Raw genomic sequence first — 144179 nt, 5'->3', positions numbered from 1 at the left:
TTGGGCTTGACATTTTAGAAATGGCATGATCTTTCAACCCAACATCTGTGTTTACTCTTGATCCCTCTGGGAAGGGGAAGGTGGGTGTTTACTTCAACTGTAGGGGCGAAACTGTCCCGTTAATAAGTGTGAGACTTTGGAACAGCCAAAGTCCCACGTCGTGGTGTCTCTACCCTTATTTTAAAGGCTGTCAATGGAAGCTCGGCAAAACAGGTTCTTTACGAACAAACACTTTTAATACTCATAGAAGCCTTGCAAAGAGAGACAGATGTTCAATTCTGTTTTACGGAAGACGAATATGGGGTTTAAGATGTTTTGAACAACTTGGCCACACTCACATGGATTGTAAAATCTGCAAAATCCCTGTCATCACAAATACTGCCTTGAAAGATGAGCTGTGGTGTCCAAAATCTCAATAGTCCTCAATAATTATATTTCTCTGTGTTTAGGAGTTATTCTAAAAGCATTGTAGTTTTCATTGGCAGTGGTATGTGGAAAAGGTGGGAAAAGATTTTATTAAGGCATTGTTAAGGGACATTAAATAAGGATAACATAAATAACAGGAAAAAGGAAAATTTATCATATTCTTAGTCACAGTGAAGAACCACATTTTAAACTACTTTTGGTGCGCGGTCATTTAATGCAATTTTACACAAGGCCACAGGGAAGGAAATGATGTGGTTAATACCCAAACTGAGTGTGAAAGTGATTTCTAAATTGTGATTGCTCTTACTTTGAGAGGATGTAAATCAGCATAGTACTCTTATCTTTTACTTTGAAGGTTAACATGTTCTTCTGAACATACAAAAGGAAACTCTGAATATGACAGGTGTTAACTTTATGGGCATTATGGTCCATCTCTCAGGGAAACCAAATCTAATGTTATATTTTTATTTAAAAAAGAGCTAAGAAAAGGGCCGTGCCTTGGCTCAAAGGGCTAGTGCGCTGGCCCTACATGCCGGAGGTGGCGGGTTCAAACCCAGCTCTGGCCAAAATCTGATAAAAAAAAAAAAAAAAAAGAGCTAAGAAAAAAAGAAACAATTTAAATAACAAAATAAGACATTGAATATATAAATTATATACACTGATACCATATTACAAAGCTTCCATATTATGACGTGGAAGAATATTCAATGGAAGAAAAATTGTCAACAGTAAGTTAGTAGATGAAAAGCAGAGACAGACTACACCACATCTAATCCCAATTTTTGAAAGAGAGAGATCTTGATTTAAAATGTATCTTAGCAGAAATGCACCAAGTGATAAAAATAATTCTCTTTCAGTGCTGAGATAAAGGATGCTTAGTGTTTCCTTTCCTTTTGACGTTAGTAATTTGCCTCCAATAATAAAATAGCTATTCCTTTTGTACAGATAAAATAAAAATAATTTTAAAATTATTTAAAATAACTTTACTAATATGCTAGTCAGTATTTTCTGTTCATTCTTCTAGTTTTACAAAATTAGTCATATACAGTTAACATTTAGAAGGCATTTACTATCTGTAAAGAAAATCTTATGCACCTGTACCAACATGATGAGTAAAATTAAATAGAAAATTGGAGTTGAGAAAATTTGCTTTTACTTTACAATAATATAGAATGTAAAATTGGTATGTGAATGATTAACTTTTGAGTTTTCCATATGATACAAGATAATTTATGCTTATCAAAGATCTAGTTTGTCAAAAATTGATTGCACCGGGTTTTATGAAGAGAGCCAGGCACTTCTTGAAAAGCCATCTGGTTACAAACTTTTGCGATCCAAGCCTGCCCCCTGGTGGGCAGCTGATCACCATGCGACTGCAGACTGGCTCAGGCAGCGCCCTCTTCAAAAAACGGTTCAGAAGTAACCACAAAATGAAAACGTGAAAATTACTGGAGGTACCTTTCCCTGTAGCGCCACAGGCATTTCGGTTAGTGTCTCAACACCTCCATGTGTGCTTAAAAAATCATATAAAAAGTAACTTCAAGTATAGTAGGAATGTACACTTCAAAAATGACTGGGGTAAATTCTCAACACATTCTTCTAGTCTTTTCTCATGGTTTAAAAAAGTAAGTACAGATTTGGCAAATTTGAAAGAGGGTCTTAAATAGAAAATAATTGATGAAGCTTATTCGCCAGGTTACAAAATACTGTATTTATTCATCCATTTCATGGTCTATCGCGTTCTGAATGTCAAGTCCAATAAAGAAGCTACTTGACCATAATATTAATCGAAGTATTCTTTTTCCTTGGTCTCTAAGTATGAGAGAAATAATGCAGAAAAGGAACATTCAAAGAGATGATGTGAAGTGCAGCTACAGAGAGTAAGAACTCCTTTCTCAGAAAGGGCTGACACCATCATGGGTCCCCTGATTTGGGGTAAAACATTATCACCAATGCTACCTGATATTTTGTTAAAACAAGACCACATTTTTCTCCCTTCATGAAAGGCCGTGCTGATACTGACATTCTAAGGAAGTGAGGAAGAAACGAGGAAAAGTGTAGTGCTAACAAAGTTTCCATCTACGTGGTTTAAAATGGACTTAACAACTACACTACCCCCCAAAATAAGAAGCCCTGGCCCACACTGATGTCATGGTATGTGACATCCTACAGTGGCTTTGAATTCATTTAAGAATGTCAACGTGAATCGTGTAATTTCTTCTTTTTCCAAGACACTGAGGCCAGAGAATTCTATAATTTAAATTTTGTAATTTAGAATTTTATAACTATATATCTGTGATTCAGTTATTAAGATCATTACCTTATTAAAAATGTACCATAGGAAACTTGAGGTCAGCCAGAATAGTTAACTTAAAAACCATTAAGATTTGATTTGAGACTCTTATTAGTCTTAAAGGAAAGGCCTGCAAGTTCACAATATATTAAGTATTTGGGAGAAGCATGGTCTGAAGTTCCAACTTCTGAAAGCTGGCATTAGGACTAGGAAAAAAGCTCCATGAAACTTCCCCTTCATTTTCTGAAATGCTTTAGTACTTGCAATTATTAGAATGCCATGTAACTTCAGCTAATATCAGAGGACACAATAAGAGAGAACAAAAGGCAGACAATCTGATTAGCTTATCTGGCTACAACTCACAAACAGAATCTCTATGCAGTACACACTCGGCAAAAAACGAGACTAAACCAACAATTCACATAAAACCCAATGGTGTGCAAGATCTAAATGTCTTCTGCCATTGGCTGAACTGAAAATAAGAACCCAAATAATGAAATTTAGAATTAAAAAGACCTTAAATATTAAGTTATCCAGGCATATTCCTTTAATTTACAAAGAAATAGGCCTCCCAACTATGGGAAATTTCTAAGCATGTAGTTAGAGCCCGAAATGGGGATGAAAATTCAGATGTCAACTTTCCTGCATCTGCCCCCATCTACTTTTCCTCTGTGCGTGGAACCTGCCCTCTTTCCAGTTCTCTGGCATCTTGTTTTCCCTCCTCCACCTTTTCCCAAGATTCTTCTCCGTCAGCATTTGAATATATTCAAGTCTGTCCAAAGCAGAAATAAAATGATCTCTCCTTCTAACGAACACATTCTTCCAAGGATTGCCCTATCTTCCCGACCTCTGCAGCAAGCATCCTTCCCTGCCCACGTTTATTCATTCACCTCCCAGCTGCTTCTCCATTTACTACAATCATGTTCTTCTGAATAGCTTCTCCCCAAAGCTCATCAGTCACTTTGGGTGCTACTAAATCCTCTGAAAAGTTTTCACTTGTTAGGGTGGCACCTGTGGCTCAAAGGAGTAGGGCGCCAGCCCCCTATGCCAGAGGTGGTGGGTTCGAACCCAGCTCCGGTAAAAAAATGCAAAAAAAAAAAAAAAAAAGTTTTCACTTGTTTTCTCATTTGACAACCCAGAAATATCTACCATCATTAGGTTCTTAGTTGTGCCCTTTAAAAACACACCATTTCTTTACTTTTAGCCTCTAGCTTTTCCTGGGTTTGTCTTCGTGTTTTGTTTTGTTTTGTATGCTTGTTTGTTGTTATTTGTCTTCCTGGCTGCTGTTTTTTTTATCTAATTCTTCTCCTAATGTGGACCATCAGCTTAGTTTTTCAAGAATTGGCCCCAAACTCTTTTCTTCTTACTCTAAGTTCTTTCCCTGGAAAGCTCAATTATACATGTTTTCTTTTTTTTTTAGTTGCAAACCACATACTAGTAATTCCCAAGTTCATATTCACCTCAGAGAACTCTCCTCTGAGCACCAGAAATGTTGCTTAAACTGCCTATTTGAATTCTCCGCTTTGACAATTAATAGATACCTCTTACTTAAACCCTATTAATAGATTTACCTTTTTAAAGATCAAAGAACATGTGGCCTGTAAGGCCTTGCACAATTTGATCCCCATTGAGCCCGGAAGACTCATTTTGCCCTAAGCAGGCACCCACTCCCTGCTCCACTAGAATTAGCTTTCCTTCCCCTGTTTCTCTGGGACTTCTGGGTTTCCCCTCATCTGTCAATTGGGAACCACGTGAAGCTAGGTTCGTGTCTTTGTGGTGCCTACCCAAGATTCTCTGAGTATTTCTTTTTCCATGCTCCAAAAGATGTTCCTTTCAATAATTTTTCTTACCAAATTCAAAAGCCAATTATGTTTTTCAAGAAACTCGGGTTCCTTTTGGTGATGAATATTGTTTAGAGATTAAGATCATGGGTCTGAATGTGTCCATCACTTGTAGAGCATCACTGCCTGGCCCATCTTAGTGAAAAAAGCTAGGAAATATATGTTCACACACACACACTTTTATATCATAGTTATTTATATGTCCGTTTGTCTCTTTATGTTGAAAAATAGGGGTTCACACGAGTATTCTTTGATCGCAGACCTATACCACAACGCTCACTGCCACGATCCCCTGGCTTTGTTGTTAACCTCGCTCCTCTGATGGCGAGAAGCCTGGCTCCCTCATTCCTCACGTGTTGGACCTCCCACCTTGAGCCCATCAGCCTCCGCTCAGCATGCTCAGCCCGGCACTGCCTGCCTTCTCACTCAGGTGTACCTAACAGTTTTGTTGCTAAATCATTCATAAAATTAAAAAGTAAAGAAAGAAGGGAATCAGTAAGAAGAAGAGAAAAAAAGTGAAGGAAGGTGGGGAGAAGGGAAACAGGAAAGAAAGAAACCAAGAAGGAAAACAGTAGCTTTCAGAATGACACAGGCGGCCTTTGAGTCCAGTGAAGTCCAGGGAGCGTGTCTCCCACTGCTGAGTGTTTTCCTCTATGTGGTGACATGGCTTCACGTGGCGTGTACCTGATGTCTCTATGTGTGTCCTCTGTCCTCAGCTCCAGCACAGCAAGGTGATTCTGATCTAAAAACATGTTTGTGTCAGGGAATTTCTCATCACACCAAAGTGTGTACATGTGTTTACATTTGTGGTTTTACTTATTATTACAAAGCAAGCTATCCATCTGAGTATAAGGCAACATTATGATGTAAATTATTATAAAGATGCATATTGTCGGGAGGCTGAGGCAAGAGAATCGCTTAAGCCCAGGAGTTGGAGGTTGCTGTGAGCTGTGTGAGGCCATGGCACTCTACCAAGGGCCATAAAGTGAGACCCTATCTCTACAAAAAAAAAAAAAAAAAAAAGATGCACATTGTTTACTGTAATATTTTGTAATTAAGATGTATTTTCTCAAAGGGGTGAATTGGAAGCCTGAGGATGATGATGTCATGAAGAGAGAAATCATTGGCAATTATTAAATCTGCTTCCTATCCTCAGCTTAATTACTTGAGTACTAGATAGGTCACCCTTAGCATGGCAAGGAATCTCTCTCACTGTGAGTTTCTGCTCATTCTGTTAAAAAATACTTGAGAAGGTTATACAACACTTGTATTATCTATATCATTGAAAATATCCCCTCTTAAGTGGTATAAAACAAAGAGAAGGGATTGTATATTAAATTAAGCACCTCTAATGGGAAATTTGTTAATGAGAGTGTGTGAACTTATTTAGCAAAATTTAAGAACTGACAGAAAAAAAGTGTCTCTTCGATAGAGTAAATAGAAAATGAATAAAACTATTTCATATAAGATCTTTTTAATGACAGTAGTACATTTTTTAAATTTAGTTTGATATCAACTATAATTTCTCGATTTTTGATGAGGTCATATGTTTATAAGAATTTCCCAAAGGCCAATAAACATTAGTTACATTTTTTTATGAGTATAAATTTGGTAAACATATTAAGTTCTCTTTAAAAAAGACAGGCAAGCTATTAAGTAGCTCTTTGACCCCCAAACTACGCTACCTTCAATATGTAAACACTATTTTTTTAGTAGAATGGAACCCATTTGTTGTAATTCTCTTTCATTGGAAAAATACTGTGGGAAAAACGCGTAAAATGAGATCCACCCTCTGGATAAATTTCTCTGTATGTGACATCTCATTGGTGACTGCAGATATAAGATTTTTCACAGATCTTCAGCTTTGATTCAACTTGCCTAACTTCAGTTTTCCACCTGCTGAGTAGTAACTTCTCATTTCCACTTTCCCTAGCTCCTGGAAATGCCCATTCTACATTCTGTCCCTGTGAACTTGACTGCATTAGGCACATCATGTAACTGGAATCATGCAGCATTGTCGTCCTGTGTCAGGCTTATGTCACTTAGCACGATGTCCTCACGGTTTGTCTATGGTGTCCCATAGGACAGAATTTTCTTCTTTTTTAAGGTTGAATAGTGTTTCATTATTTGTATATACCACGTATCCATTTTTTTTTAAGAGTCTAGGAAGCTATTTATTGAGTTAATTGAACTCCAAAAAAGTAATAAAACTTATCTTCCCCTAAAACAAATGATTATACCTTGTGTCTCCCTGAGACTCTTTGTGACACTTTGAGATAGGGTCCTACTTTAACTCTGAAGTCGTGCTTTTTTTTATTTCAAGTGGGTATGAAGGCAATGACCTTGGAGAAATCTACATAAAGGGAGATTAGATCACATATTCTTTAACCATTCATCTGTCAGTTGATATGTTCCTTGTTTCCACGAGATCTAAAAATAAATTGATAGCATTTATACCCTTACAATTAAAAATGGGAAAATAACACTAAAGAAATTTATAAAGGTATTTGAGTTATTGAGAGAATTTTATAACCCCTCTAAATGATTTATTTGTCATCATTCGGATTCTTCATAAAGAATAAAACTAGCACAAAGCACAAGGACTACAAATATGTTTTTATAAAATTGGCAAATTAATAAAAATCTTTTGAAATATATCATACAAGTTTATAATTGTAAAATTATTTTTAAAACTAGAGTAGATGCACTCCTTTATATTGAATTAAAAATGACATTAAATAAATGTTTAAATCACATTGTTCTGCATGTGTAAACTCAATAAAGGCTGCTTTCATATATTTCTCAGGAAGATTTGTGGTCAAGTAAACATGACTCTCCTATTTGCTGCTTGTTTCTTGTAAATAACTGTTTACTTTTTGCCAAATGATTTAAAATGAAAAAAAAATAGACTTTTGATGATTTCTAGTCTTGAGGGTTTCAACTGGATGGGCAGAAGAACCAATGGAATTTCTCATTTTAACATTCATAGCCTTTACAAATACATTATTATGCTATTGAACTCCCTAAAACCAGTGAAGAGGATGTGATAATGACGCATGCATCCAGGGCTACAAAGAGCTGCTCTTCAGCCCCAGGCTCCCTTTTAGACTTGGCGTGTGGCTGGTCTAAGTGGCCTGGACTAAGGAGAGATGGCTACATTCTTCTGCCTCCAGGCCAGTTTCTACATCTCAGCCATCCTCCATGGTCAACTAAGCCCAGAGACATTTGACATTTTGTTTTCTCTTACTGAGCTATGCATTCCTATAAGAGTCTATATTTTAGTCTGTTGTTTAATGAAATAATACTCCCCTACCCTGTGTCCTTTGATGTACATCTTGCTGTCCAGTGTCTCTGTCCTGAATGACTCTTGATTTCTATTTGTATAAAAGGAAGTAGAAAAAAATGTGTTTCTGACTGTATCAATAACTGTTTTAAATGTGTCTTTTATTATATAAGGAATGATGCGACAAGAATAGTTTACTAACTCTTGGCAAGTCCATTTACGCTCCATCCAAAAGGTATCTTCACAAGCTAAAAATACTAGAACACCTATTGCTTTGAGCCAAACGTTGCTGCCTGGAAGAGCCATGCTGCCCAGCCAGCAAGGTGGTGAGTGACATCCTCGCCTGCTGGTGTTGTAGAAGAGAGAAGACCAGGTTTAGTACAAAGTCATGAAAAGCGAGTGGACCGATGCTTGGATAAATGTCTTTGCAGATTTCTTCTGACATACTTAGTGATTGATGGATGTCTGGGAGAGGCAGAAAACACACTTCCATGGATGACTCCCCTCCCCTTCCTCTTCCCTCTGCCTGGGGTAGAGCAGCAGTGTTAGTGAACTTTGCCCTGTGACAATTGCCACTGTGAATGTTCACCTGGAGGGGAAAATAAGAGAATTCTCAAAATCAATTTTGTCTGTCCATGGTCTTTAGAGTTGGTGTGTCTCAGGCTCATGTTTGGAACACAATTGCCTGTGTCACATACAGCAACCCATTATGCTTACTGATTCTAGAGAATCGTAAGGAGAAGGGTTAGGTTAAGATTATCTTTTCACTGTTCACTTTGTTTTTGACATTATTCCCAAAATTAAAGCAAAAATGCCAAAGGAGAAGAGGCAGACTTATGTGAAATGCTATAAGACGTCAAGGATCTCATTCTGACTTTTATAATCTTATAGGTCCATCCATATTTCAAACACTTCAATTTCAAAGTGAGATCAGACAGAATCTGAGTCAACTCTCAGACATGTTGGCAGTAATTGCTGCCACATCTAGGATTCTCTATCTCTGCGGTCGCCAGTCACCATGCTTATGCCACCGACATTGTTCATACTTTTTAGGCACCATACTATATATCTGAAAACACACATTACACACATTTTCAACTCATCGGAATGTTTTAAACAATTGAAATGAAAATGGTTGAGCGTTCTACAGTATTTGACGAAGTACTTTGAAGCAATTTAATGAAAAGTACAATAGTAAAAAATCTGTAATACAATTTTCTCTTCTTTCAAAGCTTTCTTAATTTGGGCTCTCCTTCAAAGTTCACTTTGAGTAAGAACATCATAATTGCATCATAATTGCATAACCCCCCAGGTTTCTCCTTTCTCTTATTTGAATCTTTAAATGCCCTGGAAAAGAGTATTTATAGGTGTTTTCCTCTTCAGAATCAAAGAGGTAAATTTGGGTTATGTTATTTTTAAAACGCAAACATTAATTTCATAACTCAAATGTCACATGAAGGGACCAGGGCAGGAGTGAGTATCTGTCCTCATCTGTACAGCAGCAGTGATGACAGCCGACTGTCATCACCAGAATAACTGGAGTCAACACCTACATAGATTCCTAGAGGAACATCCGTGACGTTGTTCAGACACAGACATGAGAGATGAATGTTACAGCAACCAAAGCTCTTCACTCTTCACTCTTCAAAGTCTGCCTGGAAATAAAAGTTTCTCAATTATGCCTTAATCAGTGTTTTCTTTTTCTATTTTCCACTTAGCTAGGGAAACTAAAAAATGCTTGGCCTGTTTAACATTTTAGATTATACTGCTGATAGAATGATAAATAGACTAAATTTTTCCAAAATGGCATATGGTGACTGTTGAGATTGTTCCTTGTGTATGTTCTTAATTTTCTTAATAAGCCCCTCTGCCTCACGAGGATAATTTGGCCATCATTTACGTTTTTCTTTGGATGCTCAGAGGTTCAAATATAATTCATTGGGGAAAGAAGAGCTCACTTTATTTTCTTTTTCCAAGAAGACTATAAAAGAAGTGAGATAAAATATAGGTCACCGAAGTGAAAATAGCACTGTTAGTGACTCTGCACCTCCATGAGAAGCAAAGAGACTCCACTGGATAGGACTGTGGCTGTATGTCAATATTTGAGAAAATCTACCTTCCTTACTACTGGTTGAATGTTTTTCTGACTTAACAGCTCACAGAAAGACAAAACATTCAAAGAAAAAAAAAGAAATTGAGAAAAACATCCCTATGTGTGTTTGACCACTAACACTGTAGAGGAAGAAATATGCTCAGTGACCACAACAATTGGAACAACTTTCAGAGGAGTTTTCTGAAATGTCTGAGGAATCCGCCCAGTCTTGCTGAGGTGCAGCAGTGAATTTATGTATCAGGAAGACAAGGTTGGCTGAGCCCACTCGCAGGAACGGAAGCAGGTAGTGTAACAGTGACAATGACATCCATTAAGTCATGGCCATGGCAAGTGGACTTTGGTTTAGTTAGTCCTACAAGACATTAGGAAATAGGTTTTGGGGGATCATATAAAGGCTGTGAGACTTGGGATATTATAATTTGTTCAAAAATGTGCTGGGCATGTGAGTAGCAATTTACTATTTGGGTGTGTCAAAGTAATGCATTTTCTTTATTTCCAGATGTAAATTTAGTTTCTGACGTCAGCCTCTGTCTGCCTTATGTGAACCCCTTAAACTAACTTATTGTGAATCTTCCGTTTGTCCTCTTCTGCGAATCCCTTGATTAAATCAGAATTATTAGTCAGCATCGGCCTGGCTCACGTCTCCATGTCGCTCTTTCCTTCTTGTCTTTCCGGTTCTGACTTAGCCCTGAAAGTGAACAGCCCTCCAGCCTGCCAACAAAAAGGACCAGTGATCCCAGGTGTCGCTTACTGCCGGTGGGAATGGAGAGGCCCGTTTCTTGTTCTCCTTTGTTTTTTGGCAGTGACAATGACTGGAACTGGCTTGTTGGTACACAGTTCGTTCCCCGGCAACTCCCTGGCAGTGCCTCTGAGCTTACAGGCTCCTTGCAGGAGTTTAATGGCAACATAAACAACCTCGCATTCTGACTTAAAACAACAAAACATTTATTTTTCTCCCAACTATGCAAGGTCAGCTGGGGCAGTCCATTTATAACAGGCTCAGTGAGTTCTGGTCTTCCTGAGGGGAGCAGGGCCTGGTGGCCGAGAACTCTGCCCGGCTCATGATGGTTGGCAGAGATCCAGGGGGAAACGAGAAACACACTCTAGCCCTGAAGGCCTCTAACTGCCCGGTTTTCACTTTCATCCATACGTCATCCTACAAAGCAATCACATGTCTAAGCCCCGCCTAAACGGGGTGGCGAAGCAGACTTGATGCCAGGGAAAGGTGGGGGCGAGGAGGTGGGAAAATAACATGGGACCAGACTTAATCACCTCCCTCTGCCCACTGCACTTTCAAAGTCAGATAGATGGCCGATCAAAACACAGGATCATTTTTGTCTTATGGATAAGTCTCACTGGAGAAAACAAGGTGACTTTCTAGGCAAAACTGGACTTCCAAATCTCCTGAATGGTTCCTACCAACTGTGTTAGGATTCCCAAGACAGACAGAACTAATAGAATATAGATGATTTAACTCACATGATTATGGAAGCTGAGAAGCCCCATGACTGGCCACCTACCAGCTGGAGAGCAGGGAAGGCAGCACATGGCTCACTTCAAGTCCAAAGGCCTCAGGAATGCAGGTGGGGGACACTGGTATGGGTCCCAGGGTCCAAAGGCTGGAGAACCTGAAGTCTGATGTCCAAGAGCAGAAGAAGAGGGTGTCCCAGCCCCAGAAGAAAGGGATAAAGAAGGAAGGAATTTGCCTTTTCTAGCCTTTCTATTCCATCCAGGCCCTCAGCACGTAGATGGAGCCTGCCCACCCTGAGAGTGGGTCTTCCTCACTCTGTCCCTGATTCGAATGCCAGTCTCTTCTGCAAATATCCTCACAGACAAACCAGAAATAACACTTTACCAAGGGTCTGGGCTACCCATCATCCTGTCAAGATGTGATGGCACATCTATCCATAGGCAGCAATTGTAACCTTTCCATAATAAGAAAGAAGATTTCAGTTAGGCATCTGTAAAACAGAAGGAATCCAGAATAGGATGATCAACGCTCACAGACATTCCTAATTCCAAGCCTCACCATTGGCACTACTTGCATGCCCCATCTCCTTAGGACAGATGGGGGAGACGCAGGAAGAGGGTGTGTGCATTCTTACCAGATGTTTCTTCCCTAAGAAATACGGAGGCTTTTACCATATGACAGGGGGACACTTCTGTGGACGTAACATATCTTTGTTCTGATTCCTACTGTGATTCCCACAGGGCTGCTCTGGCTGCAGTGCTTTTGATGCTGCCCCAGAGAGGCCTTCAGTTCAAACTCAGCTTCCTTTGGGTTTTTCCTGGGTGCCTTTCCTCTCTCCATTCACTGACATAATTGGAGTAGAAATACTCTCCACCTCTGGTGAGCCCTGTGGGGAGCAAAGGAAGAACTGTACACAAATCATATATTTCCTGGTGTAGAACACCTATTAGGCTTTGATCCAAGCAGTCCTCCAAATGAACATGAAAGGTGGAGAAGCAAAGATTTTCTCTTAGTCTAACACCCCCCGATGACAGAGTGGGCTTTTCCTGGAGTCACATGTGTTTTCTCACCTCTACTCCTTCATGTTTATTCTGGATTTGGGGAGTAAAATGCGACTCTTATCTCTTTTCTCTCTCCTCTAGCCAATGCAAGTCTTCCCTCCCCTAGTGCTTACAACGCTGCACAACTCACACCCAGGTGATGTGTTTTCAGTTTAGGATTTCATGTCTGGAAGTTCTGATTTTATGGTGATATTTTTGTTGTTTCCAAAAACAAAAACGTAGAAATATACAGGGAAGTAGACAGGAATTTGTTTCCCATGAATACAGCATGCACAGCCCTCCCACACAGAAACCACCCATGCTTTGTTCCTTCATCTGTTTTTTTCACTTGGCACATGTCCTTTGGCTTCCAAGAACTCTGATAAAAATTGAATATTATGTAGTGATCAGTATAGGAAAATCTTTCATCCTCTTCTGCTTACAGTTTATTTGGCTTTTGATCTTCATTGATAGACTTTTCTCTTCCCTTAAACATCTTCCAATGATAGTAAGAATATTTTTAAATGGAGAGTAGCGGGCTTTTCTTAAATTTGGATATTTCAAACTAAAGTATAAGCCACATTTATTTTAAGGTAAGAGAAAATCTTGCTCTTTGATCTATATAAATCTACTATAATTAAAGAATCCATAATAAAAACAACACAATATACACAAATCTCATTGTTCTAATGTCTTTAGATACATTAGTATGTGATATATAATTAATAAATTGGTATAGGAAATTTGTACAGGAAAACCTCCATAGTTGACCACCTCTCTACCTTGACCACCTCCTGGGTTGACCTAATTTTCACAGACTGGACGTGCACCACATGTACATATCAGTACCGCAGGCCTAGTTCCTTACGTTGACATCTGCATGTTGACCAGTTTGTTACAGTCCCTTGGGCGGCCAACTTACAGAGGTTCTACTGCACTTACTGCATTCTGTTCCTACTGAATTTACAAACAGTCTGATACAGTTTGGGATCATGGTTTCATCCTAGAATTTTCTGACCATTCAGCATTAGTTTGTGCTCCACGGCTGTATCATTTCCTAGGTATCTCTTGTGTCTAGCTTTTGGGGGCAAAGGGGTACCCTTTAGCTTTTGTTCACTTTTTCAACAAAGGGAAATAATGGGGTTATTTCAGGATGTATTTCCTCACTAATTTTTGTATATAAATAATGCCATGCGAAATCTAACTTTGAAAGTATTTTCACTGATTCACTGATAATTTTCCCCATTGTTTGACAACCCCATTGTTTAAGAGCCAAAATTAGGATTTCCACCCAAAATGTATCATTAAGCTACACGTTTTCTACCTTTTAAATTACTTTCAAATCCATTACCAGCCCAGGGGTTCCTTCTTTATTTATTTTTGAGGCAAGATTTCACTTTTTTGCCAGGGCTAGAGTGAAGTGGCAACATCATAGTTCACTGTAGCCTCAAACTCCTGGGCTCCAGCAATCCTTCTGCTTCAGCCCCACAAGTAACTGGGACTACTGGCTTGTGCCACTATGCCCAGCAAATTTTTCTAGCTTTTCGTAGAGACAGGAGTCTCACTCTTGCTCAGGTTAGTCTCAAACTCTTGGCCTCCAGCGGTCCACCCACATGGGCCTCCCAAAGTCTTAGGATTGTAGTCTCAAGCCACTGTGGCCTGTTCCAGGCTTTTTTTGGTCCAACTTCTCCTCTACAGCTCACACTTGTCAAACAGTAGACATCGACACCCTGCCTAGTGCTTGACAATCTTCAAATCTGGAAGTTAGAGTCTATTTTCTGCTTCCTGACATCCAGCTGGAACCCAAATATAGAATTAAGCTCACTCAGTTAATAAAATATTCCCTAGCAAGAAACATAGTGCATTGCTTGTCACATTACCTTGATAGTTTTCATGTAAATTAAAAATTTTTTTTGCATGTCTTAAGGTAGACCTAGAAGATATCAATGCATACACTGGCAATAGGAGTTTTGCTATTACAGCATGCTCATATGTTTAGATTGAATCCTCTTTTCAAAAATATACCATAAATATTAATTTCCTGTCTATAGATGAAATATGTAAGGCTCAACAAGATTTTTAAAGTTTTCTGAGACTATAGAGCCAATAATTAATAGATTCTTGATTCAACCCTTAGGTGTCTGATTCAATGTCTGGTTCCCTGTAATAAACCAGACTGTTCCTTTCTGGACATTACACATTGATGTCCTTGCATCAGCCAAAGGGATCACAGTTGGTAAATTTTAACAAAAGTCAGACAACATTTTAAATATTGATGCAGAGAGTGAGCACAGTAGTAAAGATGCCAAAAGGATGCAGCAATCCCTCTCATGTCCTTCATAAAACATCCATTAACAGTCGTCACCAACATTTGATTGCCCTGCAAAACTGTTTGCTCTTAAAATCCTCCATGAATACAGTTCATTGTTCACACTTTCACCAGGTATCCTCACTTTTCTAGAAGATATTTCTGAACATCATTGCACAAGCTACCAATTGGTAGTCCTGGTTCCAGAAATTTCAGAGTAACTTGCATCAGACTCTCTCTTGGGAAGATACTAAATAAATTTTGGAAAAATATAGTAAACAGAAAGATATTTGAAGGCACTGGAGATTAAACAAAATGGGCAAAAATGGGATGGGATTTGATCCTTGAAAGAAAGAATGTTGGTGATGAGATCCCCATGTGCACATATTTTCTCCCTGAGAACACCGCAAAGTTTACATACCATTAGCTCCAGTTATTGGGTATTGAGACATCAAGTAACAAATTTGACAGCAGAATAACTGCAAATTGAGAAAGTAAATTCCACAAAGAATGTTGACCAGAGGAAAAGTGAGTTCCCAAATCGCTATATAAACTGTTTTCAATTTTAAAATGATTCTGTACTGAATATGTGCAGAGGATTTCAGCAATAAATCTAGAAAGCTGAAAAGTATAACAAAAATTCCTTTTGCAGCCCCATAAAGAGAGCTACAGTTTCAAGTTTGAGTCCTGCTAAGTAAGAGGACCTTGGTTTAACCCCAGCTTTTTCATTAAAATCTCAGGAAGATCAGACAATAGGAAGAGGCTGTGTGCCAGGATTAAGAGATTTGAGGTGCATCTGAAAGAGCGAGTCCCCAACAATATAAAAGCAATACTTCAAAGGAAATACCAGAAGGAAAAAAAAAAAAAAAAAAGGAAATACCAGAAGGAAGTAATTTAAATGGCAACATACATAAAAATTAAAACTCTTCAGAGGTAAATAACAAAATTCATAGTTCTGTAAAATATCCTTGCCAATATCTTTAATGCAACAACAACAAAAAATCTAAGTACGCAAAGAATCAGAAAAAAGTAACATACGGTTAAAACACAAATTACTCAATATAAATAGCTCCTGAAATGATGTAGATGTGAGAATTAAATTATAAGCAATTCAAAGTAATTATTAATATTATGTAAATACATCTAGACATAAAGAAAGTAAAAGTCATTTCTAAACAAAGACATTATCTCAACAAAGAATCAATAAAAATGTCAAATAACTAGAAGGAATATACACAATGAATAAAATACTTTGGATAGTTTACTGAAAGAGCTTCCCACGCCAAAGCTGTAACCCAACATACAAAATACATATTCATAAGTCTATACTGATGTAGCTAAATGATTCAATAAATTATTACATGGGAGGGGAAAGTGAGAAATCTTGCATGCGGAAGAATGTCAAATAATTTATGTAGATACACTGTCCTAAAAGAGGAGGAACCTAATTCCATACCATTTTTAGTGTGGACTGCACATAAAGACTTCCTCCAAAGCAAACTCTATGGAAATAAGGGTGAAGAGTAATATTCCAGTGGTTAAACTGGAATATTTATTCCTGAGACACTGTCTCAGGTGTGTGTCAGGTGACAGAGTTAAGCATCACATTCACAAATCATGTTACTAGTATAGTCTTGATATGATAAGGTGAAAGTTGTACTTTATCTCTCTAATTTTCCTTCGCTAAAACCATACTCTCAATCTAATTATGAGGAAAACCTCAAATGAGCAACCTTCAATAAACCTAACCAATGCTCCTCGAAACTGACAAGGACTTCAAAAGCAAAGTCTGAGAAGCTCTCACAGCACTGGGAGACATAACAGCTCCCCATGATGAGGCCTCCTGAATGGCATCCCAGGACAGAAAGGGGGCACTTAGGTTGAAACTAAGGATATCTGAATAAAGGATGGATTTTAGTAAACAAAAAAAATTAATATTATTTTATCACTAATTATAACGATGCACAATACTCATATGATATATAAATAAAAGGAGAAGTTGTATGAAAGGACATAGGATCTATCTTCTCAATTTGTTTTTGTAAAGAAGAAAAGAAAAGTCATTAATAAGATATTCCATGAATTAGGAAGATAAAAGAAGGAAGGCTTAAGAGATTTGAAGATCAATAGAAATTATTCAATCTTAAAAATAGAGAAAATGATGTCAAGTAATAAACTTGGGGTCTAGGAAAACAATATCAGATGTGCAACATACATGAAATTATGTTCCTAGAATGATGGGAGAGAACAGAGAATTAGACATTCAAGGATGGAAAGGTCACATCATACCCCCGTCTGAAGACGGAAAGCTTAGCAAACTCCAAGCAGCATAAAAACAATGAAAACTCCATGTAGATGAATTGTAGTCAAAGTCACAAAAACAAAAACAAAAATAAGTATTGAAAATGGTCCTGTGAGTGAAGGGCAGAGAATACCCAGCAGTTCCAAAGAAACGGTGATGTAAATAATGGCAGACCTTGCATTAGAAACAACTAAAATATGAGGACAATAAATCTTGTCTTTAAATTCATTAAAATAAAAACATTTTCAAACCAGAATTCTACATCCTATCAAAATAACTTATATAACTAAAGAAAGGTATTTTTAGGTAATTTTTAGGAAAGCTGGAAATACATATTTCTCAAGTCCTATACTGTAGGAAATGCTACAAGAAAATTCTTCAGACAGAAGTGAAAAGATATCCGATAGAAATACAGATCTAAAGGAAAAAATGAAGACCATCAGAAATGAGAGTTGTAGGTAAAATGAAAGGACTACCTATTTTTCCTTAAGTTCTTCAACAGAAAATTGGTAGTTCCGTGAAAAAATTATAACATTAAATTATGAAATTTAAAAATATAAATAGATTTAAAATACATTACCCCAGAATGTACATTACATAGAATGGGGAGATTTCCAGCTTCTCACATTTCAAATTACGTGGTTCAATGTTAAATCTAAGTACCTTGTGGTAAGTGAAAGATATTAAAATATACAAAGTAGCATAACTAAAATGTCAATAGTGGAATTAAAACAGAATATACTGAACCTCAGAGTCAAAGCATTCTATGATAGACATACTCTTACCTTACAATGTGAATGTTACTTTTTTTGCATTATTATTATTATTACTGCTCAATATTATTACTGCAACAAGCAGCAATAGTCTTCTGATTTCTTTTCTGAATGTATTTATCTTTGTTCACTCTTTACAAGGTTTTTGTTTCTAGTCTTTATCTTAAACATTGTTATTGTGATTAAATTTTAAGCTTTTTTAGTTTTGTGAAGGCAAAAAGTGGAAATAAAATAAACACATGTATATGTATATAAAAAAACAGAATAGTAAAGAATTTGCATAATCCAAAAGAAAGGTGAGAAAAACAAAAATTAGAAGAGGCCAATTAACAAAATTGTAGATAATTAGCAAAAGAAAATGAGCAAAATGGTAGAATATAAATGTCTTAACACAATAACTAAGAAAATGCCAGGAAGGCTATGTTAACCAGTGTGATGAAAATATGTCAAATGGTCTATAAAACCAGTGTATGGTGCCCCATGATCCCATTAATGTACACAGCTATGATTTAATAATAATAAAAATAAATAAAAAACACAAGCCATCTATTTTCTGTCTATAGGAAACACAACTCACATCAAAAGACAAATTAAAACTCAGAGTTAAAGGTTGAAAGTCAATTTTTCAGGCAAACAGAATTCAGAGGAAAAGAGGAGCTGTGATCTTGTATTCAGATACATGTGGATTTAAAGCAACTAAAGTAAAAGAAAAAGACAATGATGGTCACTTCATATTGGTCAAGAGAAAAATACAACAAGAAGATGTTTCAATTTCAAATATTTATGGACCCAATTTAAATGTGCCTAGATCCTTGAAACAGACCTTGCTTAGTTTGAGCAATATTATATCCTATAACACAATAATAACAGGGGACTTCAACATCCCTGTCTCAGAGCTGGACAGATCCTCTAAATAGAAATTAAACAAAGATGTTAGAGATTCAAATGAGACCCTAGAACAAGTGTGCTTGATAGATGTATATAGAAAACTCCATCCCAAAGATAAAGAATACACATTCTTCTCATCATCCCATGGAACTTTCTCCAAAATTGATCACATCCCAGGACACAAAGCAAACCTCAACAGAATCAAAAGAATTGAAATTCTACCTTGCATCTTCTCAGACCACAAGGCACTAAAAGTGGAACTCAACTCCAACAAAAATGCTCAACCTCACAAAGGCATGGAAATTAAACAACTTTATACTGAATGACAGTTGGGTGTGGGAAGAAATAAAAAAGGAAATCATTAACTTCCTTGAATATAACAACAGTGAAGACACAAGTTACCAAAACCTATGGGATATATCAAAAGCAGTCCTGAGAGGAAAATTTATCTCTTTAGAAGTCTACATTCAAAAAACGAAAAGAGAGCACATCAACAAACTTCAAGCCATCTGATGGAATTGGAAAAAGAAGAACAATCTAAGCCTAAACCCAGCAGAAGAAAAGAAATATCCAAAATTAAATCAGAGATCAATGAAATTGAAAACAAAAGAATTATTCAGAAAATTAATGAAACAAGGAGTTGGTTTTTTTGAAAAAAAAATAGATAAACCTTTGGCTAGACTAACTAGAAATAAAAAAGTAAAATCTCTAGTAACCTCAATCAGAAATGACTTAAGGATTGATCCCTGTGAACAGACTAGTGACTAATTCTCACATAAATTGGATTTAATTTTGACCAAAGTACATTATTTAAACATTAATTTTTAATTCAACTTGTTAATATGTTGTTTAGGATATTGTATCCTTATTTGTAAGTGATATATGTTTGTAATTTCCCCTTTATAATAATATATTTTCTTAAATTTTAATATCAGGTGTACCCAGATCAAGTAGAATGTTTTTGAAGCATTTCTTCTTTTTCTAATGTCTATAAGATTTGGCATGATTTTCAAAATTATCTGTTACTTTTATTTATAAATATTAGTTGTCTATTTTTTGAGACTTAAAAAAAATAATAAGAAGTTAACTGATGACTCCATACTGAACTTCAGAGTCAAAGCACTCTATAATAGACATACTCTTATTTGACAATGTGAATGTTACTTTCTTTGCATTATTATTATTACTGCTTAATATTTCAATGTAGCAATTGTCTGATTCCTTTTCTGAATTTATTTATGTTCATTTGTTCTTTACAAGGTTTTTGTTTCTAGTCCTTGTTTTAAACATTGTTATTTTTATTAAAATTTAAGTCTTTTTAATTTTGTCAAGGCAAAAAATGGAAACCTAATAAACACATGTATATGTAAAAATAAAAAGAAAAGAAAAGAAAAAGAAAATGAGCAAAATGGTAAATATAACTCCAATCTTATCAATAATTGTAATTGTATTGTAATGTAGTTAATTGTAATTATATTGTCAGAATGAATAAAATAAGTAAGACCAAAATATTGTGTTTAAAAGATATATATACCAACCCAGGAAAGGATTAACAAGCTGTGGTATATGTATACCATGGAATACTACTCAGCCATTAAAAAAAATGGAGACTTTACATCCTTTGTATTAACCTGGATGGAAGTGGAAGACATTATTCTTAGTAAAGCATCACAAGAATGGAGAAGCATGAATCCTATGTACTCAATTTTGATATGAGGACAATTAATGACAATTAAGGTTATGGGGGGGGAGGAAAAGCAGAAAGAGGGACGGAGGGAGGGGGGTGGGGCCTTGGTGTGTGTCACACTTTCTGGGGGCAAGACATGATTGCAAGAGGGACTTTACCTAACAATTGCAATCAGTGTAACCTGGCTTATTGTACCCTCAATGAATCCCCAACAATAAAAAAAAAAAAAAAGATATATATACTAAATATAAGGACAAAGACTAGGCCAGGCACAGTAGCTCATACTTGCAATCCTTGCACTTTGGGAGGGAGAGGTAGGAGGAATTTTTTTTTTTAAGTATATAATATTTTTACAACTATTGTTTTTATTTTTTTTATTGTTTGGGATTCATTGAAGTACAAAGAATTAGGTTATAGTGATTGGATTTCTGAGGTAAAGTTCCTCTTATAATTGTGTCACCCCCCTCCAGAGGTGTGCCATTCACTGGTGACCCCATCCCCCACCAGCCTTCCCTCTCCCTGCTCTGTCATTCCCCTACCCCACCTCTTATATTCACTCATCTACTGCCTTCATATTAGAATTGAGTACATTGGATTCTTGCTTCTCCATTCTTATGATGCTTTACTAAGAAGAATGTGTTCCAACTCCACCCAGGTTAATACAAAAGATGTAAAGTCTCCATCTTTTTTTAGTGGGTGAATAGTAGTCCATGGTATACATATACCACAGGTTGCTAATCCATTCCTGGGTTGGTGGGCACTTAGGCTGTTTCCACATTTTGGCGACTGTAAATTGAGCTGTGATAAAAAGTCTAAAGAATTTTAAGAATTTTCTTAAGAATTTTCTTGTGCAAATGTCCTTATAATAAAAGGATTTTTTCTCTTCTGGGTAGATCTTAGTAATGGGATTGCAGGATCAAATGGGAGATCTAATTTGAGTTCTTTGAGGATTCTCCATACTTCCTTTCAAAGAGGCTATATTAGTGTACAGTCCCATCAGCAGTATAAAAGCTTCCCCTTCTCTCCATATCCACTCCAGCATCTGTAGCTTTGAAACGTTGGGATGTGGGCCATCTCACTCGGGTTAGGTGGTATCTCAGGGTGGTTTTGATTTGCATTTCTCTGATGATCAGGGATGATGAGCATTTTTTCAAATGTTTATTAGCCATTTGTCTGTATTCATCAGGGAAGGTTCTATTCATGTCTCTTGCCCAGAGGTATTTGGGATTATTTACTGTTTTTCTATTGATTAATTTGTGTTTGCTGTAGATTCTAGTTATCAACCCTCTGTCAGATTGATGACCTGAAAATATATTTGCCCATTCTGAAGGTTGTCTTTTTGCTTTACTTGTTGTGTCCTTAGCTGAGCAGAAACTTTTCAGCTTAATTAAGTCCCATTGGTTAATTTTTATTATTGTAGACATGGCTGCTGAAGTCTTTGTCATAAAATCTTTCCCCAGTCCAACATTGCTAAGAGTTTTCCCCGCACTTTCTTCTAAGATTTTTATCATTTTGTATCTTAAATTTAAGTCTTCTATCCATCTTAGTCAATTTTTGTAAATGGTGAAAAGTGCAGGTTGAGTTCCAGTCTTTTACCTGTGGGTATCCAGTTCCCCCAGTGCCATGTTGAAGAGGGATTCTTTCCCCAATGTATGTTTTTGTTTGGTTTATCAAAGATCAGATGGCAAGTAGAGATGGGTTTCATCTCTTGCCTTTCTATTCTATTCCAAATGTATAAGTCTCTATATTTGAATATACTTAACAAAAAAGTTGAAAGGTGTTTTCAAAGATAATTATGAAACCTTAAGAAAAGAAATTGCAGAAGACACTAACAAATGGAAGAACATACCACGCTCTTGGCTGGGAAGAATCAACATGTCAAAATTCAAAGCAATGTACAGATTCAATGCAATCCCCATTAAAATACCAACATCATATTGTGAAGAACTGGCAAAAATAGAACTTTGGTATGGAATCAGAAAAAAAACCCACATAGCTAAGGCCATTTTTATTAATAAAAACAAAGTCGGAGGCATCACCCTAGCAGACTGCAGGCTACACAAGTCCACAGTAATCAAAATGGCAGGAGGAATTTTTGAGGTTAGAAATTCAAGACTAGCCTGGATTACACAGCAAAAGCCTGCCTCTACAAAAAATTTTTAAAAATGAAATATTATCCCACTGTGGTGGTGTTTGTATGTTGTCCTATGTACTTGGAAGACTGGCAGGAAGATCACTTGAGTCCAGGAGTTTGAAGGTGCAGTGATCTATGATCAGGCCACTACACTCTAGACTGGGCAACAGAGCATAACTGTGTTTTAATTAAAAAGAAAAAAAAAGGAAATTAGCTAAGCATAATGGTAGAGACACACACAAAAAATAAAAGAGACATATAAAGAAATAATAATAATAAATATCTACATAGTTAATAACAGAGCTTCAAGATACAGTCCCATATGGCACAGTGACATTTCAGTCTCACACATACAGCTGTGGTCCCACAAGATTACCATGTGGCTGAAACTTCCTACTATCTGGGGACCAAATTTATTAAAAGCATTTTTTCTTCAATAATATAAGAAAAAATGCTTTTAATAAATTTGGTGTTGCCTACAATGTTTATAAACTCTACCGTAACTTAGAATAATGTCCTGGGTTTCACATTCACTCCCCAATCACTCAGTTCCATACACAGTTAAGTTCCCTATGCAGGGGTACCATGTTTTATCTTTTATACCTTGTTTTTACTGTACCTTTTCTTTGTTTAGATATGTGTAGATACACAAATACTCATAGTGTTATAATTGCTTACAGTGTTCAGTATAGTAACATGCTGATTGTAACCCAAGAGCAATAGGTACACTGATTTTCACACAAAGAAATCACCTATTAACATGTTTCTTCCACTGCATCCCATGGTTAAGTGACACATGACTATATACAACAAGGAAACAGAAAAGGTACAGGAAAAACTGACAATCATAGTGGTAGATTTTAACATTTATTGCTAATTGATAGAATAAGTAGACAGAAGATCAGTAAAGAAAAATGGGATCTGAAGAATACTATCGATTACCTATTACTAAGATATTTATAGAACACTACATAATATGACACATTTGAAACTTCAGAAGATGCATTCTTTTCAATTGCATATTAAACATTCAACAAGATAAAACGTGTGCTGGCCTAAAGTAAGTCTCAGTAAAGGTCAAAAACTGAAGACCTATAGAAGTTTTTGTCACAACTGTGAAATTGAATTTGATATCATAACAATGAGCTAGCTAGAATAGTCAAAAACTTGGGGGAAAATAATATGATGAAAAAGAAATCACAAAAATAATCATAAAATGCTTTAATCTAATTATCATGATAATAGCACTTACCAAAATTTGTGGAATGCAGCTAAAATTGTGCTTGGGGGAATTGATAGCTGAGATGTGTTAAGAAAATAAGGTGAGTTAAAACTGAGGATATCATTTTCCATCTTACACAACTAAAAAATATAAGCAATTTATACACAAAGTAATAGAAGAAAGGAAATGATAAAGGTATCAAAAATTAAAGTAGAGAATAGATGAAAGTTTTCTAAAATACTAATTAATGGTAAGCTACTATCAAGTCTGGTCAAGGAAAAAGCAATTGAAAAAATTATTGATATCAAGAACGATAAAAGGTATATCATTACAAATCCTATTGTCATCAATAGATATGTAATATGGTGTTAAATACAAACAACTTCGTTTCAAAACACTTGGAGACTTTTATAATATGGACAAATTCTCTGAAAAACACAAGATCTCAAAATTGACATGAAAAAATAGAAAGTCTGAATAGCTCTATAGCTATCAACTTCCTTGAATTTGTTATTTAAAAAATCTTACTCCAAAAAAAAAAAATCTTACTCCAAAGGAAAGTGCAAGCCAAAATATTGAAGCCTATCAAATATTTCAATATTAAGCAATATGAGTTCTAAGCAAAATATAAATACTACCCTGATTGTTCTTATCGAAAAAGGGAGAAAAAGGTTGATGAGGAAGGGGGAAGACAATGAAGAAAAAGAAATTTTAATTTACATTTTTAACACACTAAATTACGGTTTTATGTCTATCGTCTAATTCAACATTAAACTCATTTTCCCCCTATGTTCTGTGCAACTTGTGTTCAACACTGAAATCTAATGAAATTAATTTCCCGAAAGAGGACAAAATTTACCTTCTTTCTCTTCTACCATTTGTACAAGATCCTTCCTCCTCCAAGAATTTTATTTCATCTCTAAATAGTCTAGGTTTAGCTACAAATTTCCATAATAACAGTGTTGCCACAAAGTTTTAAATGAAGAAAATACTGGATAAAATACGGAAGAGATGATGAGCTGGTGTAGAAAAGCTTTGCAATTGATATTAAGGGAATAATTCAGTAGTGATGTCCAATTACGCTGGAGGGATGTTTTAGGCCTTTCATCTTTAAGAAATTATCACCTCCCCCTGCCACGAAGAGAAGAGAACATCTACTTTCAAAAACAAAATTTTAAATAGTAGTACTATAATAAAACCATCAAAATTAAGTGAAGGTTTGAACATTCACTTAACTGATAAGATCTTTACTTATCAGTAAGTAAAGAATTGTAATAGCATTGTTTAGTAAAAAACGATCTCATGTTAATCTGAAGATTGAAATAGCTATTTAGACATTTATTATAATGTCATTGTCAACCTTATTATTTTCTACCAACATGAAGTTCATTCTGCAAAATTATTCTTTAATGTTATTGTGGAAGTGGTACATTTTGAAACTGAGAAAGACCATAAAACAAACGTGATCCATAATTTCCAGCCTTGATATTTAAAAGGTATTTATAAAAAGCCTTCCATCCACTATATCTGGATGTTTTGAGCCTGGTTGCTTTTTCAGTTGTATGTTTGTCAAAGGGGGTCCATTACCTGCTTCACCTGCATCTGGCCTGGATCATTTAAGACTCCTGGATTTGCTTTCCTTGTGGAAGATGTAAGTGAACCTGGGTCTAGCAGAAAACAAATGAATTCACATAACACTTCCAGCACATTACTTGTGTAACTATTACTTTAATCATAGTTTCAATATTATCCTTTTTTTACCTAGTTATTTTTGTATGTAATTTGTAATAAAATATACTATTAAAAACATGCTTCAAACATTTATTTTACAAAAGCCAATTTTATGTGCTTGCTTTGAACTTAACATAATTGCTTTATCTCCAGTTGAATCAATATCCTCAAATAAAATAAAAGCTTGTCAGGACTTGTCCCTAAGATTTTAGTAATTACAAAAAGGGGAATGCATGTAATAACATTATAAAGTTTCCTTTGGCACAACTTCTCTTTTTAATATGCTGAAATAAAATGCTTGTGTTCTTTTACTTGAAGCCATGGTACAACACAATCAAATTATGAGTATTAAGTGAGAATCAATGTATTGCAGGCAATATTAATAAACATGCATACTGATTTTAGCCAATGCTACAGACTATAAGCACATATATCACTGAAAGACTATAATATTGATACAATTTGAATTCTTCTAATTAAAGGTGTTTAATTACCTCACAAGGAAGCCTTTACACTGTATTATTTTGAAAGTCCTAGATTTAGAAGGATCATCTTACATACAACTAATTTCTCCCTTTTAATTTTGGCTAATCACTTGTGTTACTATTATCAGCATTGATACCATTATTTAAAAGGATGAGCTTGAGTATTCTAAACGGCAGGAAGACAGGTCTTGCCATATAAAAGACTGTGACCTACCTCCAAACTCTTATAGTCACCAAAACACCTCTGCATACTTTTTTACAGCCTCCTTCTTCAGTAAACATATCCTTCCTTTATTTTCTTTCAGTTTATATTTTAAGTTCTAAATGTAGCTAATCTTCATATGATGTTTCCCTTGCCTTAACAGTATTTAGCTATGATTATCCAAAGAAGAGACTTTTATGTGCCAGTGATATAGTAGATTTACATTCCTTTAAGAGGACATCAATGAATGAACTGAATTACACTATATTCCTGAAGAGAAATGTAGCTTTCTCTGATGAAAAGCAAGGAATAAGAAAATCCAATGACCAGAAATCCATTTTATTTTCTACTAAAACGTCTAAAGCAAATCAAGGGATAATAACTAAACTGAACTTTCTCAAACTTTGTGTTCTTATGTGCACAAAGGCACAAAATAAGTACAAGGACTATGTCTTTTGGTAATTTTAGAAAAGAGAATTTTTAATTCTTAAATATTCTACAATGCACTTTAATGTAAGATAAAATGCAGGTAATCAAGCAAATTCATATTATTGAAATTGTAGTGTGGATGAGCCACTATAATCTATTCTAAATTGATCTTTATAACTTCGTACAGAATAATTAGATAAACAAAAATTTTTCAATATAAAAAATTGGCAAATTGCATGGATAGGTAAAAAAGTGTGTAAAATGTCAAAGTCTTTGATCAAGTTAAACAAAGGAAATCAATTTGAACAGAAAATGCTATATTTGCATGTTACTATGAAAAATATGCAATTTATTTTTTGTTACTGATGATTCATTTTAGTGTAATCTGTAAAATAACTTCTTTCTGAAAAGCAATTTGGCAAACTATCTTAATTACATTAGAAATATTCACACACTTAGAGACAGTAATATGCCTCTCTGTGAATTTATGTTATGGGATGAAATGTATCACTAAGTATTTCTAGGTAGACGTCTTCAAAATGTTATTATTTATAAAAGCAGAAGATGTTATTACATCTTAGATGATAAAAATACAGAGTAAATAAAATTTCCAGTGCATTTATTTCATGCAGAGGATTATGCATATCAATTCTACATTACTTTCCTGAGTAATATTTCATATATTTAAAATTCTTATAATTTCATTTTTGAGGGAAAGTACAAGACAAAATAAGGTTCATAGACTATCATATGGCATTTTAAAGTATTGTTTTTTAAAAACTGAAAGAAGAACCACAATTTCCTCTTTAACATAGTACCCTAAGACAGGATATTTCCAGGGAAATTACAAAGGTAAAGGGAAAGTGGGAATAAGACCCGTGTTATGAATTGGGTCCCACAAGACTCACATGTAGAAGTCCTAATCCTCAGTACTTAGTGATGTGACTGTATTTGGATAGAGAAGCTTTAAAGAAGTGAAGTTAAAATAAGGTCGCCAAAGTGGGTCCTACTCCACCGTATGCACAGACAGCATAAGAACCAAGGAGAAAGATGTCAGAAGGATCCGGTCTTGCTAACACCTTGATCTCAGAATTCTTGCCTAGAGAACTGTGAGAAAACATATTTCTATTATTTAAGTCACCCAGTCTGTGGGACTCTAAATATTACTGTTTTGTAAATAATTAATGATCTTTAACCAGTTATAGCTAAAATTACAGAACATAATAACTAAGAAATTCAAGATGTAGCCAAATATTACAGACCATAATCACTAAATAAGAAATTAAAAATAATAAGAATTTCCTGATTATGTAAACTATAAGGTCTATACAAAAATTAAGCTAGAAATTAAAAACTGGAAAGACTTAACATTACCAGGTCAATACAGCATTATTTTTTTTTCTTCTGTCTCACTCTTATAACTGTTCCTTTTCCCTTCGGTTCAACTGTTCTTACACTCCTTCAAAAGTGTAAACTTTTTGTATGCAACAGCTGATTCTGGACACCAAAGGTTTTTTAAAACCTTGATGATTAGAAAACAGAACACTTCAACACTCAGAAGCTATAACTGGGGTTTGTTATTTTTGAGGTTGAGGCTTGCATTTACCTTCAGAGCAGGCAAGTTTATAGTTTGCAGATAATCACTTTAATGGGCTTTCAATGATGCGATGTTTAAGCAAAGATCCCATTCTAGGATGTTGAGTCTCAGACTCCCTGTCTCCAAGAAAGTAAATTATGTTACCAAGAGATATAAAAGACTCTTCATTCATTATGTCTGTAAATCAAGATCTCACTTACAGATTTAGACTGTACTTTTCCTAATTATATTTATTATTTCTTGGCAAATTCATTTTGTGTGTGGTCTGTTCAAGCATTTATGAAAGGATATTGAGTGCAAGGATGCTTTCCTTATATGTGGATCTCATGATGTCTGTGAGACCATTAAAAACATCCCAACTGAAATCTCTGAAGTTGACTCTAGAATCTACAATTAGAGATTCATGCAAAGTGTTATTTTTATATGGAATAACTCAGATATGGATAAATGCATTGATATAGGCTGATGGATTATACTCAGGAAGTCTTAGGACAGGGCCAGCTTCTATATGTAGACAGTGCTATTTTCCATGAAAGGTGCTGGAATTCTCAAGCCCAGTCATCTTGGAAAACAGCCAATCCTGAGTCAGAAAACGAACACCAGGGAGGAACTTAGACTTGGTAAGAGTGAGGGGCAGCAATGCTACACTTTTCTCTCGCCCATGGGTTAAGTTCATGTATGAGAGATTCAAGAATATGCTCTGGGGAACAATAAGATGATTCTTACAAAATGGAAGAGTCCCAGCATACTCATAGAAGGGCTTGTGCAGCACAAGGGCAGCCATAGTTTGTCCCTATTCTAAGCTACCTGCGTGATAGTTCCCTTTCTATAGCCACATTGTCACTAAACAGCATTCTTAATGCTGGAAGGTGTTCGTGCCTTCAAACAGTACACTAAACATCTCAAAGGCCCATTTGTCAAAAGATTTTTCTGATTAATTACACAGAGTCCACTGACTATGGGAGATAATGTAACTAATGAAACCAAGATAATGGAATCAAGATTCTATTAAGTTTCATCTTGAAATATCAATAACTCTCTGGCCTTGACCAAGAATCTCCTACCTTCTATGCTTTTGTTCCTAAATAAGGAACTTGAAGAAAATGATCTTTAACGTCCACTACCAGCATTAGCATTTTCTGGTTTATTTACATCTTATTGAAATGATGGAAGCATCATTTATGAGCAACAGACATTGGACTGAGTCGTAAATGTGAAGCAGAGGTCATGTAGATTTAATTAGACCCAGACCTGAATGGGATCTGAGGCCAAAACGGATCCTTAACTGATTTTTCTTTTAAAACAACAACAACAACAACAAAATCTGGTGCTGTGGACTATGTTACTTTTCCCCACTCTCTTCACTTTCTCCCAGAGAAACAAGGAACATGATGTCCTAAGAAAAATCGTTTGATTTTTAAGGACTATGAATTGTGTCGATACAAAATTGGTCTTTTAACAAGAAAGCTACATGCAATGCTTCTGTATTTTCTTCTTACCATCCTTGTTTTTGACTCATTCCTGCCGCACCCCCAGCATCTAGCCGTGGTGAGGTGGCGCTGTCCGCGTTGTAAAACACGTGGTTAGGTGGTCTGTGCTCCCGGAGCGATACCCCCAGCCCCCCTGGTATGCGACAGCAGCGCAGAAGTTGCCTAGCATACTTTTTGATGAACGTAATGACTCACGAGGTGCGGCATAGAAGCCTAAGAAACCTTTACCCTGAAACCTGTTTGTTGAGTTGTATGCCTGATTGTTACCTGATTGTTTTAAGAAACCAAGAATAAACATAATGACTTACTGATCCATAATCACACATAGCCGATGGAGACTCAATGTCTCCAGGGGAACGATGCAAGAGCACGCTCCCACCATAAATGTCAGTGAATTGAGACAATGCATTGAGACAATGCAAGAACAGCAAACAAGATGCTCCATCTAGATATGTACTTACACCACCCACAGCCACCCACGACTTAAAACTTTCCACATACCTTTACATTTCATATATTTCCTAGTACTATAATCACTTACATAATTTACACATATATGAAATCTTTTAATCACATTAGAAGTAAATAATTTGTGAATTATTACTAATACTAGTAGTTATAAAGAAAGAATTTTCACGTTTTAAAACTCTAACCTTTAAAGCATTTACTTAGATAAGGGGAAGTGAAAGACACAACTGATAACCAGCAGCCTTTGTTCCCCCTCGCAGGCAAAACCCCTTGCAGACAGGATATTGTTTAAGTGAGATGGTCAAATACTCACATCTACAAGGTTAGATATTAACTTGTAAAGCTCAGCAAGTTGTAAAAATACCTTTTGTAATTTGTAATGCTTTGTCAAAAATGTATAAAAACCAATCTTAAAATTCAGTAAAGTACAGCTGCTTTCTTCATCACTCGTGGTGTGTGGCAGTTTGTCATTCCATCCTGCGTCGACCTTTCAATCAACCTGTGCCGTTCACCCTGAGCACCCTCAAACTGAGGCCCATCGACTGGCGGTCCACGACACATTCCCATCTTCAAAGCTTTGTCCATGATTTCCATGTCACAAATGCAATAATACAAACAGGACTTTAACTTACATCAGCCTTTAACTTCCCTCAGAAGTGTATTTATTCATTTTTTGCAGGCATTAGGTAAAAAAAACAAAATGAAAAGAAATTTGCTTATTCTATAGTATATGAAAAATGTATGTCTCAATCTTTTTATAATAAATATTAATGCATTTAATCTAAACTAATATATCAGAGTTCAATTTAGAAATCATGTTGGATACATGTACTTTAAGGAAAAAAGGAATGTGATGTAGGTACTGGTGTTTTTACTGAAACGCTTTGCTTTTCTCCATCAACTTAGCTGGTGGCTTCTCCCCAACAGCCACCAGAAGTCTTGACAAAAGAACACCAGCAGGGAATCCCCCTGCATGGGGCTTTTGGGGACAGCCTAGAAGTCACGGGTTGAATTTTGGCATGACTCCAATGACTGAACCACTGTGTGAAAGTTTAAGAGTTTTTAGTACTTCCAGATCCTGGGGGTTACACTACATGCCCAGAGGCTATGTACATAAAGGTCTGGGAGCGCAGGGAGGGGTGGGAAGGAGAGAGAGAGAAAAAGGGAGAGAGAGGAGGGAAGAGAGAGAGAGAGAACTAACTGTGTATAATGGGGAATAGGATAGGGTATGGGTCATCTTAAGTTTGCAGGAAAATGCCTGAATGGTCTGTTAAAAGAAAGCTGCAGAAAAGTGGAAAGCCCAGTGTACTGCAAAGGAGAGGTGTCTCCAAGTTCTTATTTTTGGCCACCTGCTTGAGCCATTTATACAACTGGAAACTGTGTAAAGGGTGACCCACCTCTGCATCTGGCACAAACAGTCTAAATTTGCATTTAAACTGGATTCTTAGGCAATAGAAAATTGTAAGCATTCACGACACCGAGGTGCAATTTCAGTACTATAGTAATTGAAAGGGTTGACAGCACAAGTTTCAAAACTGAGTTCTATTTGCTTGTGGCCACCATATAAGTCACATTGGACTTAACACAAGGAACCTGAAAAAATTAATTCCCAAAGTCTCATTCTAAAATAAGAGAACCAGGTCAATAGCCTCTTTTTCTTGAAACCTGAAATTGCTAAAAAAATTCTGTCACCTCCTAGCCCTTTCTAACTAGAAGCAACGTTAAGACATTGCAAAGAGATTGTTTATGCTCTGACATCTGCCTTCCCAAGCTTCAGCAAAATTTTAGAAATACAATTTTACTTTTCTATTCTTTTCAAATGAAAGATAAAATGTAGATTTAGAACCACTCCAAATAATAACTAACAACAACCACAATAAAAATCAAGGCCGATTGTAGTGGCTCATGCCTGTAATCCTAGCCCCATGGGAGGCAGGTGGATTGCCTGAGCTCACAGGTTCAAACCAGCCTGGGCCATAGGGAGATACCATCTCTAAAAGTACTTGGGTATTCTGGTAGACCTCTGTAGTCCCAGCTAATTGGGAGGCTGAGACAAGAGAATTTCTTGAGCCCAAGAGTTTGAGGTTGCTGTGAGCTGTGACACCACAGCACTCTCCCAAGGGCAGCATAGTGAGACTCTGTCAAAAAAAAAAAAAATCAAAATCGTCATAATTTTGATTTTAACTATGGTATTATTTGATTTTAAATAATTGTCATCATTTTAATAAAAAAAACTTGAGGAAAGAAGATACAAAAACAATTTTCTTCAAATTGAAATATTTGATTTAATAGAAGTATTGGTAAGGCTTGGCACCTGTAGCACAGTGGTTATGGCACATGTCCTGAGGCTGGCGGGTTTGAACCCAGCCCAAGCCAGCTAAACAATAATAGCAACTGCAACAAAAAAATAGCCGGGCGTTGTGGTGGGTGCCTGTAGTCCCAGGTACCAGGAGGCTGAAGCAAGAGAATCATGTAAGCCCAAGAGTTTGAGGCTCCTGTGAGCTGTGACACCACAGCACTCTACCAAGGGCAACACAGTGAGACTCTGTCTCAAAAAAAATAATAATAATAATAGTAAAATAAAGTAAAAGTATTGGTAAGAGGAAACATTCAAACATCATGAAGTTCATTTAATTAAAACATGTGGGAAGCCCTTTGGCTTTTCTATTAGTTTTGGAAAGTATGAATTTTTCATTGAAAATCGTTGTAGGAAACAAATCTTAATTTCTTATTTTAGTGTCATATCAATTCAAAAACCTTTGGTGGTATTGAGAAGTTGCCTTTTTTGAATTTTAAGCAATTTTATTTCTTTATTCACATTTATGCAAATGTCTGTTTTCTGTATTTTATTAATTTTTTACTTGAAAATATTAAAACCCTCATATGAATTAAAGTGAACCATGTCTGGTTTGCTAATACAATGGGCCCTCCCTCCCTGTGGGGGATTGATTCCAGAGCTCTGGACACCAAAATCCACAGATGCTCAAGTTCCTTTATTGGCTCTCCTTATCAGAGGGTTCCATATTTGTGAATTCAACCAACTGGTTGCCAACAGAAAATACAGAATATTGTTACATATTTTCAATTACAGCAGCCCTAGAAAACTAAATTTCAGTTGACTGAATCCACAGTTGTGGGGGCCCTACTATAACTCATTTGCTTTATAAAACATTAGTATTTTTTTAGTGATATAAATTAGTTTTCCACAAATCTGTAAGGTGAATATATACAGCTTCATTGCTGTAAATTCTGACTTCTGATACGATACATTTTGAGAGCCTCATATGGTCTAGGCAATGCTACTTTTTGAGATCCTTTGTAATTTAAACATTTATACATAATCATATCTCAAATCAGGTATCAATCACTTCTCAGAATTTTGGCTAAGATCAACAGTAGCATCAAATCATGTATCAATGTATGCTTGTTTTTTATTTTTACTGAAAATTATACAATCTTGGGAGTTTATGTAGAATCAAACAATCTAACCTTTAAATACCTTTCAAGTATCATAAAATTCTTTTGACTATTAAGCAATACCCCAAATTATGATTATTTGTATTTAACCAACATGTTGGAACATTTAATTTATATCATGTCTATTTCAATTTTGGGATTGTACTTCTAGAGATTGAGGCTGTTTTGTCTTTTACCATTTCCAGGCCTGTGGACAATCCTGTGGTGCTGTCACTAAGTAAGGGTATAGTGCCTAACGCTGAAACAGCCTGATCTGAACAGTGGTTTGGGACGCCCACACGCCTGCGTATCTCACACAGAACGCACAATGCCTGACTTCTCTGTTTTCCTCTTCATTTTCTTTTTTTTACCCACACACAGAGTAAATAGATCAGTTAGATCTGTGTCACGCTCCATGTACATGTATTAGTCACCTGGTGTAATCACCATCTCCCCACTTAGTTTCTGGTGGTTTATTGACAATTTGCGGCATCCCTGGGCTTCTGCTGTATCATCCTGATTTCTGCCTTCATCTGCACATGCTGTTCTTTCTATGTGCAAGTTTCTGGGTCCAAATCTCTCCTTTTTATAAGGACACCAGTCATATGAATTAGGGACCCACCCTACTCCAGCATGATTTCAGCTTAGCTAATTGCATCTGCAATGACTGTATTTCAGATATAAAGTCAGTATTCGGCGTCAAGACTTAAACAATACACATTTTAGGAGGAATATAGTTCGACCCACAGCACATACAATGGATGTTGATTTTTTTTGCTTTTTTAAAGAATGGTCTGTGTTTAACAAATATTTACTTTAATTCTGGGATCTTAAGAAAAAGACCTCATTCAATGTCAATTTTAGTAGTAGGTAACACACCACAACCAGCAAATTTTCGTTTGTATCCTGTGCTAAGATTTTTCTCCTCTATAGTCAATGCCTTATGTCGGTGGATCTAGAAATCAGAAAGCACATAGTATCCCATCTTCTGTGTACCAAAATATGTTTGTATTTCTGCTGGTATTAGTCTATATTTTTCATCCTCTTTGGCATTAAAAAATAATTTTTTCCCCTCTCTTGTTCTTTCTTTGAAGATTTTCCAACCACCAAGAACGTTGTGCATTAACAAGGGAAAGCCCAAATTAAAGGAAGCTAGTGGTTTGGCAATTTAAGATAGTTTAGAAATAGCTTCACTAAAATATTTTCCTGTTGCCATGTTTTAACTTGTTTTAATAGACTGAATATATCTTCTTATTTGTTGTCGAGAAGCCTGTGAATATTTACCCATCTGGTAGGTGAGTCTATTATAGGGACCACAGAGGGGATACTTTTTAACTTCAGGGCACTATTCATTTGCTGAGCGTGGGTTAGTTAAAAAATGAGTTTGGCTCACAGTAGTGGAAAGTCACTCAGTGAGGAGAGGAAAACAGTGTTCCTATTTCCTTATCTGTATAATGAGAATTTAGTTTCCGTGGTCATTGCAAGCTCACATCAACAGCACCAGTGTTGTACTAGAGTTCTACTTTTTATTCAAACTCCTGGCAAGCTATCCTATCATTTTGCTTTCTTAAATGGCACATTGAAGACATGCTGATTTTGTTTTGGGGTGGGCCTAGGTTCAAATGGATGTTTGGGAACTCTATCAGTTATGTTGTTTAAAACCTTTGCAGCTTCAATCTCCTCAAGTGCCAAGTAGAGATAGTAGGACCCACCTTACAGTTTCATAATAGCATTGAAATTAAGACCACATATGGACTATATTTAGTATGCCTTATTTCTACTTATTGGAGAATGTTATTCTTGAAATATTAGTGAATTTCTCTCTTTCTCATTGAGGTTTAATAATTTCTCTATGCTATATCTTGTGCTAGTTTGTGCTTTCAAATTTAACTTCCTTTTAGAGTATAGAAAGTTATATTCTGTTATGCTATTAATTACCTTTTTTGTTTTGTATTTTTCTTCTATTTAAAAGTTTATTTGCAGATTATCTATTAGTGATCTATTTTCTATATACTACTCCTTCATGTCCCAATCATTTCCTTCTGCTCTCTAATAGGATTTCTCCAATATTTCTTCTGCTTAATTTGTATTTTCCAAATGTTGCCTGTACCATTTGTTGCTTTTGATGGTCATTTTATTGGGCATGGTCAGTTGACTCCTGGCATCTACTGCAGCAAGCCCCATGGTGTAGTGGCCAGGAGATCTGTGGGCTCGACTGAGTCTTCCCTTAGATCTAGTAGTAGAACCTGAGTGGTCTCTAAGGTAACCCATACAATTTTACCTTCTTTACGATGCTGCTTCGGGCTGGACGCACAATCTGAGCTGCTTCAATAAGACTCGAGCCAAGTTGTGGAATGGGAAGTGGTTGTCTTCTGAGCAGTATTTAGGATTTTTCTATGTATACTACTGTGCAACTACTTCAGCTACTTTGCAACCTTGAGAAAACCTAAGCTGAGACCAAATTCAACTTGTCCAAGAGAAAAACTTAGGTAGAAACCAGGAAACGAAGCAGAAACTCTGAGTACTCTCTGAAACCTGACTGAACTGAAATCAAGTTAAGTATTTTCTTCATGGGTTCAGTTACAGTGAATTGGATTTTATTTACTTAAACTTGCAGCATTTTAACCCATTTATTTTCTGTACTTTCGCTTCTTTTTCTTCCACTGACTTTCTGTCTGTTTATATTTAATAAAGTATTTTCTTTTATCTAAATAAAAATACATAGCCACCATTTGTAAAATTATACATATTTTTGTGAAAAAAATCTGGGATAAAATTTCATATTTCCTCTCACTGTTTCATAGCACTTTTATCATTTTGTAATGTCGTAATAGTTTTTTTTTTCTTTTTATACATATTTCCAAGAGGTTAATTAGCAGATTTTTATTTTCCTGTTAAAATGGTTAGTTTTTGTTTTAGGAAGTTATGTTACAGTCTTTAGAGCATGTGGTTCATTACATTTATTTAATGATTGTTGGAGTTTTCACAGTTTTCATCATAGGTTGTGTGCTGTGTCAATTGTAGGCTTTCATGTCTTTATTGATTAGGCTGGGCATTGCTTAGTTCTTACATTTTAAAATCTGCTAGGGCCCCATCCTTGTAAGATAATACTATCTGAAATGAATTCTCATCATTGCGTTCAAAATAGCCAACTCCCCCTTTCTGCAATCCTTTTGTGGCTGCTTTATTTCATTCCCATAGCACAGATCTCTCTCTAGTGTATATTTTTCTTTCACTGTTTTATTGCTATTATCTGTTTCTCTCTATCAGAAGGTAAGCTTTTCTAGTTCAGCAATTTTTCCTTTTCCATTTCATTGATGGATTCCGATATTTCCCAGAGCCTCTGAGTGACTGACCACGTATCAAACGGTTATCACACACACACACACACACACACACACCTCTAAGTTATTTCATTTGTATGTTTTTGTGTTGTTTTACAAAGATATTGCCATATTATGCCCTTTTGTCTCAATCTTTGTTTTGTTTGTTAATTAATATAAATCATGAACATCCTGCTACAATATATATTGAGAGTTCATTCTTGTTATTTAAAGCTACACAGCATTACATAATAAATATGCACCAAAATCTCTTCAATCTCTGCTCCACTAATAGGTATTTCGATTTTCCAATAAGCATTTATCTTTATATATCATTAAGTCCTCCTACCGTTATATATAAAGGACAGAACCCTGGCACTGAGAAATCTGAAGGAAAAAAATACAGAATTTTTTAATAGATACATGATGGGTTGCAAATGATACATCATCTTCCATTTTATTCTTTGAGTACTTCCTGTTACCATGTGCTTGATTTCTAATGATTGTTATTTCCACATGTGTACAGAAGTGTTGATCAATTAGTGTCAATTTAATAGTGAGGAAATGTAGTGTTTGCTTTTCCATTTGTGATACTTCATTTAGAAGAATGCTTTCTAGTTCCGTGACAATAATACAAGTATAGTTCATCATTTTCTTTTATGGGTAATACTCCATGGTCTATAATACATACACACACAAACACGCACCGCATTTTATTAATTCACTCATGTATTGATGGATACTTGGGTTGTTTCTAAATCTTTGCAATTGTAAATTGGGCTGCTATAAACATTCAAGTGCAAGTGTCTTTTTTATAAAATACTTTATTCCTGCTTTTGTAAATAGTCAATGCTAGGATTACTGGACCAAATGGCAGGTCTACTTTTACTACTTTTAATTCTTCGAGCTATCTCCATACCACTTTCTATAGAGCTTGTACTGGTTTGTAGTCCCACCAAGACTGTGTGTTCCCTTCTCTCAGTATCCATGCCAGCTTTGTTGTTTTGGGACTTTTTGATAAAAGCCATTCTCACTGGAGTGAGGTGATATGTCATTGTGATTCTAATTTGCATTTTCCTGATGATTAGAGATGCTGAGCATTTTCATATGTTCATTGTCCATTAGTCTAACTTTTTTTGAAAAGTTTCTGTTAATGTCTTTGCCCACTTTTTTATGGGGATGTTTGATTTTTTTTTTCTTGCCAATTTGTTGAGATGTGTGTAGATTCTGGTTATCAGCCTTTTATCAGATGTGTAGCATGCAAGTATTTTCTCCCATTCTATAGGTTGTCTATTCATTCTATGGATTGTTTACTTAGCTGTACATAAGCTGTTGATATAATCAAATCCCATTTATTTATTTTTGATCTTGCTCTGATTGCTTTAAGGGTCTTCTTCATAAATTATTTGCCTAGGCCAATTTCTGTAAGAGCTCTCCCATTCTTATAGTTCCATTCCTTAGGTTTAAGTCTGTTACCCATTACGAAGTAATTTTCATGAGTGGTGAGAGGTGCAGATCCTGTTTCAGTCTTCTATATGTGGCCATCTAATTTTCCCAGTACAATTTATTGAATAGGGATTTTTTTCCCCCAGTGCATGTTTTTGTCCCCTTTGTCAATGATCAGTTGTCTGTATGTGGATGATTCTATATCTGAGTTCTGTGCTGGGATCCACTGGTCTGTGTCTCTGTTCTTGTGCCAGTTCCATGCTGTTTGGGTTACTGTTGCCTTGTAGGATAGCTTGAAGTCTGGTAAACCAATGTCTCCTAATTTGTTCTTGTTGCTTAAGGCCATTTTGGCTATAGAAGGTCCTCCTGGTTCCATACAGAGTGTAAAATTATTTTTTACAGATTTGGGAAAAAAACAATGTGGGTTCCTTTGGAAACTAGCATGGGCTTGTAAACAGCATATTTAATTCCAAACCATTCCTTGGCCACTCCTTACATACTGCTTAATCACACAACCCAACTAACTGAAATTATACACGGAGGAATTTAATGGACCTTAAATCACCAACAAAAATGAAGATTAAAAATCGATGGAAGTGATGCATTTTCTTAAAATTAGGTAATCTACAAAAATAAATTCTAAGCTATTCAGAATATAAGTAAAGGCTAGTGCCATAATGCCTTATATCTGTGTGCACGATATTCTCATGTACACTCCATCGGAAGATCTGCTCACTGATAAGCAACCTTGACTAAGACTCCAATTATAGCATCTGCCCAAATTTAATAAAACCCTGGCATTGGGGTGATTCCAGAGAGAGTTAGTCAGAACAGATATTCTGAATATTATTACACTAAAATAGTAATTAACATTCGTAGTGAGAGAAATTCTTTACATTTCATCAAACATTTGAAGATGTAAAAATAACATATATGCACACCCATATCCAGATCCAAATATCTTTATATCTATTTATTCATCTCTATCTGTGAAGATTGATGAAGGAATAAAGTGACCATATCCTTTCATGTTAGTCTCTGGTCATTCTAACATAGCCTCCCACTTGGCGTCGGACTGATTCCCAGCTTCCAACAACTTCTGTGTCCTCAGCTGAACCCCTAGATTCTCATTTATAGCCTTGATTCTCTTTCATCTTCATGATGAATGCTCTGGACATTCAGGAGTAAGACTGTTGGTGATACTGTCACCTTAACTTTCTGCTGTGTTCTAATACCGTAGTAATTCCTATTCCTAGAAACGTTATCGGCACCTTACACCTCACTGGTATTCTATTTTGTATTATTATACCATGCATTGAGCCTCAATCTCTGTTTTTAACCTTCCTGATAATTTTCTTTTCTTCTAAGCATCATACTCTTCCTAGCTTCTTCCTGGTACAATGTTCTAATCCTATATACTTATATCTCATGGCTGGAACACAGATAATTTATGTAATCATCCATGGCCTGAAATGTCTAGTTGGAAACCCAAACTATCTATGTCAGGGTCAGTCAAAATAACCTTTCCCTGAATTCATGTCTACTGAAATCTACTGAAGTTAACTACCCTGAGAACTATTATATTTGTTGTATTAAATTTTGAACTAATAACCTACCCCAGGCTCTTTTCTCTTAGTCCCTTCCCCAACCCCTGGCCAGTTTAATTTTAAGACTTCCATCCTCCATCATACCCAGTTCTACTCTTCTCAACTGGGCCATGTGCAAGACTGTTCTGGGACTCAGGTAAAAATAAAATCTGTGTGTTCATGCATGTCTGTTCATGTGTGTTTATCTGTGAGCATATATGTGTGTGTTTTCTGTATTTGATAATAAATCATTCTGAGAGAGACATTAATTTGGTTGCTTTTGCTCACTTATCTTTCTGTGTTTATTTTCATTGCATACTCTCTTGAAACAGTTTAGCTTTCTTTGGTAATTATAAAATTAGATTATATTTTAATGGTTGCATCTCCTCATATCTTCCCTTGTTTGTTTATGTTGTTAAAGTCAGGGCTTCAAAGAGCTCTGGAGATATTAATTCTAGTTTGAGCCTGCAGACTGGGCCACCCATGCAATTGTTTATTTCCTCCAACATAGTAGTTCGCTACTGTGTAAAGAGGTGCCAAACTCTTCTGAACCCAGATGAAATGGTTGCACAGTCTCTTGTGGGGTTCATTTTGGAAATCAAGTCAGGATCAAAGAAACCAAAATATCCAACTTGTTCCATGTTTAACAGCTCATCTCTAACAACAGTATGGAGATGTAGCAATATTGCTTATGGTGAATAATTACACTGAGCAAACTTTTCATTCTCAGTATTGTGTGGCATTACTCCGGGAATGCTAGAAGAATAAATGTTAAACTTATGAAAGTTTTGTGAAAGATTTTTTGCTAAAATTTAGGTTATACACACTTGGTTTTGATCTGTCACTCAATGTAATTATTGTTCATCATTTCTACCTTCACATTCTCTCTCTTAAAACTTCAATCCTGTGCATCCAACTTTTGTCACATCAAACTGAACTCCCATTTTCCCTGCTTATACATACCAAAATAAATCTGTGTGCTCTCATTCTCTATTTACGTCTTTAAGCCCAGATCCTACAACTCTGTTCTCTTTATCTCTATTCTTTTTTGACTTTCTCTTTTGAATACCACCCTCTAATTCTTTGGTAACCAATGTTGCACATCTTAGTCCCACTTGCTAAAGAATAACTATCCTGGACTCCCTGTGCTAAAATACATCCTTACATTTTAATTGCTCATTTGATTTAAAAACTACTTTTCTTCAAAGTATCATGATTTATAATCACAATAATTTGTGGTCTAAAAATTTTAGTACATACTAAAATTTAGTTCCACACCAGACCAAAGGCCCCGGGAGAGAAAGTCCAGTACATTGGTACTTTTATTATCACATTGTTCTATCGTAAATCATACAAACGTATCATTACTTACCAATGCCTTAAATAATAGCATGTTTGAGAGTATTGTAGATGTAATGACACGTATTCCTCACCTAGAGTCAACTTAAGGAAAAATAGACCCAAATTCCCGCCTTTCCCTCCACTGTCTACTCACATCCCTACATTATTTTCGGTCTTCAATGTAACCATCCATAGCAAACCAGCAGACCTGAGGTCAGTCTCCATGTCCACCTGCTCCTAACTCTCACTGTCTGATCTCACCAAGATGCCAGAGACCAGGGAGCCACTGATGTACCTTCACAATGTCAGTTTCCACACAGAATGCTAGAGAAAGAGAGCAAGTTGCACTGGAAAGGCAATATTTAATTCCTGTTCAGAAATGAAGACTTTGGGACACTTTGAAGTCCAAAAGATCTGGGTATAAATGCTGAGTTTACTGCTTTGTCACTGTATGACTTTGATAATTAACTTAAATGTTGGAGTCAGTTTTCTTTACTCTAGGACCTATCACATAGGGTTTTGATCAGGATGGAATAGTCTAAAAGTTCCACATACAACAATGCCTGGTATATAATATTTAATAACAGATAGCTTACATACCTTTTTCCCTTTGAACTAACATATCTTTTATTCATTTATTTATTTATGTATTTATTTATTTATTTTGAGACAAAGTCTCAAGCTCTTTCCCTGGGTAGAGTGCCATCGCCTCATAGCTCTTAGCAACCTCAAATTCCTGGGCTTAAGCGATTCTCTTGCCTCAGCCTCCCAAGTTGCTGGGACTACAGGTGCCTGCTGCAATGCCCGGCTATTTTTTGGTTGTAGTTTTCATTGTTGTGTAGCAGGCCCAGGCTGGATTCGAACCTGCCAGCTCCAATGTATGTGATTGGCGCCTTAGCCACTGAGCTACAGGCACCAAGTCTGAACTAACATATTTTAATCTAGAAATATGAAGGAATTGGGTAGGTCACAATGACTCATCAGAACAGTTAAATTGATTAAAGGGTCTGTACTAAGGGTTGTTATGATAAACTACAAAAACAATATGATGTATTTTTATTAACTCTAGCAGGCAGGCCCCCCGCCCTCCTTCTTAAGCCTTCAGGTGATTTGTGATTGTTTAATGGAATTTATAAAACTGGGCTGACATTTCACATTTTGGAGATTTGTTTTTCTTGAAAACTCTTCAAATAACAAAATATATTGATTTAAACCACAGAATTTTATAAATTGCTCATATCAATAGCATTATATCTCTATTTCTTCTACTACTTACTCTACTTTGTGGTGGTGTGCCCGAGTGGCGGGATCCCGCACATTAATCACCCCGAGACCAAGTCCGGTGTAAAAGCAAGAGATTGTTTATTTACAAGCATGAACCGGGGCTTCCTGGTCCTGGCGCAGCAGGAAAGCAGAGAAGCCCCGATCTCAAAAAAGGAGAGAGGTTTTAAGGGTACAGAAAGGAAAAAAAAAAAAAAAGGGAGGGAGTGTGAGGTGAGCCACTGAAGGGAGCTGATAGGGGGTTTGGGGGACTGAGCAGTATTTGTCCTTGTCTGTCTGGAGAGTGCTGTTACCGCTGGTAGCAGAGGTCGTGTAAGAGCGCGGATCACGGGGCAAGGACGGGGGGGGGGGGGGGGGGGCGTCGGGGGAGGGAGCAGGTTGCCTAACACCTTTGGTATGCAGCTACAAAATGAAGGATGAGGGACAAGATGAAGTTAGTTTTAACAAAATGGAGTTAACTTGGTTCTTACAGTGGGCCTTCTCTATAAGTGACCATCGTAGTTCCTTTATTTATTTATTTAGTTAGTTTTTGATGAATTAAGGAAACAAAGGAGATATGCAAGTCTGCTGTTTACTTATGCATCCTGTGCAATTATTGTTTCCTGGTTCACTAATGAACTAGAGTTCACCAATCCCAGTATAATCATCAGTCCTGCCAGCTGGCAGGCTCAAACACTCCATGATTGAATCCAGATCGGCCCTTTGCCATTCATTTGAACTCCCAGCATGGTTTCATGTGGTCTTTGTTTTATATAAAAACTAACAGTATCTATGCTTATTGGCTTTTGATTTCCTTACAAAGAACCCCATAATTAAGAAATAGCTTTGAGAAAAATACTAAGCAGTGTATCTCCAAGAGTAATATTTTTCCTAATACGGTAAGTTCAACTGTGTACTAGACCTTTCTACTTTAATGTCCTGATATAACATATAAATTAGACCCATATTCAAAATTACATTCAACATTTCTACACCTCTCCTACTTCCATCTCTGTTATTTGGTATTTTTTCCTCTAAAACCTTGCATTTTAAAATCTCCCTTCATCTTTGATAAGAGAGTATACAGTTTCACGAAGTAGATGAAATCAGAGTGACGATGTAGTCCACCCTGATGTCTGGGGAAATCATGGTTTTAAATATCCAATATTAGTTTTATAGTATCTACATTAATCACAGATTTTATATTTATCTTTCCCATTCTATTATTAAAACAGATTATTTTATTTCCTCACATATGTATTACTACAATCTACTTAATGAAGCTTCTAGATCCCATGTCAGTAATAAGAATGAATTGACTGGATGTATTGCTCATGCCTGTAACCCTAGCACTAACAGAGCCAGGGCTAGAGTAATAATTGAGGCCAAAAGTCCAAGAATGACTCCTCATCCACTAACGTTTCATCATGAGATTTAAGCAATTCAGTCACATCTTCAGGCCCCACTTCTAATTCAAGTCCTTTGCTATTTCTACTAAATTTGCAGTTACTATCTATATGGAAGTCTTAAATCCCTTAAAGTCATCCTTGAAGTCTGAAATCAATTTCTTCTGAATCGACCTTAATAAGTTGATATTTTTATCTCCTACAAATCACAAATGTTCTTAATGACATCTAAAAGTCTGAATCTGGCTCGGCACCCATAGCTCAGTGGTTAGGGTAGCAGTCACATACATCGAGGATGGCCCAGGCCTGCTAAACAACAATGACAACTACAACAGAAAAATAGCTGGGCATTGTGGTGAGTGTCTGTATTCCCAGCTACCTGGGAGGCTGAAGCAAGAGAATCACTAAAGCCCGCAAGTTTGAGGTTGCTGTGAGCTGTGATGCCACAGCCCTCTACCAAGGGTGACGTGGTGAGACTCTGTCTCAAAAATAAATAAATAAATAAAATAAAAGACTGAACCCTTTCCAAAAGGTTTTCAATTTACTTTTCCTATATTCTTCAGCAGAATCATCTATGGCAACTATAACCTTACAAAGCATATTTCTTAAATAATACAACAAAAATCAAAATTACTCTTTGACCCACGGGCTGCAGAGTGAATGCTGTGTTAGCAGGCATGAAAACAACATTAGTCTCCTTTTACAACTCCACCAGAGAACTTGAGTGACCAAGTGAATTGTCAATGAGCAATTTTCAAATGCACCTTTCCCCCCCATCAATAGATCTCAACAGTGGGCTTAAAATATTCAGTAAACAATACTGTAAACACAGCCTATTCTGCAAAGTAATTGAAGGAGGTTTATTCTAAGCCACATTTGAAGGTCATGACCCAGAGCCACACTCAAGAGGCCTTCAGCAAGTGGACTCAAGGTGGTGGGGTGACAGTTTGGTTTTATACCTTTCAGGGAGACAGGGATTACAGTTGAGGTCATACAGCAAGACATGGAAAACATACATTGGTTTGTCTCCAAAAGGTGGGACATCTGGAAGCGGAAGCTTACAGGTTACAAGTGAGTTTAAAGATTCTTTAGCTGACAATTGGCTGAAAGAGTTAGGCTTTGCCTAAAACACTGGAAGTCAGTAAATGGGACCGCTTACAGAAGTCCTTTAATTAGAGACAAAGTACCTGACAGACTCCAGTGGTTTGTTATGTATATTGGTACCAGCAGGTAGGTCTTGCATAGCCTTAGGCCTGTTAGTGAGTCACAGAGGACATCTGTAAGCAGGGGATTGGGCCTGATGAGGCAAGTCTGATCTCCCTTCTCATGGCTAGCAACTCAGTTGCAGGGATCCTGTTGGCCAAGAGGGGATTCAGTCAGTCAGTTGCTGAGGGGGGAGCCTTAAGATTTTATTTTAGTTCACAAACTATAAACTTCTGGGCTTGTATGTTCCATGTAACAAATTTAGTACCTGGACGAAATTCCACAATTATCATGTACCTTCATCAAGACTAGAACTCTTGATAGTAACTACTGCGCTGAGCTAAGTATTTTACCCCAGGTGACAAACTCAATTGTCAAGAAATAGCAGATCCACCTCAAGGGCTTTTTAAAAATACAAAATGCTAGGACTCACTCTCAGAGTTTTTGAGTCAGTAGGTTTAGATGGGGACTATAAATGTGCCTTTCTCTTAGTTTCCAGCTAAAAGAACTACACTTTTAAAACTATTGTCTCTTAAACTATGCATAGCCTTCGACCATCAATGCCATTAAAAGAACCGGCTACCCATTGTTAGCCTTCTTTCAAAGTTTTGCATAATTTTTTTTTTGTTTGTTTGTTTTGTAGTTTTTGGCTGGGGCTGGGCTTGAATTACCTCCAGCATATGGGGCCAGTGCCCTACTCCTGTGAGCCACAGGTGCCACCCCAACTTTTGCATACATTTTCATACCTAGACAATGCTGCATATTTCTGTAACTACTGTAAAATTTAATCCAGACAACAACTAGTTAATGACAATAAAAATAATCTGTAAAAAAGTATATTTCAGCAACATGGGGATTGTACCAGTTACTAATTTATTGCCTTCCAAATCCATTATTAATTGCTTCTCTGAGAAAAGAAAGATCTGGGCCCTTGAAATGTAAAATTTTATCAGCACAACGAGCTGGAGAGGCACTGTAGGGCAGTCTGGATTTCTTTCAAGGTTCTAGCTCTTCATCACACTTTCTCCCATATCTGGGTGCATGGAGTTCACCTGGTGACCATCAGGTTTCCCTTGAATCACTCTTAGCTGGTTTAGCAGGGGAGTTCTTTGGAAAGGCACCTTTTTCTGAATGTCTAGACGGTGGAATTCCTGCCAGCTCAAGAGGCAGATTGCCGGCAATTTTTGCTTGAACAGCCCCACCATGGCTTCTCTGCCATGCTGAAAGACTTGGGACAAGACCCCCACTCTGTCCTGGGCTACGGCGACCCCCAATCAACCGCAAGAGATGACACTTGATGCAATCAGCAAGAGGGTTTTATTCCAGCATGCTGGGGCTTAGCTCGTGACTCTCTCAGGAGCAGAGGAGTTAAGCTCCGAATAGCAGATTTTACAAGCTTATAAAGGCAAAAACCACAAAGTAGGAAGGGGTAGCAGACATAGTAGGGGCTTTAACCATAAAGTAGGAAGGGGTAGCAGACATAGCAGGGGCTTTCTAGATAAGAAGAACTCTGGTTCATTACTCAACTGTCTTAAGACAAGATTAGCAGTTAAACATTTGCTTAACAGTTAAACATTTGCTTAGCCCTTTTATCTGCTTCAGCTCAGGGCTATCTCCTGGAACAGTTACAAAAGGTCACATTCTCATGGTAGGGGGCGAGAGGTGCTGCTTCAGGTCACATACTCATGGTAGGGGGTGAGAGGTGGTCACATTCTTATGGTAGGGGGCGAGAGGTGGTCACATTCTCATGGTAGTACTTTCCTTCAATGCGGTGAGCCATATTCTCCCCTTTTCCAACAAGGCTTGGATCTATTCCTAGTAAGAAAGGGGCTGTCTTCTTGGGTGTTCTATTTGAGACCCATGGTTGGAAAGTGTTTTCTCACTCATGCAGCTATGAAGCTTATACTCTATAAAGTTCCTTTCATTCATTAAAATCCTATCCTTCATTGTACAAATCTCTTGTTTTGATCAATAATTTTTTTTATTTTAAACTTTCCCTTTTCAAATAAGTATCATTTTCTCTCTTCCAATTGGACCTCACCTGATACAGTAGTGTTCACAAATTATTTGTAAAATATATTAATAAGTCTGTTCTTTCCATCCAGGAATTTAGAGTTTACACAATACTGGGACTTAATTTGACAAATTTTGCATGTAATTAAAATGTTTTCTTTCCTCCTATTAAACTGTTCACTGTTAGTTTATTTCATAGACTCAACAACCAAACCTTCATAGAATAAAGAGAAAGCTTTCTCTTCCTTAGAGTAGTAATCTCCAGTTTCAACACTCCTTAGCTGCCAATGTGTAGCACGCACACAGAACACATACATCCACATACTGCTATTCAACCAAAAGTTTTATTTCCTGCACTGTAGCAAATGAACATGATTCAAAGTTCTCTTTTATGAAACCTGTTTGTACTTATAATTCCTGCATTCCCTCCCTTATTTTATTTTATTATTATGACTTTATTTTATTTATTTATTTATTTATTTTTTGCAGTTTTTGGTTGGGGCTGGGTTTGAACTCACCACTTCTGGCACCTGGGGCCAGCGCCCTACTCCTTTGAGCCACAGGTGCCTCCTTCCCTCCCTTATTTTTAATGAGCTTTCTCCCTGACCATTAAAACAGTATAGGCTTATTATGGAATGCTTACAAAAATAAAGAACCATAGAAAGAAATTAAAACATGCATACCGACCTATAATTCAGAGATAACCAGTGTTAACACTGTGGGTTATTTATTCTTTGCCTTTATGCAATTTTACAGGTCTTGGATTTACTCTGTTTTCTACTAGGACTACAGCAGAAATTCCGCTTCATCCATAGCTGCTATTTTAGTGTGCCCCAAAGACTACTGCGCCTGATGTGGCAAGTTATTGTTGTGCCTTCCCTGAAATTATGACCTTGTTCTATCAATGACACTGCCACCACAAGCATAATAGAAACTCGGGGTAGTAGAATTAGTTTGGCATTTGATTCCTCTTCCTAAAAGTTAATACATAGAAATTTCAGGGAAGAAATTGAGTTGATCCCCTTCACCACACAGAAGTGAACGTGTACTTTACCCATTTACAAACAAAATTTTAATAACAATAGTATACAGATAGTTAAAGAATTACAATTATTTCTGTACAAACTCAGAAAGAAAAGGGATTCACCTGGAACGGCAAATAGGAAAAGGGTGCATGTGTGTCTGTGGGACTTGACAAGACTTGATTTAAATTAGCAGAAAGGAGTTGGAGAGGGGTTGACAAAAAGTACAGAAGCAGAAACTCACAGGAAGAGTTGTAAGGATATTGAACAATCTCTTGTGACTTTAACTTGGCATGTATAATTCAACTGAAACATTTTCTGTTTCTGTAATAGGTTATCTATTGAAACAGAAAATATTGTCAAATAATGCTACTGTTTAATTTCAAGGTTCACTCAAAATGAGTACATTGCCTTCTGATTAAAACATGGAAAACTGGAAAAAATAGGAGAAAAGCTTCATGACATTGGAGGAAAAAGCAAAAATTTGGAACAGAACAATATGAAACCAAAAAATGTTGTGTGTCCAAGGATACTCAACAGAGTGAAAAGGTACATTTCAGAATACAAATCATATATGTAAATAACAAATTAACATACAGAATATATAAAAAGATGCTACAACTCAAAAACAAAAAAAATCAAATAACTGAAATAATAAAAATGGTGAAAGAGCGTAAATAAATATTTCTTTAAAGATGATATACAAGTGCCTTATGATCATATAAAACTTTCTCAATATTTCTAATAATTAGGGAAATTCAAATCAAAATTATGATATCATCTCACATCCATTAGAATGATCACATGGTGGGGGGAAGGGGAGCAACAGAAAACAAGTGTTGGAGAGAATGTGGAGAAATGGAATCCTGGTATATTGTTCATGGGATTGTATAATGGTATACCTGCTATGGAAAACAGTATGGAGGTACCATATGATCCAGTAATCCTGTGTCAGGATATTTAACCAAAGGAATTTAAAGCAGAGCTCAAAGATTTATTTGCATACTCATGTTGGAAGCAGCATGATTTACATTAGATAGCAAGGGGCCTCTGTGACTCTCCTAAGAGATAAAGTGGGTGCTCTGTCTTGGTGCTGCCTCAGCCAATTGCCCCACCCGGGAAGGACAAGGGGAGGGCCTTGTCTTGGTTCTGCACCACATTAAAGGAGGAAACCCTGCTAATTTGCAAGAGTGCAGACAGTTCCAGCCCATAGGCCGCGCAGCCCAGGCAGCCCAGGCACAGTAGGATTTGGAGAATGACCTAGAATAACCTAAGGCTAATTATCATGTTGTTAACTGGCCATTAAAGCAGTTTCAGGTGATGTCTGAACCCATGACACAAGGAAGGCTCCACACAGACGGTATAAAACAGGACCCAAGACCATAATCAAAGCCTTTTTTGTCATGACAAATGTATACATTTGTCTATGGCAAATGTATCTTGATCTGTAAACCTACCTTTTTCTTCCTCAATCAACTTTGTTTCACACTTGCCTTGCTTTTGGTGGGTCTGGTCATTCTTCTGCCAAGAGCACATCAAGAACCAAGAATTGTATATCCATGCAGAAAATATTATTTAGCCCTAAGAAGGAGGAAATTCTATTACTTACAGGGATGAATATGGCAGACATTATGGTAAATGAAATAAGCCAGTCACAATAAGACAAATGCAAATCCCACTTGCATAAGTTATCTCAAGTAGTTAAATTCATAGAAATAGAATTTAGAGAGCAGCGCCTGTGGCTCAAAGGAGTAAAGCGCCAGCCCCATATGCCAGAGGTGGTGGGTTCAAACCCAGCCCTGGCCAAAAACTGCAAAAGAAAAAAAAAAGAAATAGAATTTAGAATGGCAAATACTAGTACTGGGGTGGGGGAGAAATAGGGAATTGTTATTTAATGAGCATATAATTCAGATTTGTGAGAAAAAAGAGTTTTGGAAATACATTTACAAAAATGTGAATATATTTAATATTACCAAACTGTACATAAAAAAAATCATTAAATGATACATGTTATGTTATATGTTTCTATTCACAATTTTTTTAATGAAATAAAAAACAAACTTAATGAAATGGCTTTATGGATGCTTTAATCCACAATTCAGAAATAAACGAACTGAAAGAGTAGAAGACAGCTGGCCTATCTCAGCCCATTGAGTTGGGGTAAACACCCCTGCCTCTCAACACGTTACATGTAGGTATTTTTATCTGCTAACTTGATCCACAAATGGATCCAGGACAATCTCTAGATTTATCAGTCAAAGTCTAACTCTCTTTGTGTTTTATGATGGAATAGTCAGTGAGGTAAGAGTCAAGACGATGGATATTGATACAAGACCTACTCTCTGTGTAGTGGGTCATGACCCCTTTGGGGGGTCAAATGACCCTTTTCCCTTTCACAGGGGTCACCTAAGACCATCAGAAAACACATATTTCCGATGGTCTTAGGAACTGAGACACCACTCCTCATGTGTGGGGGGTCACCACAACATGAGTAACTGTATTAAAGGGTCATGGCGTTAGAAGGCATTAAGAAGGTTGAGAACCACTGGAGAATGATGGTGTCTGTGCTCTGTTGTGACTCTATGACAATTTTGGCATGATGTTTTTCTTTTTTCTTTCTTTTTTTTTTTTTTATTGTTGGGGATTCATTGAGGGTATAATAAGCCAGGTTACACTGATTGCATTTGTTAGGTAAAGTCCCTCTTGCAATCATGTCTTGCCCCCAGAAGGTGTGGCACGCATCAAGGCCCCGCCCCCCCTCTCCTTCCCTCTCTCTGCTTGTATGATGTTTTTCATCACATATTTGTGTTCAGTACTCATATCATTTAAAGTCTGTTGGCTATGTTTGTAACGGTGAACATTCAGGTAACCCTTGCTATTACAACCTACAATATAAAATACAACATCAAACATGTCCGAACACTTCCTGTATATACTTCTGACAGGCAGAACACACACACAGCTACCTGAAAAAAATCTTCATAATCTCACTTTAACTTTAGATAATGTCGATTTCCATGAACTGATTAGGGAATGCTAATATAGTGAGAGAAAGAAAATTAAAACACACCTGTCATTTCCACAAATCAGGTGCCACTCTCAAAGCTTTCATGCACCATGATGACAGGTATATTTGACAAGGACATTGACATTATGAGGTATGAGGAGAAAAATGTCAGGGACTGATTGGAGGGAAGAAAAGTAGAAATGTGAGTAGAATTGGGTAGTTATCAGAAATAAAAATGATTTAAAAGAAATAAGCATGGATGAAATCAGACTGTTAATAGAGTGTAATATCTTTCTTAGAATCTCTTATAGAAAAAAGAATTTCTTAGTCAGGTCAGCCTGCTATAACAGGTGCCATAAACTGGGTGGCTATAAACAGCAGAAATTTATTTCCGGAGGACGGCAGTGTGGGATCAGGATGCCAACATGACTGGGTTCTCTTTCATGGTCAGGGCCTTCTTCCAGTTTGCAGACAGCCATCTTCTCATGCTGTGTTTTCACAAGACAGACGAAAGAGCAAGGGAGTACTCTGGGTTCACTTTTATAAAGGCACAGATTCCGTTTATGACAGCTCCACTTTTATTACCTCTCCACAGCTCCACGTCCTAATACTATTGCATTTGGGGTGAGGATTTCAACATATGAATTTGGTGGGATGGAACAAAAACACTCCATCCCTAAGAATGGGCAGGTGCCAGACAGAGTGCTAATAACTGGGGTTGCAGAAAAAATAAGACTGCCAAATCCACTAGAGAAGGGAAGAGGCAAGAATTCCAGCTCGCTCTGGAGCTACTGTTAGTTTTTTTATGTGTGGAGAAATTTCAGGAATGACACTACACAGTGGCCCAAGGTGAGACTATAGAAAGCTTTAACATTTCAGCATTTCAAGTTGAGAAGTGATGACTACTTTATTATGACCTACTTTAGGAACTGTGATTTTGCTGAGAAAAATATAACAAGGCTAATTTTGAGTTCAATTACTATTGATAAATGTAAGTGTAACATCAATTCAACAGACACTGGGAGCATGGAGTCCACACGGACGAAAAAGCTGTAGCAGAGGCCAAGGAGAAAAGTAGAAACACTGTCATTAAACTGGGGGGGGGGAGTTGAATTGTCAACTTTCTTGACAACAAGGACAACAGTGATGTAGAATGTCTGCTGTGCTACATGTGACATGAGTTTTGCGCAGTTCGATTGTTGTGCCTACACTCAATAGAAGCTCATTAGTTACTAAGTCAGTGGCGAAATGGAGGCAGCAGAACCATAAATGATGCTTTACTGCCATTAAAATTAACAAGGAAAGTAATCTCCATATTCACCACCCACTTCAACAATTCATTGTAAAAGTTTGAGTTTCCTGGAAATCAGTGTCCTGCAGAGAGACAGAACCAATATGCAGGGTGGCCATGAAGTTCGTGTGTGATTTAAAATGGTTTAAAAAAAAGAAAAAGAAAATAGGAGTAAACTATTTTAAATTACACACGAACTTTATGGCCACTCTGTAGATAGATGAATAGCTATAGATGATACAAGATAGAGAGATGAGGGGACTTTATCAGGGGAATGAGCTCACATGATTGTGCAGCCTGAGGGGTCCCAAAATTAACTGTCTGAGAGTGGGGAATGTATGGTCCCAATAATGGGCCTTGGTTTTGAAAGTCTCAAAACCATGAAAGCTGATAGTGCAATTCTTAGTCCAACGCTAAATGCCTGAGTCCAGGCTGGAGTCCAAAGGCTATAGAGTCTAGAGTTCTGATGCTCATAGGCAGGAGAAAGAGTATCCCAGCTCCAGGAAAGAGAGAAAGTCACATTTCCTCTGCCTTTTCTGTTCTGGGTTCTAGCCTATTGGATGGTGATACCCATGTTGAGGGTGGAGGTTCCCCATTCAGTCCACCCATGTTCAAGCCAATCTCTGCAAGAAACACCCTAATACACACACCCAGAAATAATGCCTTACCTGTTCCCTAAGTATTCCTTAATCCAGTCAAGGTGACACCCCAAATTAACCAACTGCCCAACATCTAGCAATAGCTTGACATGGCAGTACCAGGCTAGTACTGAAGTTCCTCGTGAGTGTCACTGTGTCTGTTTAGTTTGTACAGTATTTTAAAATATTTTCATTACTTTAATGCTCGCAGCACACATTCATAGTCCAACCTTTATTACTGAAGATGTTTTTCTCATATATTATTGATATAATAGAGACTAGAAAATGTAAACATCTTCCCAGGTATATTTTGTTAGAGGTAAGAGAATTATATTCCTAATTCTTTGATTTATATTTTAATACACAAACATTTATGACTGTCTTAAACCCTAAGCATTTTGCTAGTTTTCTTCTAGATATATTTTAAAAAGAGCCACAGTCATAGCTTTTTTTTTTTTTTTTTTTGGCCTTGACTAGGCCACAGCATAGTGAACAAATGTGTAACGAGATAAGCGTAACACATTGTTGTAGAAGCTAAATACATTCCAGGGTGAAGACTGATGAGAAGCACAGGAAGGAAGTACCTGAGGGCCCAGATGAAGCTACACAGAGGAAGTGACACTTGAACTGGACTTTGGTGGAACTTTCTAAATGTGGACACAGAGTAGGAGAGTAAAAAGTCAAGACTACGGGCTCAGGTTCAAAGAAGAAGGTCTGGCCAGCTGGGTTTTAGGCAAACTGTAAAGAAATTCCAATTCACCCACAGGAAGGAGGCTACATTTCCAATGAATTCACAAGAAGTTTTTTTTTTATTTCTTATATTCATCTAAAAGTTGTAATTCCATAGTATATAAGCAATGATTTCTTTTTTCCCCCCCTCTGAAAGCTTTACTGAAATTATTCAGTAACAATGTCCGGTACTGAAGTGACCATCTTGGAATACTGTTTACAATGAATTCTGACCTCTTTGAGATTGAAGAATGTGCATGTTAAGATGGGTGTGGACTGTGGGAGGCTGAGGAGGGAGAATTGCTTGAGCTCAGGAGTTCTAGACTTGCCTGAGTGAGAGTGAGACCCCAACTCATGAAAAAAAAAAAAAAGGAAAAACCCAGCCAGGCACTGCAGCCAGACCCTGGAATCCTAGCGGCTTCCAGAGGCTGAGGCAGTGGGATGCCCCCAGCCTGAGTCTGAGGTTGCAGTGAGCTATGATGCCACTGCACGCTGCTCAGGGGCATAGGGTGGGACTCTGTCTCAACAACAACAAGATGGGTGTGGACCTGTACTACATATAAAGACAGTGTGCTCACCTACACTGCCTTTCCTTTAAGTGTATTGAATGTTGAAGATCTCCCAATGTTTTGACAAGTTAAAGTTGAGGACAGTTAAAAAGATACACCGAATGACTAAACGATATGACGCTTTTCTTATCTTTTCCACCAAAGCTACACATATAAATAAAATAACCAGCCATTCCATAATAACAAGAAATACCAGTAGAAAAAAAATTTAGGTGTTATAAAATTCAACAGCAAATCAGTAAAGCATGATTTTACCCACAAAAATTCCTTTAAAAAGCAAGGCACTAGTGAGCACAGCCTCAGTGCTTTTCAGTCTGATATTAACATAAACATATGCAGAAATTATACAAATAAGCTTTCTTGGTAATAATTGGCATTATAAATAGTAACATTCTCATTGATAATGTCTTTAATTGCTCTATCAAAAATATAAAATACTATTTTATTTTCAAATAGTAATACAATCATTTTTTTCCTTATTCAGAGATAAAGATCTCTGAATAAAGATTCAGAGATTTTTAAGATAGGTTTGATAGAGAGTGAAAGCTTTACTGAAATAATTTGGTAACAATGTCACATACCAAAGTGACCCAGTCTTGGAATACTGTTTACAATGAATTTGACCAGTTTAGCATATATGTAAAATATAATTCTACAAAACCTATTTCTCAAGTTTAGCATATATGTAAAATATAATTCTATAAAACCTATTTTTCAAGATTCTCAAGATTTGTACTTTTTTTTTTTCAAGGATAACATCAAAATTGCCAGATTTAACACGAAATCAACAAGAAAACCCAACATTTTCTGGTCAGTTTTATAGTATAAGGAGAATTTCTTGTAATGAACTTTTATCAAAATGTTGGTTTTTCATCTTTTTCACAAAGGATGCTCAGCAGCCTTTATAGATAGATATTCACAAATAAACGAGTGTGCATTTAATTAGCCATGTTTCCAGCTGTAATTCCATCTTCCCTGAAAGGGTAAAAACTCCGTCCTGAATTTAAAGCCCTCCTTTTGCTCAGCATTTCTGGGAAATCAGAATAGACAGTTGGAGATCACGTACAATGACATAAGAAAACAGAACTTTATCACGTATTAATATGACTCAGGGGATGACAATCTCCGCATACCATTTTAGAGACTGGTTTTCTCATTAGGACCTGAGTTATTTTTACAATTGCCTACAGGAACCATTCATGATAGCATAAGGTTTAAAAGGAAGGGCAACTAGTAAAGATAGAAAAGTTTTTTTTTTGAGTTTATCTTATTCTGAAAGGATCTCTCTGGTACCATAGTTACTTTAAAGGAAAAAGTGTAATTGTAGAGAAAAATGAGGTCATATTGAATTAAAGGATTCTGAAGTGATTTCACTGCATGCGACAATATTTTTGAACAAGTATTCTCATCTGTAGATTAATGAAAAGCATTACAAGAAATTCAGAAGCTGCATTGTGTGAGCGTGATTGTGATTACTCTATTGGGAAAAGAAAATTAAAAAAAAAAAAATGAAGACTTGCTAATTAGGAAATAATAACCTGGGTGTTTTTACACCCTGGAGCACTTTTTAGACACAAGTGAATCAAGTCTGATGTAGGTAAACAGTTTCAGGATGAATTTCTACAGATAAGACCACCCAGAATGTCCATGACAAAGTTGGAATTCCAAGTTCTTTCCTCTTCTTTCCAATGGGCCAGTATTCTATCTATTACTTACTCCACCATCAGAGGCTGGTGATCAGGTACAGAAGAGAACTCAGTCATGAAATCTCTAAATAGGCCATGCCTCTGTCTTAAACTCGGTCATTATAAAAGGGGTTGGTATGTTCTTTCAAAAATGATACCCTAGTCCAAGGGAGGAAGGAACATATTGTTTCATGTAACAATAAGAATGGAAATTGATTTGTTTCTCACGTCCTGAATATTCTTGAACCCATCTTTATCTTAGTTGTCTGACTCATTTCCTTGCCTAAATTAGAACGAAACTCAAAATTTATTTATAGTTTTATTCAGCTAAAATCCAATCAGTAAAAAGGTCACATCGCCTATGATACCTTTTGCTTTCTTTTACCTGTAAGTTGCTATAGTCTCCTTTCTCATGGGGAAATTAGACAAAATTGGCATTTTCCTCTATGGAGAACTTAAATATGCTTCATGAAAAAAATTAGGGATATTTGAAATGCGACAAATTTAAATCATTGTCAGAACTAGCTAATGATAAATAGATACAAATTGAATTAATAAAGATGTTATCCAAACAGCTTGATAAGAAAAGTATCCTATCTAACCTTCCAAAGAAAATATTTCCCTTTGGAAGTCCTAGTGTTAATATTTTAAAGAAACCTGAATGGTTTTTTACCACGGTAAGAGCAGAGATACAATTATAGTAGTAGAGGGAGGAAACCCATATTGACCTGCTTCTGTTATAAATGTTCAAAAATCTAAAAGCTGTTCTGGTCTCTTTGCAACACTGTAAAATTATGGGGAATAGCTAAAAACCACTCACTCCTAAAATGTTACATTAAAAATAGCAACACCATTATGAATTTGCTGGGTCTGATATTGAATGTGGAATTCTCCATAGGTGGACTTGGCAACTTCCACTTCCTGAATTGAGAAATTGATCTGTGTCATTTAAGAAATTGTGTGGGGATATCTGCTTAGCAATCATCCCCTCCTATTTGCCACACACACCCACAAATGCCATGATTTTATGTGTAAGGAGAGGCTGAAATGATCCAAAAATTTTAGATTGGCCCCAATACCCAGTGAGCTAGGCCCAAAACGAGGAATGTTGGATGAGGAAAGAACCTCAAAATTGCAACTAAACATCACGCTGACTTCTTGGTAGCAAGAAAAACATTGTCAGGCTATGTCAAAGCCATGCAAACAAAGCAAATAAAATATTAATTCAAAATATACAAATTATTGATTAGCCATAAATATTTTTCAGATTCATTATGGAGTGAAGAGCATGTATCCATCATATCTGAAATACATGACAAGGTTTTAGGATGGAAAAGAAAAATAAGATGAGATAATGATACTGGAATTTCTTCAGTAGGTCCTTGATCTCAGGGATTCCAAGAATGAATCCACGGACCACTGATCAGTGGTGAGACAGCATTTACTTTACAGAAAATAATATAGATAAAAAAACACCAAAGTTCCTGGCAGAAAGAAAAACCCAAGTTGGAAGAAAGCTCTGTCTGTCTCTCTCTGCCTGGGTTCTTTGTCCAGGGGTAGATATGGTCACACGGGTCCTTTGTAGTTACATCAGGCCCAGACTTGGTAACAAATGAATGGATACAGACCCTTCCGCTAAGGTAAAATGAATGTGTGCATTAATGAATGGATACAGTTCCTTGGGCTAGGGTAAGATGAATTAGTGTATTAATGAATGGATACAGTCCCTTGGGGTAGGGTAAGATGAATTAGTGTATTAATGAATGGATACAGTCCCTTGGGCTAGGGTAAGATGAATTAGTGTATTAAGGAATGGACACAGTACCTGCCTAAAATTGGCCAGGCCCAGGAAACTTACATGAATTGACTTAGGCCTAGGAAATAGGGGTTCCTTGTTCATCCATAAGTGCAAGGGGAAGGAGACACCAAAGCCCTGGTGTCTCCCCAGCAGTTGTCGGCTGTAGCCCCGGCTCCCCGCCCCAACCTGCTGCTTCCTCCTGTGTCTTATGTCCCCCCCGCCCAACCTGCCACTTCCTCTGCCACTGCAGCTGCACCAACACTGCCAGGGCAGAGGGGCAAGTACCCCCCTCGGTTCCACCGAGCTGGCTAGGCACCACCTGCCCTGTATCAAAAAGATAGTAGAAGAATAGTGGTGATATCATTCAAAGGATAAAATTTGGAATGGTAAATGGCTTGGAAGAGATGTATAATTTATTCAATGCAGATTGAGTGAGCTCAAAGTAATAAAGAATCATTTTATGGGATATTCCGTAGGTAGGTGAAACTGTAAACTACATCTTCCGTGAGTTTGGAGGTAGAGGTGTTCATTTAGAATTTTGAGAACAGATGTAGTGAGTTTCTCCATTCATCTTTTCAGTGCTGTATGAGGAAGTACTAGAATTATGAGCTCACAATGCCAAAGGGTATCACAAATAATTTTTGTAACTGTGTCTACTGACTCAAAAGCAGGTTGAAGGCCACAGGATTCCAGAAGAACCACTGTTAGATTTTGTTAGTGTGACTTCCTTAGAATGTTGTGGGTGGCAACCAGATCTCAAGGAGTAAAAGAGGGAATACGTTTTGGCAGAATGACTTTAGTAGAAATAAACCACTCATATGAGATACTCTACAAGAAAGAAGAGAGTAGATGAATGAAATAGCGGCTAGGGCAAAATAATTCTGCTTTCAGAAAAGCAGTTTTCCATTTTATTGCTTTTGACATAGAGGAAACTTCCAACTTCTTTACAGACAAGGATGAAAAATCTACTTTCCACACAGGTATGAGACTGTGTGGGCCAAAGGGACAATAATTTGGTAAAAAAACAAAATATTAGGGTTATTTTTGTCCTTTTCCAGAGAAAGCTATTCTTCCATTTTCCCTGTTTTACAGGGAGGGGGCTGTTAATATTTGTCACTTCCGTAGCAGTGTTTTTCAACATTTTTTATTTCATAGCACACTTGAAACTGGAGTTAAACTTCCACAGCATACTTAAATTATGTTGATTTTTAAAAAAAGTAAAAAAAGAAGATACTTACTGCATTTGAACTTCTTCTGAAAATAATTAATGTTCTTTAAAAATTTTCATGGCACCCCTAAGGGCCTCTCACAGCACAGCAATTAAAAATCACTGCTCCACAGGCAGATGTTTATTTTCCCCCATTAGCCATGAATATTTCCTTCAACTTAATCTAAAAAATTCTCACGTGCTCATTATTCCTGAGCTGTTTACCACAGTTCTAAATATGAAGGGCAGTTTCCCATTTTCCTCAGGTACCTCCATTACCTCTCAAAGTCCAGACTGCAGGAGGCACTCAGTTCTCTCATCTTTAAAAATACTTTCAATTATCGTTTCTTCTAAATTTTCTGCTTCAATAAAATGTCTTCTTTAAAACTTGCCTTTTATCCTTTCTGATAGAATTCTCTACCAGTCAAATTTTGCTATATTTCTTGGCTGTTAAAACCATTTTTTTAAAGTATTGGCTTGCAGTATAACATAGTATAATATTTGCATGCAACTTAGGAAAGGCAATTATGGGGACTCAAGATTAAAGTGATAAGAATAGTCATCCAACTATAAGGGTAAAAATTACAGCCGTCAAATCAGTGAAGAATATCACTTTCCTTTTCTAAAATTTTAAAACAGCTCAAAGTTTTCTTTTCTGACCCAAGTTTAACGTGCCACTCTATACCTTAAAGAATCCTTTCATTCTTTGCTTTTATTTGAGTTTCGAGCCATAGGCTTGGAAACCAAATGATCAAATGGCAGAGCTTACATTCTGTTTGAAAATTGTCAGCTTTTGTGAGCGCTGAGTACATTTTTTTAATCTTCTTATTAAGCAAACCAATGTGGATTTGAAAAGAAGTAGAGTTTTTAAAAAGGTAATGATATAAGACACTAACCAATGACATCCTACAGACACACACACAGTGGGCACTTGAAGGACGTGGTTCGAACTGGGTGGGGCCACTTATTTCCAGATGCTCTTCTTTCTCGGCCCTCTGTGACAGAGTAAGACCAACCCCTTTCTCTTTCTTCTCTTTCACACCTTATTCAACTTGAAAATGAAGAGGATGAAATCCATCTGATAAAGCTCCATTTAGTGAATAGTCTATATATTTTCTCCTTTTTCTGATTTTCTTCATTAATCTTACCATGAAGTTCAATTAAATTCAGGTAGTGTACTGATGTACTAGCATTTAAAATTGATGTTTCTGCATTTTATACAGCTAATTGCTTACAAAAATTTGGGGGTCAGATGACAATATCTCTGAAAGGATACCTTTCTTAGAAACATGATACATTCCAAAAGCATTAAGTTATTTCTTCTAGCTCTTATTTGATATCCTGTTGTAATTGTGTACTATGTAAATTTGTTCATAACTGTTAGTACACAATTTGTTGTAATTGTGTACTATGTAAATTTGTTAATAACTGTTAATTCCTGCAGAGGACTTATTTCTTGAGTATTTAATGTATATTAACCATGTTTAAAATTGTGTTTAATGGTCTGAGCGTAATGACAGCAACATATGTTTAAGATGGATTAGGTTATTTTCATTGTTATCTAATATTCTAAATCAAATTGTATCCCTATTAGACAGGAAATCCACTGATGGTTTTTCAGCAGGCTCCAGATAATACCCGGCATCCATAGCTGACCTGCAAGCATGCAAGGCTGCAGTCAGGCACCCTCTCAGCTCTCCCACGTTCCCTCATGAAGCTCTAGGCACACAAGTCTTCGAGCAGAGTCATAGCTTCCCCTTTTGCCCAAGACTCTGCCTACCCATGAGCTCTTCCCTGAGTTTTGCCTAAATTTATATTAAATTTCTCCCTAAAATAATATTCCATCTCTCTGCCTCTATGCTTTCTGTTTTCTTAGTTACTCGTCACTAACTGCCCATACTATACGAGCTCCAACAACTATGTTCTAGAACTCAACCTAGAAAAAGTGTTTTGGGGAGTAGTAGACCAGGCACTGGTGTCAGTGCACAGCTTCCCCAGGGGAGAGGCCTTTGAAGGTGACCATCGTGATGCTCAGCCACAAGGTCTGCAGCACTTTTCCTGCGATGAGTTCGAGTCTTAATTGTCTGACCCCGTATGTCTAGGCTTATTCTTCATGGTTTCTACCTTCTCCAATGACCCCCAACACACGCAGGCATGGGCTCTTTCAAACTATACTCATCAACATATCCGACTTTTAAGTGTCCCATGGGGAAAATGAGATGCACAAAATAGTTATGATCTTAGCATGACCCTGCAAAGTCAGTCCCTTCAGGGGGTTTTATTTTATTTTATTTTATTTTATTTTATTTTATTTTATTTTATTTTATTTTCGTTTTTCTCTGTCTTCCCTCAGCTTCCGTTATAATCCCACCAGGGCTTTCTGCCAGACTTGGTGTCTTCTCCTTTGGGACTCTCACATGCTTTGGATTTACTTTCAAAATAGATCCTGAATGTGCGGACCTCACATCACATTCCTCACATCACACCACCCTGGGACGAAGCCCTGCCTTCTGTGAGCCAAATTACATTATCCTGAGGATTTTTCCTTCTTCAAACCTTGCTCAGCTACAGTCTATTCTCAAGAGAACAAGAAAAGTTAATGTTTATAAACATGAGCAGTTCAGGTAATGCGTTGGCGTGAAATGGCTTTCCCACCTAAATTAAAATTCAAAGCCCGCGGCTTCTCATGACCTGCATACTGGATCTAAGTCTCCCTTCTCTCCTGGAGCTCTCTGGCCTTTCTCTCCCCACAACATCTCCAGGTATGCTGTGGCCTCAGTGTCCTAGACCTCCTTCCTCTGTCTTCCCCCAGTTTCAAATAATTAGGCACCAAATCTCACACTTACTTTTAAAATGATAACCTCTGCTCTACCCTTCACACTTTCCAGTCTGTTCTCTTTGCCTCTTTATTTTGCTCCTCACACTTCCCACCTTCTCCCTTAGAATGCATCTTGCCTTTTTTGTAGATGGAAATCTCTTACGAGGCTATTTTCATCTGTGTTACTTACACTTCTAGTTTCAGAGCCTAGAGCTGTGGTTGGAATAGGAGGTGCTCAATACATGTTTTCTTGGTAAACGAATGAACAGATAAATACCCAGAAACAAGGAAATTGCAGATAAGAGAGAAAAAAAATCACTTACTGATAAATAAAATTTTTAAATGCACCTCAAAACATCATGTATTTATGACTGGGCAAATTAGTTGCTTTGTGATTATTAGTTATAATTCATCATAGGCATGATAATCACCATTTTATTTTAAATATGTGCTGTGATTGAACGTACACTAAGGCAAGCTAGACAGGACGCATGCTTTTCATTAGGACAGGAAATTTTTTTAGTTTTCTCAACACTTTGCTTTCCTCACCATGCCTGCTTGGTCATCTGTCAGGCAATGAAGATAATCAATTAGGAGTAAGTGCAAATAAAATACTAACTTTTTAACATTCTAGCCTTGATCTACAACCACAGCAATTACTGCATGTACAAATATCAGAAAATAGATACCTCATAGTCACTGCCTGGTAGAAGTGGCCTTTTCATAGAAACCATTATTTGCCCTCCTTTCCGTTGTGTCCTTTATTCTGAATACCCTAAATCTGTCAGTCTTCTCTCTTGTTTAGATTGACTCTGTGATAAAGTTCTGGTGTTTGGAATGTGAATGGTGCTGATGTTCAAGATTTTCTAGATTATGCCTGAAAAAAAAAAAAAAAAAGGAAAGAAAAAAGAGCACATGTATGTCACTTTTCCTCTTCCCATCCTGTAGTCGGTAATGCTGACCTTTCACTTTTCCAAAGAAAACAGCCTACGTGATAGACGATCATGGTCACTGACAACAGAAGGCTAAGAAGAAAATCTAATCTAGAAAATCTATCAGATGTTTACATAACAGAAAACCATGTCTTTCTTTTGCAAGCCAGCTTTTTGCAGGTAACCGCCCCAAAATACCCAAACTAATACAATCGTGGACTAAAACTTGTAATTCAGGGTTCCAGTTCTGACTGTTACTATCACATTGCCTGGACTCCATTTCACTACTAATGAGTTATTTGATTTATAAATTATTGGATATATACCATCAACCAGTAAATGATCACCCTACTAAGGACTGTTTGTCTACACACAGGATTTAACTAAATAATGGCCATGCTTTTTTTATATTAGAGAATTTCTACATGCAGTATTTAGTTCCCCTGGCCAACATGCTATACAGAAAATAAGGTATATCGGGAAGAACCACATGGTACACATGCACATGGACTTTGGAGTCAGCTGAGTCACACTTGTTATCTCAGCTTACTGACTTCTAATTGTGTAAAAACGAGAAAGTCCCCATATCTGTTTGCTAACCACTTCATAGTTTTTATATGCAGAACAGTCATCATCATGACTGACAAATTAAGTGAGTGATATATTATGTCTATACCCATTATTATGATTATTTATTGTATTGTTTTAATCTTCAGGTTTTTAAAGTTGGGAAGAGATTTAGGTAGTGTATATTTTAAAGGGCACAAATATATTGCTCAGATTCTACTAAAATATAAATTTCCTTTCAATAACATTATTTTTATGATTATAATTCTAGATCAAATCTGAATTATTTTAAGCCTATAGGTACCAGTAAATGTTTGTTTAAAAAAAAAAAAAAAAGGCCATATTCTTCTAGAAACCACAGTTGCCTCCAGGAACCTTGGATATATGATCTGGATCAATTATCCCACAAGCTATAATAAATTATCACGTTTAACTCAGGCATGAAAGTCCATCTCCTCCAGGGAATGGCATATAAATAAACATGCCCTTGGAAGTTTCCCATTCAAGGTAGCACTAAACTAATTCTCTAGTACATTGTGAGAATACTCATGAGTTACATAAGACATCCTTTGACTATTTCTGGTTAGAAAAAAAAAAAAATCCTTCAACACTTCATTCAAACCAGGTCACAAGTCCCAGAAGTTTGGCCCAACTCCAAGTTCAATAATGACATTCTGCTCTACATACCAACCCTTCCTTCACAGAAGAGAAAAACAGAGACAATCCACATTCTCACTGGATTTTAGAAAGCAATTACATATCCAAAGACAGAGCAGAAGTAGAAACCAGATTTGCAGCCCCCAAAAATATTTCACAAGGTGAGGAATAACTATGTGTGCCAAAGAATAGGGGAGCAAATTGAGTTTGAAACCTTAATTAACCATATGGTCTATGATCTGGCATAGGGGAGTTATGAAATGAGAGGGCTATATAACATAAGGAGTTTCCAAAAGAGTTTCTTATGTCATGGAAAGGTGTTAAGGATTCTTATTCAAAAGGTTTTTCCATTGACTAAAGGGAAAGATTTGCCCTGAGTAATGTGTTCATGACGAGAAATTTAATAACAGGATGAAACTGTTTTACCAGGAATGATTCAGGAGTGCAGAGCCTTAGGTATTCAAGTAGTAATTGATACCAACCAAGAATGACGGCATTTCCTCCCATATGTCTCCAGTTACATCCCACATTTCTGATGAAAATAAAGTTGGTAGCTGATCACTAATGGTAAGTTTTCTGTGCCATTTACTCAATTTGCTTTTTATTAAATTCTATCCATGATCAATTACAATATATTCTAGGAAAGGACTCAAAGAATGTTTTTGGTAAATAAAATGACTCCTTTGCTAAATAAGAATACATAATGAGACAAAATAGAGAATGCTTCAAACTGTTATAAAAGCAAATTATCTTCACATTCTTCTTAAATACATTGTTATCTATTGTTTTAGAGGGACAGTTATATGAAAAAATTCAATAAACAAAAATTATCTGCATTTATATAATGAAATTACCAATGCATTTAAGAAAAATTAGAATCTTAAGAATTTTATACGAAAATGTAACAGATTTATGGTCCCACTTTCATCCTTTACAATACAGGTGCACTAACCACAGTTGGCCTTAGCAATCAAAGTGTTTCCAAAATTTTATTTAGGAATGAAGTCACCACTTCCATAAAGTTAGTGATTTTAATCCCTGGTGGTTATTTAAACTCTGAAGAACTTAAAAACATGAGAACAAATAAATAAACAAATAAAGTTATAATTTTTAGTTTTAAGATAACTTTTTAAAAAATCCTAATACCCTACTCTTGGAAAGTATAAAATCAGAATATATAAGTAAAGACCTGGCCATCAGCAATTTTTTTTAATTCCCTAAATTTGTATCTTGGATTGAGAACTACTACTCTAAAGAATGTTTTACATTTAAAATATTCTGACAGAGGCCAAGTTCCTGTTCTAACAATCTAATTAATTGTTATGAAATTGGGAGGGGGGTACATGCTCTTGAACATGATGGTGTGAGCAAGGGTCTCTCCCACACCTTCCTAGTGACAGTTGTTAATAAACTCCTTGAAGTTAAGTCTCCATGAAAGGGCAAGGCAAAAATCCTTTTTTTATAACTGGAAATGAATCAGACAAGCTTCTCAGCTACTCCCTAACCAGATTCCAGTAAATCTCATATTATTTGGCTCATTTTCCCTAACTCCTGTTGTGATTTAATTCTGTTCAGTCCTATCCAAATTACCACTCTTGAAAGATTTTGCTTAGCAAATAACTTTTCAAGTTATATTATCAGTTCTTGTCAAAATCTCATGTTGGAGTCTGGAAAAATATCGTTTTAATACTAAAAATCCCTCTAGTAATTCAATTACTTTGGGATTTTTGTCATATGTGTGAAAATAGTATTTAGCTCCAACAATACAGAGAGACTTCTAAGGTAAGGCAATTTTGTTAGGTTTTTATTTTTGTGGTATTTTAATTTAAAGTTCAAAACAAGTTCAGCAGATTAGAATCCCAGATTAGAAAGAATTTGGATATTATGTCCCCCCCTTTTTTTATTATTATTGAAGGGTAAAATTAAGCCATTTAATTTCTTTTCAAGAGGTTCCCTCCTGGGTAATGTAGCTACAAGCTGTGGATAAATCATTTCACTCACTTATTTCTTTAACATTAAAAAGTATACAAATGATTCAACTGGGGTTTTATTCATGCTTGTATTTCTAGAATTCTTCTAACCTAAAAACAGCATTTGAGGTGTTTTATCCTGACATGTGAAAGTAATCATCAAAACACTCACAACATGTCTAACTTTTTGTCCTGCTCCTTCATTAGTCTATTTAACTAATGCTTTTTAAGCGTTTCTACCTACCTGGCATTACAATAATAATAATAATAAGGCAGAGTAGTAGGGAATCTTGCCTGTGTAGAGCTTGCATTCTTATGGTGCAGATTGAACATGAGCACTGAGTTTTGGATAGCAAATTATAAGTACTAAAAGGAAAGTCAAACAAGAGAAGAGAGGTAGAAAATTTTGGACACAGATGTGGATTTCCCAAGGGTGTGTTCGACTTTAATGGAGGCTCACTGAAAAGGTGAAATTTAAGTAAAGCATTGAAAGACACCAGGTGAGGATACAATGGCTATCTGGGGAAGAATGTTAAAGTGAAATGTATCATAATGGATTTGAGGAAAAGCTAGCAGCCCAATCTTGTAAGAGATGAGGGCAGAAAGCAATGGGAACACATCTTGGAAGGCCTTTTGACTCATAGGAAGAAATTTGTGCATTATGGGAAATCACCTGGTTGGTTGAAGAGTAGAGAAAAATAATCCAACTTATGCTTTAATTGGATTGCTTGCCTAATACATTGAGACCAGACAGTGTGGCTGTGGGCCGAATCAAAGAGAAGAGTTAAGGAGCCAGGAGTAAAAGGGCTGAGATTGTGGTGGGGGGGGTGTCTATACCCTGGAGAGTAAGGTGTGTGAGAAGTAGGTCTCCACTCCGAAACTTCACCTGGGTCATACGATAATCAATAGGTAGCCCTGTAAAAACAAATCTTCTTCAATTCACTGAAACTAGAATATTTAAAAATTGCTTACAATGTTCACTCTTCTCAGCTATACCCATGGTATGTTCTTTCATTTTTTAACTTCTTCTGTTGTTTCTTTTCTTAGGGTTCATAATGTTTCTGTAGCGATCCTTCACATCCTTGGTTAAGTATACTCGAAGATATTTCATTTTCTTTGAAGTTACTGTGAAGGGTACTGTGTCTTTGATTTGATTTTTGGCTTGACTGTTGTTGATGCATATGAAGGCTACTGATCCGTGAACGTTGATTTTATATCCTGAGACATTACTCTATTTACTGATTACTTCCAGGAAACTTATGGTTGGGTCCTTTGGATTTTCTAAGATTATATCATCAGCAAAGAGTGAAAGTTTGACCTCCTCTGTTCACTTCTGGATCGCTAAGTCAAGTATCTCAAGATTGGAAAAGCAAGTACCCCATGTACTCAGTACTACATTGAGATAAGTAGATCTGCAACCGCAGGTCCACACAAGAGAAAAACACAAATAAATTCAAAAAGGGGTGAAGAAGTTCATTAAATCCCCACCTAAGGGGCACAGTGTAGGGGCACATGGCAAACTACATGTGTGAAGAACTCAACTACAACTCGCACTTTTTAACCTTACAGACACAAACAATGTATCCTAATCCTATATACCCTCATATTAATCCAAATTATCTACTTACTCTAATAGTATCACGTTAAAAAGGCCAGAAGTGATATGCTGATAAAACATACTTTAGAAGGGGGTTTGGAAGAATACAAGAAAGGGGAATGACATTGCTTTTGCAAAATATGAACATATTAAGTAATCATTTTGTATGGAAGAGGGTTTATAGGAAATGCTAGTTGTGCAAAGATTGCAAAACGTTTCCACTTTATAACTGTCACCAAAAAAGGGGGGGATCTCCTTAAATAAGAATTTGAATACCTTTTTGGCATTAAAATTGAGAGCCCAGAAAAGGGATGCCAATTTATTAAATCAGCAGACATTTGTTGATCATCAACTGTGACGGCGAGCACACGTTTTCAGTTTCTCTCTCCTCTGCAATCTCGGCACGTTCTTTAACTGCAAAAGGCAGTGTGACAGCTGGTTTGTTTTTATTTCATTATTCACTGTGACCACTTCCAGCAATGCTAGCATGGCCAAAGTGAAACAGGAAAACCCCACTCTGGGAACATGAAGATTGATGAAAAAGAAAAAAAATCTAATGGTAAACCAGAACTTGGGTCATCCATTTTTACACTTAAGTACATCAAAGTTTATTCACATGATGTTCTACAAAATACTTCACTAGTACTCTCTGAACTACTCAGGCCACCAGAAACAACAGATTTCAGAGAAATTGTCACAGCCAAAAGGAGCTTAAGGAGATATGATGACTAAATACTAATCCTGGATGGGATTCTGGAACAGAAAAAAATATGACTTATGTAAAAACCAAAGGATATCAATGTGAGTCCAATCTACTCTATAATGAATAATGGTTAATAAATATCCATGTATTAATTATGATAAATGTACACAGTAATGTAAGATGTTAATAAAAGGGGAAATGGTGTGGGATACCTGAGAATTCTCTGTACTATCTCACAACTTTTCCATAAATCTAAATTGATTCTAAAATTAAAAGCTCATTTCAAAATAACAGTTTATACACTATTTTCATTCTTTTTATATTTCCATTCTTTTCTCCTCAGCTTTTCCAATATTACACATTTGTTTAACATACTATCTGGCTGTAGTAATATATGTAGTATTTACCACACAGTCTCTCCTTTTATATATAATACACTGCTTCCCTGAAAATAAGACATCCCCCGAAAATAAGACCTACTTACAGGAAAGATAAGACATCCCCTGAAAATAAGACCTAGCACATCTTTGGGAGCAAACCTTAAAATAAGACACTGTCTTATTTTTGGGGAAACAGGGTAGTCGAAAAGCTACTCATGGCTGTATAGTTAAATGTTTGGTTGGGATAATGTTTAAGATTAATTCAGCATTTTTTTTTTTTTTTTTTTTTTGAGTCAGGGTCTCACTCTGTCATCCTGGCTAGAATTTCATGGCATCAGCCTGGCTCACAGCCACCTCATATTCCTGGATTCAACTGATCTTCCTGCCTCCCAAGTAGCAGGGACTACAGGCACCCACCACCATGTTTGGCTATTTTTTTCTATTTTTAATAGAGACAAGGTCTCACTCTTACTCACACTGGCCATGAACTCCTGAGCTCAAGTGATTCTCCTGCCTCAGCATCTCAGAGTGCTAGGATTACAGGCATGAACCACCTCTCCTAGCCTAATTCAAGAATTTTGATGGAACACCTACCATGTGCATTCTGAGTGCTTTGGTAAATACCATGGTAAATCATAAATGAGTCTCTATTCTCATAGACATACATACACCAATCTATTCTGCGATATTAGATGTAGTTAGTCCATAGTGGATGTTTGAGTATGTCATCAAGATCTTGTCTTTGGGACAGATATGTGCCTTTCTCCAGCTTCTCATACCAGTAACTTCTTAAAATCCAGTGATCTTAGGCATAAGAATACACACCCTCCAAAACACAGAGAACAAATAATTGCCTAATTCATTTCCCAGCACTAAGAAAGCACAAAGCTTGCTGGGCACATTGGAGTTCTCAAGGAGGCACCATATGATACACTGGAGACTACTGCTCTAAATCTTTTATAAATCGCATGGAAGGCTGGCAGCTTTAAGCGGACCAGAGGAGAGAAAAGCCCTGCAGTTCATTGTGGATGAGGAGCCCAGGAACCCTATGACCCAGCAGTTTCTATCCTTCAATAAGTATTTGTGGTGAAGATAGATACCTTGTGGAGTGTATGGTTATTCTTAATAATAAAATTATAGGCTCCTATCATCTGCTAGGATGCCATATGCAATAGAAAACTATGCACCATTTGAAAGCCAGCTTTTGTTGAACTACTGGGAGATGAAGAGACCAAATGTCCATGTGCATCAAATGACCGTGCAGTCAGCAGTGTTCAATATGAGGTAGGATCTGCCAAATTAACCATTCACCTGATAGACCTAGCAGCAATTTATTGTAAGGTAAAAGTTCTTGCAGGCTCAAGAAAAAGCACAGGCAGAAGAGGCTTGTAAGTAAGCTGTAGGAGAAGGTGTTCCAAGTACCGGCACCTCCTGCTCAGTTCGTATGTGCAAAACTCAGTCATCAAGAGGAAACCAGGGCCGAGCACTTTCTCCTAACAAGACGTGTCTAATATTTGTAAATGTAGGTATACTTGTATATTTATTACACTTTGCTACATATTTGTATGTTTAGGCTAATAGCTATTTTGCTTTTAAATATATAGATTACCCCTGCCTTTCATATCTTGTGCAGCACATATAGGAGAACCTCCATAGCTGACCACCTCCCTGCACTGACCACGTCCTTAAGTTGATCTAATTTTCATAGACTGGACATGACCACATGTAAGCATAGGTCCTTATGTTGAACCTTTTTGTACGTTAATCAGTTTGTTACTGGCTGTAAGGGGACAACCCAGTCCCTTGAGTGGTCATCTTATGGAGGTTCTACTATTTTTCAAAAATATTTGCTTCTTTTTCTTTTTCACAAAGTTTCCAGTAAAAGTTCTCTGAAGAATTAGTTTGGAGAAGTAGTCATATTTGGCTGAAATTAATGGTCATTGTAGTGAAGATTACCTCCATTTTTCTCTGTCCACATTAGTGCCAGACAATGTCCAATGAGGATGAAACACACAGTATGCTAAATGAAAACAAAGTATATTTTTAGAATGGAAGAGAAGGCTTAATCTTGTAAAATATAAATTGAAGAAAGGACAATTTTGTGCTACTTAGGACAAAAGCTTCATCGGTATTTTTTTAAATTATTCTTTTAATTGACAACAATTTGTATATATTCACTATGTACAACACAATGTTTTGGTATATGGATGAGTTATTTCAAAAAGAAAATTAATGCAAGTGCTACTTGTTAGGTATTGAAGAACTACAAGGGTAAAAAGTTCCTAACTATTCCAGAGATAGGAACCATAGGAAGAAGTCTCTTTGCCCAGAAAGAGAAGTACCTAAAATTATTAGAATATTGACTCTTGGGAAAAAGCCCAGAGAGTGATAACTCAGACCTCTGAGAAAGGGGTAGGGCTGGAACAGAACGGTGGGGGGTGTCTGTGAGTACTGGGAAGACGGCAAATGTTGCATTGGAACAAACTGCTACCGTCTGTGCGAAGAATTGTTCTCCAGGTAATGCTAACAGGAACAGGAAGCAAAAACTGGAAAAGAAAACAAATAGAAATGTCTCTGTTGTCTTCTCCCCAAGCCTTTTCTCTCTAGTTTTTCTCTCTCTCCCTTCTCCTCCCCCTTCTCTCTAGTGACCCCTTCTGGCAGACCTTATGAGTTAGCTTGCCAAGGCTGAAATAAGATTTACAGAGGCTCAAGCTCTGTATTACAATACAAAAAGAAACAGCAAAGAAAACAAGAGATACTGCTTACAGGGACCTTAAAGAAAGAAAGATATAAACTAAAAGAAATATTATCTTATGACAGCCCTGGAGGCAAAGCTGTTGATAGTCAAAACTAGTTTTCAGAATTGTTTGAAGAGCACGAATTAAAAGAATTAAAAATACATATACATATGAAGATTTTTGCAGCACAATTCACAATTGCAGAGATGTGTAATCAACCCGAGTGCCCACTAATTCGGAGTGGTTTAACAAAATGTGATATGCAGATGATGGAGAACTATTCAGTCATAATAAAGGATGGACTTTAAGGCAGCAATTTGGAAGGAAGTGGAGACCATTATCCTAGGTGAAGAACTCAAGAATGGTAAAAGAAACACCCCATGTACTCTCTAATAAACTTAAATTAACCAATGGGAACGTAATTACACAGAGGAAAGAAAAAGTCACTAGATATGAAGGGGGGAGGAGGAGAAGGGGAAAGACCCACTGATGGGTACCATGAACACTCTTTGGGTTATAGACAAGCTTGTAACCCTGACTCAAGCCATATATCAAAAATATCTGTACACCCTTAATATTTTAAAATTAAAAATAAAAAAAATATGAAAAAGAATGTGAGATCACTCCAATTCTCATTCACAGGATGGAAAAACAAATTATTTAGCATGGACTTGTAAGTTCAAGAAACAAATCAAGTCCAGGTTATTAAAGAAGGAAAGTATGTGTGTTATGACTTAGTTCTGTTTTCTACAAGGTAACTCGTGCCTATCTGACTAACAAACAGTTCTCAGAGGTATTTTCTGCTATCTATGAAATACAGGAGAAAAAAAAAATTCTCCAAATAGCACAAGAGACTAATTATGATATTTTAAGACATAGAAAGGAGATATACCCCTATCTTTAAAGCATTTATAATAATCCTACTGCAAATATTCATAAGACTAGCAGAAAGGATAGTCAGTAAATTATTCTGGGTTACTAGTCAGGTTCCATAATTAGGTAATTATGAGGTTATTTTAGAGGATTAATTATAAACTTTTAAAATAAAAAATTAACATAGTTTCTTGAGGAAAAACATAGGCACTAAAAAATGTACTGATCAAAAAAAGGAAAGTCACTTTTTCCCCAATCCAATTACAAATCCCCCAAACTTTCTTATTTTTTCCTATTTTTTTAGAGTATTAGACTAGACCTACTGTTCTGAGACTTGCTTCATTTGACTGACTATATGTCAGCGGCACAATATCAAATTGATAAATTCATATATGGTTCACTCTTTGAAGAGGAACAAGGTATGACTATCTCCTAGTTTCTTTAATTGGTTTCCACTTACTAAGATTGGGGTGATTTTCAGGGCTTTTTGAATAGTAACTACTATGCCTCAGTGAACATCCTTACTCACATAACTTGACGAATTTGTGTGGGTTCATCAGTAGCATGAGTGTGTCAAAGTGGCATTGTCACATCAAGAGTAGTCTATGTTTTACATTGACCCATCATGCAATTTGGCCTCCCCAAAGGGTTATGTGGCTCTCTATGAAAGGCCCTATTTTCCTATTTTCATGATATGGGGCACTAACAAGTATTCTATTCTTTGTCAAGTCTCATCAACAACATATAAGTAGCTCATGTGTAATGTGTATTTTTTTAAGTAAAGCACAAGTTTGAGCAATTAGTATATTTATTATTACTACCATTCATATTTTTATGAACTCCCTAGTCCTCTGTGTTGATTATTTTCTTATTGGGTAATAAATTTGATGGGCCTTTCTTTTTGTACATGAAGGAAATCATCTCTTTACCATATATGTGTTCCAGATACTGGATTATCGGTTATCTGTTTGTTTGGGGGGATTTGATTATGGCATTGTTATTCCGATTTTGTTTGTTGTTATTTGTAGTAGTCAAATTTATCAATGTTTTCCTTTATGTGTGTTTTTTTCTTTTCATTTTTTACTTAGCATTTTTTAGTAATTTTATGTTCTCATGTTTTACAAGTAAATATTGGATCCATTGTGAAATTGCTGAAATAGCAAGTCATTTCTCAACATTACTCACTTTCTGACATGCTCTCTAAGCATTTATTTGAAATTCTATCATCATCACATACTTAATTTCCTTGTTTTTTTTTTTTTTTTAATTTCTGGCCAGTCTATGTTCCTTCACTGCCAGCCAGTTTATATCTGTAATAGTGTAGTTCATTTTAATTATCATGGCTTTTTGTAGCTCATTTTAATTATTATGGCTTTATAACAATGTATTGCCTACCATACTTCATTACTTTTCTATAAATAAAATCTTCCTCTTGCATGTCTATTTCTCTTAGTATATGTTAATACTATTTTTTTCAAATCCCAGAAGGAAATATGTCTATTAGCAGTTTATTTGTGATTACATCAAATTCTCAGAATAATTATTCAGAATAATTTACAAATTATCTTTACCATTGTGAATAATCTAGGAAAAAAGTCTCTCTCCTGTTTTACTCAAATTTTACTTTGTAAGTTTGCCATGTTCAATAGGTATTTAAAATATTTGATTTCTTTTCTTTCCTTTTCTTTCTTTCTTTTTTTTTGAGGCAGAATCTTACTCTGTTGCCCAGTGCTGTGGCATCATTATAGTTCACAGCAAACTCAAACTCTCGGCCTTGAGCAATCCTCTTGCCTTAGTCTCCCTAGTAACTGGGCCTACAGGTGAGCACCATTATGTCCTGCTAGTTTTTCTGTTTAGTAGAGACAAGGTCTTGCTCTTTCTCAGGCTGGTCTCAAACTCCTGAGCTCAAGCAATCCTCCCTCCTGGGCCAGAGTGCTAAGATTACAGGCCTGAGTGCAGTAGCTACTGAGTTCAGGCCTGTAATCCTATTTGATTTTTATTGTAAATAAAATGTTTTTCATTCATTATATCATCTAGCCAATTACTATTTGCTTAAGGAATAGCTTTTATCTTTTAATATTAAATCATTTACCTCTGATCTTATGGGATTTATTATTTATATTAGTAAATATAATTCTACAATTATAGAATAACCGATTTTTGAAGAACTATTGGGGGCCAACTAAGTTTAGATTTTCAAACTTTTACTTATTTATTTCTTAAACTGTAGTAAAATATGTATAAAAAAAATTTACCATCTTAACCACTTTTAAGCATTAAGCAGTGTTAAGTACATTCACATTGTCTTGCAGCCTATCTCCAGAACTCTTTATTTATTTATTTTATTTATTTATTTTTTTTGCAGTTTTTGGCCAGGGCTGGGTTTGAACCCTCCACCTCCGGCATATGGGGCCAGCACCCTACTCCATTGAGCCACAGGCGCCGCCCCAGAACTCTTTTTTCTCTTGTAAAACTTAAAACTACTTATTACCCAACAAATTCCCATGACCCGTGCCATCCAGCCCCTGGAATCCTGTCTGGATTTTCAAATTTGTGAATGATAACTGGTTTTTGTTAGTATGTTTGTTTACTTATGTATTGGGCAGTAGTTCAATGCTAATGTGAAGTAATAGTCGTCGCAGTGAGAATCTTTTCTTTTTACTACCATTAATGGTGGTGTGTCGAGTTATTAGAAAAAGTAACTTGACAAAAAAAAAAGTATTAAAAGCATGTTGATTAGCATTGCTGAATTACTGACAAGTCTGGTGGTGAACAGACTAAGAAAATGGGCAGGAACCAGAGAAATTCGGCAAAACGGTGCCACAGAGCTGACTCAGGGAGGACCTGGGAGTTATAGCTCCTGTTGTTCCAGCCCTGGCCCCTGCCCTGGTCACATATTTCTGCATTTCTTCTGCAGCAACAAGGTAATAGTAGGCTCTGTGACCTGGGAGTTTTTGCTACTCTGTCATTATTGGCTGGACTTCTCTGCGGTCTGACTCCTTACCATAAATCAGAGCCAGATTTGTTTAATTGGCCATGTTTAAGGTGTGGGGAGTGTGAGTCCATGCTGAAGTAAATACCTCTTTAGTTTAGTTGAGTTTTATTGTTCAATTTTGTTTTATATTTGACCTCTACGGTGAAAATCAATCTCTAGTTTCCACTGATATATATAAAGTGGGAAATCTCCCCTTGAAGGTGGAGGATTAGACATAATCCTCCATAAGACTTGTAAAATATTTCCAATTATTAATGCTTCTAGTCTTTTAGTATTAGGCATGGATCATCTCTAGGTAACTGCCCTTGATTTGGTCAAAATTTTCTTATACTTGAAGATAACTACAATCTAATGTCAGGAATTTTAGAATTCTTCTAGATATACTAAATTAGAATGTCTCACTCTCTCCCTTTTTTTTACTCCATTCATTAGATAGCACAATAAATTAAATATGCTTTTGTTCCACTAATATTCATTGCAACCCCTATGATTATTAAAAGTTAGGAAAAGATACCATATTGTGTGAATAAAAGTGTTTCAAGAGCATAAAAAGCATTTTGTTTAAGATAATGTGTATTTGTCAGTGTTCTCCGGAAAAATAAATAGAACCAATAGGATATGTGTGTATTTGTGTGTGTACAGGAAGTGCAAATATATATATACACGTTATAAGAGAGGAAAACACTGTATTAAATTGTAATATTCAAATAATGTGTGACTTCTGCAGTTACAAGAGCTGCTCAATGTGACTCGTATTCATCTTTTGTTATCAGTATATATTGAATATTACTATTTTAATATAGTTTTTTCCTTTCTTAAAATGTGTATACTTTTTTTGGTACCCTTCATATGTGTGTGTATACATACGTGCGTGTACATGTGTGTGTATGAGAGAGGGAGAGAGATGGATTTAAAGGTGTTTGCAGACATGACTGTGGGAGCTGACAGGCCATTTGTCCATTGCATGTTGCATCAAGAGCAATCTTGAGATAGAATGCTTTCCTCTCCAGGAAAACTCAGTTTTCTCTTTTAAATCCTTCAACTACTCCTACATACTGCAGAGGGTAATTTTCTTAAAGTTATTTAAATATTAATAACACCTAAAAAACTTTAGTTTCATCCAAATTATTGCAAAAGGCATAATTCATCTTTTTTATGGCTGAGCAGTACTCTATGGTTTTACATATACAGATAGTCTCTGCATTACAAACAACTGACTGATGTACGACTCGCACTGATGAATGAAGGCTATGACAGGTTACTGGTAAATGTACTCGTTCCAATTTACATACAAATTCAACTTAAGAGCAAATCTAAGGATTTGTTCCATCTTGTTCCTAACTCAGGGACTGCCTTACAAAATTTTGTTAATTCAATCATGCATAATTGGGCACTTTGGTTGATTCCACATTTGTGATTGTGAATTGTACTGCCATAAACATTTGAATACAGGTATCTTTGGGGCAAAATGACTCTTTTTCATTTGGTTAGGTACCTAGTAACAGGATTCCTGGATCAAATGGTTGGTCTACTTTTAGTTCTTGGAGGATCTCCATACCACTTTATATATTCCATATTACTTTATAGAAGTTGGACTAATCTGCAGTCCCACCAACAGTGTATAAGCATTCTCTCTCTCTACATCCATGCCAGTACCTCTTATTTTTGGACTTTTTGATAAAAGTCATTCCAGCAGGGGTAAAGTGATATCTCATCCTGATGATTAGTGACATGAAACATTTTATATCAAATAAGTTCATAATAATTTTTTTTGCTTTTATTAAAACAATCTTATGATTTTTCTCTTATTTTGTTAATGCAAAGAATTTTATTAATTTTATGTTTTGATTTTCAAATGTTTAACCATTCTTGCATTCCATGAATAAACACTAATTAATATTCAAAATTGTTGCTGGTTTTAGTGACATTGAAAAGTTTTTCATATCTTTATTAGCCAATTGTCTATCTTCTTTTGAAAGTCTTTTGTTTGTGTCGTCTGTCAACTTTTTAATGGGGTTGTTTATTTCTGATTACCTTGAGTTCTTTGTAGATTCTGGTTACTAGCACTTTATTGTATATACAGCTTGAAAATATTTTCTGCCTTTTTTAGGTTGTCTATTAGCTCTGTTGAGTATTTCCTTAGCTGTGAAGAAGCTTTTAAATTTAATCAAGTCCCATGTATTTATTTTTGTGGTTCCTGTGATTGCCTTAGGGATTTTCTTCACAAAATCTTTGCCTAGGCCAATATATAGAAGAGTTTTTCATACATATTTTCTACAGTTATTCTGGTTTTATGCCTTACATGTAAGTCTTTTATACATCTTGAATTAACTTCTGAGACCTGGATCCTATCTCATTCTTCTTCATGTGACTATCCAATTTTCCCAGCACCATTTATTGAGTAGGCCCTCTTTTCTCCGGTATATGTTTTTGTCTGCTTTGTCAAAGATCAGTTGGCTGCATGTGGATGTTTCATATCTGTTCTGCTCATTGGTTTATATCTCTATATTTCTACCAATGCCATGCTGTTTGGTAGCATTATGAAGTGAAATATCTAAAGAATGGAAAAACAAAAACTACATATACTCGCTATTAAATTAGAACTAATCAATGAGTACACATGTGCACAGAGGGAAGTAAATCTCAGTGAAAATCAAGTAGAGAGGAGGGGCAAGAAGAGAATAACAGAAAATCACCTAATGGGTACAATGAACATCATTTGGGTGCTGGTCACACTTGTAGCCATGACTCAAGCATTTTAAATGTAATCCATATAACAAAAAAATATTTGCACCCTCTTAATATTTTGAAATGGAAAAGTCAATTAGTGTAATACACTACATTAACATAATAAAAAGACAAAGAAGCATAAATAAAAAAATAAAATAAAAAATAAAAAATACTTTCACAATAGCATCCAGACTAGCATTTGGCCAAACAACTGGTCATTCCCATCAAGTCAATACATAACAGTAATCATGATGGCCTGGAATAATTTTTCTTGCCATTCTCCTCAATAAAGAGAACATAGATTAAAAATAAGGCAATGTATTAGGTGAATTTTGTTGTTGCTAGGAACCAAGGGGATTACAACGCCTTACAACAATGCAGAATATGTGATCATATTCCTTAATATGTCAGTTTGGGTGAGTATATTATGGTACACAAAGTGGTTGAATATATCCCTTGTTTTATGACTTAAATGGACATGTTGAGTTATTTAGTCCATAAGTCCTATAAGGGCAGAAAACATGCTTATCTTTTTATACCAATGGTCTTTGACATTAAACCCAATACATATGATAGAGATCGAAATATTGTTTTATCAATTTAAGTAAGCATATAAACAGCATCTGCTGCTATACTAACTAAAACACACCTGTGTCAGGATTAGAATACAAAGTGGCAAATGTTCACCCTGTAGAGATGGAGACATGTATAAGTACATCTTATAACTGGGCAGTGACATTGTCAGGGGACTATTTCTAGGAGGAATGAAGAATGAAAAGAATTGGGGGAAGTGTGGTCCTACGGTGCACCTTACAAGGGTACATGTGAAACTTACTACATGTAGAATATAAATGTCTTAACACAATAACTAAGAAAATGGCAGGAAGGCTATGTTAACCAGTGTGAGGAAAATATGTCAAATTGTATATAAAACCGATGTATGGTGCCCCACGATTGCATTAACGCATACAGCTGTGATTTAATAAAAAAATTAATTAATTAAAGAATTGGGCGAAGTGACAGGTGACTAGATGCTATAAAAATAACAACAAGCACCAGTAAAAGACCTACTCTCAGCCCTTGGGAAAGAGAAACTTAGTTTATATTATGGTCTTATTATAGATTCTGGGGTACAAACAATCTCAGAGATTGTGGGAGCTTTTGTGAGCTGGCCTGAATTTGGAGTGACATATATGAACTTGCCTGGACTGTACACTCCCTGCTTGCTTTTACACACTTTCTTCCTCTTCCCTGGATTCTTAATTCTAACAGACATTGTGACTAACCCCCCATCCTAAATATTAATAACAACACAGAAGAGGGAATCCCCTTTTCTGAAGTTATCACATATTTCTCTTGTAGACATCCTCCCAGTTTTATTTGAGTAGATATTTCCTGTATTCATATTTCCTTCTGACTTTATCCCTCGACATTTTGTAGCCTAACAAATCTACTGTTTTCCTCTAGATTTTCAGCCTCAAGTATCAAGTAGCATTCAATACTATCAAATTTCCTTTCATTTATTCCTAGTTCTATAATCACCTTTTTGGTGTAAGCAATTTTTTTCTTTCAATCCCATAATTTCATTTTTTCCAAAACTCAACACAGGTTTATCGTCTTATCCGCTTCCTCTCTGGCATTCTCTTCGACTTTCTGTGTTTAAATTAATACTTATGGTTTAGAACATACACACATAGTGATGGGACCGTTCATTTTATGCACCAACTTGGCTAAGCGGTAGTGACCAATTATTTGGTTCAAACCTAGTCCAGATATTTCCATTAAGTCGTTTTGTAGTTACAAGTGTCATTTATAATCAGCTGGCTTTAAATAAAGGAGGTTGCCCTTGGAAATGTGGATAGGTTTCATTCAGTCATTTGGAAGCATCAAGGCAAAAAACTGAGGTTTCCTGTAGATGAAGCCTCAATTCTGTAACATAGAAATACTACCTGGGTTTCCAGCAGCCTGCAGACCTACTTTATGGATTTTGGAAATGCCAACACACACCCAACTGTGTGAGTCAATTCCTTAAAACAAATCTTTACCTGTCTGTCTGTCTGTCTATCTGTCTCTGTTTCTCTGGAAAATTGAGATTGATACAATTGCTTATATATCAGTTAGCTGTTATTCTCATTGCTTTATAAAAAGTAATGACAACATCCCAGTGGCCTGCAACAACAGGGCTCCAATTTCTCATATATCTTCAGATGAGCATGAACTGATTGATTGGACCAGGGTTTGGCTGGACTACTTTGCTTCAGGCTGTGGCAGTGGGTACTTCTGGTTTTATCTGTAGGTCTGTAGGTCTGTGGAGGTTCTCATCCTTTTTGTACTGGATGGAAGAGATATGACATATGAGGCTTAAGAAATAAGGCCTATCAATTTAAATATTGGTTCAAAACTGGCACACTCTCATATTCACTCCCATGGCATTGGCCAGAGCAAATCACAGGACTAAGTCTAAAGCCTTGAGAAAAGTAAGCATGTTCTAGCCACAATAAGGTTGTTTTGTGGATGTAGAGGAAGGAGCAATGAGGAATTGGGACCAATTGTCCAAGCCACACAGCTTAGCAGAGTGAACTCTGTTTGGAGAGTCTAATAGATTTGCATTTAATGCCAGCTTTCTGCAGTCTCATTAATCCACAAATGTGCATGATATCAGTACAATTTGATTTTTTGGTAAAGATTCATGAGATAATGTCATGTGTTTGGTGTATATTAGCTCAACACAGAAGCTCAATGCTTATGTAAAAAATTAGTATATAATAATATACTGACACTCAGCTGCTTATAATAACAAACAATGATGTCCATTGAGTCAGGTACTCCAAATTCATTAACTTAGTCACTTTTAATACAATATGTTTTCCTGATTTGGGTTCTTAACAGGTATAATTAGTACATCCACACTAAATACTTTAAAACATTCATTTACTTTTTTAAACCTCAGTCAATAAATCTTTGCTTTTACATTTGTATGAGTTATCACAAACAGCAAGAATGACAACATTATCATTCTGAGATTGGTCTCACCTGCTCTAAAGACCCTCAGAAATATAAATTATTCACTTAAAGCAAGAGGTTGCCTTTTTTTTTTTTTTTTTGCCAGGGCTGGGTTTGAACCCACCACCTCTGGTATATGGGGCCAGCACCCTACTCCTTTGAGCCCCAGGCGCCACCTGCCCACTTTTTTTCTTAATGCAGTCTTCAGGTTTGTGTGGTCATCTTAGGATATGACAATGATCCTTTCTTTGACCAAATTTTAGTTGGGTCCCACTGAGCCCTCTTCTCAACTAGAACTGCTGAGTGTGCATAGCCCAGTGTTTGCAAGAATCCTGCTAGCTCAGTTTAGAAAGAATATTCCTTTCTTGATATCTGATCACTTGGGCTTGTCTTCAGCAAGAATCTTGTTATGTCAGTTCAGCAAGGATTCTCCTCTACCTTAATTACTTTATATCATCAACCCCCCTCCCATTTCTCCAACCTGCCTGTTGGCTATAAATCCCTATTTTGTTCAACTTGCTGTATTTGGAATTGAGCCCAGTTCTATACTGAGGTCTCTTTTCTCCTATTGCAATGGTTTCTGAATAAAATCTGTTTAAATCCCCTTAACTACCAGCCAGGTCCTGCTTTCCTTAATAGATGAGCATTTAATGTAGCAAGTCCTATCATCAGAGGGGAGAATAAAGTGGGGATGACAAATCTGGGCAGGGCCAGGATCAACAACAATGGCATGAGATTTTGTAAACTTTAAACTAGAATAAGCTTATATTCGCTTTTAGCAGTTTAATCTCTGACCATTTTCCAATTAAAACAATGCAAGTTCTTGTGTAGATCTCTGGGGGTGGTAGAGAGGAAACTTCCAACATAGTTTGTCACTCCACAGCCAGTCTTTATGAGAGGAAAGGAAAGAGGGAAGAATAGGTTTAAGCAGGTAAGAAGAGAGGGAAGCATGAACTCTGCTCCTGGTGCCTGTGGAAAAGAAAACCCCTTCCCGTACAGGGTCCTGGCATGGTGCTTAGAGGCCCAGGTTGGGAATGTCTGTACATTTTAGTCAGAGACTCAATATCATACACATTGTTTTTCTCTTCTGTCTTACAGAGCAAGAATTGTCTCTACCATTGTCTAGATGACTTACTGAGTCTCAGTAAGTCAGAGGTTTTCTGCATGCATCATGCTGGGAAAGCCGGTGAGTAACATGCGTAATGTCAGGGCGTCTGCTTTCCCCAGAACAAAAATAAAAAGGAGGTCACTAGGATCCAGGATGTGCTGACTAAGAAGAAGTCAGGACAAACTGACCTTTTCCCCCTTTCTAATAGAGTATCTGCACTTATAAAACAGAGGAACACCATGGGCAGCGTTGCATAATTTCGAGCTATAATATATGCTCATCATTTTTGTCCTGGGATGTTTGGGAGTTCTCTGGTGCAGCCCTCTCCTACCACTCAGCGTCCTTTAACAGGGGGAGGAGAGGGCAGTAGTAAAGCAGGGCTCAACAGCCTCTATCCACACCAGCCAAGGAGTGTCGCTAATGCTTGGAATTGGTAAATAAGAGGGGGGAAATGTGTTAAAAATCATTGGCTTAACTCACCAATAGAAGGAAACAGAGTATTGATTCACACTGGTATAACATATGAGATGGAACTCAAGGCAATTACGGAACTGAAAAGTTACCCATAAAAAGTTACATACTGTGTGATGCCATTTATATATTGGCACAAGAGTTCAGCGACCCTTTTTTTTCTTTCCTTTTTGTTTTTGGTTTGGTGTAAGTAAAGGAACAGATAGGATATATTTTAGGGTTTGTAGACCATGCTGTCTCAGTTGTAACTATTCAGTTCTGTCGTAGAACACAAAACCAGCCAGAGGCAGTAGGTAAACAAATGGGCATGGCTGTATTTCTATAAAACTTTATTTATAAAAATAGGCAGCTAGCCAGATTTAGTCCCCAGACAATACCATACCCCATCGTAACATAAAACAAAAATGACTAACTTGAGATATGATTTATTTTTCTTTAAAATGCTTTACTGGCAACTTTCTGAAAGGGACTGTGACCATTTTGCTGAAAAATCAGAAGACAACATAAACAAATTAGAAAAAATTACAGAAGGACATATTATATATATAATATATATTTATATATAAAATATATATATAATTTTATATATGTAAAATATATATTTTTGTTGTTGTTGTTTTTTTGAGTCTCATTCTGTTGCCCAAGCTAAAGCACCATGGCATCAGCCTTCAAGGCAATCTCAAAGTCCTGGGCTCAAACGATCCTCCTGCCTCCGCCTCCTAAGTAGCTGGGAGTACAGGCACCCATCATAACACTCTGCTAATTTATTTTACTTTTAATAGAGACAGGATCTCACTCTTGCTCAGGTTGATCTCTAACTTCTGAGTGCAAGCAATCCTCTCACCTCGGCTTCTCAAAGTGCTGGAAATATAGGCATGAGCTACAATGCCTGGCCTAATTTCTGAGATTTTAAAATAAATATCTCCATTTGAGAATCTATTTGCAAATTAAAGATATAAATTCCTTGGCATTATGACCTCAAGAAAATCTTGTCCATTTTGTTGATTTGGGGAAGCTATTTATTTGATAGTTTACTTCTAAATGTAATCTGATTATAAATAACCTTTATTTCTCCAAGTATTGCTGAAATATGTTCTTATTCAATATTTTAACATAGCAAAATGAAGTGCAGTTATATGGGGTAAGTATTTTATGTATTAAGTTAATGTTTTCAAAGGACCACAGATATTTCTACTTTTATCACACATACTTTACAATTGGTTTCATAATAACACAAATAACAAAAACGTGTAGAGTGCAGGGTATAAGCTGGTCACTCTCTCTTTTATATTTATCTGAGTCCTGCATTTTTCAGATGGAGGGATGGTGGCACAGAAAAGTTTCCAAGGTTCTTACGTGGAAGAGCCAAGATTTGTTTCAGAGGCTAAAACTGCTGTAAACAATTTCTCCATAAATCATATAGCTAATATTAGTACTAAATAATACAGCATTAGCAGATAAATTAAGATTCTGGACATAGGCTGAAAATCTGTGGCTTCAAATATAATAACAGGGCTCATCTATACACATATTCCATTTCTGGCAACTCTAACACAAATGCAAGGAAAATTGTCCTTTCCAACTGCAGTGGGAAATCCCCAATTAACTTTCTTCTAGGTCTCCGAGTAAAAGACACAGGAGGTTAAGAGAGAAAGGAAGAGGGACGATAAAGATCCTCAGCCCTGGGTTACAGAGCAGAAACTGGGGAGCACAGTTAGTGCTCCAGGCTCCCAGAGGCTGCCTCTTGCTTGGTGAAACCTTCAGAGTCTGCCCTGCCAGCCAGCTGGGCCCAGCCTGCAGGCCACCGTAAAACAGCAGCGCCTTTTTCCACAAGAAGAAAAGGCCAGTGTCTGTGCCACAAGCACTTTTACCACATGCTCTTTTTGGTTGAGAAAGCTGAGCTGGAAAAAAAAAAAGAAAGAAAGAAACCAGAGTCATAGATTTTTCCTTAACTTTCTTGGTGCATATTTTCCCCACTTTGAATGAGCCTTAAGAAACTTACATGTTTGAAATTATATACTTCTTCACTTGGAAAAACAAAACAAAATAAAACTATTTTTTAAAACATTTGTATGGACCCCCAAAGTTATCTCAACAGACAGTAACAATTTCTTTATAGCATTGGCAATGTTTTTCATGAGCAATCATCTACCAGATGTTAAAAGGAACTAAGGTGACTAGAGGGAGTAACTGACTAGAGCAAAAAAATAATAGTAATAATGATAATGATAAAAACTAAAAATACACACACGCAGCTCAGATTATCTACTTGATTCTGTGCCTATGATTTTTTCCTTACAAATTCTCCTGAGTGGGTCTTAATTTAATGTAGGATTACACATTTATTCCTACTATTTGATGTGTTCCTTCTTGAGGATGGTAGCTAACGTCAAGCCTATTTCTTACTACAAGGGAGGGCAGTGTTCTTGAAGCCAGAAAAGGACTCCAGGGGACCAGGCATCTGATCCTCAGCTGTGATATACTAACTGTGGAAAAAGACATGACAAAATGACTTTTAATCAAGAAAGATTCAGGAGAAGAAATTTCTAGGGATGTGATGAGTAGATGAAAATTTAATTCACTAAAACCCCTTGGTACTCTTATTCAAAATATTACTAATATTTAAATATTAAGGAATATTTTTTTAAAATTGACTCAGGATTTCAAAACTGTGTTCTTATAAGGCTGGACTATTGCTGTAAATACCACAAAAAATCTACTTTTGGTGTCTAATAGATACAAGGATGTTTATCTCTTTGTTTGAGAACCCTTGCAAGAATTTTTTTTTTATGAACTACCATGCATACATGATATAGTCAGCCCTCCATATCTGTGGGTTCTTCCTACAGGGGAAAAAAAAAATTCCACAAAGTTCCAAAAAAGAAAAACTTGAATTTGCCATGGGTCAAGAAATGCATAAATGAAGTGATGTGTAGGCACTGTATTAGATATTATAAATAATCTAGAGATGTTTTAAAGTATATGGAAAGATGTATATAGATTATATGCAAATACCACAGCCATTTTATATAAGCGATTGAGCATCCAGAGATTTCGGTGTCTACGGCTGGTCCGGGGGCCAATTTCTCACAAACATGAAAGGGTAATTGTGTGAATACATGGCTATATCACACATCCACATACACACATATAGACACAAACACACAGTTACTTATACTTGGGAATGTAAATATTATCAGGTTAAACCATGGGAACTTTTCACAGACATTATAAAAGTATTCTCTTCTTAGCAAATTTACAAACATCCCTGTTTCCTCTGCAGTATGGGTTTACTGGTTTATCCCAATGTGACTGGAAGCATTTCTCACAGATTAAATGAAACAGCTAAGCAAACAGCCGATACTGTTGCTAACAGCATCTTGAAGAAGAGCCGTTCTGATCAGAACAAGGACCCAGCCTTTTAAACAGTCCTTATTGGTCCTCATAAAGCCACTTCTCAAGGTGGCTTCCTTGGAGGGTTGGGGGTCACCACTTGCATTTATTATTTCACGTTCCCTTGGCCAATGAAGCAGGTGTGTAAAGCAAGATGGCAGTTCTTACATCTGCACTCTCAGGACTTAGGAGACAGCACTCCCGCCCGCCGCTGCTAGCACAGGTGTTAACTGCTTGCTTATCATCAGGACAATGTGTTTGGGGTGTACTTGATTTTATAGGGCACTAAGAAGCTCCTCCTTGAGCCTACATTGTTAGGTTGAACTCAATGAAACTGATCATTTTATTTTCCTTAAAAATGACCACTAGCTATAATTTAATCCAATTCTCATATTACAAACAAGTGTGCCCGTAACCTTTCTCACCCAGGGTGAATTCATTTAATCAGAGTCATTTCCCTCTGTGTTCTGCTTCACCCAGGCAGCAGGTTGCTCTGAAACTTCCTATTGCTTAAGAATGGAACACTTGAGTAGCGAAAACTTCCCCTGAGATAGAACATTAGGGATTTCCGAGTAGCTAAAAGGGCAGATTTGGCATGTGATATATAGGGTTCCCCAAAATCCTCCCCTAAAAGTTGCCATTCATGGGGAATATGAAAAAGTGTAGCTATAATTCCTTTACTAGTTATATACCCAGAAGACCAAAAATCACAATATAACAAAGACATCTGTTCCAGAATGTTTATTGCAGCCCAATTCATAATTGCTATGTCATGGAAGAAGCCCAAGTGCCCATCAACCTACAAATGGATTAATAAATTGTGGTAGATATATACCATGAAATATTATGCAGTCTTAAAGAAAGATGGAGACTTTACCTCTTTCATGTTTACATGGATGGAGCTGGAACATATTCTTCATAGCAAAGTATCTCAAGAATGGAAGAAAAAGTATCCAATGTACTCAGCCCTACTGTGAAGCTAATTTATAGCTTTCATATGTAGGCTATAACCCAACTATAGCACAAGAATATGGGGAAAGGGCCAAGGGAGGGGAGGGGAGTGGGGAGGTTGGGGTGGAGGGAGGGTAACTGGTGGGCCCACACCTATGGTACCTCTTAGAATGAGTACAGGTGAAACTTACTAAATGCAGAATACAAATGTCTTCATACAATAACTAAGAAAATGCCATGAAGGCTATATTAAACAGTTTGATGAAAATATTTCAGATTGTATATGAAACCAGCACATTATACCCCTTGATTGCACTAATGTACACAGCTATGATTTAATAAAAAAAAATACCAGATTAAAAAAAAAAGAAAAGAAAAAGTGTAGCTAAATATGCCTTTATTCACAAAGTATTCATTACGAATTACAAAGAGATGGCCAACATGTAGAGAATATTTTGTAAATATTTTGTAAAATTTTGTAATGAATATTTTGTGAGCAAAAGTACATTTAGTTATCATTTCCCGCTTTCCCTACGTAGAATGTCTTTAGAGGCAATTTTTGGGAAGCCTTGTTATTTGGATATTTGGCCCCTGCAAATCTCATGCTAAAATTAGTTCCCCAAATGTTGGCGGTGGGGCTTGGTGAAAATTTCTCAAGAGCCAATTTCTCTCTCTCTCTCTCTCTTTTTTTTTTTTGTGATTACATACATTTTATTTATTTTATACAATTTACATAATTTTTATTTCTTTTTGTTGTTGTTGCATTTCTGTTGCTCCCCATATGTTTTTTTTTTTTTAATTTTTGGGGATTCATTGAGGGTTCAATAAGCCAGGTTACACTGATTGCATTCGTTAGGTAAAGTCCCTCTTGCAATCATGTCTTGCCCCCAGAAGGTGTGGCACACACCAAGGCCCCACGCATCTCCCTCCTTCCCTCTCTCTGCTTTTCCTTCCCCCCACCCCATGACCTTAATTAATTTTGATATGAGGACATTTAAGGGCCAATTTCTCAAGAAGGGCATGGTGCTCTCCTAGGGTAGTGAGTTATTTATTCCTCCTTCAGTTCCAGGAGATCTGATTGTTAGTAAAAGCCTCGTATGCCCCCTGCACCCACACCTGCTCTGGCCACGTGCTATGTCTGGCCTCTCCCACCTTCTGCCCTGAGTAGATTCCCCATGAAGCCCTCACCAGAGGCAGATGTTGGACCTCTACTTCTTATACAGAGGGCAGAACAAGCACCAAATAAGCTCTTTTTTTGGACAAATGATCCAGTCTCAGATATTCCTTTATAGCAATGCAAAATGGGCTCATAGAGGATGGAAAGTTCCAGGTGGGAGAACAGGGTGTGAGAGGAGGCAGATAACCACAACATAGAGTTAGAAGAGACACCCTGGGATTGCTTCCCACCCTTTCCAGGGAGGCTATAGACTATCGGGATGAAAGCATAGATTTTGGAACCAGAACATCAGCCCAAGCATTTACTAATACACTCCCAAACTCCTCCGTGCCTCAGTTCCTGCCTCCGTAAAATGGGGTCATTATGAGGGATCACAGGGGTGACTGTATGTAAAGCATTCAGAACAGATTCTGGCATGGAAGATGTGCTGGGCAAATGTTGGCTGTCATTACTCGCCTGATCTCCATGCAATGGTTTCAACAATTAGCCTCTTACCCGGGTCACCTTAACATTTCCAATCTCACTATGTTATATGCAGGTTTTTTCAAAGCACAAATGAACACCAGGGAACTGAAGATGAGCCCTCGGGGGATAATTTGAACTTATGCTGCCACAGAAGGACGCTACTGTTGTGGCACAGTTGATTCCTTGAAAAACACTGCAATTTGAAAATCCCTAGCTAAGATTACCTTTGTCAGGGGAACCTGAAGATTTCCTAAAACACCCAGTCTCAGGTGTGATTTCCGAGTATAACAGTTGAGAATTCTTTGCCTAGTACATTTTGAATAAAACATATATATAATCCATTAAGCAGGATTGTTTTTTTACCAGTATATTACTCTGAAGGGACATCTGTTGTGCCTCTGCACACACTTTATTAATATAGAAATACAAAATTTACTATTTGGTATTGCACTTTTAAACAAAAGGTTAAATAGTGGTGGCTCAATTCATTTTCGCTTTCTTCTATAGAATGAATATAAGAATATTTGACAGGGCGGCGCCTGTGGCTCAAGGAGTAGGGCGCCGGTCCCATATGCCAGAGGTGGCGGGTTCAAACCCAGCCCCGGCCAAAAACCAAAAAAAAAAAAAAAAAAAAAGAATATTTGACAAGTGAGACAGAAGTACAGACCAGCAGGGCATTTTCCTAGTTCTTGAGTTCTTGTTCAGCCCACACTCTGTTCTGAAAGTCTATCTGTCCCTTCTTTGGTCACCCTGGCCACCGCTTTTGCTGACCCAGCTTTCCACATACAAAAGCTTAGAATACTGCCTAGTAGACAATTCAGACCTTGAGGCCCATTATATTTTTTAGAAACACATTACTGCCTGTCTTGGATAATTAAAGGGCTCACATTATGTCCCTGTCTCTTAGAGTGGCGGCTCCAATATCATGTCCCTTTGTAGATTTCACTTCACTCAACATTGTAAATCTAGTGAAATATCTAAGAAAATCTAGTACTCTGATTCACTTGTTGATGTTTATCTGCCACAAATGAAATATAAACCCCAGGGTCATTTCAAGTGGACTCTATTTAAAGGGAACAGACTGTTGTGAGTAACAAATCTTTTCGAGCTGACGACTATGAGTCCTCTGTATGCTGACAGATTAGATTGCGGGGGGTAGGGGGGAATCACATGAGTTTCATCTCATGTGGAGCCAAGCAAGCCAAATTCTAGGCCAGAGGAACACAAAACTAGCACTTGATCTTTGCTTGATGAACATTTCTCTCCCTTTATTTCAAATGAACACCTGGAATAAATCCATCTCCTTGAGTTGTTCTATAGAACATGCCTTGAACATCCCATTATCCAGACCCAAATCAGCTAAGTTGTCTTAAGGAAAAAAATATGGCATTATTATTTAATAGTCATCATAACTCACTCTAGGGCAGTCTAATACTTTCAAGTGTCAAAGCACCGTTGTTTGTATTTTTACGAGTTTCGTTTCTAAGCTCTTTGAGAGTACACCTTTTAGGGCTTTGTAAACAGTCACTTTTTCAGAAAGCATAATCCTTTTTACTTTTTTGCTATATATCCAAACACATAAAATTATTATTTATTTCTGTGGTTAGAACACCTTAATGTTTAACCAAGGGACTCTTAAAAAGTGTAACCAATGAAAAAGCCTGGATTTGTTTTAATAAAGTGACTTTTACTAAACCTACTTTTCCTTGAGTCCTTGGCATGACAACATTCCTTTAGAATTACTTAGCCCAGCTGTGTGGTGGGTGAAGCAAAGGGCAGTGTTACCTAATAGGAAAAATCCATTGTACGTACACTAAGGTGTTAGCCCTCTCAAAATTCCTAACTCAGGAAAATAAAGCAAATGAAAAAAATGTGTCCAAAGGAAGAAAACTTGACTTACACTTATGTCATAAAGCTACTCTTAAAAGGCCTACCCGGGAGATAGGATGTGTGTTAGAGAGTTCTAGATGAAATGTGGGGAGCTCTGGGTTCTAATCTTGGATGTTTGGCTTTAGCCAAGTCGTTTGACCTTACTGGACCCCAGATACCCATCTATAAAATGAAGAGTATAATATTTGTCTTGCCCATTTTACAAAGTTATTGTGAGGGTAAAATAGAAAAACAGATGTGAATGTCCCCTGCGAAATATATAAAACAGTACAGATATTAATACCGATTCTCCTTGGCCCTTACATGGGTCAAAAACTATTCAAACCCTATTTTATTCTCCTTAAATGGAAGAAGTCCTTTCTCTGATGGCTAGAAACTCTCCAAGTTAATGATTCATTCCTAGGTATTATACATAAGACATAACCCAAGAGCTGAGGTAATAGAAAAACCAAAACACCAGTTTTGGTGTATCAGAATTTCAGGGGAAATTTCTCACTTTCTCTTCCTCTCTGATTTTAAAGCCTACTCATTATTTTTAATCTTTGTACAGATATATCCACTTGACTATTTTCTTGTGCATACACTTCCTCCATTCTTTCTCTCTTTCTCACACACACACATCTTCCTACCCTCACCCACATTCTTCTTCTTCTTCTCAAAAAGCCCAGATTTATCTGACTGCCCTCCATATTAATTTTCTCTTTTTCACCAATATCTCCAAGCTCTATCACCCATCCCTATTGTTAACTAAAATTCTTCACAACCCAAGGCTCATATGTGTAAATAGCTGCTTCTGGGTTTTGGGCCACATCACACATACACAAAAATGACCCACAAAATTTTCCTCCATCAGCGGCGCCCATAGCTCAGTGGGTAGCGTACCAGCCACCTACACCCAGGCTGGTAGGTTCAAACCCAGCCGGGGCCAGCTAAACAACATTGACAACAACAACAACAACAACAACAACAACAAAAATAGCTGGGCATTGTGGTGGGTGCCTATAGTCCCAGCTACTTGGGAGGCTGAGGCAAGAGAATTGCTTATACTCAAGAGTTTGAGGTTGCTGTGAACTTGATGCCACAGCACTCTACTGAGGGCAACATACTGAGACTCTGTCTCAAAAAAAAAAAAAATTGCTTTACAAATATAAAGATGATAGGTAGATCAACACATACAGTGTTTGTGTGTGTTTGTGTTTTTATCGTCTGGCCATGGGAAAAAATGTGTGGGTTAAGCCTCAGTAATGAAAAAAGGCAGAAAGAGACATCTGTTATCTTACAATTCAGGAAACATGCAGCCAATCTCATACAACATGACATTCTTATAGCAGTTCTTATATCATTCAAATCAACCTTTCATGCTTTCAAGCACCACATTCTTTTAAAGGGAAATCTAGGTCTTTGTTCCTTATATTGTTTGAGGCCAATCAAGTCTAATTTTGCCCTTTCTGGTGCTTCTCCGTATCACAAGTAGTTAAAGGTTTGAAAACTATTATTTCCAAGACTCCCTTGCAAAATGGAAGTCAGTTGGGTCGGGCCTCTGAGAGATATTTGCAAGAAATTAGAAGTGAGAGAAAGAAAGATGATATTGTAACTCCAGCTCCAGCAGGGCAGCAGTTGGGAACGGTGGGTGTTGGCTTCATGGCTGTTTCAGCAGGGGCTGCAAGGGTGACTCCTGCTCAGAGCTTGGAGGTGCTGCCACAGACTCAGTAGCGTGCCTTAAGTGCAGTGGCAATCACAGGCTGTAGCCTCCATTCAGGGATGGGGCAGTTTCATAATCTCTGAGTACAAACGTCTTTTAATTCTCTTAGCCCTTCTAACAGCTTACTAACCAATTCCCTTCGCAAAACATCAGGTTACAAAAGCAATGTACACAACTCAGTAGCGTTCCTATGCACCAGTATTAGTCAAGCTGAGAGTCAAATCAAAGACTGGATACCATTTGCAGTAGCCACAAAGAAGAAAAAAATACAAGGAATATACTTAACCAAGGAGGTGAAAGTTCTGTACAAAGAAAACTATGAAACACTGATGACAGAAATCACAGATGACAAAAACAAACTGAAAAACATATCATGCTCATAGATGGATAGAATCAATGTTGTTAAAATGTCCATGCTATCTAAAGTGATTTACAGAATCTCTGCAATGCCTATCAAAATGCCCTCCTAAGTAATAATTTCAAATTATCGGGTGCTAATTTTGAAGTTGATATAAGGTGATAGTTTAATGCTTCTCCTCTGCAATAAGTTAAGATGTTTTACAAGTCTATAATCCCAACTACTTAGGAAGCTGTGGCTAGAGAATCACGGAGACCAGGAGTTCAAGGTTATAGTGATCTATGATTGTGCTACCCTGCCTCAAGAAAATGAAAGAAAAAAAAGAAAGGAAAAAATACATTTTATATGTGACAAAAGCATTTAGCAGTTGAACATATTGAAAGAAATAAGTTAAATAAAGTTCATTATTAGTTTTGGTGACATTTGTAACTCAAATACCATTTTTTTTTTTAATTAATGAAGGAAAAGTGATAGTAAAACCAAAAGGCATAAAAGCAAATCTAATGTTTAAGAAAGGCCCTATGTTGAGTATGTGGGACACCCTATTTCATTTTCCAGTTTGTATTACACAGATGTCTGCGGGTGAAAAATGACCCCACTTTGCCATTTTTCTGAGTTAGAGACTCAGAGCGCTCTTTTAAAACTTTGGCATAGCAACCTTCCCTCTTAAGGAAGACCCTAAGAGACTAGCATGGGTAGAGTCATCTTCCCAAAACATGGAATCGACATTAACTTGCATGGCAGAAAATCTTTAGCCTTAAAAGCCACTCAGGGTTTTGACAATGCTTGTTATTGAAGCACAAATCAAACCAACCTAGCTGATATAATTACTCATAGCAGAAACTTAAAGATTATTTTTAATAACTTTAATAACAGTGATTGCTTAGAATATGAACATAATAGAATACGAACATAAAATATGTATCTTACATGTGTATGATTCATAGTAAAAACATCCTAGGTTATCCTCTAATATAAATAGCTATGCAAAAGTATTACTGATAAAATATGTCTTTGCATAAAAAAATTACTTTCTAAATTTTCCCATTCTTTCCTACAATAAAAAAAAGCATGAGTGTATTGATTTCAAGCACAAATTTTAACACATTAAACTGTATCACATAGTAAGATATAATTAAAACACATTAAACTATATAACATATTAAGATATAATTAACACTCCATATATGTTAACATTGCCTTTTTTTTTTTGAGACAGAGTCTCAAGCTGTTGCCCTGGGTTGAGTGCTGTACCGTCACAGCTCACAGCAACCTCAAACTCTTGGGCTTAAGCAATTCTCTTGCCTCAGCCTCCAAAGTAGCTAAGACTATAGGCTCCCGCCACAATATCCAGCGATTTTTTGGTTATAGTTGTCATTGTTGTTTGGCAGGCCCAGGCTGGATTTGAACCTGCCAGCTCTGGTGTATTGTGTCTGGCACCTTAGCTGCTGAGCTGCAGGTGCCGAGCCATATGTTAACGTTTTCATTATTAACATATAGTAGTTATTTATATCTTGAAAGTGTATGTGATCATTTAATACCTTTATACAATGTTAATGATCAAATCAGTGTAATTGGATATCCATCATTAAGTATTAATCTCAAGATTCCAATTCTTCTCTTTTAGCTATATGAAATTGCAACAAATTACTGTTAAATATAATCTCCCTGCTATTGATTAATAGAATTTATTTTACCTTTCTTTACCCATTACAAACTCCTCTTCAGCTCCCTCATCCCTACACCTCTCAGCCTCTGAAACCAACTTTTTAGTATGTCCATGAGATTCACGTTTTAGCTCATATGAATAAGAACATGTAATATTTGTCATCCTGTGCTCATTTCAATTATCATAATCACCTCTAGCTCCAACATGCTGCTACAAACAACAGGATTTCGATCTTTTTCATAGTAGCAATATTCTAATGCGCACATAAGTGCTCTCAGACATGCACACACATACAAGGTCAGACAATTAAGTTCAGAAACTCATCCTAGAAAAAGTGCTACATATCTCATTGCTGAATAGCACTATGGTCACCTTTGAGGTATTCCCCTTGGGAGGCCATGCACAGGCACCAGCACCTAGTCCACTTTTCAAAGCACTATTTCTAGGATGATTTTGCTAACATAATTGCCAGACCTCATATGATGACAGCGCTGCTGGTCATTCCAGAAAGTGTTCCAAAATGGCTTGGAAGGGTGGACTAGGCTCTGGTGTTGGTGCGTAGCTTCCCCGGGGGAGAACTTTAATGATGATATGCAGCAATGAGATATGTAGCACTTTTTTTAGGATGAGTTTGTGAACTTAATTATCTGGTCTCTATATATAGATATTCATACATGTATCCACTACCTGTGGATGGACATTTAGATTGATTCCATATCTTGGCTGTTGTGAATAGAACTGCAATCTACATAAAGGTGCAGGTATCTCTTTGAGACACTGATTTTCTTTCTTTTGGATATATACCTGGCAGTGGGGTTGCAGCAACATGTGGTACTTTTATTTTTAGTTTATTGAAGAACTTAAATATTGTTTTTTAAAGTGGCTGTACTAATTTACAATTCCACTAACAGTATGTGATCCGCCTGTTTCTTAGCCAGCCTCTCTTTATGTTTTGTCTTTTTGATAATAGCGATATTTACTGGGGTAACGTTATCTCATTTTGGTTTAAATTTGAATTCTTTTGATGATTAATGATGTTGAGCATTTTTTTTTCATATACCTGTTGGGAATTTTTATAACTTCTTTCAAGAAATGTCTATTCTGATCTTTTTGCCGTCAAATTGTTATTACTATTTGCTATTGAGTTAAGTTCCGTACATATTCTGGTTATTAATCCCTTCTCAGAGGGATACTTTGAAAATATTCTTCCTCATTCTGCATGTTGTCTTTTCATTATGTTGATTGTTTTCATTGATGTACAGACACTTTTTAGCTTGATATAATCTCATTTGTCAATTTATGTTTTATTGCCTGCACTTTAAAGTCTTACCCAAAAAAGCTTTGCCCAGACAAATATCCTGACATCTGCTTTAGTACTTTAATAGTGTACTTTTACATTTAAGTTTTAATGCATTTAATTTTGATTTTCCTCTATGGTGATAGATAGTAGTCTAGTTTAATTCTTTGGCATATGAATATTCAGTTTTCAAAGCACACTTACCAAATTGACTGCCCTTTCCCCAATGTGTTTTCTTACTACCTTTGTAAAAAATGAATTTGCTGTAAATGTATGGATTTATTTCTGGGTTCTCTGTTCTGTTCCATTGGTCTATGTTCCATTGGTCTGCGTGTTGGTATTTATGTCAGTACCATGCTGTTTTGGTTACTATAGCCTCATAGTATATTTTGAAGTCACATAGTGTGATGTCTTCAGTTTTTCTCTTTTTGTTCAAAATTATTTTGGCTATTTGGAGGCTTCCAAATAAATTTTAGGACTTTTTTTTCTATTTCTTTGGATAATATCATTGGTATTTTAGATGGCATTGAATCTATAAGTCATTTTTGGTATTACTGACAATTTGCTGCTTCTAGTAAATGAACATGAGTTATCTTTCCATTGTTTTGTCTCCTTGTTAAATCTTTCATCAATATTATACAGTTTTCATTGGAGAGATCTTTCATTTCTTTGGTTGAATATATTTCTAGGTTTTTCTTATAGTTTTGGTAAACAAAATTGTTTTCTTGATTTTTTTTTTTTTTAGATTGTTCACTGTGTAAAGAAATGCTACTGTTTTTTTTATAGCTAACAGGTACAGGAAAGAAAATGTTCAACATCACTAATCATCCTAAGAATGAAAATTAAAACCACAATAAGATTTTATCTCATCCCAGTCAAAATGACTATTACGAAAAAGACAAAAATACAACAGATGCTAGTGAGAATTCAAAAAAAAGGGGTAAAATTGTATGCCATTTGCAGGTACTATAAATTGGTATAAAAAACAATTTGTAAGTTCCTCAATAAACTAAAGTATAATTACTATATGAGCCAGCAACTCAATGCTGTGTATATGTTGAAAAGAAGGGAAATAAGTATGTCAAAGAGAAATTTGCACTTTTATGTATATTGCAGCACTATTCACAATAGCCAAGATATGGACTCAATCTAAATGTTCATCAGTAAGTGAGTGGAAAAAGAAAGGGTAGTATATACACACAATGGACTATCATTCATCCATAACAGTAATAAAATTATGTCATTTGTAGCCATGTGGACAGAAATGGAGGTCCTTATGTTGAGCAAAATAAGCCAGGCACACAAAGACAAATATCTCATGCTTTACACCTATGTAAGAGCTATAAAAGTGAAACTCACAGAGGTAGAATATGAGGTAGAGAGTAGAATGATGGTTCCAAGAGGATGGGAAGTTGATGGAAGGATGAAGAGGTTTGTTAGTGGGTATAAAAATAGAGTTTGATAGAAGAAATAAGTTCTATTTTTTGATAGCACCCTAGACGTACTATAGTTGACAAGATTTATTGCATATTTCAAAATAGAAGAATAGGAATGTTCCTAATGCAAACAAATGATAAAGTTTTGAGACAATAAAAATCTGGATTTCCTTGATGTGATCATTATACATTCTGTACATACATGCAAATGTCACATCTACCCCATAGATAAATACAATTATTATGTAGCAATACAAAATTGGGAAAAAATGTAGAATCAGCCAAGAAAAGTGTTTAATAGGTCATCTTATCTTAACCACTTTCAGGATAAACATAGACTTGCCAGTTTCTAGAAACTCTTTTTTGAAAAACCTTGAATGTCAAGTTATCTTTTCTTCAACCACAAGAAATTAAGTGTCCCTGAAAGTTGTAGGACTAGAGTCAATTTCATGAGTAAAATTCTTACAGAATGACATTAGAAAGAATGTTTATGTTAAACTCTATTTTTTTCATTCAATTGCATAAGAGAAATTTATGAAGATACAATATGTGTGCATTTTTCTCAGTCTCTGATTTTACTGATAAAGTGTTCTAAGTATATGTGAAAGTAATAAATTGGTTTTCCAACCTGAAATATTGGCTATTTCTTTAGCAGACTTATATCTTGCAAAGAGGAGCACTGCATATTTTACCATATTATCTCAATTTATTAAAATAAAAGTTAACATCAGAAAGGAAAGAAAAACTATAAAAATTAATGATATTAAGTTTGTTTTCCTTTATTTCCAACACTTTCCTGATAACATACTATCATTTTGAAGGCTTCCAAATCATAAGAAAAAGCAATACTGAGTTCAACTTTTATTCCATGATGGTCTGAGAAGATACAAGTGATGATTTATATATTTTTTTAATTTGCTGAGGTTAGCCTTGTGACCTAAGATGTAATCAATTTTGGAGGATGTTCCATGTGCTGATAAGAAGAATGTGTATTCAGTTTTGTTGGGATGAAATGTTCTGTATATGTCTGTAAATCCAATTGTTGAATGGTTAATTTTAAGTCTAAAATTTCTTTGCTTAGTTTATTATTGGAGGATCTATCCAACACAGCCAAAGGGGTTTTAAAATCTCTGGCTATTATAGTGCTGGAGGTAATCAAGTTGCTCATTTCAGTTAGAGTATTTCTTATACATTGAGGAGCATTCTGGTTGGGTGAATAAGTATTAATAATTGAAATCTCATCATGTTTTAGTGTTTCCCTTAACAAATATGAAGTGACCATCTTTATCTTTCCTTACTTTTGTTGGTTTAAAGCCTATTGTATCTGTGAATAAAATTGCAACACCTGCTTTTTTCTGATTGCCATTTGCTTGAATTATATATGACCATCCCTTCACCTTGAGTTTATATTTGTATTTTAAGGCAAGATGAGATTCTTGTATGCAGCAGATATCTGGCCTGAGTTTTTGTATCCAGTCAGCCAACTTGCGCCATTTTATAGGGCAATTTAAGCCATTCACATTAATTTAGAGTAGTGATAAGCCTGGTATTATTTTGGGTGTCAAATTTTTTGAAATTCCAGTGGAAATTTTTAATCCTTTTGCCACCATGGAAGTTAGGTCTTGATCAAAATTTTCTGGTTGAGTTTACTTGGGTGGTAAAGCATTGTAGTGGTCATTGTGGAGTACAGGTCTGAGAATACCCTGGAGAGCTGGTTTAGTTATTGCAAATTTCTTTAGCATGTGAATATCATTAAAGTATTTAATTTCTCCATCATAAATGAAACTCAGTTTAGCTGGATACAGGACCCTGGGTTGAAAACTGTTTTATTTTAAGAGTTTGAAGGTAGATTACCATCCTCTTCTAGCTTAAAATGTTTCAGCAGAGAGATCTGCAGTCATTCTAGTATTCTTCCCCTTGTAGGTTATGGTTTTCTTATGTCTGGCTGCTTGTAGAATTTTTTCCTTCATATTAACTTTGGCAAAGTTAATTATAATGTGCCTCAGAAACTCACATAAAGATATTGAAACTAAATAATCTTAAGATAAACCATAGCTGGGTCATAGACGAGATTAAGAAAGAAATTACCAAATTTTTGGAGCAAAATGATAATGAAGACAGGAACAACTAGAACCTCTGGGATACTGCAAAGGCAGTTCTAAGAGGGAAATTTATAGTGTTGTAAGCCTTTCTTAAGAGAGTGGAAAGAGAGGAAATCAACAACTTAATGGGACAACTCAAGCAACTGGAGAAGAAAGAACATTCTAATCCCAAACCCAGCAGTAGACAAGAAATAACCAAAATTAGAGCAGAATTAAATGAAATTGGAAAAAAAAAAAAAAGAATTATACAACAGATCAATCAATCAAAAAGTTGGTTTTTTGAAAAGGTCAATAAAATAGATAGACCTTTGGATACCCTAACCAGAAATAAAAGACTAAAATGTCTAATTTCATCAATCAGAAATGACAGAGATGAGATAACCACAGACTTAGCAGAAATTAAAAAAAAATACTTAATGAATATTACAAAAAACTCTATTCTCAGAAATATGAAAATCTGAAGGAAAACCAATACTTGGAATCACACCATCTTCCTAGATTTAGCCAGTAAGAAGTAGAAATGTTGAACAGGCCTATATCAAGTTCTGAAATAGCATCAACTATACAAAATTTTCCCAAAAAGAAAAGTCCAGACAAGATGGCTTCATATCAGAATTTTACCAAACCTTTAAAGAGGAACTAGTACCCATATTACTTAACCTTTTCCAAAATATAGAAAAAGAAGGAAGACTGCCCAACACATTCTATGAAGCAAAGATCACCCTGATTCCCAAACCAGGAAAAGACCCAACAAGAAAAGGAAATTACAGACCAATATCACTAATGAATATTGATGCAAAAATATTCAAAAAGATCCTAGCAAACAGAATCCAGCAACACATCAAACAAATTATATGTCACGACCAAGTGGGTTTTATCCCAGACTCTCAAGTCTGGTTCAATATACATAAATCTATAAATATCATAAACAAAAAACAAAGACCATATGATCCTCTCAACTGATGCAAAAAAAAAAAAAAAAAAAAAGCTTTTGATAATATCCAGTATCCTTTTCTGATCAGAACACTTAAGAAAATAGGTATATAAGGGACATTTCTTAAACTGATAGAGGCCATATTCAGCAAACCCACAGTTAATATTATATTGAATGGAGTAAAATTGAAAACATTTCCACTCAGATCAGGAACCAGGAAAGGTTGCCCACTATGTCCACTGCTATTTAACATTGTAATGGAAGTCTTAGCCATTGCAATTAGGCAAGAGAAGGCCATCAAGGGTATCCGTATATGGTCAGAGGAGGTCAATCTTTTACTTTTTGCAGATGATATGATCGTATATCTGAAAAACTCCAGGGACTCAACCACAAAACTCTTAGAAGTGATCAAGGAATACAGCAGCATCTCAGGCTACAAAATCAATACTCACAAATCAGTAGCATTCATATATACCAACGACAGTCAAGCTGAAAAAACAATCATGAACTCTATTCCATTTACAGTAATGCCAAAGAAGATGAAATATCTGGGAGTGTACCTAACAAAGGATGTGAAAGATCTCTATAAAGAGAACTATGAAACTTTGAGAAAAGAAATAGCCAAAGATGTCAACAAACAGAAAAACATACCAAGCTCAGATCTTTACTTACTTACAAGTAAAGTACTTCATTTTACATGGAAACAGAAAAAAACTCGAATAGCCAAGACATTACTCAGAAATAAAAACAAATAAGGTGGAATCATACTACCAGACTTCAAACTATACTATAAACCTATAGTGATCAAAACAGCATGGTATTGGCACAAAAATAGAGAGGTAGATGTATGGAACAGAATTGAGAACCAAGAGATGAATCCAGCCACTTCTCATCATTTGATCTTTGATAAGCCTATCAAAAACTTAAATTGGGGGGAAGACTCCCAATTTAACAAATGGTGCTGGGTGAATTGGCTGAGCACTTGTAGAAGACTGAAACTGGACCCACACCTTTCATGTCTAACAAAAATTGACTCTCACTGGATAAAGGACTTAAACCTAAGACATAAGACCATAGAGATTCTTGGAAAGAGTGCAGGGGAAACACTTGAAGAAATTGACCTGGGAGAACACTTTATGAGGCGGACCCCCAGGGCAATTGAAGCAATACCAAAAATACATTACTGGGATCTGATCAAACTATAAAGCTTCTGCACTGCCAAGAATACAGTAAGTAAAGCAAGTAGCCTGCCCTCAGAATGGGAGAGGATATTTGCAGGTTATATTTCTGACAAAGGTCTGATAACCAGAATCCACAGAGAACTCAAACTGATTAATAAGAAAAGAACAAGTGATCTAATTTCACTATGGGCAAGAGACCTGAACAGAAACTTCTCCAAAGAAGACAGCTGCATGGTATACAGACACATGAAAAGATGCTCATCATCTTTAGTCATCAGAGAAATGCAAATCAAAACCACTTTGAGATACCATCTAACTCCAGTAAGAGTAGCCCACATAACAAAATCCCAAAACTACAGATATTGATGTGGATGTAGAGAAAAAGGAACACTTCTCCACTGCTGGTGGGAATGCAAACTAATACATTCCTTTTGGAAAGAAGTTTGGAGAACACTCAGGGATCTAAAAATAGACCTGCTGTTGGATCCTGCAATTCTTGTACTACGAGTATATTCAAAAGACCAAAAACCACTTTCCAAAGAAGATATTTGCACCAGATTATTCATTGCAGCTCAATTCATAATAGCCAACTCATAGAAGAAGCCCAAGTGCCCATCGATCCATGGAATATTATGCAGCCTTAAAGAAAGATGGAGCCTTTACCTCTTTTATGTATACATGGAGGGACCTGGAACATATTCTCCTAAGTAAAGTATCTCAAGATTGGAGGAAAAAGTATCCAATGTACTCAATACTTCCATGAAACCTACTTATATTTATTCACACTTCGTTATGAAAGATAGAACACAACTATAGCCCAGGATGAAGGAGAGAAATGGAGTGAAAAGGGAGGGGAGGGAGTAAGTTTGAAAGAGAGAGGGTAAAAGGTGGGACCACACCTATGGAGCATATTGCAAGGGTACAAGTCAAATCTGTCAAGTATAGAATATAAATGTCTTAACACAATAATCAAGCAAATGAGGTGAAAGCTCCATTGAATGGTTTGATGTAACTATGTCAGATTGTATAAAGAAAAAATCAACACATTGTAGCCCACATAAGCATAAATGTATTCATGATCTAGGTGTATTTGACTTAATAAAAAAAAAAAAGAGAAAATGTAATTATAACATGAAAAGTATGGACATCTACAAACTTACAGACACAGAAAGTAGAATACTGATTGCCAGAAATTAGGGGAAATGGAGAAATAGGGAGTTATTTAACTGTAAAAATAATTTCACTTTTTTAAGATGAAATATCCTCTGGAGACTAGTTCCACTACAACATGAATGTGTTTAACATGATTATGAAAGTATTTCAAATTGTATATAAAACCAGCACATTGTACCCCATAATTGCATAAAGGTACAGAGCTATGATTTAATAAATAAATAAATAAATAAAGTCTACCTTAAAAATGGCATGGAAAATATATTTATGCATAAAATTATGCTTATTTTACTCAAATTTAAAAAAAGATATCATGAAGACAGGACACTATTGGTAACCAAAGACAGCATATAGGCAACTGAGAAAGGAAAGGGGTTTTTATTAGAAATGTAGATGGATCATGGATTTCAGATGATTAAAGAAAAATATACTCTTCTAGATCTTTAATAGTTATAATTCTACCAAAGAGGGCAAAGCATTACAATCTTCTTTAACATTTTTTTGAAAAGGTTAGTATCATAAATTCTGGTGGAAAAGAAAATAGTCACAGCCTTTATAACTTTATTATATTTATAAAAATGAAATATTCACATAGTATTGACCCATGAATCCCACTGCAGAAATGTATGGCTTAGAAATAAAAACCTGGTGTAAATGGTGGTTTATATCAGCATTTATATAGTGTCAAAAAATGTAAAACTCATATTTATTTGGGAAGTGAAATATTTTACAGTCAAGAGAAATGAACTAAAATGTTGCTATTCTCTTCAATGAATTTCCATGACTTTTTGTTGTATGGCAGTGTTTTTGATGTAGTATAAGCCTGAGATGAGAGTAAGGGTATCCACACCTGCTTGCAGATTTGGAATATGAAAGGGTATGTAGGGAAGATTTTGATGTTCAGGGAGGGGAGGAAAGTAAAATACAAAGAATAGGAAGAGAGTCTTTTTATATATACCAAAAAGATATTTTCAAGATAAAATTAGATACATTTATATATGTTTGTGAGAAAGAGTAAACAGTAATTTAAAATATAGACCTGGAGTTTGACTTTATTTTGGTCAAATCACTCAAGAGTCACTCTGTCCTACCCTTAAGAGTTCTGACAATTTTATGAACTCATCTTAGAAAGAGTGTCCCTACCTCACTACTAAATATCACTATAGTAACCTTCAAAGCTGTGCACTGACCCTTGTACATAGTCTACCCATCAAAACAACTTTGGAACTCTTTCTCTGAAATGGCATCAGAGCTGTCATTGTATGACACAAAAACACACAACAACAATAATGTACACCGGTCAGCAGGATCATCACATGTCAACACAAACACAGCTGTGAGAGATACTGATATAGCAAAGTTATGAAACCTTACCAAGTTGTTTGTACAGTGCTGCCAACAGAAGTGATGGAGGTGAGTTTGCAAAATTAATTATCTGACCTTCATATGATGACAGCTCTGATAGTCATCCCCAAAAAGGGTTTCAAAATTGCTTTGAAGTGTGGACTAGGCACTGGCATTGATGCATAACTTCCTAAGGGGAGTATTTTGAACGTGACCATAGTACTCAGCAATAGAGCATGTAACATTTTTTCTAGGATGAGTTCACAAATTTCATTATCGGAACTTGTATACTTATCATGCTTTATGAGCAAATACAATGTGTTAAAAAACAAAGCATATCTAGCTTTTGAGTTTCATTAACCTACCAGAATAGATATGCTGCTGTTTTGAAGGGAGGTGATGAGCTTTAGCTTTCTATAAAATTTCAGTGGTTATTTCACTTGTTGTGTCAAATATACATTACTTTTCAAATAAAATTCTTAAAATTTCCATTTTAGAAAATCTGAACTCAGTTTTTCTAACATTGTATATTTAAAATTTTACTTTCATCACACACTAACTATATTCTATAGTAAATTAGTTCAACAAAGAGTAGAGTAACATTTCCATGACAAAAGTAGTTCTCACACTTAATATTCAAAGCGTATCTAATCTAGTGCTCAAGGAATGTATTACAGGGGATCAGATAAAAGGAAAAGAGAGACTTGTGACATTAGAAATAATTCCAAATCTATTATTAAATAGATGTTAAAAAATTTAGACTCACTAAGGTGTATCCCACCGCCAAATCAATAATAGTAATTTTAAAATACAACGAACAGGAAGAGAGTCTTGCACTGCAAACTGGGCAAGTAGAGGGAGGTAGATGGATAGTCTTGTGTCAGCTAAGAGTCAGAGGATTTTACAGGCACTAAAGGAACTTGAATTCACCCCATGTCAGTTTTTACTAGTCTCCCCTGGAAAGACATGACATTCCTCAGGAGAGGGGAAGGAAGGTTCCCCAGAGCCGTTCTTTCACATATGTAATCATAACATAAAAATTAAATGAGTTTTACTTGATGTTAGCCATTACAGTCATTTATAATTTCAGTGGACTCTATCTTCTTAAAATATCGTCCATTTGGACCCAGGCAAAATGGTTTATGTCAGTGGTTCTCAACCTTCCTAATGCCGTGATGTATTTTCATTGTTACAAGTGGGTCGTGACCCACAGGTTGAAAACCGCTAGTTAATGTCTATGAACCCAGCACTTAGGGAAACTAAAGTAGGAGGATTGCTTGAAGCTAGGAATTTGAGACCAGCCTGGAAAAAACAGTAAGATCTTGTCTCTACAAAAAATAATAATAAAAAAAATCTGGGATGATGATGTTTGTTGGCCTAGCTACTTCAGAGGCTGAGGCAGGAGGATCACTTGAGCCCAGGAGCTGGAGGCTACAGTGAGCTCCGGTTGTTCCACTGGACTCCAGCCTGGACAACCAAGCAAGACCCTGTCTCTCAAAAAAAAAAAAAAGACCATTTTGTTTAAAATTTCTTTAAAAATATAAAATACCTGTTATGTTGTTACTAAATTTATGTGTTTAAGGGGTGAACACCACACACAAAGATGAATGAACTACAAAGAAAAAATAATTGGTTACCCATGTCAATTATCTCTGCACAGGGTGAAAAGAGCTTAACAATCTTAAGACTTTAAAGTCAAAAAGAAAATTGAGAAAGAAGTAGCTAAATACCAAAGCAAACACCAACACTAAATCTTTCATACTCTTAATCAAAGTCAACAGCAGAATCACTGATGATCTGAACCAAAAACTTCATTTGAAAAATGATAGGAGACATATGGGGGAGAAATGATCCCCAAGACCTCCCACCAAGTCTAATTTTCTCAACACTTTGAGAAAAAGTGCCTTTAGTTAAACTAGTAGTAATAGAAGTTTTTCTGGGTGGCTCTCTTAATCCTTTTAACTTCACAATATTATAAAGTTTTAGGCTATTTAATGCTTTCCCCTGTCCCTTTCACCCCAAACATGTTATTTAAAAAACCTGTTTTTTCCTGTTTCTTTCCTCAGAGGTTGTTTATAATGTCAACACCTGTGTATTTACCTTAGAGGTTAAGTCAGAACTTTAGGGTTAATTTAGAGCACTTCCTGTCATCTTAGTGGCGGAGTGCCATTCTTGAAGACAAAATAAGGCAACTCAGCATACTGTGTAGAAACTAATGACTTATTTCTGTATCCCAAGTCCCAAAGGAAGACCAGGAAACAGTTGAGTTGTTGTTCCTGACATTAAAGGTTTTGGCGATTACAAGGTTTAAGAGAAAGAAATGGCCACAAAGCGGAGTACATAAGTCAGTTGACCCTTTTAAATACTGTCACAATAAAATAATTCACCAATTAATAAAAAAGTGGGACTTAAAGTTATAATTATTTTTCTAGCCTGATCTTGACATTGCCTTCTGAAAGAACGTTTCCCACATAATTTGCTGTTGTGTTTTCTTATACCAAGAGTATTTAATTCATTTATATATTTCCCCAAGGAATTTAAGAAGTTATATTGGTAAATATATAGTTTTAGTGTTTAAAATATAATTTCAAAGACTGCACAGAAGTAATAAAATTAAAATCTGATATTAAAAATATCAATAGGCAAATAAAATTATTTCACGTTTCTTTTTTCTGGGTAACTTTAAAATAGTAAAAATTAAAACCATAATATGATTTTTACTTCACTATATAAGCTTATTTTTGGCTTAGAAACTGGTAAATGCTGTTGAACTATAAAAGTTATGTGTTGTTCGGTTAAGTTAGCCTTGGCCTCAGAGCAGTAGTTTGCATAAGCAGTTGGAAATGTTCACTTTTTTTCCCCTTTAAATCTGAGGTCACTCTTCAGCCCAACTCACTAAATTTAATGTAGTAACCTGTATTTAACTGCTAATACCTAAATATACAGCAGAATATTCAGGCACCTAAAGCTAAATATTAGCTTTCCAAACAATTGGCCTTCACAACATAAGTGAGAGCCAGAAAAAATAAAAACAGGCTTTTATTTAATACCTTTTAATCAATATTGAGGGATATCCTTGTTTGGGAGAAGCTGAATTTTGACAGTTCCTTTATACTATGTTCCATATTCCACTGAAAAACATTACATTAATTGACAGAAATATGTAAAATCTAAATAGACCTAATAAGCAAGTTATGCTAGTTCGATGCCTTAATTGATACATTAAAATGATTTTATTTAACTGAAATACTAGTTTCAGAAAAGTGTGCTCGAGAACCAAAGAAAACATAGATTGTTTTCTGATTTATTCTAGTCTTCCAGTAAACTGAATGAACAATCCTCTATTCACCAACAGAGCTCCTCTCAGTGAGGCGGACACACTCCAAATAGACCAGCCCTACATGGATACAATCTACGAGCTCACAGTTTGTATACTGTAAATTACCATTAGACATTAAAACAAAGTAGGGCAGGTTAGGAGATGCCTCTCCAAGGTCAATGTCTTCCCTTTAGAATTTTTCCAAGGTAATGACTAGGAAACCACAATTATCTTTGAACCCTTCCTGTAGTAGAAAATTCGAGGGTGGTTGCTACCTTTTGTGTTTCTATGATGATAAACTGTTGTGTCTCATCATAGACAATAATACTAACTGGTCTGCAGGTTATGAAACCATCAATATACAAATTATATGGTGCCACCAACTATTATTTTCAGTGACATACATGTCATTGTGAGCCAAGTTAAATGACAAACTATTAAAGGAAACAAGATGAAGTCTTTCTACCTTGAACCTTCTGTTTTACTCACTGATAGATCTCTACGTCTTATCTGCCCAAACATCACATTCATTGCTGTTAATGCATCTTTGCTTTCCACATCAATTCTTCCTACATCAATCATTTTTCCTAATGAGTCTTTACTTTGAGACTCTATTATTAACCTACCCATCATCACTTCAGTGTTAGGGTTTTGATTGATAGTCATTGAATAAACACTGGTTGAGAACCTGTGATATTTCAAGCCCATTCAAGGAAATTCAATCAAAGAATATACAAGACCCTAAAGTAACACGAGGCTTCTTGATTAACACTGTCATAAGGGATGGCAACATCTTTTGAGAAACAGCAGGCCTCCAGTAAAGGTTAGGATATTCTTTTTGTTCCCTTCTCATTTTCTACCTGTATTTTAAAACTGAAATAATGGCCAAGAATAGCACAGAATAAAACTTGGCTTCATAAAAAATAGCCTTAAAAATCTTTTATGGAGCATTTATTAAAACTAAGTGGGTGAGAACAAACTGACTAGTTCTACTTAAAAATTAATAGACAGGTATGCGTCTGTACCTTGGTAACAGATGTCTCCAGTTAAACTGACATGACATGAATTGTACTTTCAGTTATTTCAGTGATGGAGTATCCATTTTCTAGAGATTACTCCACATCGGCACCTTCATACTAACTTGGCGTTGCTCCTCTAAATGTCCTTGGCTCAGAAACATTTTACAATAAACTTCTAAGCCAGTGCAGGCAGAATCTTGGCTTTTATGAGACCTGCCTCTGCCCACTTCAGGATATGTGTTATAATAAGCAGACGCACTGTTATTTCTTTATTAATAATTTAACATATTTTTATGCCTACCAAACCTCAACTTCTGATTCCACATTTTTTTTTGTAAACACAAGTTTATTTAAACATTTTTATAACAGAGAATTTTTCTTGCCTTTAAAATCAGAAAAGATAAAAAAAGGAAAAAAAATGATCTAAAAAACTAGGTAAAAATGACCAAAATTAAAGGAGAGAAAACAAGCTCCTCTGAGTAAGGATTACCTGCTCAAAATAGATTAGTCCTGTGTAGGTACAATATCCTATTGTACGTATTTAATAGATATTAAAATTCAATTGCCTGGTTTTTTTTTTCTTTTGGTAAATTTATGCCTATAATCTTGGAAGAAAAAATCTCCCTCTTTCAGTATTAAGTATTATTAAATGATAATTTTATGTAGTGTGTTTCTTGAGATTTGTTTCCTGAGTCATGGTAGTAGTAAAAAAAAGTTAAATGCTAAAGAACATTTCATTTTTCACTTTTTTTTTTTAGTATTGTACTTTCTCTTTATATTTTCTCGATACCTACATCACCTCGTTCACTTTTTTATACCAACAGGAAAATCACCTTTCTCACTGGAATACCTGAGTATTTAATCCATCTTTATATTGATTTATTATAAGCATAAGCCAGAAAAATGTAACTCCAGAAATATATAATACTGTTAGACATCATTTAAATCATATTTAATTATGAAACTATCCTTTCTCTCAGTAAGTTAGTATGAAGAAATGATACTGGGCTTTTAAAGAGAAGTGACGTTGCAAATATGCAGACTTCCAAGAGCTCAAAGGCCTATGCTGTTGGAGAAAGCTTTAGCTTCTGAAAGCCAATTATTTACTCCTTTCTAGCAAGGAACATAAAAGAGCATGACGAACACGACAGTGACCCCCAGTCCCAGCTGTGAACTAAAATCACTTTGGAGGCTTTTAGCAATCCCTGATGTCAAGTCATATCTTCAAAGACTTTGATAAATGCATTTAAATTCATTGAGAAACACGATACTTGGAATAAACTTGGATGTATATGAAATGCATTCACTGTTAGAAAGAATGATACAGCATTTGCAATCTTTTATTATCTATGGAAATTAAGTCAACTTAATTCCACTTTATTTATTTATTTATTTCTTAACAGGTATCTGGAATATAAGAACAATTTGACTGTATTTACCAACTTGGTATCCAGATATCAATTTCTTTCTCCAGTGAGTTAAAAGCTTGTGTTTCTGGGTGGTGCCTGTGGCTCAAAGGGGTAGGGCGCTGGCCCCATATGCCAGAGGTGGTGGGTTCAAACCCAGCCCCGACCAAAAACTGCAAAAAAAAAAAAAAATAAATAATAATAAAATAATAAAAATTACCAAAAAAGCACGTGTTTCCTAAAATTAGGAAGTATCCATAATTCTGTGAGTGTAAAATAAAATTTTGAAATTTATTTTATTTATCCTTTATTTATTTTATCTTTATTCTATAAGGATAGAAATACATTAATAAAGGTAAAACATAAATGCCTGAGTCCCCTCAGATGTATCAGTTGTCCTATTCAAAGATATATAACTTGAAATAACTCAAATTCATTTGATAAATTATTTAACACTTAGAAATCCGGTAAAAAACTGGATGAAATGGCTTTTCAATGTCATACTCTGGTGTTATTTAACAAGAGTATTTTCTAGAGAAATATACCTGTGTCTGACTTTGAGATTTATTATTTTATCAGAGAACACTGTAAAATTATGTAAAATTACATATTAACTTGCAGATTTCTTCCCAAAGAAGTTATATTTCTGAAGATTATGTTTGGATGTCCCATATCAGTCCTATTCTAAGGTTCTTGTCTAAAAAGGGCTTAGAAATACCTGGATCTACTTTCTGACCAACATTTACATCTTACTGGTTTCTTTATTTATCAACTGAATACATTTTTGAAACATAATCATTTGATATTTCTATAAGAATTGTATCTTTAGCTGTTTATAATTTTGCTTGGGAAATATATGTAAACATGTTTTTTAACCATGTTGAAAAGGACAATTCTTAGGAATCAACATGTAATATATCCAGGCATTCAGGAGATTCTGATCTATTTAATTCAAATATTTATTAGTGTATTTATCAAAGCATTTTAGGTATATGTGTATCACTATTTTATTTTTCATTTATTAATACTTCAAGCTCGTTTTGAGCATGAGTTTATTATTTTTATATAAAAAGTTAGATTTTGTATTTGTAGGTGGAGGAAGGACTCTTAATCTCACTTGGTAACTGATGCACACTTAAGGGAAACATTGCCAGGATCGGATCATGAGCAATCATTTAGTTAACACACCAGTGAATCATAAAAGTGGCTCATATCCAGGAGGGAGACAAAAGCAGGTGTTTTTTTTTTTTTTTTTTTTTTTCTTTTTTTATTGTTGGGGATTCATTGAGGGCCCAATAAGCCAGGTTACACTGATTGCATTTGTTAGGTAAAGTCCCTGTTGCAATAGAAGCAGGTGTTTTTTGACATGCTCCATTTTAGGGGAAAGAGAAAACCTTTTTCTAGTGTGGGATTTATTCTATTAAAAATAAGTACATAAGTCCTTTACTATATCTTCAATGTCCTACTTATTAAATCCATTAGCATGTTTTGTTAATTTTCTTGAACTTTTTGTTTTATGAAATAGAATTACTCTTTCTTCTTAAAATTTTCTTTCTGGTCTTTCTTGGGTTGTTTTTCTGTTTGTTTGTTTGTTTGTTCTTTGTCCACCTCCTTGTTTGCGTAGCAGCATCTCTGTTCATCTCTACGTCGTCCTTCAGTTCTACATATCTATGGGATTATCGCGCCCATCATTATCAATATTATCATGGCCACCATTCATAAGCCAATTGTGCTAGGCCTCTTACATATTACAAAAATGATTTTTGATGTGTCACTGTAAGATATACATGCATACACGTGTGAGTCAGAATGTCCATGTCATAAACATTTTTAGATGAAATTCTATGCTCAGAGAGATTAAACAGATTATTCAAGATCACACTCCCAGATGGCTGCTAGAATGCCTTTCACAGTGTCATGAAAAATGGGCCTGCTAAGGCCAGGTCTCTCAGCTTTACTGGGCATGCAGATAGTCCGAGGATTTTATTAAAATACAGATTACGATTAAGGAAATCCAGGATGGTCGCCTGAGATTCTGCATTTTTAACAAGATCCTCAGTGAAGCCACTGCTGCTGATCTTTAAGTAGCACAGTGCAGGGTGCCAAGAATATTGCCCTTTGATTCAGACTTGAAGTAATCAGAAGCATACCATTATTACCAGCTCCTTAATCTTGGTCAGCACATCGTGAAAGGTTTTAAAAGCTATAAAGTGTCTTGAAGGGTGTCCAAAAGGGGGTTAAATCCTCAGGCCTGGGTTGTTAAAACCTTGCACATCCCATAGGTCTTGAAGACTGGCACTTGATCAGTCATGAGAAATGATGACTTGTGAATTCTAGAAATATCTCCCAGATGAACATCTGTGTACACCTGAAGTGCAGGCCATGCCAGACAGCCAATGCTGGCAGCTGATCTATTGTGAACACCTGTTTCTGCAGTCCTGGGCCTTTGTGTCATACTGTGTTTACTTGGCCTCTGTTAGGGTACAGAGAGGTTGGAAACGGAGTAGCTAAGGTCAGTCATAGAACTCTCCATGGGTTTGCGATGAAACCTGGATAGAAACCTGGACTCAAGGCCCAGTGAGTTTGCTTTGGCACTTTTGGTGATTTTAATCTGGTGTTCTATCACTATAATAAATTGAAACCATGAAAAGGAATTCAGCTTTCTCAGTTATGTGAAGTGTTTTTGTTGTTACTGTTTTGTTTTGTTTTATTTAATTCTGTTTGTGAGACAGAATCTTTCACTCTGTTGCCCCAGGCTAGGGTCCCGTGGCATCAGCCTAACACACAGCAACCTCAAACTCTGAGCTCAAGTGATCCTCCTGCCTCTGCCTCCCAAGTAGCTGGGACTATAAGTGCCTACCACAATGCCTGGCTAATTTTTTCTGCCTTTTGTTTGTTTGTTTTATTTCATTTTATTTATTTTTGTTGCTGTTGAGGTTTCATTGAGGGTACAGAGAATCAGGTTACAGTAATCGCATTTGTTAGGTAAAGTCCCTCTTATAATTGTGTCCTGCCTCCAGGAGGTGTCTTACGCACCATGACCTCTCAACCCTCTCCCTCCTGTTTTTAGTAAAGATGAGGTCTTGATCTTGCTAATGCTGGTCTCAAACGCCTGAGCTCAAGAGATCCTTTCACCTTGGCCTTCCAGAGTGCTGGGACTACAGCCATGAGCTACTGTGTCCCACCAGTTATGTGAGTTGTTATAGTGAATCACCATACCTGTGGTGAACTTGGGGAAACCAATACAGAGCATATATATATTTTTTTAAGAAAAGAAAACTGGCTATTGCAAATATTGTTAAAGCTTCATCTCCTATGTTCTGGACCCACTGAGTTCACTGGAAATTTCTCTGTTTCTGGCTCACTCATACTTTTTCACCTTGTGCCTGTGTTTTTCTGATTCGGGGCCTGCAAGCTCCTTCCAACCAATCAATGCTTCTCAGCTTCAGGTGGGAACAAAGTGGGAGTTAGGGATGGGGAGCTAATGACTCTAAGGCAATCCTCAAACAATCACGAATGAAAGTAGACGGGGAAACGGTCCAGCCTCCCTCTTTCTGTGAAATCCTGTTGAGACATGTTCTCCATCTCTCCAGCATAACTGAGCACGTGACAATAACCATCCATTCACATCAGCTTCATTCATTCTGTGTCTCGCTTTCTCCCTTTCTTCTCTTTTCAGACCACTTTATGAATAAATTACTTACCCACAAGTTTTGGTTTCAGAGTCTGTTTTGGAGGGAACCAAGAATTAAAACAATGAAGGTTTGCAATGGGGTGGGGGATGATATAATCAGAATAGTGCTTATGTTAGTGGGGACATGAAGGCCAGGAAAGCTTACTCCTCCATTGAGGGAAGGATGCTGATCTTCTGTTTAACATCTGTATGTGTATGCAATAAGTATTGCCCTTTACTTTTTTTTTTTTTTTTTTTTTTGAGGCAGTCTCATTCTGTTGCCTGGGCTGGAATGTAGTCCTGTCATCACAGCTCACAACAATCTCAAAATCCTGGGCACAAGTGAACCTGCTGCCTCAGCCTCAGCCTCCTGAGTCACTGGGGCTACACGTGTGTGCTATCACACCTCAATTATAATTTTTATAGAGATAGGGTCTTGCTACTGCCCAGGACAATTTTCAAACCTCAAATGAGGGTTCTGCCTCTGCCTCCTAAAGTGATGGGATCACAAGCATGTGCCACAGTGCCCGGCTGCTCTGTTTTATTAAAGGAATATGTGCCCTCTACTTCTCCTGGTTGTGTTTTCGTGACTATCACCTACACATGCACAAGGTCATAGCCAGAAGGGACATCCTGCGTGAATGTCTGCACGAATCTCAAGTCCATATTCTTATCACAAGTCACATGGCATTCATGCATTATAAAACCAGTCCTCCTTCCTGTGCTTTTCCATCACAGAAATTACCACTGCCTTATTTGTAACTGACCTCCTTACAGAACTGTGAAGAACTAGCTTCTGCTGAGACCTCCCTTTTTAGAGTTCAGCCACATAGCTTCTTACCAGATATCATCTTTTTGTCTTCTTCAATAATAAATTGTCAGTTAAAGCTCAACATCTTTAAGATTGAGCTATGCACACACACCCACAGCATCATCTTTCTATTTTTGCAGCCTCGAAATGTTATTATATGCCTCTTCTTTCTCTTCTACCTTTCCCTTATTCTTAAAGTTTCAATTAGATCAAGATGGCCAATTATATGTATCTCTAAACTTCTCCCTACCCTTACAGATATTTTTATTTACTAATTTTATAAATTACTGAGAGAAGAGAGCTGAAATCCCCATGTATAATAACGGTTTTGCTCTCTTACCTTTCCATTTTAATAGTGTGAGTATTTTGAAGTTGTGCTATCGATTGCATGCACATTTATCATTTTCATGTCTTCGCGATAAATTGTGTTACTCTTTATACCCAGTGATGTTTTCTTCTTCTGAAGTTCACACAGTTCCTTCCAGTTTGGAGAAGTTTTTGTTTGCTTGTTAGTTTTTTGATTAAAATATAGTTCTTACAAAGAGCATGCAGTTGGGTTTTTCTTAAGTCCAATTTCACAATCTCTGCCTTTTAATAAGAGTATTTTTTGATTAATGTTTAATGCAATTATCATTGCAGTTGGCATTAGAACTACTACCATGCTGTATGTTTTCTATATATCTCATCATTTTTAGTTAATGTTTTCTGCTTCACCCCCTCCCCTTTTTTTTCTTTTTGTTTGGGGCTGGATTTTGTTCTATGTCTTTAATGGACTCTGTTGTTCTAGTATGTAGTTTAGGTATTTGGGACCAGTGAATAATTGTGCAAACTGCTTATTAGTTTGATATAGGTGGGGCAGACCCTACACCCTGGAACTGATTGGATCCCTACTAAGGTCCTGATTCTTTCTGACCTCTACCTGTTACTTAATATGTTGGGAGTTGGAACAAATGTGAACTAATGTTGGGGCCATATGAGCTGTAGGAATATTTTTTTGCTTATTGCTTATGGTGGTTCTTTTTTCCATCTCATGTAGTGTTTTTACTTTGTGCAGGCAGAAATCAGTACACACTCACGAACTCAGGGGGACCTCTCTGGAGAGCTCCACATTCTCATTCCATGAAGCCCTCTTCTCTCTCTTAGTCTGCCCTGATAATTCCAGCCACTTTGGCCTTCCTAGACTTTGGTACCTTTGGTGTGTACATTCAGCAAATCATGTTGTTTTCTTTTGAAATTCCCCTCACTGTGCTGCAGGCTAGAAATTGAGAGATGGACTTTCAGTGGGTAAGCTGGTGCAAACAAAGGCTTATATTCTTGTTTCCCTTCTCAAAAAGACTGCAGCTTTGTGCTGCCTATTTTACAATGTGTTAAAAACAGTTGATTTTTATAGTTTTTTCTGGATTTTCGAATGTTTACAAAGGGTGCATAAGTCTGGTAGTCATTAATTCTTCCTAGTCAGTAGTGGGAGTCTCCAAGATTTGTTTTTTTCTGCCTAAGTGTCAATTATCATTTTTCTTCATTCTTCAGATCCTGTAAGTGACTAACCATCAGTCTTGGTGATAATCAGCATCTCCATATTTTTGTCCTAAAAACTGAGTGCCATTTATATCTATACATTCAAATATCATTTTATCTATTCAAAGTTTTAAGTAAGCAATATTTTATCATAAATATTTATTGCAATTTTTTAAAACACCAAGGAGGTAGATGTTGAGTCTCTATTATCATATTTCCATATTTTTCATAATCTTATTAAAGATTATTATGCCTTGTTCCCTTTCACGTCATTTTTTTGTAGTTTCTTCTAACTATTCACTATTTTTCTGGTTATAGTTTCTGGTGCTAAGTTTTCTATGACTTTCTTTCTTATACTTTCTTTCCTTATTTGTTAACTTTAATGTCTATCCTGAGATCTGCCAACTTGCTGATGATTTCACTTGTGATGTAAGTTCTGTAACTGCATCTTCTTTATTTTTTTTTTTTGTTCTCTTTCCTATTTGGGGAACAAGAAACATACACAGATACTATACCGATTTTTATTTCTCAGTATTTCTCTTAGAATACATGCAGGTGTTAGGTCATAGAGTCTGGGAAAGAGCAGAGTGGTGTTGCAGTTTGTCATCTTTTGTCTAGACTTCTGTTATGAAATGTTGTCACACAAATTTTTTCACTACCCTACTACTAGGAAATTATCTCCCCTTCTCTTAGCATTTACTCTTTAAAGTTAATGTGGCTCGGATTTAGATTCCTGATGTGGAATATCTACCTTAATGCCTGCTAGTATCAAAGTATGTGAAATAGAGTATATCAGCTTGAATTCTCCTTCAACTTCAAATAGCCTCTATTTTATGGTTAGACAACACTCAGTCACTACATAGAAATTTACCATGATCGCACTTTTCCACAAGATCTGATAATTTTAAGGAAAAGATTTTTGAAGTACACCCTTCAGAATAGAGGCAATGACATTTGGAAAAATGATTATTCTGACATGGACTGATTATACTATGTACCTTTGATGACACTATGACCCTTCATTGCTTTCTTATTAAAGTATTTGTTAAGTTTACTTTGCATCTTATGGTTTCAGGTTCTAGTTATTTCTCTGAAGACATTTGTCTTTTCTATTTTTCTTGTTTTCTTTTTGTTCTCAATGTGGTAGAAGAGTGAAAGTTAAAATAATTTTACTGTCTAACAGTATCAATAGTGTTGAACACTCATTTTAAAATTATCTAATAATTTTCAGCATGTATGACTCATTCTCTACTCTCCTTTCTCTATTTTTTTGAATATGAAGGCTCTGAACAAATGATTTTGAAGTCATTTAAGGATGTTCCTATTTCTGTAACTCTGTCTTCTAATCAATTTCCTCTTTCTAACTGTGCAAAAGTGAAATAAAACAGTGACTATATAATTTAAAAAATAGTCTGAAAAGTTTTCCTAGAATAAGTAACTAAAAATTTTGAAATCTCTGAGGTTTTCAATGTACTTAAAAGAAAAAAGTTTTAGGCTTTGGCAAAACAAACGCGCATTTTTCTCAGTAATACATGGTACTCCCCCTTAATTTTAAGATTGATTTTTTTGGTTCCATAGATCTCTTGTTTATATGAATAGCATTCAAGTAAACATTATTTCCGGGTTATCATATTGAAACTTTTTACATTTGGATGTGCACATATGTCTGTTTCTTTCTTTCTTGTTTCTTTTTTCTCCCTAAAAGTATGATTGTCTTAGCTTGGGCTGCCCAAAAAAATTTACTGTAGAGTAGGTGGTTTATAAACAACAGAAATGTGTTTCTCACAGATCTGGAGATAAGAAGTGGAGGAATCTAAACGTAACCCTAACCCTGCTGGGTGCCAGTACACTCAAGTTTTTATGGAAGCCCTCTCCTGCTTTGCAGACTGCTATCTTTTATTGTGTCCTCACATGGTGGGATAAAAGAGCAAGAGATTTCTTGTTCCTTTTTATTTTTTTTAATAAGGGCACTAATCCCATTCATGTGGGCTTCATTACCCTCCAAAGGGTCCATCTCCTAATAGCATCACATTGGGGTTGAAATTCCAGCATATAAATTTGGAGTGTGGAGGCGATGCACCCATTCAGCCCATGGCAATACTTGAGCAACAAGAGCTAATAAATGGAATAAGGAAATCTTCCATAAATCAAAACATAGACAAGTACCACAGTGGGTCAAATCAAGCACTGTAAAGAAAAGTATGGCACCGATTCATCCAGCTCAAAAATATATTTGAAGAAAACATTTGAAAAGGACCTTGCTTGTGTATTGATGAAAATGGGTGGAACTTTCATGAAGTCACGCGCAAATGAACAAAACGGTCAAGCTTAACAACAAAAACAAGAGGGAAAAGAAATGAACAAAGATTAATAGAATAGAAAGGAAATGTATTTCACTTATGTACTTTTCTGTCAACTGTGAAACCATATAATTAGTTTTTAACACAGATTTAAACTCCTTAAGTTATATTTCTCAAGCAGTGAAATCATTTACATCTGAGTGCATTTAAGATGCACCTTGAATTTAAAGTGCAGATTACCAGGTCATGTTCCACATCTACTGAATCGAAGTCTCTGGACTTGGATCTAACTAACCTGGAAATCTGCACTTTAAACCAAAAAACTCAGATGGCTTTTGCCCATAATGTTTTTAAACCCACTTCTCTCAAGTGAAGGGCCTATATCTTGAGTTATCTCTAGTTAATTCCCTGTGTAATTTATCAAAGATTCTAAGTAAATTGTTTGAGGTGGTAATGGTAAAGACTCAACAATTTGAAAGATGGTACTCAAGTGTAGCCAGTTTTCTTATGAAACCGGAAGTACGGTGGAGTTTATGTATCAGGAGAGTAAAGACCAACACCCTCTTTAAAGTTACAGCGAAGGCAATTTTCTTACTCCACTCTTTCAACAATGTCTTGGCATTGGTCTATTTATTCATAATACAGTTAATAAATTGACCTGTGAATCTCTAAGTTCTAAATTAAGAACTTACTATAATCCTAGCAATTTAAAGATGTTACAAAGGTAGGGGTATCTATGTAAGCATGAAACTTGACCCAGGTCTTACAACCAAGTTGAAAAAATGAGACAAAATATGAAAGACTGTCATCGAGTAGAAGATAATTGCATGGTATTAATTTTAAATGCTGTTATTGTTCAGAGGATAAGGAAGAACAAAGAAGGTTTTTGTGGAGAAGTCAAGTTTCAGGAAGTCACTGAGCTAATATCTGGACCTAGGAGTTGAGTAATATCATTTACTCATTACGGAAAACCCAAAAATAGTCACTTCTCACAATTAAGGGGGGTAAATGTAAAATTAGCTTTTTCTTATAATAATGTGGCAGTTGTCATTTTAGCTCCTTTTAAGGTAACAAGGGATTTCATAGAATATTATACTTCAATACCACTTCATCAAAATTTCACTTTTAGTAAATTCAATTTTCTTATTTCTTATAAAATTTTCCCATGGTGCTGAGAAAACACAAGGAAATTGACCTTTGTATGATTCTTGGTACTATTCTCACTTATCTTTAAAACCTGGCATTTCTTCAGAATAAACTTTACTGTCATTTTATGTTATGTTGGGTACCTTCAATTTGAATTTAGTTACATTCATTGTTATTAGAAGTCAATAAATCCTCATATTTCTCAGTGTGTAAGCTTAGTTTAAATTCAAGAGTTTTAATGTAGATCTGTAGGATTTTATTTCAGTTTTGTATGTTTTGTTGCTATTGTTTAGAGAGTGAGGAGAATTAACTTATAATACAATTTAGCACACTTTGGAATGTAGTCAAAGGAAGTTGATACATGTACATATTTCCCCTTTATTATAAACTATAGGTTTAGGTATATTTTAATTAATGGTTAGATGTTTCTTTGTATATCCTATCATTAATATATTTCTTTCTATTTAGTTGTCTCGGTACATTACGAACAGAAAATTGAATAAAACTAATGACTAATGATAAATATCATTTTAGGTTAAAGAGATCTATAGTTGATAAAAAGAATTTACTTTCAAATTGAAACTCTTCACTATTTCCTCAACTAAAAAGTACGTGTTATAGTTTAACTGATTGTTTGATTGATTACATTTTTCCTTTCAATTGTGTTTTTATTTTGTAGTTACATGAAACTGAGGAGCAGTTGCAATATAATTAAAATGATTTTTAATATCATTTATGTAAAATCCATTATGGTAGGTAAATTTTATATCCAAGGAAACAGTTACTCTAAGGAGAATTCCGATAAGTAACTATTGGAATATGTATCCAAGGCCAACAGCAGGCAGTGGTGCAGTCTCTAAATTTCTCCTCTACTAGATGCTGAAACAAAACATTCTTATTGCTGTGCACATGTCAGGCGTAAGTGTTTCAGCACCTGTTTGGTAGGGGAATGGGCAAATGTCCTCTATCTAAATCAAAGAGTAGCAGTTGAATAACTAATTGAAAATACATATTTCATAAAAATGTATTTTAGTGAAAATTCTTGGAAAGTAAGCAGATATCCCAAATGCTTAGAAATTTTAGGTTTACATTTCCACTATGGAAATATTCAGCAATTTTCATTTGAGCGAGGGGAATGTTTCTAGACAGAGAGCAACCTTCAGGAGTCTTATCTTCATAGAACTAAAGAATTTCTATGAGGCTCTCAAGGCTCTACACAATCCTAAACCACTAACTCTAATCAGGAATGTACAGAATAAAGTTTTAATAAGTAGTTATATTAACACACCAATAACAAAGATGAAACTTCTGTGATGAGAGGGAATGTTAATTTTGGCATGGGATTGCTTGTCATACAGAGAAGTCTGACCATTTCTCAGTCTCTAGTTTCTATACATTTATGGGACAATTTTGAGTATCTGCTCCCAGGATGCTGGCAAAAAATAAGTGTCAGAGAATTATATGTGAAAAAATAATTCAAAATTTACGTTAAAAAAAACATTTTTTAGATTCTGTTTCCACAAGTTAAACACTGACAGTTTGGCACTTTTCTCATTAACAATCTTTACACATAACACAGGAGATTATAGTTTCTTAGTTTTAATTATTAAGAGAAACCTGAATGTCAATTACTCAGTGAATATCTGGCAACTCAATTACATTATTGTAAAGGACTTTGGCATAATTCAGACATTCACAGAATTGCATAAGAAGGAAATTATGAGAGGTTTCCACAGGTCAGCCTGTGAAGCTACTATGTAATTACCCATCTGTAAATTAGAATAGAAAACAAATAAGAATGAATTAAACTAAAACTGATAACAATAGAAAGTAAATGGCATGTCTAAGTGTACTTTGAAATTGTATGGATTTAAAATTACTCTATTTTGGTGTTATATGCTAAACTATTTGGCCTTTTCTGTTCTTGAGTAAAACCATTCTTGTTGCTGTAATATACCTTGGGGCTTATCTAATAGAGAAAAAAACTTAAAGTGTTCCAAGATTTGCTTTCACGAATTTGACAGAGGCTTGTGTGAAACCAGTACTCTCAAAGCCATAGGACCAGAAGCTAGCTAGTCTCGCTGTCATTCTATTTCAGCTGCTGGCTAATTGCGCTGATCTCTTTCAGGTTTTCTTAGAGATATTTGAAAAAAATTTTGCGAGCTTCAAATTGCCAGTGTTTAAGTTGGATAATTAAAAATGTAATGGGGGTCGAAAGATACTAAATATGTGTGGTATTGAGATTTCCAGCTCTGATGATGGGCTGTCAGGTCAAATCTTGGTTCTGCCCATTCTGATGACTAGCTCTGTTGTTACTAAACTCTCCTGCGTCTCTGAAAAATCATTGACAGGAATGCTAACTGCCTAATTTGACTATTGGGGGCTAACTCAGCTAATACACTTAACTTACTTAAAATGAAACTTGGCACAAAGCACATGCACAGTAAACATCATTAATATTACATTATTTTATTTTCTATGATGGGGTAACGAGTAATTGTCACATGCTTAACTTAAAATTTAAAAAAGATAATAGTAGAAACTAAGAAATTATATTTATTAGCAAATCATATTAGGAATATGAAACCTCAATCTAATTTTATTTGTTTCTTAACTGAATTTGAGATGTATGAATGTACACATATTTTAAAATATATTTGAGAACAGACTCTTTGCCACTAGAAAAACACCGAGTACATAGCAAAGGCTAAGGATTGAGTACATTCTAAAAAGTAATACAAACTTTGAACCCAAGCTGTTTTTAAACTTTTTTTATCATTACTTAATAACAAAAGCCAAAGAAAACAACCAAATGTATCATTTCTTTATTTTGTTAGATAAGTTGCATTTAAATGCACAAAACAGTGTCTGGCACTTGGGAAATGTTCAGTGACATTAGTCCCCCTTTTCAGCATTTTGGAAACATGAGGCTAATGTCCATTTTTTTGTGCAAGAGTGTAGAGAAACCTCTTAGATGATAACTTTATTTCACCTCCTACAGAATTTTTACAAGAACTAAATTAATTGCCATCTGCTGTGTGGATTCCCCGTGGTCACGTGAAGCATGACAGAGAATCCTGGTCATAAGGATTCAGAGGTAAAACCACCTGGGGTCTTCACACTGTACCATTTACTGGCTACAAAGGATTAAGCCAGTTATTTGCCTTTCTGAACTTTCTTTGTGAGGACAAAAATGAATAAATAACATAAAGCACTAATTATAGTCTCAGTTATTAATAATGGCTTACATTATTATTATTAATATTAGTAGTAATTACTACAGTGATCCTTTGTGAACCAAATAAAAAAAAGTGAAGCAACTAATACTCTAATTGTCCAGAAAAAAAACCAGTTTATCACTACTAAAGAGCAGTAACTCTGATATGAGTTATTGGAAGGATTTTGCTTTACTCTCTGAGGACATATTATCTTTATTTTCTACTGTATCTTTTTTTTCCCCTTTCCTCAAGGATTTTGGTATTGGACAGTGGCTCTGGTGGAGTGACCAAAGTTTATACCACAGGCAGTGGATCTTACCTAGATGGCTTCTGGTTTCTTCCTTTTTCAAATAAATCAAATTCATGTCTGCCCATTGGCAAATGACATTGTAGCCACAGTTCTCTCACTAGAGCTTGAGAGAAGAATGGTGATTGCTAGTGTCTGTGGCCAAATTTTGTTAATGCTTGCCCAGTGGATTTGCCTGGATACCAGGAAATTAAGGACTGTGTAATTTGGATTAGGGTAAGAGATTACACCCTGGGAACCATTCTTTACAAAGATTTTACTGTAAAAAAATATGCGAAGGCATCCCTTTAACCAAGTCAGGGAAATTAGCTTAGTCTTAAGGATTTCAAACGAATTTTCTGACATTAAGATGTAAATATAATGCTAAAATATATCACCAGGAGACTGAGGATTGATGCTGATCTTTATTTTACTGGAGGTTTTTAGTGCTAACTTGATAATCTAACAGAATCACTTCATTTCCAAGTTTTAAAGATTCTAGATAAACTGTGTTAGAAAATGGAAGAAGACTGCTCAACATTATTATTAGCAACATACCATGTCATGCCAGTCCTCCAAGTTCAAATTCTCAGTCCCTTTTTTCCTGCATTTTTGTATAATTTCCATAGCAACAGGCACATAGTGACTGCATTTCATCAGCCTGCACCTTTGCTCCGGTCTCCCGATTCTCCCTGTGTTAATCCATGCTGAACACAGTTTATCACTGCTAAAGAGCAGTAACTCTGATGTGAGCTATTTGAAAGATTTTGCTTTACTCTTTGAGCATGTATTTTCTTTATTTTCCAGGCTATCTTTTTTCTATTTCTATCTTTGTTGTTATCTATGGAAGTAATTACTATCATCCTGGAAATTAATGGCATGGCCAAAATCCTTTAATGCACAAAATAGATAGAACCACCTCTTCATGTACGAGAGATGGGGTAAGATCAGTCAATTCAGCTGTCAGCGTGACCTCTGTGCCAATGGGCACGCTACACCAGCTGGGAAGCAGGAGAGCAAGACCCAATCCTTCTCCAGCCTGTGTTATCTCCTCTGCTTGCTTCCTGGGGCAGTAATGCCCCTTCCCTTGGGTAAGTGGCTATATGTTATACAGGAATTTCAGAGCTTTGAATATATTATCCCACAGCCTTCTGGCTTCCATGGTTTCTCATGAGAAATCAGTGAAAATCTCATTCAGGCCCTCTTGTATGTGATGAGTTGCTTTTCTTTCCTTGCTTGCCTCATTCTTATCTTCTGATTGATTAAATAATGAAAATGTGGCAATTCTATAAATCAAGAATGAGATATTATCCTCATTCTTAGTTTCTGATTGATTAATGATGATTTTTCTAAATGTAGATCTCTTTGAGTTAATACTACTTGTATTCATAGATTTTTGAATATTAATAGTTTCACCAAATTTTATAAGTTTTAATCATTAACCATTATTTCTTTAAATAATTTATGCCCCCCCCCCTTTCTCTCTTTGCCCACTTTCCCTGTCCTTCTGGAGGTCCCATATCCTGGCATGCTTGATGAAGTCTCTTGGTTTTTTTGTTCTTCTTCATTCCTTTTTCTTTCTGTTACTTAGATTGGGTGATCTCATGGACCTGTGTTCAAGTTAGCTGAGTATTTTTCTGCCTGCCTAAATCTTCTGTTAAGCCTTATCATAAATTTTTATTCAGTTATTATTATTTTTAATTCCATGATTTGTATTTATTTTTTAATTTTAATTTCTATTTATTGGTATTTTGCGAGGTACTATTCTAATAAATTCCTTTAACTCCTCTTTCCACCTGAGATATCATAGTTGTACGTAACTTTAGCTCATTTAGACATAGTTTATTGTAGTTATTTAAACATTTTTAAGATGGTAGGTTTAACATCTTTGTCCATTTAGTCAAACATCTGAGCTTTCTCTTCGACAGTTTTATTGATTGCATTTTTTCTTATGTATAAGCCGTATTTTCTTATTTCTCAGTGTGCCTCATAAGTGTTTGTTGCAGACTGGACATTTGAAATAATGAAAATTTGGCAATTCTAGAAATCATAGGTTGTGTGGGATTTGCTGCTTACTTTTATTGTAGTTTGTTTAGTTAAGTTTGAGCATGCTCAGTTAACTTAATGATTAGTGAATGAAATGACAGAGATTTCAGTAAATGCCTATAACCAATAATTTGACCAGTCTTCACTAGTGGTTCTGTGTGCATTTGGGGGCCCTCTTCCAACATCCAGGAAGGCAGCTGACAACTCTGCCTTGAAATTCACCCTGTGCTTTCCCGGAGCCTTCAGATCTTCCAACGGTGAGAGTTGAGGCTCTTGTATCTTTCCCGAGCACTCAGAATGTGCACAGCCGTGGGCATGTGTGTGACCTTTTAGACTGCCAGGAATATGTTACAAGTCTTCAAAACTCCTACTGGCATTTCATTACCCAGCTTTTTAAAAAGCCTTGTGGCTAGCCTACTATTTTCTCTAACAGTAATCTACCAGTTCAGGCTATTATAAAGTTAAAAAAAATAGCCTTTAAATGTTTCCGGTAAATGCCTCAGAGAAAAGGATTTTCACACCAAGGAAGCTCTCAGTGAAGTCAGCTAAAGAGAGTATGCTGAGTGGGGTCTTTCAGAGAGCCACTGTAGTGGTTTCGATGTTCCTCACAATCTCATTATGAAACTTGATCCCCAGTGATAGACGTGGGACCTAAAGAAAGTTGTTGGGTCATAAGGGCAGATTCTTTATGAAAAGATTAATGCCCCTCGCTTGGGAATGAGTGATTTCTGACTTCATCTGTTCCCACGACAGCTGGTTGTTAAAAGGAACATGCACTCCCCTTCCTTCACTCTCACTATCTGTTTCCTACGCAGGTCAGCAATCTGTTGCCTTCCACCAAGAGTGGAAGCAGCTGAGGTCCTCACTAGATGCAATCTTGAACTACCCAGCCATTCATACTTATGAGCCACATTGGCCTTTTTTTTCTTTATAAATCACCAAGCCTTAGTACTCCCATAAAAGAAACACAAAATGGACCAAGACCAACACCTTCAAGGTCAAATGATGGCAAGTCTCTGGGGATGGACTTGGTGGCTGGTGGACTGCTAATGTTCAGTGACTGGGGGCTGCTGGTTCTCAAGGTTGTAATAGAATCATAGAGAGAAGGGTAAGCACAGGCAAGTTAAAACACCAGAAGGCTTAATGTCTTACCAAAATTCAGCCCCTCTGCCTTTTTTGGTTTTTGGAATAGACACTGTCTGAATTCCTTAAAGTATTTGGTTAATCACCAGTGTTCTAATAAAGTTGATTTCGCTTATTTGCCAGCTTTTCCATTGCTTTTACAGAAGAGATGATGTGAAGGTGCCCTCTCGCTATCATTTTCTGATATTACTCCTCTATCTTTCACATCACAGTAGAATTTTATATCACTAAAAATAAAAATATTTTCATTCTTACTTACTAATAAGTGCTGATTATAAGATTAAAAATACGATTTTCATTGCATCTGTGATTTAAATACAATTTAGAATCAAAATTTAGCCTTACATTAACACATTTGCAAATGTTTTTCTTTTTAATTTTCATAAGGCAGTGAACTTCCCTCCATAACACAATTAGCTGTTATAATTGTATACAGTTTCCATCCTTATCTCTTTCCTTTAACAAATGTCTTTCTTTTAAAATCTCTCGCAACTTTTCAGAGTTATCTGAATTCTGTGGCCACTTCTGACATTTCTTCCTTATGCAATAACTTACAAGTATGTAAATATTTAGATATTGATCACCTACATATGAGATATAGTAGCCAAACATTATTCCACAGAACCAAAGCAGGATTCTTTTCTTTATATCAAACCTACAGGTTTGGGTTCGTTATGTGATACTGTTTGTTCTGGCTGCATCACACCACACTGGCTTCAAATTTCTTCCAGGGCTATGGTTTCCAAAATTACATGCTGTAAACCTAAAAAAGGCAGTGTTCATGTGCCCACAAAGTGGATTTTGTATATTTTTCTATTTGATAGACCCATTTTGGTAATACAAGTTTTTTGTTTTTTTTCCACATCAGCGATTGCCAAAAATTTCAAGTAAATTATTTGAATGGAAAACAAATCCCTAATTCCTGGTTTGTTTATAATAGGAGAGAAGTAATCTCTTCAGATGACTATTTTATTTTATTACATTTCCATGAGCATCATCAAATTTCATATTTCATCATTTTAAAACTGGTGAATCTTTGAGAACTGTTATCTTCTCAGAACACTCTAGTGCTGATTTCCCCACAGGCTCTCAATAAGATAGTGAGATGGGAGTTCTACCCTTCCTCATAGGAATTAGTGATTAATTAGGCTATGGCTGTATCACAATAGAAATTCTCTGCTACTATAACCACAACAAATGTTACCTTGTCACTATCAGTACAATGACTGCTAATAATCAGTGGAAAATGGATTCCTTTGATGTTAATAATAGCTAACTAAATGGAAGTCATTATTTGATAGGCATTAAACTACAAGACTCATGCAGGCAATGTTTTCTTTCTATATTTTCAGCATCAGGTCCCCAGATCTGAGCTCAATTTCTGATGCACAGTGGATGTTAAATAGCACGTTAAATAAAAGAGTAAATATCTGTCATGCTCGAACTCTATTCCATGAATTAAAACATTATCTGCTTCTTGTACATAGGACCACACTCTCCTGTGTCTGTACTTTTACCTATAATAATACTAATACTGAGTATATCTTTAAGATTTTTTCTGTTTACAAAACCATTCCAACACTAAACTTTTCCACCTGATACTCTAAATAGAGCAAGGCTTTTAAGTCAGATTTTCATTAAAAAATTAGTCTGGGAAAGGTGAGTATTATTTATTTAAGAATCACAGGGTGAAATGTCAAGAGAAGGATTCAAACTCAGTCCCTGTATATTTCACCATAACTATACATTCTACGTAAACATCATTTTTCAAAATTTGTAAAACAAATTCCCTTCAATTACCTTATACAATTGTTGTAGTTCTGTTCCTTTATCAACTCAGGAGTTAGGCACAGTTTTGGTGCTATACTAAATATCATTTCAAAACTTGGAAACTGAGAATAATTATTTATTATAACGTTCATTCACTGGGCTCAACTGTGTATTCTTACTTGAACTGTTCCCTGAAGGGTCAGGGAGATGGTGGCAGGGGCTAGAGTCATCTGAAATTTCATTTGGACTGGACATCCAAGAGACCTTGTTTGCACACTTGTCTGACACCTCAGGTGGGATTGCTGACAGAGCTCACACTAGAGCTCTCTTTCTCTGTGTGTCCTTTACAGTGAGTAACTTGGGATTTCTCAAATTTAGAGACTCCCAGTACTTGTACTTCCTAAATATTACCTGGCTTCCTACAGAAGACACATTCCAAGACAACAAGAAAGAGGTATGCAGCATTCTTACATAGGGCCAGCCCCAATTTCTTATGGATAAGAACTATACAAAACTTTGAATACCAGAAGTCACATTTCACCTGGAGCCATCTTTCCAAAGATGGCAGCACTCTACAATGGTGAGAATATAGATTCTGGAACTCAGTGACCACTTTCCTTACCTATAGTCTGGGTTTGACTTATTTATTAGATGGCGTTGTAAAGGTTGCTTAATTTCTCTTGATGTTGGTTTCCATTCCTTACTGAAGTATAGCAATTGCTACTTCACGAAGTTGTGTCATTTTCGAGTGAGATAGCCAAAATGATGGACATTGCAAACTCTAACATGTTATCTAAATTTGTATTAATATTAGCATGGGACATTAGCTTCTTCTCTTGGAAAAAAAAACCCTCTCTTCGTTGATAATGTTCTCTATCATCGGAGATCAGAAACTTGAGATCAAATTATGTCATATAAACTTATCCTCTATCTCCACCAACATTTTATTTCATTGTATGAAAGACATCTTAAAATTCATCTCACTTTGCAAAACAGCCAACTCTGACTAACCACCCCCCAATATTTTTTATATCAAGTGTGGCTTAAATCTGATAAAAATAAGAGCCTGAGATTTCCCTGGGCAACATCGCCTCATTGACTCACCACATTTACCTAAAATCATCTCCTCAATAGCTATTTCTTAAGCTTATTTTTGGCATCAGTAGTTTCAAAGTAGGTTGAATCTTAGTAATTTGAGCAGGATATCTTACCTTTTAACCACCTAGCACAATCACAGGAGTTAGTTTTCACCCAATTGTTTAATTATCATTACTGTTCTCTCTCAATTAGGGAAAAATGAGGACCTGAGAGAACAGAAAATAGGGCAGTATCAGGTATCATTTGGAAGGGAAAAGGCAGAAAAATCGAGAAGCCATGAAAAGCATCCATGAACAATTATATTTTGAAGACAGTATTTCAATAGATCCAAACTGGGTACAGGAAGAACTTTTGTCTTTTGAATTAATCCTTACTGCTAAATGAAACTTATGATATTCTTTTACTCATTGCATTAAAAGAGATATTTGCCATTCTTGGGATACTTTACTAAGAAGAAAAAAAATACCCAATGTACACAGCCCTACTATGAAACTAATTTGGGACTCTCACATGAAAGCTATAACCCAGCTACAACTTAACAATAGGGGGAAGTGGGAAATGGGGGTGGGTGGGTAGAGGGAGGGGGATCAGTGGGATCACACCTGTGGTGCATATTACAGGGGTATTTGCAAAACTTGGTAAATGTAGAATGTAAATGTTTTGGCACAGTAACTGAGATAACACCGGAAAGGCTATGTTAACCACTGTGATAAAAATGTGTCAAATGGTTTATGAAGTGAGTGTATGATGCCCCATAATCATATCATTGTATACAGTTACGATTTAATAAAAAAATTAAAAAAAAAAAAAGAGATATTTGAATCATGGTTCTTTTAAAGCAAACGTAATGGGAATGATTGAGTGTAGGGGTAAGTCACAAGGAAGAACCTATAGAGGATAATTTTCTGGAAAATCTTCTCTGGTAAGAGGATGGGATGTGGTTTGGTCTTTGGTAGGGGCACTAGCCAACCATCCATTCTGAAAGGAAGGAAAGCAAAGAATGTGATTTTGGATGCAGGTATGCTGATGGATTTGGTGGTGGGGGCATCAGGAAATTCTCTTTTGATTGCTTTCATTTTCCAGCGAAATGAAAAACAAGAACATCAGCTGAGGAAAGAAGAGGAGAAAATGTTGGAGGTTTAAAGAGAGAAGGGAAAGTGTAAAACTCAGAGAGCCACCTGACTCAGATAGGACCCCAAAAGTCTTATAAGGGGATGGTGTAAATTGAGAGAGTGGCATTTTACTTTGTTCATCTCAAACCTCATGCTGCATTGGCCTGGAGCTGTTAATAACAGTCTGTCCAAATGAGAAGAAGAGTGACTAAAAATGCAGTCAGCAAGGAAGACAGCAGCCCATACAAGGAATAAGGATGTAAAATAATTATACTACCATTTGCAGACATGGAAGCAGCCAAGCTTGCACCCAGAGAAGTTTTCTATTACATGAGTAAATGAATCCCTTTACTAGTTAAGCTTGTTTATGTTGTGTGTGGGTCTTTTCTCTATTATACTTGAAAGAGTGCTCAGCACCTCAGATAATTAAAATAGTGTATTAAGTCACAAAGCATAAATTCTTAAAATGACCAGAAAAAGAAAGTCTGGTAAATTAAATGATTGTCAGGAAGAGTTTTGGAGTAAGAAAACTGAGTTTGAATGTGCAGACTTTGAGTGTACTTAATCAAATTTCTCTAAACTTCACATTCTCATCTGTAAATTAAGTATAATGATGGTAAGATTTATCTTGTGAGTCTAGGGAGTATATTATGTTTTAGACATATTATATTAACCAAATCTTCCAATTCTCCAGTAAAGCACATATTATTACCTTGCTTTTACATACAAGAAGAGTGAGACTTAGCAAGGTGGTATTTAATCTCAAATTTAGAGTGATCATAAATCTCAGGTCACCTGGGACTATCCTAATTTATCCCTATTTTATCTACATTTCATCTGATTAGCACATTTTCACTTTTTTAAAAAAAGTCTTACTTTGGACAATAAATTCAATAGCCACTGTTACAGTTTGAATTTCCTAAGAAGCTGCCTCTGAAGTGGAAGATTAGCTTTCAGGAAGTTAATTGGGAAATATTCTTTGGATCTCTACTGTTGGGGTACAAATGGGAATCAAGATTGGCCAGAGGGTGAACTGAAAGCCTCAGCCAACTTAGCAGGGAACTCTGAAGCTAAAATGACCTTTTGGAGTTCTACTTGAAACAAAGGGTTCTGAACCACTATATCATGATATTATCCCACTCACTACACATGGTCTGGCCCTAAGAAGGAAAGTCATTTGTGACAAAACAGCACCCTACATCTGAGGACAATTTTGGATAAAGCTGACAGCTGAGAGTTCTATGCCAGCAACACTCCCTGTAGTAGGTAAAGTCTTCAGAAGGACTGGAGTGCATGGTACAGTATCCACCAGACCTTAGGCTTCCATTGTGCACTACTCACTACCCCCCCGACAACATTTTCTTTATGATGTTGCTATGAAAGTATGCCTAGGTTATTTTTAAGAGTATCTAGTGTATATAAATATTTACCATTCTCTACATATACATGCAATGATGGCAGAAATTATTTTGTTATATCATATATTAGATGTTATAATGAATTATATGTTATATATATTATAATAATACAAATATCATTAAAGTTGTTGCTTCAGAACCAGGAGTATAAAATAACTGGAAAGGTACCAAGAGTACCAAGAGTAACCCCACACAATGCTCCTGTCACATAAATTGTAAGCCTACGACTGATAAGGGCCACATTGGCAGAAAGAATTTAGGTATGGCTATGTCAAGGGAACCCCATGTGAACAGTGGTGGTGAAGAAGTGTGGGTCAGTGGAGAAGATGCACGGCTATTGATGTCCTATTGAAATCCACTGATCTCAAGCTCAAAAGTTTTGACACCTTCAATTTCTTTAGAGATAAAGAGAAATGCTTTTCCCCTCACTAGTTGCTTTCTTAAGAGCAGAGCCCAAAATTAAAGTAGACATGGAAAAGATAGACCTAGAAGTCTATCATCCAAACTTCCCTGTGACCATGCAAAGGAACTCAGGAAATTGTCACCTCAAAATATGACTCTTTGGTATAAGAAACATTTTGAACTAAAGGCTGTTAGAAATTAACCTGCTCTTGGAGGGGGCCTTCCCTTCATCGCATAACCAGAGGACCCATTTTAAAATGGATCACTATACCTCAATGTATTGCAGAAAAGAAAATCAAGAATGAAACCAGATCTGTCCCACAGAATGTTAAATATAATACCTGCCCCTCGAGGTTAATTTAATTTGCACAGAGAATCATTTATAAGTTAATTTGTTTCTTCCATCCGTTCATCCTCCCTAGCAACATTTATTGCCCCTAAACAGAATTACCTATATTCCTCATTTCTCTCTCCACTCCAAAATGGAGGTATAAAATATATATGGATCCCATTTGGGATATTAATCACTCAGTGACTTGACTCTCTCCAGGCACATGATAAATAAACCATTTCCTCTAATTACACTCCCTTAATTGTGAGTTGATCTTTCAGCAAACTTTTGTGAGAAAGGGGCAGTTTCCCTCCACTCCTATACATGTCTTCATTTTGTTATCTGTTGATTCTACTCCTAAAATTATATATGGAGTAACACATTAGTAGTGAAAGGTACAGTTTCTATTAAATTAATCTGGCATGATGTCAGTCAAGAACATCTCATTCCTCTAGGACTGAAGACTTTTGAAGTGCACACACCCATAACTTATGTGATGGTTAATTTTATGTGTCACCTTCACTGAGCTAAAGGATTCCCAGATATCTGGTAAAATTGTATTTTGGGGTATATCTTTGAGGATGTTTCTGGAGGAGATTGCTATTTTAATTGATAAACTCATGTGGGTAGACCTCATCAAATGCACCAAGGGCCCAAATAGACCAAAAGGCAGAGGAAGGAAAACTTTGCTTTTTCTGCCTGAGCTGGGATGCCATCATCTTCTGCCTTCAGACATCACCTCTCCTGGTTCCCTGTTCTTCAGATTTAGACAGAATTTTAGCCATTGGTTCCCCTGGTTCTCAGACGTTAAAGTGTAAAATGGAACTACATCACTTGCTTTCCTGGGCCTCATGCTTGCAGAAAGGAGATTATGGGATTTCTCAGTCACCCAAATCACATAAACCAATTCCTCTGAATACATCTCTTTCTGTATATAATGAACTCTGTTCAAAACAGCTAGATTTTTGGAAGTTTAAAGCAAAAATAGGAGAAACTTCTGTTTGTTAAATATATCAAGTAGAAAACTAACTATCTTTATGAATCAGTAGCATCTTGGACTAGATGTTTTATTAATGGAGGAAAAAAATTATTAGTTGATTCTCTCTTGCTCTAAAAGAATCTGGATGCTCCAATTGTCTCTTGAAATTTTTGTGTGCTAATATCATCAGAATAATCCGGTTTTAAGCATATTGGTGTTAATAACTATTACAAGTTTGAAAGACTTAAAGTTAATTCATATACTATAGGAGGAAGTTTAAGAGACATTGACTATTCATTTAACAAATAATTTAAATATTGTTTCAATTTTATTGCTTTAACTCAAGTGTTAATTTTGTCATGATTTTAATTCCTGATTTTCCAAATCTTTCAGTAGTTGTTTCAGATAATAAGTATACTTTGGAAAATATATGTGAGCTTTCGAAAAGAAAATGAAATAAATTAGGACATTCTTCCTTGAAGTAAAATTAATGAGAGTCACGCACATTAAGTAAACTCAATGTAAATTTCCATATTATCTCTGATTGATGGGAAAAGGATAAAATACTTTTAAAACTACCTTTAAAATGGACAGAAAGTTGATTTTCTGCTCAGGATACCTTTTCATGGTTTCAATCCATGTGCACTATTAAACCTCATGAAATCTTAACCTTGGTTCATATAGAGGCAGTGAGAACAGGTCCTGGTTATTAAAGAAGTCTTGACTTAGACACATTCTTTCTTTTATAGTAAGAAATAATAAAGTTTTCTTTCACTCTAGGGAGAGGCCATTAAAGGTAAATATTACAATGTTCTCCAAGGGGTGACAGAAATTCATTTTCACACTCTTAGGAAAGAGTATGTTTTACTGTGTAATTTTTTCCCTGTAAATGCACAATATGAAGGAGATTTGTGATATTACAAAGAACTATGCAAAGCAAAAGCAAAATAATTCTGTCAAGAATATGAACTGTTAAAAATGTTTTCTATAAAAGGGAGAATGAGAAAAATCCCCATTAGATTAACTTTATTAGATGGAGATGCCATTTAATGTAAGTTACTATTCCGTTAGGAAGTCTTCAGACATATAGCATACATTCACACAATTCACTTCACTACCAACGAGAGCAGGAATTGAAACGAACATTACATTTCCTATCAGTCTTTATTTGAGGAAGTTTAGTTTTGGGAAGTTGTAAAAAAATGAAAAGTAAATGTTATTCAAGAATATTTCTTCCTTGTTTCCTTCTGTGGTTTTTCATAAAAGATATGAAAACTTATAAGAATTTATAAAGGCTGTATTTATTTTGTTATTAACACAACTATGCATAGTGAAATGAATGACCTGCTACTTATGGTGATATATAGTGATATTAATCTATATCAATCTTTTTCATGACTCCAGAGATGACTCAATGATGTCACAAAAATACTTATTTACCTGCCTATATGTATGTGTGTGTATTTATATTCTTTACAGACAGCCTTCAGGGTACTGTACTTTATTATATGATTATAATATGCAAAAAAAGAGAGCGATAGCTAGAAAAGAAGAGGAGAGATAGAGGGAAGATAGAGAAGGAAAACAAAAAGAGAGAAGGGAAAAAGAAATAGAGTAAATCATGAGGCTATAAAAATGAAACTGCCCTTTATAAATCAATAAAGGGATGAAAGGCAAGATGAGAATTGAGGTAAGGGCCTAAATCTCAAGGAAGGCACAGGCCTAGCCTAAAATAATAGCAATCACTGTCCCCTTCTTTGCTTGATAATCATCAGCCACTGCCCTACAGTTTGGTTTTCTTTAATTGCTACTCTGGAATCACATAGCTGGTGGTAATAAAGATTCTTAACTTTCCCCATAGATAACAACACCCTTGTGAAATCTAAGGCTAGTTGTTGAGATATCTTCTAGGACTTGCATTCAAGTAGAACAGCTGACCCACCCAGACCAGTGGCTTATACCAAAGAAGTGACTCAACTGGTCTTGTGACCCTCACCCCAAGAACCAACTCAGCAAAGACCATTTCTATATCCCAATGGTTCTGCTGGGAACCCAGACAATTAGCAGACGCACTTGCCAGCTATAGCTGGTTATTTTAAATTAAAATACCTTTTACACTCAGTGCAAATTGATTGATTAATATTGATTTAGAAGTAGACTAAGTGGTATACAATGATTAGGAGATCCCCTTTGCTTGCACACATAAACACAATATTTAAAAGTTAAATAAGTGAACAAAAATATACAAGTTAAATGTGGTTGTTCTTTGGAAGCAGACTTTGTCCTAACATACCAGCACTCCCTTGCTTTGTGTGTTAGAGATGATGCAAGAGAATGAATGCCATGAAAATACATACCTGCAGACAACAGATTAGAAAGTAAATGATTGTTGTGGGATGATATGGGATGACTGGTTAGACAATACTACGTAACATCATTTGCTTTTTTTCAAATTCATATTCCTTTCTAACACTCAAGCAAAAACACCTTGTAGAGTAAAAATTTAATCTAATTAGCCTTAGTTTGCTGTAAAGGGTCATGTTTTGTATATCTACCACATTAAAATTGGAGTAATTGAAGTAACATTCATAGGGTGATGGCTCCAGGTAGTCACCAAAATAATTGAAGATAACAAGAGCAAGTAAAGTTTTAGCAAGAAAGGAACAGTTTATTTTAATAGTTTGGACAACAGACCAGACCCTGTCCTAGCAACTGCAGGCATCATGAAGAGTGCAGAGCTGGATTTTATGCACAACTTTTGAGAGGTGTCAGCTATTTCTTGGAAATTTCCCAGGGTCTTGATCACTCTGTTCCCATAACTCATTTCTATATGCCTATGTCAGAAGGTCCCGGGATATTAATCAGTCCCCCCAAACAACCAGATCCCCAAAACAACCCACCTGCAACATCTTGATTAGCCCCATTCCCATAACAACTCAGACCAGCCTGACTCACACCAGTCCAAAATAGCCAAATAGCCTAACCCAATCTGCCATCCACCTTGTTCATGTTTAACCACCTAACAATAGTGAGGCCCGTTAAAGAAAATAATCCATTGTCCTGAGCCAAATGAGGCATTTTTTTACAGTGCAAATAAAGAGAAATAATTACTCATCTCTTTAAAACAGAGTTATGGAAAAATAAAAACTGAATGACACAATATCGACCATTTAAAAATATTGATCAGCAGTAGGGATTTTAGGGATTTTAGGTATTTTATGCAAAGATTTGGCCTTAGTTTTCTAAATTGCATTTTCTGCTACTTTTTTCTGCTTCATTAATTGACAAGAAGCATAATTTATTTATAATAAATTATAAATACACCAAGGGAAGGAAACTACTCTGTTCTCTATTAAGCTTGGTATTATCATGTCACCAATTACTGTAGACTTAATTTCTGCAACAAATCTACAGTGTTTATTTTTTTTTTCTTTCAAATGAGAAAATATTTTGGAATTAAGATAGGGTACATTTAACTAAACTGAGATTACATTTGCTGTTTTTGAGATAGCATTTTACATTTGAAATTCCAATAAATATGTCTCTCTGCTTTGAGGTGGCTTACTTAATCGTTTCCTGAGAAATGAAGGCACCAACATTTATGTGGATTTCCAGAGTCCACTTTTGCCTCAAGCTTGTATTTATTCTTATTATACTCACTAGCTCAGATACCAGGTGAATACCTGAGAGAAAGAGAAAATAATTCAAAAAGAAAAATAAAAGACATAACAAAAATATGAAGCTTCCCCAGCACACCAGCAATCCTGTTTCTAACAAAACCTATTTGTTCTTTTCGGTATGTATGAGTTTTAGCATTTTGCAGTGATCAGATGAGAGTTCTCTTTCATTAGTACTTATTTTCCTCAATAGTTGGCACTAGAAATTTATTTTCACATAGAATGCATAACAGAAGAATAAAATACTTTTCATCATTATTGAAAGTCTCATCTTATTTCTTCACATATGACTATGAATATTAAAATGATGAAGGCCCATTTTTTCAGTCTCTTTACTCTTATTAGAAAAGGTCAAGTAAATCATATAAAAGACTTCAAAATAATCAAGGGTAATTATACAAATTATTTTATAACATATATCATCAATCAACAATGACAATAGAAGTTCTCTATTTCTTTTTATATTTAAAAAGGATATGAATAAACTTTTATAATATCTTTTGTTGGGATCTAATTAGAGCTCAACTCCATTACTGACCAGAATCCTTTTATTGTTCAGAGATCAAAAGCATTTATTTCTTGTGTGGCAAATGCAGATTTGATTACCTAATGCTAAATAAGATTTGCTGGCACAGAAAATGGATATGCTAGTAAAAAATACAATGGGAGACTCTTTTCTTAACAGTGTGATTTACATAGTTACATTTTCATTCTTTTATCTTTCTCTGTAATCAGTTATCTATTCAGGTGCAAATGCTTAAAACTTTGACAAGTAGTTAGCCTGGCATACTCTCAGATTGTAGGTTGCTTTTCACCAAGGGAGAGATTTAAAATGGCGTATTTTTCTATTAACACTCTAAGAGCCTGCATATTGTCTGAAGAAGTTTTTATATCTTAACTTTGTTAATATTACATGTCTAAGTAGTTTTGTTTAAAAAACATTTTTAAAAGTATTATTAAATTAAGAGTACTTAAATAGCACACATTGACTACTTGTTTAGAAATATTCAGAAACGTTTAAACACATGATAAAGTACTCAAGTATGGCTTTGATTTTCCAAAAAATAATATATTGTTCATAAATAGAAGTAGAATCAAGAATAAGATTTGAAAACATTTAGAAAATTGTCTGTTTGGTAAATATATTGAAATAATTTGGTATGGGAAATGTTATTTCCTAGTAAAATTTAAGTATTTTAAGAATGCCATTTAAAAGAAGCTGCAAAGGGCCAGGTGTGGTGGCTCACGCCTGTAATCCTGGCACTCTGGGAGGCCCAGGTTGGGTGGATTGCCTGAGCTCACAAGTCGGAGATCTGCGTAAGCCAGAGCAAAACCTCATCTCTAAAAATAGTCGGGCATTGTGGCAGGCACCTTAGTCCCAGATACTTGGGAGGCTGAGGCAGCGGGATAGCTTGAACCCAAGAGTTTGAGATTGCTGTGAGCTATGATGCCATGGCACTCTACTAAGGGCAACAAAGTGAGACTCTGTCACCAAAAAAAAGATACCAATTTCAATTAAAAATAAGCAAGTGAAAATAGTTTAACTTAGAGTATATATATTACAGAAATATGTAACTATATACTACATACATGGATGGCTAAACCTTAATGCCTGTGGCCCTGTCATTTATAAGAGTTATCAACCAAACCAACAGTTCCGTGTACCGTGTTCAACCCTTCATATCTTCCCAGCTCTATGCCACGAAGGCAAACACTTTCACATTTTCTAGCTTTTTGTTTCTTTGTTTTGTATTGGCAAAAAGCCTATATGCCTCTGGCCAAAAAAGCTGTTTGAGAGGGAGCAGTGAAAAGACTTTGTGCAGGCATACTTGTGAGAAACTGAGGCAGAATCCCATATGGCCTAGTTGGTTGCGGGCATAAAACCCCCTGACTTAAGGCTCACAGGGGAGTGGAGGCTTGCAAACGAGTTTCTGTATGTCTTAGGAATTTCCTGACTATGCCTTGCTTAAAGATTAAAGTAACTGCCTCCAGACGGTGAGGCCAGTAAGGCAGGTATTCAATCTACCTTTCTCCCCCAGAGCCTCAGGCTTTATCAGATAAGAGCAAAGAAGTAATGGCTAACAACATGTTCTCCATAAGTCATGTATTTTTAGGAGGATTAAGTAGATAAAGCAGTATCAGTTAATCCTGTTAAACCTTAGCCCATAAGGATAGCTTTAGATAATGTTAGTAAAATGGTTATCAGTTCATCTGGTTTATCCGTAGGCCCATAAATCCCAGGCAGTAAGAGGTCTGGGGCCAAGGTCTAAGTCATGTGTTTATTGATTAAGTTATGTGCCTATATAAGCTTTGGTGGAAGAAATAAAGATTGCCACATGCCATGAGAGATCAGTGGTCCCCTTTATTTTCCATACAATTTTAATTGCGGGTCTTATTCTCCACGACACTGCTTCTCCATGAGACACTAATAGCAACAGTTTTGTTTTGTTTTGTTTTGGTAAGCACCTGGTATTTTCCTTCATATTTCCAAGCAACTGCATAGAAAAGGGTTAACTCAATAGATGAAGTGGGTTGCTCAAAAGAAATATCTATTTTCAGAACTGGTTCTTGGCAAGCTTTGGAAACTTAATGGGCTCCTGGGAGTAATGAACATAGACTCTACTATTATTCTTTGGTTCCTAGACTCACATAGTCTATCTAAATGTTTAGTGTCCATTGCGTAAACACATATTCTCCATCTCAAAAGACACTACTCCAGTCCTAACATACTATTTCTGAACTCATTCTTAGCTTCACTTTGAATTTTCTCAGGCCTCATTTTTTGGGTGATATGATATTTAGTAGACAATCATCATGTGTCCAATGTTAGACATTTTTATCCATAAAATGGGTTTCTTTGCCTAAGATTACACAATATAGAGTCTCATACCAGTGTGCATGAACCCTTAGCAAGTGGTACTTCAGAGGTCAAAGACCAAAAAGAAAAGATTATTCCAAAATGTGAAATGAAAAGAAATGGAGTCCAGGTTCTGTGTGGTCACTATCAGCCTTTATTCTCATCTGGGTGCAGGTGAGCTGAGTTCAAGAAAGAAGTCAGCCTGTAGGTTAAAGTGGATGAGGATTTTAAAAGGTCTGAAGGGTAGGAATTGGCATATTCCCTTTTTCCTGGATGTGACATTCCATGCATTCATTTCTTCCTATGCAGGTCAGTAGAACCGCAGGTCCTACTGGGTGGGTCCCTCCATTTAACTACATCAGTACTGTCCTTGGCACTGTGGATAAGGAAAGCAAACTGGTACATGAGCCCTACTCAAAACCAACCGTTGCCCTTTGTGAAAAGGGTCCAAGATAACCACAGTGCAACAAAGTGCTTGGTTGGGTTCTCAAAATAATGGTATCATGTCCAGGCTTCAGTTTTGTTCTCTGATGAGGGCAGGATGGATACTCTGCAGTCACATTAGCTAGATCAGCCTTGGTGAGTGAGAGGAAGTCTGCTCTGTGGGCCTCGTCAACACCACATGGCTGCCTCCACCATGAGCCCATAGTGTATGCAGAGGGCTGCTGTTTGCTGACTAAATTTCCTATCCACCCAGCTGTTTAGAGTTTGCTCTTCAATGGCAGTCCTCTGATGGACATTGATGGCAGATAATAATACATACTCTTTCTACCTAACATCATGTGTTTTTCTATATGACTTCTGCCCACCCCCTGACACACATACACACATCAGAGAAATCAACTCATTCAAGGTCATTTCTGAGAAATACTGTCCCTGGGTATTTGGGTCTTAATTTATGAAGTCTCCTGTCATGCAAAACTTTGATTAAATAAATCATTTTTCTTTTCTCTTGTTAACCTATCTTCTGTTCAGAAATATCAGATGTGATCTTTATGGTGGGTGAGGAAAAGGGATCACACCTTTATGCCTCTGCAACGAAGTCTGCTTCATTCTTAATTTACACTCAAGTACTGTGATTCTCCCTTTAATCTTCCATCCCAAAGCATTGTTACTCTTTCCCTGAGCCTTTTATCCTGCTCTTGAGCCATTAGTTTGCGTCTTCCTTCAATCTTGGCCAATGATTATATAAATAGATCAATGTTTAAATTCTCCACATTTGAATATCTGGGATGAAATCTGTTTTCTAACACATTCCTGATGAATGTAGGAATATTTGAACAAATATTTAAAAGACAGAAGAGGATTTTGTACAAAGGTAACATCAAGATCAAGGATTGAGGTTATAGCTTGCCTGGGTGTTTGAATAACAATACTAAGACTAGTGTGGACAAAGGGAGTGTCCAAGACATTAAGCAGTAGAAGGTGAGGGCAGAAAAGAAAAGGGAGCAGTAACTCACTAATCCTTGCACTTACTCCCAATGTTCTAAAATTCAGCACAGATTTATGTTGACAACATTAGCCTAACTAGCACTGACCTAATCTCTCTCATTATTGGTAAGGTGTCCGTTCTAACACCTCTGTGAGGAGTCTGAAAACCATGGCCGATTGGCAAAATCTGGCCCAACTTCCATTTTTATAAATGAATTGCTCAGAACATAGCCAAGAACATACATTTACAAACTCTCTACTGTGATAGAGACAGTATGGCTCACAAAGGCTAAATATTTACTGTTTGTCTCTTTATAGAGTAAGTTTGCCAACCCATTGTCTAAATTATAAAAAGTATGCTGTCTTCTCTCATCAGCAAAGATGGAGAAGAGGGTATGTGATTTTATAAATTTTACCTTGACCTGCATCTGACTCTCTAGGTCGAAGATCTTATTTTACTAATGTCCTGAGCACTTCTATTATGCAGTGAGGAGTGTCTTATTTTCCTTTCTCAATGGCTGCATCTACCAACTGACATTTACAAAAAGACCCACTTCCTCTCTAATGTTCTTAGCCAATATACTCTCCTTTCTAGAGTACTGTACACTGTCTCAGAGTTTCTGACTGCTTATGTGGAATGCAAACGTCTATTAAATGTTGCTACCCCATGCTTTGCTTTTTAAAGGGGCAGTGTTAGCCTCTACAGTGTGTTCTGTGCTATAGGCTTTAGGGCCTTGATCCTCTGGTCCTTCCCACTGTGCCTTGTTTCGCTACAGGTAAATCAGACAAAGTTCTAAGGCACAACAGCGACACAGTGTCTGCTTTGTTTAAATATCTTATTTGTTTTCTATGAGAAAGATCTCATGAGAGTATAGTCTGGTTTTTAGGACATTTTTATCAAGTTAATCCAATTGCGAAATCTGCATGCAAATATGCTTTCTGGTTGCTGTCTTGGCTACTCATGCAGTTTTTGTTTTTTAACAAGTTTCCAATTTTATAGGCTTACTCAAGGGTATAATCAATGGAAACCACAGTTTCTTTGTTGTCAAGACCTCGGAAATCTCAGTGATGGTTACTATTGACTCATTCATAAATAGCACATTAAGAAAAAGGAAGTTGAATAGTAGTCTACAGTTGTAAATGGAGTATAGAGTCTCTGTTCTGTTTTTTTCTTTTTATCTGTGGCCTTTTTAACAGTTCTGTCATGGTCACCATTTATCATCATCATTCTTGTCCTCAATAAAACTATAAGTTTATTCAGTTTCAAAAAATGGAAGCTGATAGCAATAGAATCCCTTCAAACCCATGATTTGAGATTTAAGATCATATCAATCTACATGTGAAGCTTATATTCATAATACCATCAAAACTTATATAAATATTAATATTAATCTAAAAAAGGCTTCATAATGAAAGGAACTGGTACCCAGAGCCATATTTGTGAGACTCCAGGAAAATCTCTCGGTAATTTTACCTTACATATCAATTGGCTATGAATCCAACAGTATCTATAAATGCTGCCTCATTTTTCTTTTTCAAGGTAAAATATTTGCTGTACAAACATGGTAATCAGATTACAAAAGGATTATTCAAATTAAATACATACAATGAAATTGTAATGTAAAAGCTGTTTGTACAGGCATTACCACTGAAATCAACAAATAGAAAAATGTATTATTGTGTAAATGTTCTTTATTAGATAATACAATTCAGCCAAGTATCAAGACATCTCCATTATCAATGCATTAGCTAAGGTAGAATAATGCTATTAGGAAGTTTATTTTGCTAGTTGCCTCAGTAAATTAAATGTAGTGAGCATTAAGAAAAATTAAATTGCTGACTCATACTTAAAGAAAAAAATTTCTAACCAAGAAACACTCTCATGAGGGTTGTGAATTTGGATTTCAGTTACAACAAAATAGAAACTTCAAAGAAACCAATACCAACATTGTTGTAGAAATCCTTTTACATTTTTTGCTATTCATAGATGGTGAGAGTTAAGTGATTAGAGAATGGTAAACCACAGCAAATGAAAATGAATTTTGTAACTAATCTACCTTTGCTATGTCCTATTTCTAAAAGTTGGTAGAGCAAAATGTAAAATAAATGTTAATAAACTATTTGTTGTCTGAAAATATTTGCATAAGTATGTGATATTACCTTAAATTAACTCACATTTATAGAGAATCAATACTATGCCAGGTACTTTACACATATCTTTTTTCATTTAATTGAACTTTTTAAAAAAGCAACACTATTATTTCTATTTTACCATTGAGTAAACTAAGGTTGCTGCAGTTAAAGTTGGCCGAAGTCAAAAAGTAATGGAGTGAGATATAAACCAGTCATACTCCAAATGTCATGCCCTTTTACACAGAGTAGGGTATGTAGCAAGTATTTGTGTCTAAATCGTGAAAACATTAATGTAAAAATGCCAGACACATAATCATTTAATTCATATTTGTACCTATGTGAAACCTAATTAGTAGTTCCACAACTGAGAATATAATGGTAAAAAAGAAACTTAGTATTTCAGTTTCTTTTATAAATTCTGACCTGATTTCACTTTCTAAGCAATTTGACCTTCCCAGCATATTATATACTCAGTAACGATGTTTTGGTTCAGTGTTTTTACCTGTGATCTACATTACATAAAAAACATTTCTGTAAAAGGAAGCAGATTTTAATGAGCAAACTACACAGAAATTTTCATCTCACACTTAACAATGGATATTATTGTTCTGACAATTTGCACTTCTCAGTCATAAGACATCCCTTTGTGGTTGTCATAATTGGTCTAATGAATTTCTTAAAATAAATGAAAGTCTAATTTGATCCGGTGCCCACGAACAATCCACCCATTCACATCTAAATCACTGACCTGATTTGAAGACGAATCCTGCCAAAATGAAGTCATGCTTTTCTATTAAGTGTGTTGCCTCAATGCAAGTTCCTGAATGGTTTGTTCTTAAAGTGGGGATTTCCAGTGACAAAGAAATACAATTTGATCTCATAACACTAAACACCCAGATTTATTTTAAATGATAGAAACTTAAGAGTGAAAGAAAATCTGAGTCATCATCCAGTTCATGGAAAAATGTCCTGGTTACCTGGGGTTAGAACAGTTTAGGGACCTAGTAGGATACTCTATAAATGTAGATTTAAGTATTCGAACAAATTCTCTACCTGGGCAAAGGTCATTACCTGTGAGGGCCTAATTGTCCTATCACAGAGTATCTAACCAATGTTCCAAGGCAAATATGTTCTTCTACGATCATTTCTGATGGAACATATCCATGGTTATATTATTTATAATTATTTCAAATTTATATCAGGCATGGTCTTACTATTTCTAAAGGAGGTAACTATTTCAACATTATAAAAAATGTTGCCACATTTTTGCAGAGAGAAATAACCTCTATCGATAATGTTAACATTCTCTACA

This window comes from Nycticebus coucang, chromosome 16, assembly GCF_027406575.1.
Source record: "Nycticebus coucang isolate mNycCou1 chromosome 16, mNycCou1.pri, whole genome shotgun sequence".
Taxonomy (NCBI): Eukaryota; Metazoa; Chordata; class Mammalia; order Primates; family Lorisidae; genus Nycticebus; species Nycticebus coucang.
The sequence above is the reverse complement of the archived record's forward strand: the minus strand, read 5'-3'. Positions refer to the sequence as shown.